Here is a 128,029-nt window from a genome sequence, read left to right on the forward strand (position 1 = left end):
ATGGAGAACGATCATAGATGGGCTACAATATTTCTCATCAAGAGATGATGTGCACTGCACAGGGGATGGATTTCATCTCAATTTACACATTCATTTGATACATATTTCAAATCTTTAGATTTCTCTCAAGTTAGACATTTATTTAATATGCATTTCTACCCGGGTCTCTCTTCCCTCCCCTTGTGTAACCCAAGCCCCACAGCTGCTGGTGAAAAAAACAGTCAAACCAGTTCCTCAGGGCAGTGTCAGTGAGCCTCTGCTCCATCAACATAGACCCCAGCTCACCTCAGCTGGTCCCTCCAGACTACTCTGTCCTTCCCTGGCATGCTCTGGGTGACATGTTCACCAGTCTGGAGTCAGAGCTATGTGGATAGGACTCATGGGTGTCACATTCACTCATACATCTCCCTCCCAGGCCATAACAAAAGCTCTTTCTTCTTCCCTAGATTCATGAAGGAAAGGTGACTGTTTTTCCTCAATATACATATTTAAATGTTGGTTGTAGTTAAATCTGAGTAATGAAACTGTGATTCCCACACATGAGTATATGATGACTGTTTCCATTTTTCTAATATCTTTCATCAACCAACATCCATAATGGATAACATCCTTAGGTTGTACCTCAGCACAAGGTGAACTTTCCACATTGGATTTCATTGAGTTTAAATCAACAGTCATTGTCTATTCACATTGTGCACTCAGGGGTTTGGAATGTAAAACATCTGGCACTTCCAGATTTCTAGGGGAGATGACAGGCCACAGATATAGTAAGAGTACTAAAATGTATTGTTTTCCTACATGCATAAGCATAGCTGAGTTACAGTATGTACAGTACAGTACAAATGAGAAAGAGCTCATTTGACATGAATCAGACGCTACAGATCAAACAAAGCTTTATTTTGTATGAGCAATAAAACAACCATCTAATACCAAGGGACTCTGTTCACTCTGGTGATGACTAAACCAAATCAAAACCCAGATTCAATAGATATATCTCTTGCAATAACACATCTCCTTCAGATGTACAGTTTCATGATTTGCGCTTATACCCATCATTTGATGAAAGCCTGGAATGTTCTAAAAGTTCTTTGGACTGCCAATAAATCTCAGCTCCAGAGCGAGACCCTGTTCAAAGTTTGAGTATAGCAGAAACACCTAGCAAAAAGATGAATGGAATTTATATTTTTCAGAATCAATGAATTTGGCAGAAAGAGAGAGACACAGTGGATCAGGACAGGTTCAGGTGAGTAGGTAGGCAGTCACTGAAGGCAGATATTTGATATGAGATGCTAATGTAGCCAAATCTTGCTCTGCTGGCAGGGGGAACAGTAAAATATAATTATTAATGTGTAATGGCATTCATGTATAATGTAGTTACTACTTAACTATAATTCATGCACATCCTGTTTGTTTAATATAAATACAGTTTGACAGTATAACTCTGCCATTGTCTTAATCTGTGGTGAGCAGCAAGTCTATCCACAAGAGTACTGGTTGGTCCCCTCATGGAGAAATAGACCTACTCTTCTTCCTCTGGGTCTGCCCACATTATTCACACCAATGGCCTCTACTATTTCACATCATTGGCCACACAGTAGATGATATCGATTTAATTGTTTCGCATTGCTCTCACTTCCAAAGGCAACATTTTATGACCAGAGCAACCGAGAGCGTATTTTTAATCTGGTAATTTCTTCTTTGACATATGTTTATTAGGTAGGCAGAGTGAAAGACAGAAAATGTAATGCTGTCATTCCTCAACTTTATTTCCACAGTCTGGCCATAGCAGACAAAATAATCTAAACAAATCAAAATGCTGATGAGACTAAATTTACATTGCATAATGGCTTCATGCTTTGTTTAGTGCATACTTTGCCAGATTCAGATTGCTTGAAAAGACCCATTATAATCTACTGTGTCAAATCCGAACAGTAGATGTGCCAAATGGAGATGTTAACTTGGAACAAGTGCTATAACACACTCAGGATTAAATATGACACGCAATTAATTCTTAGAATGCTGCAGTTTTATTCCTGATAAGGTTCCTCTATGTGAGGTGGTCAAATATGCATGGTTTGAGGCCTCTATGCCTTACAGTGAGGAACGCCCATGCAGATCAGGTGTATAGAAACAGCCGCAACAATACTCTCATAAAAGTATTTGCATATAAAGCATGTGAAGAAAGTATTTGTAAAGTGCTTTAATGCATCATGTTAAAAGGGTTAATTTAGAGTATAATTTTGAAGAACTAGAAATGTAATGCACCCGATACTTGCCACACAAGCTTGTTTTCTACCATTGGAAGACTGTTGCTGGCAAAGGTACTCCCTTCTCTTCTCTTACATTTTCCCCAATACATATGAATGATCAAAATGAAAATATGCAGCCAGCCCATAATTTGTTTCCATTTAGAGTTCCATCACTTAGAAATCGTTGGCCTTGAGGTTGTTCTAAAGCCTCATCTATTTATCTGTGGCTCTCAGACAGCCAAAGATGTGGATAGAGAATACACAGAGGGGTCAGTGACAGAATAAAAGGGGTGGTGGGCTTAAGTGCCCAGACTGGTCTGAGGATTAAGGCCATCAATATATTAGCGTCGCGTCCTCCACTAATTACCTTCTTATGTCTACCAGGCCTGGCTAAACAGCCTATTGCACAGAGGCAGCTAGTTTATTAGCTGTGATTTAATGGGATTTGATTTAATCTCAGATGAGATTGTAAAAAAAATGTACAAATAAAAACACACTGATGCACATTTAAGATAGAGAAACCTCTCAGCTGAACATGTGAGTTGAGGTTACAGAGACTTTTGAACACTAAAGAGATGGACACTGCCTCCTAGTGGGGGTGAGATTACAGTAACATTTAATTGCCCTTTCAAACTTCACAGATCACTCTACTGCCTGATGTTTATGTACAGTTGAAGTCGGAAGTTTACATACACCTTAACCAAATACATTTAAACTCAGTTTTTCACAATTCCTGACATTTAATCCAAGTAAAAATTCCCTGTCTTAGGTCAGTTAGGATCACCACTTTATTTTAAGAATGTGAAATGTCAGAATAATAGAGAATGATTTATTTCAGATTTTTATTTCTTTCATCACATTCCCAGTGGGTCAGAAGTTTACATAAACTCAATTAGTATTTGGTAGCATTGCCTTTAAATTGCTTGACTTGGGTCAAATGTTTTGGGTAGCCTTCCACAAGCTTCCCACAATAAATTGGCTGAATTTTGGCCCATTCCTCCTGACAGAGCTGGTGTAACTGAGTCAGGTTTGTAGGCCTCCTTGCTTGCACACGCTTTTTCAGTTCTGCCCACACATTTTCTATAGGATTGAGGTCAGGGCTTTGTGATGGCCACTCCAATACCTTGACTTTGTTGTCCTTAAGCCATTTTGCCACAACTTTGGAAGTATGCTAGGTGTCATTGTCCATTTGGAAGACACATTTGCAACCAAGCTTTAACTTCCTGACTGATGTCTTGAGATGTTGCTTCAATATATCCACATAATTGTCCTGCCTCATGATGCCATCTATTTTGTGAAGTGCACCAGTCCCTTCTACAGCAAAGCACCCCCACAACATGATGCTGCCACCCCCGTGCTTCACGGTTGGGATGGTGTTCTTCGGCTTGCAAGCCTCCCCCTTTTTCCTCCAAACATAACGATGGTCATTATGGCCAAACAGTTCCATTTTTGTTTCATCAGACCAGAGGACATTTCTACAAAAAGTGCGATCTTTGTCCCCATGTGCAGTTGCAAACCGTAGTCTGGCGTTTTTATGGCAGTTTTGGAGCAGTGGCTTCTTCCTCGCTGAGCGGCCTTTCAGGTTATGTCGATATAGGACTCGTTTTACTGTTGATATAGATACTTTTGTACCAGTTTCCTCCAGCATCTTCATAAGGTCCTTTGCTGTTGTTCTGGGATTGATTTGCACTTTTTGCACCAAAGTACATTCATCTCTAGGAGACAGAACGTGTCTCCTTCCTGAGCGGTATGACGGCTGCGTGGTCCCATGGTGTTTATACTTGCGTACTATTGTTTGTACAGATGAACGTGTTGCCTTCAGGCGTTTGGAAATTGCTCCCAAGGATGAACCAGACTTGTGGAGCTCTACAATTTGAGGTCTTGGCTGATTTCTTTTGATTTTCCCATGATGTCAAGCAAAGAGGCCTTGAAAGAGGCCTTGAAATACATCCACAAGTACGAGGTGTACTTGTGGATGTATTTCAAGGCCTCTTTCAAGGCCTCTTTCAAGGCCTCTTTGCTTGACATCATGGGAAAATCAATTAGCCTATCAGAAGCTTCTAAAGCCATGACATCACTCAAGAAATTTGTGGAGTGGTTGAAAAATGTGTTTTAATGACTCCAACCTAAGTGTATGTAAACTTCCAACTTCAACTGTATGTCATAAAGGACAAGGAAAGAAACTCCAGACTGGGAAAATCTGCAAGAAAAGAATTTATTCCTTGTAAACCTCAAAGAGCGAGAGCGCAGCCAAGGTCAGACCTGGGGTGAAACAGAGCAGACTGCGGGCGGGCATAGAAAACAAAAACGTTTTATACTTTCAACATCAGTTGAGCCAATGACATAGGTAGCACTGAGCAAAACGTTTTCCATATACAGTTGGTCATAACCACACACACAAAATCACCATTTCAGATGACTGCAAAACCACAGACTCAAGCTATTCCTCCCTGCAGAATATAACAATACCAAAAAGAGGTGTAAGGAAACAACTGTAGACGGTTCTTAACACCCATGGCCCAGGCAGTTGCCAATACTGTAACATTCACAAAACTAAAGTCCCTTACTTTCAACTACGTAAACAGTCTACTACAAACAGGTGAGCAGTTTTCCCGCCTGCTTGACATACTTCAGATATTTGTCAAACACGTCAGCCAATGTATTTGCAGTACATTCCTGGATAGCACATATTACTAGAAAACAAGCAATCCTTTCTTGGCACATGGGCTGAAGTTTGAGTATTCAGCAATAAAAGGAGCCCGATGAAGAATTTTCTATGCAAAATTCAGTGGAAATAAATGATGTCTCTTGGTTGGCATTTCCAGAGTCTTGTTTCTTGTACACATTGCACAAAATCCATCAACAGTTTTCCCTGTCAAACAGGTTTTTTTCAACAGTGCAATTTAAGTCAAATCAATAAAAAACATATGTAGGGACAATAGTTCAACCAACAGAACCAGAGTTTACAGCAGAGAGATGTGTTACAGTTGGATGCAGGGGAGAGGCCATGCTGGAAGCCTGGGACCTGTTTGCAGTAGACTTCGTAGTGGCTAACATTACCATATCAACGCACTGTAAAGGAGTAACATGACCATGCTAGAACAGACAAAATGGCCATATCGTCAGAACTGTTGAGCAAGTAGATGGGCTATCTGTTCTGAACCTAAGGTTAGGATCCAGGTTAGGGGTAAAATTTTATTTGTGGTTGGAAAGCCCTGTACTTCAGTCCTTTCTGGCATTGCCAGATACTGACTCCCACCACTGAGGCCCTGTCTCAGGCACTGTGATCATGACAATTTGTGAGAGACTATTCTGGGTTTAAAGAGAAGGCATATTATACATGAACTTCGCAATACTATCTTTGCTTAACACTCTTTTCGACAGGATCGTGGAAAGTTGGGGGCTTTGAGGGAAATAAATGTAATTTTGCAGTTGATACTCAACATTTAGGGGTTGTTGTGGATAATTTACTTTGACATCTCTTGTTATTGAAAGAAATAACGTCTTGGTACAGCTCTGTTCTCATCTCAAAGTGATTTTTCGAACTTTTTGTGAAACAAGTGAAAAAGGAGAGACCACACAATCCACTTTCTAACATAAAAAAAACAATACCACAAAACCCAAGAACAGCCAATGGAAGTTTCAATTTGGTCTCTGATATTCACAACTGAAAAATAATAATTGACAAAACAGGGCTAGAGTCCATGCCAATGTTGCTCTACCTTCCTCTGGGCATACTGATGGTACCTTCTTACCTTAAAAATAAACTGATATCTGTGCTTAGCGATCAGAATTTATTACATAGAAATAAGGGTGAGCACTCCTGCTACCAGAGATCCACATCCCAGCTCTAAAAGAAATGAAATCGACACCGGAATTACCCAATCCCAAGGCCAGAGACCAAGTAACTGGTAGCAGGTGGAGTAGATGGGGAGGGGGGGGACTGAAACGCCCTAGATAAGATACACGCCCAATTCTGTGAGATTTCACTAGACATTTACAAGAAGAAAAATAACTGGGAATTCCTAGTCGACATGATGTCTCAGACCTTTTTTTGTTTTAACTACAACAAATACAGTCACAATACAACATCCTTCAGACCCCCCCCCCCCCCCGCCCCCCCCAAAAAAAGTTCTCAGCTGCAAACGTGACAAGCAGATCTGGAGGTGGGCTCTAAAAAAACTAAACAGAAGAGGATGGAAGGAGCGTTCACTTTTTGAGGGGCTGGTAGACAGAGGCGTTGGGGTCCAGGCCAGAGGGACTGGTGTCCATGAACTTGGAGGAGTAGTGGGGGGCCACAGGAGTCATGTTGCTGCTGTCAGCTGTGTAGGAGATGCTGGGCATGACAGCCATCACCTCAGCTATCTTCTGCTTTAGGTCCTTGATCTCCTGGTCCTTCTGCAGGATCTGACCTAAGAGACAGACACACCCAGGAAGAAACTTTCAGATTAGACATTCATAATGTCATGCAATCTATTCTACATCAATCACATTCAGTAGGAGATAGGTGGGACTGAGGCAGTATTGCAAAGGTGCTGGACCCAGGCTGAACACTGACCTTGTGCAATCTCCAGCTGTCTCTTAGCATCGCCCAGTGCTGAGAACAGGTCCAGTTTGATGCGGGTCTCTGCAGACAGGCTGTTCTCCAGGTGCTGGGTCTTATCCTGCATGGCCGACAGCGCTGACATCAGCACTTCTGTGTCCTTCTCATTCTCTTTATACTTGTGGAGCTCCTAAGAGAGGGAGGGAACATCAGTACAAGTGGCATTGTCTGTGTGCCAGTGTACAGCAGGTGTGCATGAGTCAACATTTTGCGTTACTTTAACCAAAACTGTTGTTGACGTCAAAAGGCCGCCAACAAAACATACCCGAGTCTTAACTAAACAGTGAGCCTCACCTGCACTTTCATCTCCAGCTCTCTGATCTGGTCTTCTTTGAGCTTGATATCCATGGTCAGCTTCTTACACTCAGTCTCCAGTTCCGTGATCCGCCTCCTCAGCGTATCTGTGCACTCCCCCCTGTGGAGCAGACAGAGAGCGGGATCGCACCTATACTAACAGCAGGGAATAGCTTGAAACTGGCTAACAACAACTGAAAGCAGATTATTTATTTATGGGGAACTCTGGAGCCTTTTACCTGGATGCTGCTGCTAGTGCGACGGCTCTAGCTGTGGTGGCCTCTTCCAGCTTTTTGCGTTTCTTCTCGTCTGAAAGCTGTTTCTCTGCATTGGTGCGGGCCTCCTGCTCAACCTTCAGCCTCTTCTCCAGTTGGCCCACGGCCTGTTTGTCCTTCTGCTTGGCCTGGACAGCGTTATGGAGCCTGCACACACACATCAGCCACAGACCATGTGAGCCAGCGGGACTCCATCCCACCCCAGAAGTGACTTTTTGTAGCAGCTTAGGAGGTTAGGATAATAAAAGGTTAGGAAAAGGGTTAGCTAAAATTATAGAATTGTCCCCGACGCGACTCGAAAATATCTAGCTACAACCAAGCCTGCCCTGAGAACAGTCTTGGTTTCCACTAATGCGATTCTGCACCTAAGACACCCAGGAATCCCATTTGGTCAATAATGACTTAATTGGACAATTAAAGCAGCCAGATGCCTAAGTGCTTCCTCTGCTCCAGTCTGGACTGCTGTGATTTGAAGCCTGCCAGACTGAAGCTTTCACAAGCATGCACTGAGACGAGCAGTAGACTGGGTCCTCATCCGTAACCTTCACTATTATTTATGATTTAAGAAAATCCATCCTGTCAGTCCTCCCCCACTCCTGAATGTCTTAACACAGAGTTGTCACTACATTTCAAACTAGCTCTTCCTGACCCTGGACAAAGTCATTTTGACGAGGGCATTCCAAGCTAAACCCAGTGTTTTTAGCCTCTTGAGCTTACATGGGAAAAAAGCTGTATGATAACCCTTAAAACCTTTGGTCCCAGCTAGTTTTTCCTGACTACGTGACCTGACAAGGAAATGCTCCTGGTCCTAGTCCCAGCAGGTGATCAGATCCAGTCATGTATGACCTTTGACCTGTGCCACTCACTTGTTCTGCAGCAGCTCGTTCTCTTGTCGCAGCTGGCCCAGCTCAGAGCGGATAGAGCGCTCAGCGCTGCTCAGGGAGCCGATCTGACTGCGCAAGTCCTGCTCCACCTGTCTGCTGGCCTGCAGGTCCGCCTTCAGCTTCTTCACATCCTGCTCCAGCCTGCAGGGTTGGAAGGTGGAAGGAAATAAATGGAGAAAGAAGGGATGATGAGGAAGAGAGAAGCGGAGGGGAAAGGGAAGAGAGGAGTTAGACAATTTTATGGAGAAACACTAAGAAAATAAGATGTACTTTATTAGTCCATATGAGATGGACATTTCTCTTCTGCTTTCCCCTCCCAACCCCTCTGACACACACACAAAAGTATGGCCTTACTGAAGAGCTCAGTGACTTTCAACGTGGAACCGTCATAGGATGCCACCTTTCGAACAAGTGACTTCGTCAAATTTCTGCCCTGCTAGAGCTGGGATTCAAACTGGCAACCCTCCAATTGCTGACCCGCTTCCCTCACCTCGACGCTACTGCCACCCGAGACATGTTTCTGCATAGTGCATATAGTAGCTTGGTATCATCCACTGTTCCTTTATTTCTCCAGTCTTTGGTAAAGGTTTACCTTGGTTTCATCTGCTCATAATACTTTGTTTCAGTAGCGCAATCTTTGTACCTCTTAGCTAATTTCTAACCTGTCTTATGTTCTGCTGCTGCTGAATGGTTTGCATTTGGCTGTGACTGTTATTCTGCTGTCAAAGCCTCCTGCTGATGGTAGATTGTGCCTGTTGGCCATTTCACTGACAGATGTTTTAGGGCTCCGGTCATTTGTCAGTCGTTTTCCTTGGCCAATCACATCGTTGCCGAATGATTGTCACCGGTGGTTTCTCTTTTTCATGTTCCAAATTCTTGTTTTAACTGTAACCGTTTTCTTTACTACGCTTCTTGCTTTAAGTTCTTGCTTTCAGCTTCAAAATGGCTTGCTTTTCTTTAACCTACAGCTCTTTGGTCAGTTTACTTTTGCCTTTGGAGTCAGAAGTTTTTTAAGCAAAGGCTAAAAAGACTAGACATCCACAGATTTGTTATCATTATGAGTGTACAATCAATGCAAAAAGCAACAACTGACCAATAACAAACATCTGCTAGCCAAGTGTCTATTCAGCCATATTTGTAAACAACAAAAACACAGTGTACCAATAACGTAAGCCAGGGAATCCACTAGTCAGAGACTGTGGCAAATGCAGGGTACATTTGAACACCATGACAACTTGCCACACCAAATTTGACTTTCTTCTCACATTCTATACCCAGCTGAACAACTACAGACAAACAGGATGACACAGCCATCTTAAACTCAAGGTTCTCCTTTTCAGCCAGCATCATTTTGTGGCAAACCGATTTTAACAGTCCAAGTTTCTCACACCCCAGCCCACACAGTGGAAACAGCTCTATTTAGCACCTATCTATCTGGAGCCTGCACTGCAGCAGGGTTAGTTTGAGGTGTCAGGGACTGGCTCCACACTCACATGACATCTGATAAGGGGAAGCATCCCATGCAGCCATCATGTATCAGCAAGTCACTAATACTTTGAGAATATGAGAACTGTGACATCCAGGTGTGACATTCAACATGCTTTGGCTAGGCGAAACAAACGAGTGTGCTCGCATACTCCCTTAAAGTCCTTCACTTGAAAAACAAGAAAGAAAATGGCAATAGTACAATAGTATTTTTCAAGTGAAAACATTTGCATGAAAACGAATGAATTAGTCTCTCATTGAACACTTAATTGAAGAATCCCTACTGTTGACCAATCACCGACGAAGGGGCATAGAATTTGGCTACCAACTTTAGATTGCCTTGATAAAAAAATGGCATGTGGACGAACAACCGAAGAAACCCTTGCCGAAGACCAAAACGTCACAAAATGTCATAATATATGCATGAACTGTTCCGGCTGGGAAGCATGTGGACGCCTTAATGAGTGAGTGTGTGTGAGTAGCCTCAAGCAAGCACAGCTGTTTGTGTATGGATGATGTGTTCTCTCTACTGTACTAATGCTGTAGGCTTCTCTAATGGGTGCGTGTTAAACTCGCTTAACCAGGTGCGTGTGCTGTACATATAATGTGCTCTTATCATAAGAGCACCTTCAGCCTGCTCAACCAGATGCATACAGTACGTGCATCTGCATATAAGTGCTCTTACCGTACGAGCGCCTCAGGCTTGCTCAGCTGATTGTTGGGGATGCAGTTGTCTGTTGGGTCCCTGTGGGAGCCCGCTGCTGGACCCTTCCCCACTGCACACTTCTGCTTCTTCCCAGAGGACGAGGAGGAAGGGGCGGACAAGGGGACGCTGCCGTTGGTGGCGCTGTGTCCGCGGGGCGAGGAGTTAATTGCGGTGTTGCCACTAGTGTTCTTGTAGTTTTTCGAGGAGGAGGACGAGGAGGAGGAGGAGGAGGAAGAGGAGTTCTCCTCCTTCAGCAGCAGGTTCTCTGTGCTGCCCACCAGTTCGGTGGTCAGTCTCTTGTTGTTCATATGGTTCTCCATGTACTCCATCTCCTGGAGTTTAGAGTCTACCGATGACGGCAGGATGCTATTGTGTTGCTTTTTGGCCTCGCGGCCCTCTTTCCCTTTTTCTCTGTACTCCAGCTCCGGTAGCGGTGCTGGCGTCTTTTTACCGACAAGTGCTCCATTCTGTGAGACTGGGACGGAGTCCACCTCAGATATCCCTTTAGCTGCTGCAGCTGAATGGAGGATGAAAGTCAGAAAGGAGAGAGATTAAATACAGTTGAAGTCAGAAGTTTACATACACCTTAGCCAAATATACTGCTCAAAAAAATAAAGGGAACACTTAAACAACACATCCTAGATCTGAATGAAAGAAATAATCTTATTAAATACTTTTTTCTTTACGTAGTTGAATGTGCTGACAACAAAATCACACAAAAAGAATCAATGGAAATCCAATTTATCAACCCATGGAGGTCTGGATTTGGAGTCACACTCAAAATTAAAGTGGAAAACCACACTACGGGCTGATCCAACTTTGATATAATGTCCTTAAAACAAGTCAAAATGAGGCTCAGTAGTGTGTGTGGCCTCCACGTGCCTGTATGACCTCCCTACAACGCCTGGGCATGCTCCTGATGAGGTGGCGGATGGTCTCCTGAGGGATCTCCTCCCAGACCTGGACTAAAGCATCCGCCAACTCCTGGACAGTCTGTGGTGCAACGTGGCGTTGGTGGATGGAGCGAGACATGATGTCCCAGATGTGCTCAATTGGATTCAGGTCTGGGGAACGGGCGGGCCAGTCCATAGCATCAATGCCTTCCTCTTGCAGGAACTGCTGACACACTCCAGCCACATGAGGTCTAGCATTGTCTTGCATTAGGAGGAACCCAGGGCCAACCGCACCAGCATATGGTCTCACAAGGGGTCTGAGGATCTCATCTCGGTACCTAATGGCAGTCAGGATACCTCTGGCGAGCACATGGAGGGCTGTGCGGCCCCCCAAAGAAATGCCACCCCACACCATGACTGACCCACCGCCAAACCGGTCATGCTGGAGGATGTTGCAGGCAGCAGAACGTTCTCCACGGCGTCTCCAGACTCTGTCTCGTCTGTCACATGTGCTCAGTGTGAACCTGCTTTCATCTGTGAAGAGCACAGGGCGCCAGTGGTGAATTTGCCAATCTTGGTGTTCTCTGGCAAATGCCAAACGTCCTGCACAGTGTTGGGCTGTAAGCACAACCCCCACCTGTGGACGTCGGGCCCTCATACCACCCTCATGGAGTCTGTTTCTGACCGTTTGAGCAGACACAAGCACATTTGTGGCCTGCTGGAGGTCATTTTGCAGGGCTCTGGCAGTGCTTCTCCTGCTCCTCCTTGCACAAAGGCGGAGGTAGCGGTCCTGCTGCTGGGTTGTTGCCCTCCTACGGCCTCCTCCACGTCTCCTGATGTACTGGCCTGTCTCCTGGTAGCGCCTCCATGCTCTGGACACTACGCTGACAGACACAGCAAACCTTCTTGCCACAGCTCGCATTGATGTGCCATCCTGGATGAGCTGCACTACCTGAGCCACTTGTGTGGGTTGTAGACTCCGTCTCATGCTACCACTAGAGTGACAGCACCGCCAGCATTCAAAAGTGACCAAAACATCAGCCAGGAAGCATAGGAACTGAGAAGTGGTCTGTGGTCCCCACCTGCAGAACCACTCCTTAATTGGGGGGTGTCTTGCTAATTGCCTATAACTTCCACCTGTTGTCTATTCCATTTGCACAACAGCTTGTGAAATTTATTGTCAATCAGTGTTGCTTCCTAAGTGGACAGTTTGATTTCACAGAAGTGTGATTGACTTGGAGTTACATTGTGTTGTTTAAGTGTTCCCTTTATTTTTTTGAGCAGTGTACATTTAAACTCAGTTTTTCACAATTCCTGACATTTAATCCAAGTAAAAATTCCCTGTCTTAGGTCAGTTAGGATCACCACTTTATTGTAAGAATGTGAGATGTCAGAATAATAGTAGAGAGAAATTATTATTTCAGCTTTTATTTCTTTCATCACATTCCCAGTGGGTCAGAAGTTTACATACTCAATTAGTATTTGGTAGCATTGCCTCTAAATTGTTTAACTTGGGTCAACGTTTTGGGTTGCCTTCCACAAGCTTCCCACAATAAGTTGGCTGAATTTTGGCCCATTCCTCCTGACAGAGCTGGTGTAACCGAGTCAGGTTTGTAGGCCTCTTTGCTCACACATGCTTTTTCAGTTCTGCCCACACATTTTCTACAGGATTGAGGTCAGGGCTTTGTGATGGCCACTCCAAATCCTTGACTTTGTTGTCCTTAAGCCATTTTGCCACAACTTTGGAAGTATGCTTGGTGTCATTGTCCATTTGGAAGACACATTTGCAAACAAGCTTTAACTTCCTGACTGATGTCTTGAGATTTTGCTTCAATATATCCACATCATTTTCCTCCCTCATGACACCATCTATTTTGTGAAGTTCACCTGTCCCTCCTGCAGCAAAGCACCCCCACAACATGATGCTGCCACCCCCGTGCTTCACGGTTGGGATGGTGTTCTTCGGCTTGCAAGCATCCCCCTTTTTCCTCCAAACATAATGATGGTCATTATGGCCAAACAGTTGTATTTTTGTTTCATCAGACCAGAGGACATTTCTCCAAAAAGTACGATCCTTGTACCCATGTGCAGTTGCAAACCGCAGTCTGGCTTTTTTATGGCGGTTTTGGAGCAATGGCTTCTTCCTTGCAGAGCGGCCTTTCAGGTTATGTCGATATAGGACTCGTTTTACTGTGGATACAGATACTTTTGTACCCGTTTCCTCCAGCATCTTCACAAGGTCCTTCGCTGTTGTTCTGGGATTGATTTGCACTTTTCACACCAAAGTATGTTCATCTCTAGGAGACAGAACGCATCTCCTTCCTGAGCGGTATGACGGCTGCGTGGTCCCATGGTGTTTATACTTGCGTACTATTGTTTGTACAGATGAACCTGGTACCTTCAGGCATTTGGAAATTGCTCCCAAGGATGAACTAGACTTGTGGAGGTCTACCATTTTTTTCTGAGGTCTTGGCAGATTTCTTTTGATTTTCCCATGATGTCAAGCAAAGAGGCACTGAGTTTGAAGGTAGGCCTTGAAATACATCCACAGGTACACCTCCAATTGACTCAAATGATGTCAATTAGCCTATCAGAAGCTTCTGAAGCCATGACATCATTTTCTGGAATTTTCCAAGCTGTTTAAAGGCACAGTCAACTTAGCGTATATAAGCTTCTGACCCACTGGAATTGTGATACAGTGAATTATAAGTGAAATAATCAGTCTGTAAACAATTGTTGGAAAAATTACTTGTGTCATGCACAAAGTAGATGGCCTAACCGACTTGCCAAAAATATAGTTTGTTAACAAGAAATTTGTGGAGTGGTTGAAAAACGAGTTTAATGACTCCAACCTAAGTGTATGTAAACTTCCGACTTCAACTGTACATATTTATTAGGAATCGGACAATCACTTGGATCCTCACTTGAACCACATCCTTTTCTAATGGTATCTGGAGCATCTGTTGCAAGGCTCGCGTGCATCTCACCTTCCTCCGCTTCCCTCTCTTGTCTCTGTAGCATCTGTTGCTCTGGGGGCAGGGCCTGTTGCAGGAGCTGCATGTAGAACTCATTCTCCTTCTGCACCTCCTTCTGCTTTCTTAAGCGCATTTTATAGCTGACGTAGCTCTTGAAGCCAAAGCCCAGCGTCACCACCGGGTAGCCAATGCTACAGAGAGATCGATCGAGAACAAAGTTCAGACAACCCATCCTGCCTGATGTATCCAAGACAAACTGGTTAACAAGTTGAGACAAGCATAGGTACTATGAAAGAAAAGCCTTGAGATGAACATCACTGCCGTATATAAAGCTAAAGGAATTACAGGTCCTAATATCCGGCATTACTACATAGCATGTATTATGCGCTGTTATCTAAATCCACTTAGAGGTCTTTAAGAGTACTTAGATTATAAATGGTGTGAATGACCTTACAGATCTGGGGCAGAAATATTGCCTAAACCCCATCTTAGAAGATCAGATTTTTCATAATTCTACACACTGAATGAAACCAGCATGTAATCTTGTTCTCTTTTTGGAGAGTGGAGTCTGAGCTTGGGGGATATCCAGCAGTCATTACTTGTACATTATGCCTAACAAGCAGAAATATTGTTGTTTTCTGAGACTCAATGGGGCAGAACAATCCCATCCCCTGTTTGGCCTGTGGGTCTAAGAAGGATTCTTCCTCACATATAGCCTACACTCACACCTGCCTCCAGAGCTTAGACAAAAACTTGACTTAAAAGGAAAATTCCACCAATCTGGCCCAGATTTCTGTATTTTGAAAGCTACATATCTTTAAAACTTAATTGCTGACATGCAAAACATGTTGGGACTATATCAACAATGGACTAATGAAACAAGTACAAAAATATTGTTTTTGGGTGGAGATTTCCTTTAACAACTTACCAATGTGCAGCAAATGGGCGACACAAGTCGACATGGAAGTTCTTCAGGTCTTTGAATCTGATGGCTGCCTCTATGTACACAAATAGTATCCAAAGAGACACTGTGGGGAGACAGACCCCTCTCTCTGTAAAAGCAAACAAAAGGTGTGAGAACAGAAAATAGACTACTGGTCATGATAACCACACAACTACATGCATCAAGATACAGTGCCTTCAGAATGTATTCACATCCCTTGACTTTTTCCTATTTTTTGTTGCATTACAGCCAGAATTGAAAATGGATTCAATTCAGATTTTTTTGTCACTGGCCTACACACACACACACACACACACACACACAAATACCCCATCATGTCAAAGTGGAATAAGGTTTTATACATTTTTACAAATTAATACAAAATGAAAAGCCTTGAGTCAATAAGTATTCAACCCCTTTGTTATGGGAAGCCTAAATAAGTTCAGAAGTTAAGCAATTTTTTACAAGTCACATAAGTTGCATGGACTAACTGTTTGCAATAATAGTGTTTTTCATGATTGTTGAACCTCATCTCTGCTGCTCTGTACCCCACACATACAGATAATTGTAAGGTCCCTCAGTCAGGCAGTGAATTTCAAACACAAAGACCAGGGAGGTTTTCCCAATGCTTAGCAAATTAGGGCACCTATTGGTGCAGACATTGAATATCCCTTTGAGCATGGTGAAGTTATTAACACTTTGGATGCTGTATCGATACACACGTTCACTACAAAGACACAGCTGTTCTTTCTAACTCAGTTGCCGGAGAGACGGGAAACCGCTCAGGAATTTCACCATGAGGACAATGGTGACTTTAAAACAGAGTTTAATGGCTGTGATAGGAGAAAACTGTGGATGGATGAACATTGTAGTTACTCCACAATACTAACTAATTGACAGAGTGATTGTTAAGGACTGGGGAGGTTTTCAGGATTAAAAAAGAAAAAGAAACAATGAGCGAAGCACAGGCAAAATCCCACATGGTTCAATCTGCTTTCCACCAAACACTGGGAGATGAATTCACCTTTCAGCAGGACAATAACCTAAAACACAAGGCCAAATCTACACTGAAGTTGCTTACCAAGAAGACAGTCAATGTTCCTGAATGGTTGAGTTAAAGTTTTGACCTAAATCTGCTTGAAAATCTATTGCCAGACCTGATAATGGTTGTCTATTAATGATTAATAACCAATTTGACAGAGCTTGAAGAATTTGGCAGATTTGGCAAATGTAGCACAATCCAGTTGTGGAAAGCGCTTCGAGACTTACCCAGAAAGACTCAAAGCTAAAATTGCTGCCAAAGGTGATTCTAACATGTATTGACTCAGGGGGTTGAATACTAATCTAATCAAGATACAGCTATTAGCGTTTTATTTAGCATCCATTCTTTTTTTTACAAATGTTAGAATTTCTTCCACTTTGACAGAGTATTTTGTGTAGATCATTGACAAAAAAAAGAAAATTACATCAATTTTAATCCCACTTTGTAACACAACAAAATGTGGGAAAAGTCAAGGGGTGTGAATACTTTCTGAAGGCACGGTACATGGTCATGATAACCATATGTCCACATGAAAAATATCCATGCAGACCTACTTCCTCCAAACATGAAACAAGGTTTTACATTGCGGTCAGCAAAGCAGCCTCCCACAAGAACACAAACATCACAACAGCAACAGGGTAGATCAGCTTTTGAGTGACAAGTACAAATTGAGACACAGACACACAAAAGAACAGCTTTTCAGTGAGGCATACAAAAAAACAAAGAGCTCTCCAGAGCTAACATGACTCAATGTGTGATTGTTGGCTGAGACAGCAAGTCAGCCCCCTTTACCATGTCTGATCCCTCATAGTACATCCCTTTACCATGTCTGATCCCACATAGTACATTCAAACAACACACTGGCTTTATGGAAAAGTCCCGGGCCAACTATAATTACATCAGCAGCAGAACAAACAGAATCAGTGGATAGAGAATAGATAGCCCCTGTCCATTGTCTCCTGGGCAGAAATAATCATAGGCACATTCACCAACACAGGGTAGGGAATAATGAATGTGTATTAAAGATGCACTATGCAGAAATCGCGCCACCATTTCCTGGCTGTAAAAATTGTAATAGTTCACCTAATTTCAATTGATGTGACAAAAAGGCAAGTATAGTGTAGAGAATCATTGTACCATCTAAACCGCTGTGAAATATATTTTAAATAACCAAAAATATTGTATTTTCAACTGTTTGAAGCTGGTGTACAAAACGTAAAGTAAAAAAGACAAAAAAAACTCAACTTAAAAACGCGAAGCATTGAAATGGCACACAAAGAACAGACTTGCAGCTTCTTAGCCCTGCGTTCAATAAGAATGACATGCATAACACACATTTCTATGTGAATTTGGTGGGTCGCCCAAAAAGTTACATATTGCAGCTTTAATACTCCAATGACAAAATCATTTATTATTTCTCAATTATGCTTTAAGATGAAAATGTCAAATATGTCATTAATCCTTCCTCCAAATGACCCTTCTATGGATAACATTTTGTGGAAAAACCCAAATCATGGTATTTTTTTCGTTCTAGTTTCTTGAAGATTCACCCTCCTGTGAAACTCCTGTCACCAGTCCCATTTCTTTACAGCTAGGCTTAAATAGTGCAATACAGGGATCATACCAAAAGAGGTTGGTGGCACCTTAATTGGGGAGGACGGGCTCGTGGTAATGGCTGGAGCGGAATGGTATCAAATATCAATCAAATCAAATGCCATTCAATTTAATCCGTTCCTCAGCAGCCTCCGCTGGATCATAACCACACACTAATTCACTAAGGTATTTTCCTTGTTAAAAGGCAGGTGAATAGGAGGAGAGCTTACCTGTATGCCACACGTACTGCACCCACACGTAGGTACTGGCAGCAAAGAACAGCCATTGCACGGGGATGAAGAGCAGGCATATGATGTCGGAGGTAAACGCCACACACACAAAGAACACTGAAAACGCCTGGAAGAGTAGAGACACGAGTGGGGTTAGTAGGAGCTCTGCAAAAAGGCAGAAAAACACATTGCTAGAAACAACCAAAGAGATGTGGGTCACATATTGTCCACATCACAATTTTTCATTGTGTGATGATTAAATTGGCAATTAAATGCAAAAACATATCTGCAAAAGACATCAAAGCCCAATCAATGACTTAGTAGAGTCACCTCTAGCGAATTGGAGGGGAATAACATTATGTAAATATTTTGAAAACATAGCCGCACTAGTGCAGGACTCAGATCTTGTTCTGCAGATGCTCCATAGACCTGCTCTCCTCGTCTATACCACAGATCGGTCAGGCCAGGACACAGCCAGACAAACTCACCAGCCCCTGGTATCTGAAGGAGTCATACACACTTCTGATGAACAGCCAGAAGGGCCACAGGTACTCAAACCTGAACTCGAGCACAAAGTCTGCCAGTAGCACCAGTGCCCACACCACCAGGAACTTCAGGTACAGGAAGGTACTGGAGAAGAAAGAAATGTATGAGTTTTAACATGTCCAATGCCACAACCAGCCACAGACTGTTCTCTATGCTACTGTCAGGCAACCAATACCAGAGCATCAGGACTTGGACCAACAGGCTCAGAGACAGCATCCATCTCCAAGCAATTAAGACTTAGCTAATCAATAGCAACTCAGACTGTATGGACTATTTGCATTGACTCTACCTGCACTGGCTATATGCACTCAAACGTCAACACACACACACTACTTTTTTTTGTACTCTTAGTATTATGCATCCTGATGCCTAGTCACTTTACATCTGCCTACATGTACACATCTACCTCTATTACCACATATCCCTTCACATTTATATGATAATGGTACTCCTTGTATATACAGTATAGCTTCATTCTTGTGTCCTTTATAGGCCAGACCCCATTTAGTCAACTGGTCGATTGTTTGGTCGACCAAGAATTCTTTAGGTCGAGCAGTATCCCACCCCAACAAAATCAATTGTCCATGGTGTACAAGACACCTGTCTAATTAAAGACGGTCTGAGTGGACTAATCCATTGTGGAGGCCGTGGGGTTGGCACAGTCCATCGCTCACTTAAAATTAGGGAAGATTTGGGCCAAATTCGAGTTGGCTCAAATGGAATTCTCAAATTCGAGCTGGGTCAAGGGAAACCCGGGCCAGCGCAGCCCAGTTTCACAACTGGTGCCAGCTCAATTAGAATTCGGGGTGGTGAAGCAGTTACTATGCAACCACCAAGCTGACCATTGCTGGATGCTAACAACGTTAGCTAGCTTGTCTGGGCTTATTACTGTTGGCTAACAAATGGACAAGCAGTACTGCATTAGTCAGACATGACACAAATTACCACCATAGCTGGATCCTTCGTTCATTTTTGTACTACACAATAAAAACTTTTATGGGAAGTCAGCCCTCGAATGCTAGCTATCTACCGTTAGCTAGCAAATCAGAGTTGAAACAAGCTAGCTAGCTAACGTGAGCCAGCAGGAATGTCAGCTGGCCAGTCATATTGAAAGCTAGATCGTATCAAACTTGTTGCCTGGTTTGCTTGGTCGGCTCGCTAATAGCTAATGCCATGGTAAGCAAGGTAGGAATTAAGCTAGCCTGTTATGCTAGCAGTGATGCTAACTGTTTAGCTAGCTAACGTCAGCAAGCTAAATACATGGCTCTGAGTCTGGCTGGCACTGGCAGGACTATGAGGCGAAATAAATTCAACATCTTGCTAGCTAGCAACATTGGCGAAGCCAGCTGCAGTCACATATTGGCTGCCTAGCATGATTTCTCATTTCTGGGGGCAGTGGAAATTCAATTTGAGCAAGCCCACCAAGGCCATCCCATAACAAGATTCAACAACAGACAAACTGAACAAGTTCAACAGACATGTGACTAACAGAAATTGAATAATGTGTTCCTGAACAGGGGGGGGGGGGCGAAATCAAAAGTAACAGTCAATGCAGCTGGTGGCCACACCAGATACTAAGTACTGCAGTGCATCTCCTCCTCATAGACAGCACCAGATTTGTAAGGTCTTTCTGTGAGATGTTACCCCACTCTTCCATCAAGGCACCTGCAAGTTCCCAGACATTTCTGGGGGATATGGCTCTAGCCCTCACCCTCCGATCCAACAGGTCCCAGACGTGCTCAATGGGATAGAGATCCGGGCTCTTCGCTGGCCATGGCAGAACACTGACATTCCTGGCTTGCAGGAAATCATGCACAGAACGAGCAGTATGGCTGGTGGCATTGTCATGCTGGAGGGTGACGTCAGGATGAGCCTGCAGGAAGGGTACCACATGAGGGAGGAGGATGTCTTCCCTGTAACGCACAGCGCTGAGATTGCCTGCAATGACAACAAGCTCAGTCCAATGATGCTGTGACAAACCGCCTCAGACCATGACGGACCCTCCACCTCCAAATCGATCCCGCTCCAGAGTTACAGGCCTCGGTGTAACGCTCATTCCTTAGACAATAAACGCGAATCCAACCATCACCCCTGGTGAGACAAAACCGCGACTCGTCAGTGAAGAGCACTTTTTGCTAGTCCTGTATGGTCCAGCGATGGTGGGTTTGTGCCCATAGGCGACGTTGTTGACGGTGATGTCTGGTGAGGACCTGCCTTACAACAGGCCTGCAAGCCCTCAGTCCAGCCTCTCTCAGCCTATTGCGGACAGTCTGAGCACTGATGGAGGGATTGTGCATTCTTGGTGTAGCTCAGGCAGTTGTTGTTGCCATCCTGTACCTGTCCCGCAGGTGTGATGTTCGGATGTACCGATCCTGTGCAGGTGCTGTTACACGTGGTCTGCCACCGCGAGGACGATCAGCTGTCCGTCCTGTCTCCCTGTAGCTCTGTCTTAGGCGGCTCACAATACGGACATTGCAATTTATTGACCTAGCCACATCTGCAGTCCTCATGCCTCCTTGCAGCATGCCTAAGGCACGTTCACGCAGATGAGCAGGGACCCTGGGCATCTTTCTTTTGGTGTTTTTCAGAGTCAGTAGAAAGGCCTCTTTAGTGTCCTAAGCTTTCATAACTGTGACCTTAATTGCCTACCGTCTGTAAGCTGTTAGTGTCTTAACGACCATTCCACAGGCGCATGTTCATTAATTGTTTATGGTTCATTGAACAAGCATGGGAAACAGTGTTTAAACCCTTTACAATGAAGATCTGTGAAGTTATTTGGATTTTTACGAATTATCTTTGAAAGAGTGTCCTGAAAAAGAAACGTTTCTTTTTTTGCTGAGTTTATAACGAATGCGCTTTCTCCCGCATTGGATAGTGATCGCTGTCCGCGGTTCTGAAACATTGTGCTGTTGAATTGCCGCCTTTTTCCTAAACCATGTTGCTATGTGCATAAAAGCCATGTTACCCAGCATATTGGTGTTGAGAACAATTCGGAGGCAGCAGTGGAGTTACGAGATGAGAAAACAGCCCTTGCCTTCAATGTCTGAGAAAAGTGATGAGAGAGGAAACCAACTTAATTAGGTCTATAATCAACAGCCTAACTGTTAAATGTGCCTGGCTTTATAAAATCAACCATATATACAGTTGAAGTCAGAAGTTGACATACACCTTAGCCAAATACATTTAAACTGTTATTCACAATTCCTGACATTTAATCCCAGTAAAAATTCCCTGTCTTAGGTCAGTTAGGATCACCACTTTATTTTAAGAATGTGAAATGTCAGAATAATATTAGAAAGAATTACTTATTTCAGATTTGATTTCTTTCATCACATTCCCAGTGGGTCAGAAGTTTACATACACTCAATTAGTATTTGGTAGCATTGCCTTTAAATTGTTTAACTTGGGTCAAATGTTTTGGGTAGCCTTCAATAAGCTTCCCACAATAAGTCGGCTGAATTTTGGCCCATTCCTCCTGACAGAGCTGGTGTAACTGAGTCAGGTTTGTAGGCCTCTTTGCTCACACACACTTTTTCAGTTCTGCCCACACATTTTCTACAGGATTGAGGTCAGAGCTTTGTGATGGCCACTACCAATACCTTGACTTTGTTGTCCTTAAGCTGTTTAGGATAGGGGGCAGTATTTTCACTGCCGGATAAAAAAACTATAAAAAAAACCAAATCGCTCCCCTTTCACCCCAGCTGTCAAACTAACCCTGGTTCAGATGACCATCCTACCCATGCTAGATTATGGAGACATCATTTATAGATCAGCAGGTAAGGATGCTCACGAGCGGCTAGATGTTCTTTACCATTCGGCCATCAGATTTGCCACCAATGCTCCTTATAGGACACATCACTGCACTCTATACTCCTCTGTAAACTGGTCATCTCTGTATATCTGTCACAAGACCCACTGGTTGATGCTTATTTATAAAACCCTCTTAGGCCTCACTCCCCCCTATCTGAGATATCTACTGCAGCCCTCATCTTCCACATACAACACCAGTTCTGCCAGTCACATTCTGTTAAAGGTCCCCAAAACACACACATCCCTGGGTCACTCCTCTTTTCAGTTTGCTGCAGCTAGCGACTGGAACGAGCTGCAACAAACACTCAAACTGGACAGTTTTATCTCCATCTCTTCATTCAAAGACTCAAATCATGGACACTCTTACTGACAGTTGTGGCTGCTTTGTGTGATGTATTGTTGTCTCTACCTTCTTGCCATTTGTGCTGTTGTCTGTGCCCAATAATGTTTGCACCATGTTGTTGTTATGTTGGGTTGCTACCATGCTGTGTTGTCATGTGTTACTGCCTTGCTATGTTGTTGTCTTAGGTCTCTCTTTATGTAGTGTTGTGTCTCTTGATGTGATGTGTGTTTTGTCCTATATTTATATTGTATTTTTTTAATCCCATGCCCCTGACCCGCAGGAGGCCTTTTGGTAGGCCATCATTGTAAATAAGAATGTGTTCTTAACTGACTTGCCTAGTTAAATAAAAAGGTTAAATCAAATAAAAACTGATCGGGCAGGAGAAGCTGGTCCTCTCCTGAATGGCTCTCGCTGTAGGATTGTGTGAATACACCGTTTTGAGGTCAAATGGTTTGGCTTACAGCAGAGTCGGGGAGCTCGGACCTAGGCGGAGAAGAAGATCAGAGTCTACCCAGACCTGAGTGCCAAACTGCTAAGGCGAGGGCCACCTACAATGAGGTGAGATCCCAACTACGCAAGCCAAATTTGAGATGCGGTTTCATTTGCCCGGAAAAACAAAAATCTTGACCTTCAAGAACAGCATACATGTTCAACACTTTTGAGAATCACATCAAACCCAAAACATAAGGGGACGAGTCAACAGATATAACCCTATTATGACTGGCTTAATATTCAGGTATGCTATCCATCCACAATCACCCAGCCTAGTCTATGGCTATGATGCTGCCCTCAGCATAAGACAATGGGTGTTTCTCAAAATGCATACCACAGTGCCCCGAGCATGCAAATTGGAGCCAAGGAGGGTCGGAGTAGGAGTCCAAATCAAAGTATGCGAAACGGAGCATGGAGGGCACTTCTCAAATGCGTACTCCGTTTGGACATATTTTAAAGCATGCATTGACGCACATTGTAATATTGTTCTACTATACATTTGGTATTGTAGATATGTAGTAGTGTAATGTTATATTATGTACTGTTTTATATTATGTGTGATGTAAGTGCCTTGATGGGTTTGGACCCCAGGAAGAGTAGCTGCTGCCTTGGCAGCTCCTTAATAAATACAAATACCAATTTTTCACAATAACGCCTTGCTATCTGGAGGGCGGCTTTTTGTGGGATTCGTACCCCTGCCAATATCATGGGTGTGAGAACCTTCCAAGATTTGAAAGACATTAGCAGGCAACTCCCCCTTTCTATATTTACAACTTAAGTCAGCTATGCAAGCTTATGGAGTCCCATGAAATACCCAACTACCAAACCACCCAATGATGGGATTTATAAATAAATTATCTGGGCTCCCGAAAGAACTGATCTTTATAATATATAAACAACTTTTGGAAAGCACATATTCTGAGCTAGCCATTAAAAAAGTATGGTCCACAGATCTAAGTGAATCTGAACAACCCCTTAATTGGAACAGAATATGGAAAAATATCATCTTGGCATCCCGTAATCTGAACCATCCTTTTATATATTAAAAAATGTCAAGACTGTATTTAACACCAAGGAAACATTTTACAATGAAATTGGGCCCCAACTCCCAACTGTTCACCGTGTCCCCTAAATTAGGTAGGAACATTCTTTCATAGGACGTGGGAGTGCAGTGCAGTTAATTCATTCTGGGACAATTCATTCAGAAGTGCATGAATGTAAATATTACATTCTTTGCATCTACTATGTGTTAGTTAACGATGATAGCTCTTTGAAATCGCTCTATTAAATCAGAGACGATTACTGCTGGCAGGCAGCACTGCCGCAAAAATGATGTTGGCTCTTAGATGGCAATCACCTCACTCACTCCCACTGTGCCAGTGGATACAGTTACTATAAGAAGTTACAACATAATTATCAACAGTGAGAATGAATGGTGCTAGTCAAGGAACAAATACACTTCACTCTGTAAAGACAAATTTCAGCTAAAGTTGGGCATTAGTTAAGATTATTATTTAGAGTTACAGAGCTTAATGGCTATGATAGGAGAAAACTGAGGAGCGAGAAAGAGACTTCAGAAAGTATTCACACCACTTGACATTTTGTTGTTACAGCCAGAATTTAAAATGGATTAAATTGAGATTTATCACTGGTCTACACACAATACCCCATACTGTCAAAGCGGAATTGTGTTTTTCAAAATGTATACAAATGAATTAAAAATGAAAAGCTGAAATGTCTTGAGTCAATAAGTACTCAACACCTTTGTTATGGTAAGCCTAAATAATTTGGGAGTAAAAATGTGCTTAAAAGTCACATAAAATGCATGGAGTCACTGTGTGCAATAACAGTGTAAGGCAGGGCTGCCCAACCCTCTTCCTGAAGATCTACCATCCTGTGGGTTTTCAGTCCAACCCTAATTTAACACACCTGAATCTACTAATTAGCTGCTCAACAAGACCTTAACTAGCTGAATCAGATATGCTAAATTAGGGTTGGACTGAAAACCTACAGGACAGTAGATCTCCAGGAAGAGGGTTGGGCAGCCCTGGTGTAAGGTCTCTCAGTCGAGCAGTACATTTCAAACAAACACAGATTCAACCACAAAGACCAGGGAGGTTTTCCAATGCCTCACAAAGGGCACCTATTGGTAGATGGGTCAAAAAAATTAAAAAGCAGACATTGAATATCCCTTTGAGCATGGTCAAGTTATTAATTACAATTTGGATGGTGTAGCAATACACCCATTCACTACAAAGATACAGGCGTCCTTCATAACTCAGTTGCCAGAGAGGTAGGAAACCACTCAGGGATTTCACAATGAGGCCGATGGTGACTTTAAAACAGTTACAGAGTTGAATGGCTGTGATAGAAAACTGAGGTTGGATTACCATTGTAGTTATTCCACAATTAAGGATGTTAACATTTGACCGGTCATGCTTATCGGTCTATAGGTTAATTTGTATAATTTTGTGTAATTAAATTGGCATATGTGTATTTTCGTTAGTCGTCATGCATCTTATTTATTATAAGCACACAGCACACAGAGCATTCCAGTGCATAGGCTTTAGCCTGCCGACCATTGACTTTCAGCACATCACCCACCACTTTGCAATGTGAGCTTGAGGCAATATAAATTGTTTGAAACCTGAATGTTTTCCTTCACTTCAAATAATGAGGCATGTCTTACCTTGCTTCAAAGTAGCCTTGTGAAAATCCTGCCATAGAAACTTGGAGGGAATTATTTTATGAAGACTTCCTCATGCCATTAACCAGCATTTCTCTCCTGTTCTATTGGTTTTCATATCAACTTTCTTTCGCTGTCCAGATACCAAAGGCACAATCCTAGTCATATTACCAACCCAACCCATCATAGAGGGGAATCTAATAGCGAAAACTAAGTTTCTAAGTGAGATTTTCATCTCTGTCACATATGGAACCACTTGCATTCGGTGCGCTGTTCAGAAAGGTGTTTTCTGCTAACTGCATTTTGGCACATTTTTGAAAAGAATGTTTTATTAACTACTAAATTACAAAGTTGGACGTTCAATAATAGGCTATAGCCTTTTGACTGTAAGACAATAGGCTTGCTATTGTTGCATGTTTCCATTTAGCTCTTAATGAAAAATGTACAGTCCTTGTATGCATGCATAGTATCAGAGAGGAAGGGGCAAAGCGAGAGGTTTCACTCTCGCCAAAATCTGTCCAAAAATAAGCCCATTGCATTTTTAGGGGCTTATTTTGAGCCTAAGCTTATTGCCTGCCTTCCCACCTTGGGATGACTCCCATTGCAGGGCAGAAACATAAGCATCTCATAATTATATACAGATCTCTGATAGTAACTTTTTATCAGTTAATGAGGGTAATTTAGCAGGCAGCAAAATGTACCGAAATGTGCATCCCTATCCAGAATACTAACCTAATTGACAGACTGAAAATAAGGAAGCATTTACAGAATAAAAATACTCCAAAACATGCATCAAGGCACTAAAGTAATATTGCAAAAAATGTGGTAAAGCAACTAACTTTTTGTCCTGAATACAAAGTGTTGTTTGTGGCAAATCCAATACAACACATTACTGGAGTACCACTCTCCATATTTTCTGAAAACCTGGTTAATCTTAGAAAACCATCTTAGAAAACCACCAGACACCGATACATTCACTATTCAGCAGGACAATAACCTAAGGCCAAATCTACACTGTAGTTGCTTACCAAGAAGACAGTGAATGTTTCTGAGTGGCCGAGTTACAGTTTTGACTTAAATCTACTTGAAGATCTATGGCAAGACCTGAAAATGGTTGTCTAGCAAAGATCAACAGCCAATTTGATAGAGCTTGAAAAATGTTTAAAATAATAAATGGGCAAATGTTACACAATCCAGGTGTGGAAATCTCTCAGAGACTTACCCAGAAAGCTATAATCACTGCCAAAGGTGCTTCTACAAAGTATAGACTCAGGGGTGTGAATACTTATGTAAAATTAGCTATTTTTTGCATTTTATTTTCAATAAATTTGCTAACATTTCTACAAACAAGTTTTCACTTTGTCATTATGGGGTATTGTGTGTAGAAGGATGAGAAAAAAATATATTTAATCAATTTTGAATTCAGGCTGTAACAACAAAATGTGGAATAAGTCTAGGGGTATGAATACTTTCTGAAGGCACCGTTTGTTTGTGAGATAGATAGATAGATAGATATCTATATCTCACAAACACAAAGATTTGTACAAAACATTAGGAATACCTTCCTAATTTTGAGTTGCACCCCTTTTGCCCATCAGAACAGACTTAATTCGTTAGAGCATGGTCTCGACAAGGTGTCAACAGCGTTCCACAGGGATGCTGGCCCATATTGACTTCAATGCTTCCCACAGTTATGTTAAGTTGGTTGGATGTCCTTTGAGTGGTGGACCATTCTTGATACACACGGGAAACTGTAGAGCGTGAAAAACCCAGCAGCGTTGCAGTTCTTGACACATTCAAACCAGTGCGCCTGGCACCTACTACCATACTCTGTTCAAAGGCACTTCAATATTTTGTCTTGCCCATCTGGTTGGCACACATACACAATCCATGTCTCAATGATCTCAAGGCTTAAAAAAATAATTCTTTACCCTGCCTCTTTTACTCTAATATAATCATATGGATGTTTTTTCTTTGTGAGTGGCAGACCACTGGTGAATATGAATTGATTATATAAATTTGTATATTATACCTGTAACCCCCATGGGAAAAAAATACAAAATAAATAAACATGTGGTCACAAACAAAGGAAAGCATAATTTTGTAATTTGGGTGAATTATCCCTTTAATGCACATCGACATTTTTGCTGTCTGAATTACAATGAGTGTTATCTGAATGACAGGGCACAATGCAGGCCAGGTTTGTTTGACCAACTGAGTTGGCAGATAATCTGCAAAAGGGGTGGTTAACTGCTGCTAACTGTTCCATAAGTACCCAGCCAAGCTAAGAGGCTAAATAACGCTGCTGCCTCCAGTTGTAGTTAGTTAAAGTTACCTAGCTAACTGACTACTTCAGACCGCAATATGGGATAAATATCGTTATTTGAGATGCCTAATTGAAGCAGGTGTGTCAAAGCCAGCCCCATGCTATGGCTTGGGGCCTATCCCTGGCTAATAACCACCTAACGACGTTACACCAAAGAAAATGTATACCATTCCATTTAGCTAGCTAGCTATGCCGTTATGCTATTCTATCCACAACATAGCTAGCTAGCTAACAACTTCTTACCTAGCGGATTTACTTGAATGTGAGTGTCAGTGTGACATTTTACATTAGGAGAGACACAGTAGCTATCGTAAGCTAGCTAGATACTAGTTGACAACCCAACCCTGCAATTAAGGAGTCTTAGAAGCAAGTACCCTTAAAGCAGTGAGAACCCATCACTAGTAGCCTTCATATACCTGCCGTATATACCCTCAGTGATTCGGTTCCGTTTTAACGGCCGCCGGAGTTTGCTGCAGTCCGCATTGCGCCGCTTCATCCTCCTCCCCTTCGCGTTGGCTTTTGAATTCCTACTGTAATCTTATCCAGTTTTCTTGCGTGAGCGGACAATGATAATAAATTAAGTCCCTGTGAAATATAACACTGTTATTATTTTTTCTACTGGAAACAAAGAAATAAATAAAATACTATTCAAGAACCTCCTCTTTTCTCAAAGCGCATGCTAGCGCTATAATTTACGTCTGTCAGGTTGTGAGACAGTCGCTTTATCCAATCACTTTATTTGCTAAAACCTTTCATTTTTTGATTGATGCGAAGATGAGCCATTTATATTGCTCGTGTCCACCAGAGAGGTACGGCAGACAGCACCTCGAGCGTGAGTCTCGCCATTTGACCAATTATATTATTTGTGGACAAATCAGGCATTTCTGATTGACCTATCGGTTAGCCCTGGGGCGGGCTTTCTTCCTACCGTGGAACCAATGAACACTCCGTACCGTGACGCTGAACAAGAGACACAGGCAACCTTGTTGGCAATGATTTGTGTAGACCTCAGGGGTGTAGTGCTGCCTTATCTCCCTGACTTTTTTTTATTTGAGAATACACAGAGCTGTTAAAACTATTTTTGGCAAATGTATTACGATAAATTCTAAATAAAGTATATCTAATTACCACTAACATTCCATAAAAATGATAGAATGACAAACCAAATAAATATGTATAGCAACCTAGAAATAGGTAAATTGTGGTTTCTTCCATGTCTTCTCTGGGGCAAAAACGATGCGCACTCTTCAATGAGGCAGCAGTCTAGGTGTTGTTGTGATTCCGGATGGCCAGATAGCCATCTACAATGACAAGACACTGCCATCTGGGGAATCGTAAGTGACTCGTTTCCGCTAGTTTAATCTTGTTCTTGATACCATGTCTTGTTTTGAGGTGTTTTGACAGATTTCATGTGAATTCTAAAATTATCTAGCTAGCAAACCAACAGCTGTAACAATGTATTTGACAGACAAGTGCTCATTGTGCAAATGTATTTATGTTTTCAGTAAAGATTGGAGACTAAATAAAGTTTACATGTTGTCAACAATCTAAGCAAACACCGTCTGTTTTGCCCCATAGTTGCGGACACATCGGTTGTGTTGCTAAACAACCAAACCATCTATAAGCTACGTGTGTGCTGTGCGGACGCCCGTTGGAGGCTTGACAACTTTGGCCAATCAGAACGTTGAAAAAAATCTAAAATCACAGTGTGTCTGCCTTGATGTTTATAAAACTCCACGGACCACCTCTTGGAAGTGAACGAAGCCAGAACGATATGTGTCCACTTGGTAACGGAGACACCATTCTACCTAGGACACCCAAACTAGAGTGGCCACCGCAAAGCCCAAGGAACCTGAGCCTCTTTGGGTGGATATTATAGGTGAATGCACCAATTTGTAAGTCGCTCTGGATAAGAACGTCTGCTAAATGACTTAAATGTAATGTAAATGTAATGTTGCTGTAGCCCTGCTTGAGATATTTAGCCTACATTGGTTGAGTTGAAACGCAGGGCCCGTTCTAGCTTGGTATGTCCACCATGCTTCACCGCAGGGAGGGTGCCAGGTTTCCTCCAAATGTGACGCTTGGCATTCAGGCCAAAGAGTTCAATCTTGGTTTAATCAGACCAGAAAATTTTGTTTCTCATGGTCTGAGATTCCTTTAGGTGGCTTTTGGCAAACTCCAAGTGGGCTGTCATGTGCCTTTTACTGATGAATGGCTTCCGTCTGGCCACTCTACCATAAAGGCCTGATTGGTGTAGTGCTGCAGAGGGGGTTGTCCTGGAAGTTCTCCCGTCTCCACAGAGGAACTCTGGAGCTCTGTCAGAATGACAATTGGGTGACCAAGGCCCTTCTCCCCCGATTGCTTAGTTTGGCTGGGCAGCCAGCTCTAGGAAGAGTCTTGGTGGTTCCAAACTTCTTCCATTTAAGAATGATGGAGGCCACTGTGTTCTTGGGGACCTTCAATGCTGCAGACATTTTTTGTTGCCCTTCTCCAGATCTGTGCCTTGAAATAATTCTGTCTCAGAGTTCTAAGGACAATTCCTTCGACCTCATGTCTATAAAAATCTGTTTTCGCTTTGCCATTATGGGGTATTGTGTGTAGATTGATGAGGGGAAAAAATTATTTCATACATTTTAGAATTAAGCTGGAAAAAATAAAGCTGTGGAAAAAGTCAAGGGGTCTGAATACTTTCTGAATGCACTGTATCTTTGTGTATTCAAATTGCCGTAGAATAAAATGCAATTGTGTTCGTTGTCCGTAGTTTATGCCTGCCCATACCATAACGCCACCAAGGGGGACTCTGTTCAGAGTTGACATCAGCAAACCGCTTGCCCACACAACGCCATACACGTGGTCTGCTTGGTCTAAAACGACGTTGGAGGTGCTTTATGGTAGCGAAGTTAACGTTCAATTCTCTGGCAACAGCTCTGGTTGACATTCCTGCAGTCAGCATGCCAATTACACACTTCCTCAACTTGAGACATCTGTGGCATTGTGTTGTGTGACAAAAGAGCACATTTTAGAGTGGCCTTTTATTGTCGTCAGCACAAGGTGCAGAAAAATGTGTCTGTTTCACTTGTGTTGGTGTCCTGCAGTAGCTAGCTAAATTAGCCCTTTGCTAGGAATATGGAACCAAATACTAAACATTTGACTTCAGAACGTATTCATACCCCTTAACTTATTCCAAATGTAGTTGTCTCACTCCTGAGTCAGTACTTTGTAGAAGCACCTTTGGCAGCGATTACAGCTGTGATTCTTTCTGGGTTTCTCAAAGCTTTCCACCCCTGGAATGTGCAACATTTGCCCATTTTTTTTTTTTTTTTTCAAAATTCCTAAAGCTCTGTCAAATTGGTTGTTGATCATTGCTAGACAACCATTTTCATGTCTTGCCATAGATTTTCAAGTAGATTTAAGTCAAAACTGTAACTCGGCCACTCAGGAACATTCACTGTCTTCTTGGTAAGCACCTCCCAGTGTCGTTTTTGCCTTGTGTTTTAGGTTATTGTCCTGCTAAAAGGTGAATTCATTTCCGGTGTCTGGTGGAAAGCAGACTGAACCAGGTTTTCCTCTAGGATTTTGCCTGTGCTTAGCTCCATCTCGTTTCTTTTTATCCTGAAAAATTCCCCAGTCCTTAATGATTACAATTATACCCATAACATGATGCAGCCACAACTATGCTTGAAAATATGGAAAGTGATACTCTGTAATGTGTTGCGTTGGATTTGCTCCAAACATAACACTTTGTATTCAGGACAAAAAGTGAATTGCTTTGCCACGTTTGTTTGCAGTTTTACTTTAGTGCCTTGTTGCAAACAGAATGCATGTTTTGGAATATTTATATTCTGTACAGGCTACCTTCTATCAACTCTGTCAATTAAGTTAGCATTGGGAAGTAACTACAAGGTTGTTGAGCCATCCTCAGTTTTCTCCTATCACAGCCATTAAACTCTAACTTTTTTAAAGTCACCATTGGCCTTATGGTGAAATCCCTAAGCGGTTTCCTTCCTCTCCGGCAACTGAGTTAGGAAGGACGCCTGTATCTTTGTAGTGACTGGGTGTATTGATACACCACCCAAAGTGTAATTAATAACTTTGCCATGCTCAAATGGATATTCAATGCCTGCTTTGTTTTACCCATCTACCAATAGGTGCCCTTCTTTGTGGTTGGGTTTTTATGATTAAATGCTGTTCAAATGTCCTATGAATAAAATGAAATGCCATGTGTGTCTGCTGTATATCACCTTATAGTGGGCCTACAATCCTCAAATGGAAATTGCCATTAAATCTGGATGTAATCCAATCTGCTTTCTTATGCTTTAAGGAACTAGAAATGTTCATGCTGAAAATGTTGTGGTAATATTAGGTCAACTTAAATATAATAACCACCAAGACAACCCCAGGCTGTAGTGACACCGCAGGCTGTAGTGACACCGCAACACTTCAATGCAGTGCCTTAGACCCCTGCGTCACTCTGGAGGCCCTGTCCACATTCTTATAACATTAGGTTGCACAGGACATTCACTTAACTTAAACATTGTATGAATGTCACCACATTCATATTTTGTGTTTTTGGAACCTCTCTCTTGTAATGTACCCACACTGTTTCCACAACCTAACTACATAATCTGTGAACCTTTAAAGAACTCCGAAAGGCTGTTCTGTCAACATTCTTGCATCATCAAAGCAATTTTTTGTGTCCCCTGACACAAACATTATTTGAATGTCAGCACAACTGAACAGTTTTAGTGTTTTGGAAACCTATCTCTTGTCATATCCCCACACTGTTCCCACAACCTAAAGAAATGTTTTAGAAACTTTTTATGAACATAAATGTGTTCTGGGAACATTCTTGTAACATCAGGTGAATGTTTTTTGCACCCTAAAATAAACATTATATAATCATTTGCACAACTGGACAATCCGCATTGTCCCCACAATGTTCCTACCAGACTGTTCCCACGACCTAATGAAACATTCTGGGCACCTTTTAAATAACAGACAAAATGTGTTCTGGGAACGTTCTTGCAACATCAAGCGAATGTTTTATACAAACATTGTATAATCATCGACACGACTGGACAGTTTTTGTGTTATGAGAAGATTTGCCGTAACCTAACGAATGTTCTGGGAACTTTCACAGCACCAATTTTGGTTTGCTGGGAACATATTTAGAAATATAAGGAGAACATTCTAAGATATTTAAATAACATTTTGTTATCAAAAACATTTTGGGATGTTATCATTCTAATGTTGGATAAAACCCTAACTAGACATTAATGGCAATGTTCTGGGAATGTTCCCGGTTTGCTTGGTTTCAACATGGGTAGCGTCATTGTGTACAGTTAGTGGTCAGTGATACGCAAACTTTGTGTGTGACAACAAAAAACTGTGTTGGGCAACACAAGACAATGCAAAGGTAATAGGTGCTTATTGGGCAGGCGATAGGTTCTCAGGCTCACAAGACTAGTGATACGCAATGTGTTTCCCATATTTCCTTTCCCTTCTGTGACATGTTATGTGTCTTTCCTCACAGAATTCCAGGATGTTAACGTTATGGTGATTCTGGGTTTGGGCTTTCTAGCCACATTGCTGGTGCGGTACAGTTTTAGTGGCTGAGGATTTACTTTCCAAACATGGATGGCCCAAACACCTGCAGCAGTGTTGACATTTACATAGATGACTTGTAAACATAAACAAAATAAAACAGAGGGTCCCCACCCCTGGGCAGACCCCCGGGTATAGTAGCTGCACTTCCTCGTCAACCGGACATTCTGGTTGTGCGTAGAAAGGGTTGCCCGGCGGCAGCAGAAACAATTCTGTTTTGGCACCGTTTGGTCATTTTTAGTTAGGCACGCCAATGGCTGCCCAATACGCATCGAGTCTCTGCTCTCGACTGCCGCCTCTGCTCTTTTTCCTACAGACGGGATTAATCCTAGTATTTATTTTTTATGTTTACATTGAACAAAATGTAGAAACAAAACAACATGCATTCACCAACTTACTAAAGTGAGTTGCGGAACAATTCTAATGTGCTGTTTTGGAGAGATGGTGGACAGGAGTAGAATTATAGAGAAATAATAATTTTTATGACACCAAAAAATGTCTTACTAAAACATGCTTTGGGGATATCTTTGTTTTTTAAGGGGCAATATGCATTTCAAACAACAACAAACGGTCTCCCAATACTGTTTTGGTAAACAGCTGAGGGATGAGGCTGGAGAATTGTAAACCACTCTCCAAATCATAGACAGAGCTATAGATGCAAGCACTGAACATCCATGAAATCAAAATGATAGTTTTAACCATGTTGAGGCTATAGTGTTTACAATTACATTGTTTACAAACAATGGATTATTAACAAGCTTATATTTTAGGTTCTGATGGGTAAGACAGTTGAAAATTCATCCCACTGGGCCCAGACGGACATTTTCAATCGCTCCCTATCCCAGTCTGTTCTCCCCACATGCTTCAAGAATGCTACCATTGTTCCTGTACCAAAGAAGGTAAAGATAACTGAATTAAACTCACTTCTGTCGTCATGAAGTGCTTTAAGAGACTAGTCAAGGATCATATCACCTCCACCTTACCAGCCACCCTAGACCCACTTCAGTTTGCATACCGCCCCAACAGGTCCGCAGATGACATCATCGCCATCACACTACCCTATCCCATCTGGCCAAAAGGAATACCTATGTAAGAATGCTGTTCATTGACTACAGCACAGCATTCAACACCATAGTACCCTCCAAGCTCATCATCAAGCTGGAGGCCCTGGGTCTCAACCCCGCCCTGTGCAATTGGGTCCTGGACTTTCTGACGGGCCGCCCCCAGGTGGTGAAGGTAGGAAACAACATCTCCAGTTCGCTGACCCTCAACACTAGGGCCCCACAAGGGTGCGTGCTCAGCCCCCTCCTGTACTCCCTGTTCACCCACGACTGCGTGGCCATGCACGCCTCCAACTCAATCATCAAGTTTGCAGACGACACAACAGTAGTGGGCTTGATTACCAACAACGACGAGACAGCCTACAGGGAGGAGATGAGAGCACTCGGAGTGTGCTTTCAGGAAAACAACCTCTCACTCAACATCAACAAAACAAAGGAGATGATCGTGGACTTCAGGAAACAGCAGAGGGAGCACCCCCTATCCACATTGAAGGGACAGCAGTGGAGAAGGTGGAAAGTTAAGTTCCTCTGCGTACACATCACAGACAAACTGAAATGGTCCACTCGCACAGACAGTGTGGTGAAGAAGGCGCAACAGCATCTCTTCAAACTCAGGAGGCTGAAGAAATTAGGCTTGTCACCCAAAACCCTCACAAACTTTTAGATGCGCAATCGAGAGCATCCTGTCGGGCTGTATCACAGCCTGGTACAGCAACTGCACCGCCCTCAACCGCAAGGCTCTCCAGAGGGTGGTGCGGCTGCACAACGCATCACCAGTGGCAATCTACCTGCCCTCCATGACACCTACAGCACCCGATGTCACAGGAAGGCCAAAAAGATCATCAAGGACATCAACCACCCGAGCCACTGCTAGTTGAGAGAGACTGCCAACACTGGTTAGAAGTGATAAGTGCTTTCTCTGGCTTGGACAGCGAGGTTGCAGGTGGACTTGTTGAGGCGGGTAAAGCCTCCCAAAGGCTTCCCACATAATGGCTAGCTGCATTGTACACAGTTTCAGTGGTCAGTAATACACCAACTTTTTGTGTGGGGCAACAAGACAATTCAGCTCTATTTATCAACATAAGGCATTAGGGGCTTATTGAGCAGGCTATAGGCTCACAAGACTAGTGATACACACTGTGTTTCCCCTATTTCCTTTCTGTGACATATTATGTGTCAGAGAGAATAAAGGCCCTCTTTCCTCAAAGAATTCCAGGATGTTAACGTTATGGTGATGTATTATTGGGTTTTGACTTTCTGGCCACATTGCTGGTGCAGTACAGCTTCAGTGGCATAGGATTTATCCTCCTGGTGGCAGCCATGGCTGTCCAGTGGGTAATTATTCTGTACGGTGTTGTCTTTGTATCACAGAGGAAAGATCTGGATAAATATGAGAAGGTCAATAAATAAATCACAGTTGAAGTGTACGGGAAAGTTAGGCACTATCTAAAATAGGCAATTTTATTTCATTATCTTTCTATTCATCTGGCATTGGGGCATTCTGTAGTTGGATCTAAACTAAACAGATTTCGTGGGAGATGGACTCATCTGAACATTAGGACTCATCTGAACATTTAGATACATTTTGAGATTTGAAAACATTTACCTAAAGGTCCCAGATTGTTTTACCTGCCAATTTGATTTATGTTAAAACGTCTATATTCATGTATTATATGTTGGAAACAGATATCATAGATATTGAACCCCTTTTCTGTGTTTGGGCCAGCTTGGTTGTTGCAGAGATGTGCACAGCATCCTCCCTCATTGCCATCGGTGCTGTCCTTGGGAATACCAATCCTGTCAATCTCCTCCGTATTGCCCTGCTGGAGGTCTCAGGGATTGTGCTCCATAGCTGGCTACTTCAGACATTCCTAAAGGTAAGCCTACAGCTGATAATTTTGTGTGTTTTTAGACTGTACACTAATGGTCCGGTGTCTGTTTAGGTGTGGCTTTTGAATACCATCATGCTGCTCCACATCTTTAGGGCCTTCTTTGGACTGATGTCATGGGTCCTGTACCGACGGGGATCCAAGCAACAGCACGAGAAAGAGAAAATAGACCATTATCTGTAATGGGTAAGTATAACAATTGGATTTGCGTCTGCACTGATATCAACCTTGGGATCCCGATACATTAAGGCAGCATTTCCCAAACTCGGTCCTCTGAACCCCAAAGGGTGTACGTTTTGGTTTTTGCCCTAACACTACACAGCTGATTCAAATGATCAAAGCTTGATGATTAGTTGAATATTTGAGTCAGCCGCGCACCCCTTGGGTTCCCGAGGAGTTTGGAAAACACTGCATTAAGGTATTGATAAACAAAGTTCATGAATTGCCCCTGGGGTTTCTAAATGTTTTTGCAGACTATCTTATAAGAATAATATGTTAAGTCCTTATCTCATATTCCTACTTTGTCTTCCAGTCACTCATGCTTTTTGAGTGCCATGACACCTGCAGAGTCCTTAGTCTGCCTGGAATAACGGGGTGGACGGTTCAACTTCTCTTAGAGAGCGCTGACTGATGATCTTACAACGTAGGCGGTATTAAAATAACCTAGGTTTACAGGATCTGAAGGGAATAAAATAGCATTACATAAATCACTGTAGAACACATTCACGTGGGGTGTCCTTTGAATTAGGTTATGTATCTTATCAAGGGCTGTCCGATTTGTCACCAGGGAGTTTCTACAGTACAAATGTGTTATTGGACTCACTGGAGGATTGTGGGTTAAACCACAAACCTGTTCATTCTTGCTCAGGTTTTCCAAAATTGAATTTTTGGAGGCCACCACAGGACAAGAAATGCTTTGGTGACCAGGCCTTCTGGAAGGTAAGTAATCAATGATGAGTGAAATGCTCTGTTTGTATCAAACAGGTTTTTAAAAATCCATGCAGTTTATCAAGCAAGACATTTGTGCCTCTTGAAGTTATGCTGTCTAACCAAATCATTATTTGGCAGTTTCCCAACCTAGCGGTGCCAAATTGAGATGTTGGAAGATAAAAAGGAGACAAAGGTCTCCAGAGATGCAATGTATAATTTCAACCATTACAATATTCCCACGAATCTCCAAAATCATTGTTTTTGTTATTCCTTAGTATGTGAAAACTGCACTGTAATATACCATTGTGATTGTTTTGTGTGAGTCAAACTTCAAATATTAGCCAAGAGAACAGAGAAATTGAACTGTGAGAGCTGTGCATAAAGACTCATCTCACACTTGTTTTACATTTTCTATTTAATGCTGCCATAGTTGTTCAGGTTCAGTGATCTCAGTTTGGTTACTATACAAGTACTGTAAATGTATAAGCATTGCAGTCAAATACATAGTCAAAGAACAGATGGTGGTCAGAGCATCGAAACCTCGGAATCAAATCCTTCCTTTAAACTACACCTTGAGTTATGAACCATCAGATTATGGTTCAGTAGAATGGCTTAATTACAGACCCCAAATCTCGACAATAGGAAAGACAAATTGCTCACATTCAAGGTTAAATTCTTATTATCAGTAAATGTATAGTAAGAAAATAGGCTATTTACAAGACTAACCCTCCCATAGATGTGTCATGTTCCCCCCCCCTCTGATGTATGCCCTGATCAGAAAGCATAATATTTCTAAACATTATTAGTGCACAAATGTGTATTGTAAAAAGGAAAATAATAATCTGCTCATTTATTATTTTGCAAGGCTTCCAAGATAAATAATGGAAGGTGGTAAATTATTGTAACAGAATGGCTCCACACATTTGGAGTGAAAAGACACCTAGATCCCATTACAAGAATTCAAAAGGAAAGAACATTGAATTAAAAGATGAACTGCAAATTATGCTTTAGTAAAATGTACATTTGTACAGCAACAACCAACCTACTTATAAATTAAACAAGTTAATCTAAAAAGCAAAAATATAAAGTAATTATATAAAGTGAATATTTTCTAACGCTTGAAAGACGGAAGGTAGTGTTTTGACAGGCCAAAGCGTACACTACTGTCTCATACAACAAGAGAACAGATTGTGTGACAGTTGACAGAAACCAGAAACCATTACTGCCACAAGTCTTCAGTGCGTCCAAACTTAAACACCAAGCCCCTGGAGGAAAAGATTGGGGGTTTATTTAGAGAAAAGAACTATCATAAACATTGTGTTATATTATACTAAGGTCAAACATAAATAAAATGTAATACTTACCCAAAGAAAATGAATGCATTTTGGAAGAAAACCGCAATACCAGGATACACAACAGGTTTCTCTGTAAACATAAAAAATACCTTTATCATTCTTTACAATGTTTTGCACAGTGATGGTTCAATGTCGATGAGCTATTTGTTTGGGGTACATAACAACAAGCACATGCTGAGTGGGCATGCTGGACTTACTGGGCACTACGAAGCCTCCAAACAGGATCCACATGGAAGCGATGAGAGAGCCGAACGCCAGCATGAAGCCAATGAAGAGCCACACACGAGCTCCTGCAATCAGTGGTACAAAGAGTTGGGAGGGATTCATTCGTGTCTGAAGCTCTATCTTATTTCAACTGTATGTGGATATATCTCTGTGTATTCTTATAGCAAGTCACCACCAAGTAAGTCAAAAACTGGGCCCCCAGAATTAGGTAAATCACGTTACTGCAGAGGTCAAAACAATACAAACATATACAGCAAGCAATGCCGCTCAGAGCTGAACTTATCTACATCAATCTGCATTTAGAGCCAAATCCTAACTTCCATTCTCTCATACACATACCTGTCTGCCCAATGCAACCTTCACTGTAGCTGTCCCCTCTCACCTGGCCATTCGAGACAGCATTGATCCTAGATAGGTACCAAAGACAAAAGTTGAAAGAGTTAAATGTATTTAAGGAAGATTTGAACAGACAGTTCCTGAATTAAAATGGGACTGACCCCAAACCTGTCTGACACATTCCCAACACAGCATGACTTACATGAGAAAAGCCACAGTAGCGATGACTCCACAGGTGTGATAGGCATGATGGAAGACTGCCTCATCTGGATATTTCACAGCTGCATCAATGATTATCCACCAACCAGTGAAAAACTGCAAGAATATGGGTTAAGATTTAGGCAATATGCCACCGCCTTTTCCTCTTTACAGTGATCTAAAGTTTTCAAATGTAAAAGCAGAGTCGAACCTACCAGGACTCCAGCAGCTATAGATGCCATAGTGTTTCGCCTCTCTCCCCAGTCCACATTGCACTCGCAGTCTCCGCACCGGACGCTGTCCAAAAACCCTGACATGGTTCTGAGCTGAAAAGTGAAGGGAAAAGGAGTAACAGACACATGCAGGGATGGAGTTGACTATTACAGCTAGGTAGCTAATTACAGTTCATGTATAATGCCTGCACAATGAATAAATGCACTTTTTCCATCAAGAAAATATCCTAAACTCTGATCAAGCAATTGGTAAAATGTTGCAGAGACTAGTTTGTGAGATGAGATGCCAGGCATCCACTCCACGCATACAGAGTAAAGGTCTTCAAAACAAATAAAATCCCAATAAAAGAAAAGGTTTCAGAGAGGATTCAAGACAGACTGGGTGCATCTGACAATTGATGCAGTTGCGCCGAATAAAAACAAAATGGTGATTCAACTCAAGTTTAAAACAATTCACTAATACAGATTATTACCAAGTGCTAAAACAATAATCAACTAAAATATTCACAAGTTGGACCCATTCCGAAATCTATCCTTGGCTTACCCACCCGACAGTAATAAATGTATTTATTTTTAAAAAATGGAGACCCGCTCCCAATGGACCTGTGGACAGTCATACTCGATCCGAAAAGGCCCGTGGAAAAACAGACCAGTGCCGGTTCGGATCCGAAGACCCTTTCAGATCCGAGAGTATAAAGAAACCTCCGACTGGGCACCATCAATAAACGAGCAATATTGGCCAAACTATCCACAGTTACTTGTCCTTAACTGCCAATAACACATTACAAAAAACTGTTGCGTTTCGATGTGTAACAAATTCAAAACTTAATAGTCTATTGTTTTATTGGTTTTTACTTTCCTAAAATAATAATTGTCTACCTCACTGTTCAGCTGTCAGAGATTCGGTCATTGCATGCATACAGACCTATCAGCCTAGGCATCCACTGTATGATACTAATATTTAAAATATAAAAAGTCCTAGCCATAGCTTAGGCCTAGCCCTAGAGAAACCAAGAGAATGATAAAAGACATGCCAGCGTCATGTTCCTGACACCAACATGCATTCTGTCAAACATCCTTAATGAATTTAAAAGTAATCCTCAAATGAATCATCTAGTTTTTCAAAAGTATCTGATTACAATATTTTTGCTGGTAACGTAACGTATTAGTTACCGTTTTTGTAATCCCTTACATGTAATCTGTTACTCCCCAACCCTGATTGTTTGATTAAAAGGAGTAACTCTGGTATGCCTAAAACATTCTTCCTCCCCTCAAATTCAACTGTCAGAGTCAGTTGGAGCGCCAGTATGCACTGCCTTCATACTGTACTAGCTAAGCCTAGCAATAGCCATACCACACCAAAACTTCACAACAGTTTCTTAACTTTATTAGGGTAATATCAAAAGTAAGTTAAGTCATTGTTTATAGGGAAAATGCAAACAGGTTATTATATTGCGGCATTAAATTAAGTATTGCATCTAGCCCTCTGCTTTTTCCTTTTCATTGTTTGAGTGCAAGTAACCCTATAGTAGGCCTACCCGTAATTAGTAGGCCTACCCGTAATTATATTATATTGCAGCAAAAACATTACAGTTGGACCTTAATTTGGCCAAAGAAAATACTCAACAGAATGAAACACACTTATTGCATATTTAAAGAACTGGTTAAACCTTCAGAAACGTTTTCAACAGGCTAGGCCTATAATTGCTGCAATTACCAAAGGCGGCAAGTTCCTACCATAGGCCTACCCAACAAACGACAGAAATAGGATAATGATATTAATTTCACAACAGGTCTTCTTTTAACCTATTTTAAAATAAATACAGAGCACAAAATAAACAGTATAAACTTAATTTAGAAAATGTCAACAAAATTAAACAAAACTATTTTTTTGATATTTAAATAACTGGTTTAGATTTGTAAATAGGACAAAAATAATGACATACAATAAAAACGAAAATAAATAAAAGTTCAAAATTGCATCAAACCTGAATAGCGGGTTGCACACAGTAAGTACACTTGGCCCGATGACGTTATCCTCATCTTTGTCCACAACAATATTAAAACTTTTCCCCAAGGACATTCCCCTTTTCACTATACTCTTAATAAGTTGTATTGAGTCGCAATTGGCTTACACAGATAGGAAGCTTGCGCAGTTGGCATTACCTCACAAATTAAATGAACAGAGGAAGGATCCAAATCGGGTCCAGTCAGTAAATAACTTTTACCCAGACCAGTGCTATTTATATCAGACCCGAGACAAAAATCAAAATGTAGGACCTGCTCCCAGGCCGTTTCTCGGAATATCTGGTCTGTTGGACCCGTGAAGACCTCTAATAGAGAGACATAGTAATGACGTATTTTTGTAAGCACCAACTCTGCAATGGTTCGTTGCACCAAGCCTATGGAGAAAATTGGATAAACGCGAAACATAAGGTCTGCGGTAAACACAGGTTTCGGAGATCTTATACGTTTTGTTCTACGAGATAATATTCATCAGCTAACGTCACTTTGTGTGTATTTTGAATAATTTATAAAATCACATAAAGGCTACGACATTCATAAAGGGCATGTTAATTGACTGTTGTTATCCCAGATAACAAAACGTATAAAATCGCCTAAACCTGTGTTAACCTCAGACCTTTTTTGGCTGAACGAACCAGAGAACTCGTTTCCCGGATTTTAGGACTACAAGGACTTCATGGGACATGTAGTCTAGCTATATTTCCAACAGCTTAAAACTGCGACAGAGGAAACGATTGTTAAATTGGTATGGGTCTGCTATCGATCCTTGGGCGGTCCCAACTCCGAGGTTAGGATTTAGGTAGGTACCGCACAAGGATCCCGGCTCAGTATACCCGAGCTTTCAGTGCTAAGGATTCACCTATTTAACACCCCATACATGTTTTTACCCCTATCGGTGTGGTAAGTCAGTTCGAGCGGAGTTAACAAAGAGCAATGTTGACGCTCTCAAGCACGAAGAATCACCCGAACAAACGTTGTTTTCAGGAATCACACTAATTATGATAACTTACGTATATATATATATATCGATAGCTAATTATTGTTTCAAATAAATCAATACTGCGACGTTCCCATGTGTGGGTTTGATCGCAGTCCATTGTTCAAAGCATTTCCTTCCTTGAAGGATCCTTTGTGTTGGGACGCAACGCACGACCCAGTAGCTCAAACTACAACATCTCAACGGCAATAACAAACACACATTAGAAATGATACTGTCACCTAATATTCAGAGTTAATTACCTTTTCTTTTTGGGGTTCGTTATGGAACCCCTAGACGCCGTTTATTAGCCTATACTTTGCTTCTGAGAGAGCTGAGACCCGCGCCTGCTCAGTTCACTCTCCACGCCTCTTTGATGTTGGCTGCGCCAATGCCAGCATCAGTTGCGCATTTTTGTAGACCGGCACAGTACTATACTCACCATAGATTGTTCCATGTTCATCAATTCAGTAGATTAAATACCACACTTAAACGTACGTTTTAATTGCACTATTTTATAATAATAGTAAAACATTTTAAAAAGAGAATTCATAGAGCTATGTTAAGTCAGGATAATCACTATGGGCCAGTGGGCATACAGTGTAAGCTACTGTAACCACTCACTGTCTGCATCTTTCTGGCATAGTAGAGGGGAAACCATTGGTTGGAGGATTGTTTCATGACTTTCCATTTCCATGAGACAGTCACATGAGAGATCACAAGTGTCATATGACTTGCTTTTCTTTATTTTTCTACCCTTTGGAAAAATATATATCATGACTAGAGCATCTGAATGTATAGCATGATATATGATATAAATAACGTTTCTGACAATGTTTACATTCATCTTTATTAACAACAGGTTGTCAGTACATGGGAATGAAAGGTTAAAACAAATGCCTGATAATTACAACTTTTTGCATGTCATTTTCATAAAATACAGCTGTAGTACTTTCCATAATGGTATACCATTGTTTACAATAACAATAAAATTCAGATATGGCTGAAATACTTAAGTTGCTAAAAAGCATATCAACTCTAGAAGGAGTGCCTTGGGAGTCCAGCCGTTTTCACTCATGCCCTGTGACTCAGAAACTGTATCAAAAGTAATAAACAAAGGGAGGTGTTGGTGTCATGATGTGCAATCTCATTGCAAAAGATTGTCTTACCTCCAGTGTAGTACCCCCAGGCATAGGAGAACCTGCTGGTGACCTAGATTGCTCCCAGCACAGCTGCAGAAGTCTGAGAGGTAGAGGGATGAGTGATTGGATAACAGAAGAAAGGGGAAATAGAGTGAGGGAAGTAGGACAGAGAGCAATAGTCAATAAACTGTAAAATTGAGAAGATTCTGAATCATTTTGTTGCAACGCCAGTGAGATGTGGCCCTTATTGGTATGTGCTGTTGGGTGTGTAAAGAGGACAGATCAATGCAACAGACAGGGCTGTCAATTATCATCCAGAGAACATGGCATGGCACTCCCACAGCCACGTTGCTTACTTATGTGTATAGACATTATATGAATGGAAAAGGTGTGTACAGCAGTAGTTATATAGGATGAGTCTTGGCTAGAATACAGCATATACATATGAAGTGGGTAAAACAGTATGTACATTTTATTAAAGTGACCAGTGTTCAATGACTATGTAGATAGGGCATCAGTCTCTAAGGTGCAGGGTAGAGTACTGGGTGGTAGCCAGCTGGTACCAAATAAAATACAATTTTATTGGTCACATACAGTACACATGGTTAGCAGATGTTATTGCGAGTGTAGCGAAATGCTTGTGCTTCTAGTTCCGACAGAGCAGCAATATCTAACAAGTAATCTAACAATTCCACAACAATTACCTAATACACACAAATCTAAGTAAAGGATAAGGTACTGGACGGAGGCCGGCTAGTGGTGACTACTTAACAGTCTGATGGCCTGGAAATAGAAGCTGTTTTTCAGTCTCTCCGTCCCAGCTTTGATGCACCTGTACTGTCTCCGCCTTCTAGATGGTAGCTGGGTGATACATCATAATAAAGTTCAAATCCAAATCTTTATGACAAGGCCACAGAGATCCTATTGAATTAATAGGGATTCTACATGTAATTTGATGATTAAGCACGTGCATACATAGGAGGTCCCGTACTGGGAAGAAATTACATCTACTTTCACCCCTGCTTATTATCAAAAAATGTCACTGTGTGTGAGTTGAGAAAATAATTATATTCAACTAGGTAGAGATGCTCTGTGAGGCAGTAGCATGCAAAATGTGAGACAGGTTTCTGAAAGTGTATGTGAAACCAATGTGTGTGACAGTATAAGTGATGTAACCTGGTAATGTTGGTTAATGTGGATACGTACTGGATAGACAAGAGCTGCAATGTTCTGGAACACAAGCCACTGAGGTTACACCTCTAGTGTGTTCTGGTGGGCCCTCTGGATGCAGTTGAACACCTGCTCCTTGTCACTGTACATGGTAGGGTACTGCCCCAGGAGGAGATACAAAGACAGATAAGTACCATATTTCTCTGAGCTCCTTCTTGTGCAAGAAATTAGGGATAGTATAGTATCTGTGTACAACAACTGCATAATCACCGTTACGCTTCGAACACACCGACAGCATAAATTGTGCAAAATAGTATGCAGCATCATCTGGATATGTATGCAACAGAAGTTCTACATTCACCTTCTGCTACCATTTCTGTCAAGCCGTCTACGCATACAGTGCATATGTTTGATAAATCCAATGTATGCACCACACCGAACACACTGCCTCTGCAACGCAATGCTGCAAGGCAAACGCAGCGTTTCATTGGAAATGAATGTAATTCTGGTGTACCAAAATGCAATGACGCTGTCGGTGTGTTCGAAGTGTTATACCCTGACTACACCGCTGGCGTCACGTGCGCGAGCATTGCAAAATAAATGTAGAAATCTATATTATTCAATTATTGCACCCACACTGCTCACGCGCTTCTGCATTGCCAAGTGCTAAATAGAAGTCAGTTCTATTTGTGACGCAGATCCCGCTGCAAGTCCTGCCTCTCCCATCTCCTCATTGGTTTATAGAAGCAGATACCCACGTGCCATCTCCTCATTGGTTATACCCACGGGGGTGATTGAAAGACAAACTGTGTTGTCAGTTGTGGTAATAATATGAAAGTTTAGATGTCAATCACCATTAAGTTCAAAGAAGAAAAAGCCTGGAAGGAGGAGAGATGACTAGAAACGATTCAGTTGACCGTTTTATGTGTGGATTAATTGTCGGAGTAGAGGACCTTGTGCATTTCAGGTAAAATAACTCAATATTTATATCCCAGGACAAATTAGCTAGCAACAGCAATCAAGCTAAATAGGACAAGTTAGCTAGCTAGCTAAATTGCCATAAATGTTTAATGCTTTTTGGCCTGTCCCCAAATTCATATAATTAGTTCTGAGTTTGTTTTGATATTTTAACCTGCGTGTCTTGATCACGTTTGTGGGGGCACAAACTCAATTTGTGCACGATGGCGGCCGGTTTGGGTACAGTGTAATACTTGAGATAAGAGGAAACAAATGTACACATACCACATGCATCATCAGGTGTCCTGTATTTATACTGCACTAGCTAGTTCACTTCTATGCATTTTTCTTGAGTCCCAAGTACATTGCCCCATTCAAGTCTACTCATGTCTGGCTAAGAAGAAGTGACTGACTGACATTGCATGGAGCTCCCAATTAGAGCAGGATTGGAAATTGTTTTTAAGTTGTATATATTTAACTAGGCAAGTCAGTTAAGAACAAGAACAAGTCAGTTAAGAACAAAGTCTTATATACAATGACGGCCTACCCCTGCCAAACCCTAACAACGCTGGGCAAATTGTGCACTGCCCTATGGGACTCCCAATCACGGCCGGTTGTGATACAGCCTGGAATCGAACCAGGGTCTGTAGTGACACCTCTAGCACTGAGAGAGTGCCCTAGACCACTGTACCACTCGGGAGCCTCGGATCATTAGGCTATGTTCCAGACGGTTTACAGGGTTAAAATATAGGTATCTGGCATTGCAGTGCAGTTATTCAATTTTCGCACCATTTGACAGTTACATTATTTACTTACCGTCACATCGTATTTCTTTCTGGCAGCTCCAACTTTATTACTGAGATAATTTTATAGCTGGATCATGTTGAGTTATGTAAATATGACATATCCGAAGCTTGATTGCACCAGCTCTAGAATTTCCATTACAAAAGAATACAGGAAAATCCCAACTAACCTCCGAGTGTAAACTGCGTTTGAGTGCTAGTCGGAACTACAGTACTCAGAAATATCCGACGTTAACTGGTTTAACGCGGCATGTGTATAACTACAACCAGAATGTCCCAGTCCCGACTAGTATGTGAACGCAACATTTTTATTTATATAACTAGGCAAGTCAGTTATGAACAAATTCTTATTTACAAAGACAGCCTAGGAACAGTGGGTTCAGGGGCAGAACAACAGATTTTTAGCTTGTCATCTCGGGGATTTGATCTGGCCCAACGCTCTAACCTCTAGGCTACCTGCCGCCCTACTTATGCCGAGGCTAAATAAAGGTTGAATAAAAATAAATACATCAAAATGGTACATAGTATGCTGTTTTCTCGCGATACATTACTTTCTCGTTGTGTTTAGTACGCTCCATATGTTGTATACAGTCTACTGATCTATACTACTATATGGTTTGCTTGCCAGTAAACACAGCCAAAATAATGTTTTATTGCAACTCCAGTGTATTGAAGGTTTACAAAATCACCTGTTCAGCTCACTTCGCCGTCCTGTGGAAAGAGCGTAGAATATGCGCAGTGTCTGTTGCAAACTGACCCTCGTGAACAAGCGGAACTTTTTCAACTGGGAGGGGGAAGGTGAGGGGAGGGTGGAATTTTCCAGAACGACACTCGATGACGTAGGCATTTTGTGTGGCTAGTTGTTTGGTCAAGCAACATACAGATATATTTCAGCCGTTGATAGCTAGCTAGTTTAAAACTCGACGTTTTCATCTAAATTTAATCCTAAATTTAATCATTTGCCAGGTTTCTCTACGAATATTACATTGAAACATTTAAATTTCATATCGAAATTGATTGAATTACATTATCTAGTTTACTAGCAGAATCCGATTCCTAGCGCCGCGGCCGACTCGACTGAATTCAATAAATTTGCATTACGGTAAGTCGCATGCGGGTAAGCTATAATTTAGACTATGAAATACTGTAAAGACCATACAGGTAATTATTTGATAAAACGTTATATCCTGACCAACCACATTCAGAAATTGACGTAATAGGAAGTTTACAACAACGTCTAGCAAGGTACAGTAGTTATAGCTAACATTCTTCCTATATGGAATTTTCCACAGTTGTACTAGCTAGTCCTACTCCCAAGAGTTGTCAGTATAGTTACGCAATTTTGCCAGAGGTATCAAATCATTGTTATGCAATTTCAGGCAGATCCTATTTAAAAACATTGATGAGAAGTTACACAAGACGCATGTTTATGGTAATTAATGTTAGATATCTAACAATTGTACACAATTTTGTTAAATAGGCTAACTCCTTCCAATAACATAAATTGGATAGTCATTTACTTTTATTTTATGTTTTTATTATAGATGCACACCAAGAAGACCGATGGGAAGGATTCACATGTTCAAATGGCCCAGCCCCCTCTGAGTGAAGGGATAAGTTTGATCTTTGATCAGGATGCCCAATCCAGCTCTTCCAGTTCTCGTTACGCATCTAGAAGTAGTCATACCAGTAGCCAGTCCTCTGGCTCTAGACGACAAGTTAAGCGAAATAATGCTCGTAGGAGACGTCACAGGTCCTCCACCAGTTCTTCGTCCTCCAGATCATCCCACTCATCCAACAGCAGCCCTCGGACCCGTCCCAGGTCCCGATCACACCCGCGCTGCCACAGAGCCTCCTCCAGCTCACGCTGCTGCCGTGAACATCGACAGGCCCATGGACATAGGCGCCACCGCTCACCATCACGCTGTTACAGGGCCCACTTACGCTCCTACAGCCCTTCTTCTTCCCCAGACAGGTCGCACCGCCACAGTTCCCGGTCCAGATCAGCCAGCTGGAGCAGGGTTCATAGGGGGTTTGTGGGCAGGTACAAGTGCAGGTTTTCTGGATCACCCAACAGAAGCCACAAGACCTACACGAGCCGCTCCACATCTTCAGGACGCTCAGTCGTCAGCCTCAGTATAGAGGGTAAGGCTTATTTATTTATTTATTTATATATATATATATATATATATATATATATATATATATATATATATATACACTTTTCATTTTTGCTAGAAGTTAATAGACTTATAATCAGCATTAGACCTCTTTGTGTTGCTGTAAATATGTCCTGTTTTCTTTCCTCAGAAAAGGGGGAACTCAGGACTATGAAAGCCAATGCCACCCAGGCACTGGGGATGGAGCAACTGGACCTTCCTGAGAGTGTGAAGCCCATGGAGGAGCAGCAACTGAAAACCAGACTAGCCACACCAGAACCAGAGGAACGGGTGAGACCAGAGCCACTCCCTCAAAAGAGTCTATCACAGGTGGGTGTTCAGGGAGATTTGATAATGTTGAACATACCGTCTATGAACATGACACACACAGAAGAAGCCTAGCAATTGAAATTGCTCAAAGTTCAGCTGTTGACGTCATAACCGCACTACCTAGGCCATTTTAAAACACAGTCTGGAGATCTTTCCCTACCATGTAGTCTGAACTTCAGGACTTACTTCTGATTCTGTCTTCTGTGAAACTGCTTGTCTGTTAACTTTGCACCTGTCAGAGAACACACTTGCTCTGTTTGTATTTATTCCTGTTTTTGTAGATCACATGACAGTGGTCTTCTCTCCACGGCCCCTCGGATTAGGAGAATAAGAGGGCAGTCATGTGACTTGGGTGATGTCATTGCGTTTGCGTGAAAAGGTTATCTGATTAATCTTGTCATGCTCACAATGCCAATGCAAGTCCAGTAGCAGGAATGGATTGTTTTGTCCAGCAATGGTACATTTAAATTATCTCACTGACTTCATGGCTTACCAATTCAGTTTGTAATGTCCCAATTCATCACCTATGCTACTTTCTCACACAGATGGATAGATACAATTAAAACATACTGACAATACTCCACATTGATAGGAATACATTTTTAGAACTCTGAATATGTGTGTTTACTTACAGTTGAAATGGGAACATTGTTATTTAGCAGAGTCTCCCTCCCACTCTCTGAAGAAGCGCAGGCGTTTGGACTGCGTTATTGTGACTATTCCTGACAAGAGAACTTTAAACAGATGGCCAACTCCCTTCGTCCGTATGCCAAAGATAAGTTGGTAATACACAAGTGGTGTTCAGGATGGGGTTTGGAAAACTGCACCATCATGCCACTCAAAGGATTTTTCTTTCTATAGTGTTTTGTTTGTTCTTAAAGCTACCCTTGTAAAAATCACATAATGAACAGATGCGTAGCTTTGACATCAATGAAGCAAGGGTGCATGGGAACTGCAGTTTGTTGAAACTATAGACAAGTGAGCTATTGCTCATCTAGGAGAATGTATTTGTGTTGATGGGGAGACCTGAAAACAGCTGATCTGATTTTTACTCAATTGTTTTCTCTTTGCAGCAGAACAGTGACATAGAGCCTGAGGATGCACCAAGCCCTAATATGTCTCCCAAGAAAAAGATGATCTCATTCAGTATTCATGTAAGTGATGCAAGTATTTAGTTAGCAGAAAACATGAATTTGACAATGCCTAGAATTTTCCTTGACGTATTTGGGCGCCACACTTAAATTCTATTGGATTCTGTGTTTCTTTTTCATTTGTTCACACAGAATTCAGTGGCCAAGCCCACAGCCATTGTTGCTTCCACCACATCAAAGGTAGCACACAGAGTGGAGAACTACACAGCGAGCAGGAACCCCTTTGGTCACTGGGTCCCAGTCAGAAAAACGGTCCAATCCTCCTTTTCTCGCACTTTGCTCCAATACTAACTTGCCACATCACGCTAATGTGTCAAGAGTACATGGACAATGTAAATACTGTATATCATTTCTACAGGGGAGGTTTTGGCGATCTGATCTTATGGTCGATGATTTCTTTCAGATTTAATTTGAGTTAAGTGGGAAGAACAGAATATTTCAGATGGGGTTACTTTTTTGGTGTCTGATGCTGATTAGTGATTCAATAAAGACACTTGAAATTAAATTCCTTGTTCATTGACTTTACTGTGTCCTCTCAGTCATTACCAATACGGGAATTACTTAATGTTTGACATTGGTCCCACAGGCAAAACATTTTAGTGGTCCCCTTCTTGGCGGTGGAGAGAAATTTGCAGCTTTGAAGCACTGTTTCTGCAATTCAACACATTTACCCATGGGGCAGAGAGATCATTTTGGATTTTTTAAATACATTTCATGCGATTCAACTAATTATGCTGTGGGGTGGAGAGAACTTGGCAGTTTTAATGATAATTCCCTGCAGTTCTACAGTTGTGGCCAAAAGTTTTGAGAATGACACAAATATTAATTTTCAGTCTGCTGCCTCAGTTTGTATGATGGCAATTTGCATATACTCCAGAATGTTATGAAGAGTGATCAGATTAATTGCAAAGTCACTCTGCCATGCAAATGAACTGAATCCTCCAAAAAACATTTCCACTGAATTTCAGCCCTGCCACAAAAGAACCAGCTGACATGTCAGTGATTCTCTCGTTAACACAGGTGTTGAGTGTTGACGAGGACAAGGCTGGAGATCACTCTGTCATGCTGATTGAGTTCGAATAACAGACTGGAAGCTTCAAAAGGTGGGTGGTGCTTGGAATAATTTTTCTTCCTCTGTCAATCATGGTTACCTGCAAGGAAATGTGCTGTCATCATTGCTTTGCACAAAAAGGGCTTCAAAGGCAAGGATATTGCTGCCAGTAAGAATGCACCTAAGTCAACCATTTATCTGATCATCAAGAACTTCAAGGAGAGCGGTTCAATTGTTGTGAAGAAGGCTTCAGGGCGCCCAAGAAAGTCCAGCAAGTGCCAGGACCGTCTCCTAAAGTTGATTCAGCTGCGGGATCGGGGCACCACCAGTACAGAGCTTGCTCAGGAATGGCAGCAGGCAGGTGTGAGTGCATTTGCATGCACAGTGAGGTGAAGACTTGGAGGATGGCCTGGTGTCGAGAAGGGCAGCAAAGAAGCCACTTCTCTCCAGGAAAACATCAGGGACAGACTGATATTCTGCAAAAGGTACAGGGATTGGACTGCTGAGGCCTGGGGTAAAGTCATTTTCTCTGATGAATCCCCTTTCCGATTGTTTGGGGCATCTGGAAAAAAGTTTGTCCGGAGAAGACAAGGTGAGCCCTACCATCAGTCCTGTGTCATGCCAACAGTAAAGCAGCCTGAGACCGTTCATGTGTGGGGTTGCTTCTCAGCCAAGGGAGTGGGCTCACTCAATTTTTCCTAAGAACAGCCATGAATAAAGAATGGTACCAACACATCCTCCGAGAGCAACTTCTCCCAACCATCCAGGAACAGTTTGGTGACGAACAATACCTTTTCCAGCATGATGGAGCATCTTGCCATATGGCAAAAGTGATAACTAAGTGGCTCGGGGAACAAAACAGATATTTTGGGTCCATGGCCAGGAAACTCCCCAGACCTTAATCCCATTGAGAACTTGTGGACAAACAACAAACACATTCTGACAAACTCCAAGCATTGATTATGCAAGAATGGGCTGCCATCAGTCAGGATGTGGCCCAGAAGTTAATTGACAGCGTGCCAGGGCGGATTGCAGAGGTCTTGAAAAGAAGGGTCAACACTGCAAATATTGACTCTGCATCAACTTCATGTAATTGTCAAAAGCCTTTGACACTTATGAAATGCTTGTAATTATACTTCAGTATTCCATAGTAACATCTGACAAAAATATCTAAAGACACTGAAGCAGCAAACTTTGGTCATTCTCAACTTTTGGCCACAACTGTACACATTTTGCAGTGGGATGGCAAACATTTTCCAGTAAAATTGCATGACTAAAACCTCAGCAAAAACATCAACTAATTACAGATTTTGAGTTCTTAGATTCATTCTGACTTTTAAGGAAGCGATACTGGCTTTGTTCCTATGGTGTCTCATGGGGGACAAACATCGGTAACTGCCACCGAACCACACCCTCAAGACTGAAATCTTGTTTTTCATAACGAGTAACATGGAAATAGATTTGGTGCGTTCAGTTGCTCTTTAAAATGAATTTCCTGCAATTCTACACATGCCATGTTCATATATTGAATGAATAACAAAAACAATGGGGGGGTCCCCTGAATGTCAGGGCCCCTGGGCACGTGCCCAGTCTGTAATTCGGCCATGATTACCGCAGGGTTAAGATAGCTGGCTAGACTAACCTAGCAGTCAATAGAATGGGGTAATTGAGTGTCGGTGACTGAAATAACGAGGACACTGCTGATGCACTACCAAATTTTTGAAATTGCACGTTGTGTATTCTACTGTCCTAACTATAACCCTAAGGTGAGACCAATGACGTATATAAACCATGGATTGCTGATGCTATGTATTGGCCAATGAGAGGCTTTGAAGCCACCGGTGTGCCATACTGGCACTCAGAAAAGCAGTCCTCCACACAGGGATGAATGGAATTCTACAGTATTTCATTTAATTGTTTCATGTAATTACTGTACATGTATTTTTGTTGTAGTAGAGATGGTAATATTAGTCAAAACAATTATACTTGTATACATTTTTATATCTTTTCATTTGTAAGTTTAGGTAACATAATATAATTTAAACATATGCATTAAGGCAGGGTGGTCAAACTCATTCCATGGACTGCCTGGTTTTAGTTTTTTCCTTTCAATTAAGAACCAGGTGAGGGGAATTCTTTACTAATTAGTGACCTTAATTAATCAAGTACAAGGGAGGAGCGAAAACCTGCAGACACTCGGCCCTCCGTGGAATGAGTTTGACACGTGCATTAAGGTGTCTAATAGAATAAACATGGCAAAAAGAAATGTAGGCCTTAATAAATGCTTTTCTAGAGCTTCCTAAATAGTTTTTACAATGGTGGGGCAGTGCCAAGGAGGTGCTGTGGCTTCAAAACAGTGCCCCCTGTCAGTCATTGTGTTCATATAAATCTTTGGTTGAGACCCTGTCTGACTTCCTTAGGGTTGGGGGCCCTAAGCGACTTATGCCTAGAAACGGCACTGGCTGTGTGCATACTGCAATATGACATCATTTTAAAGTATAGCAGAATCGAATCAAGGTTTCCTCCAGTATGAATAGTGTCTTGATGTGCTCCTGCTGTTATATTAGTCAGCTGTACTGCAAACGTTGACCACATAGTGTCATAGTTTCACCACTGAAGAGTGCTGCAGAACTTGTGAATCCTAAACACTAAGAAATGAGTGACACTGACAAAGCTAGTTTAGTGATGGAATTGCTTTTGGTGGTTAAAGCTGCAATCAGCAGTAGAAACAATAACAAAGTGTTTTCCCCGCCATTGTTTAGGTAAAAAACCGAGGGATGGGGCTGGAAAAATGTACCACTCTCAAATTAATAGACTGCTGTGGCTGTAAGGACTGACCATCCATGATATCAAAATTATAGTTTTAACCATATTTTTAGGCTGTACAGTATTTGTTTACATTTACTTTGTTTACAAACATTGGAGTAAAACAAGCTTATATTTTGGGTTCTGATGGAGCATGACAGTTGAACTAAGCTCATGAGGCATTTATAAGTTATATTTGTCAAGAATCAATGGGTACATATTATTCATTTGTAAGTAAAAAAAAAAATCATGTAGCAACTGCTGATTGCCCCTTTAAAGCCAAGCTAGTTTAAGTAATTGATTGGGGGACAATTGCTATGTTAGTGATTTGAGGTCTGAATTAGACCCCCTGTACAAAAACAACTGCATAGCTTAGCTTGTTATATCACCTACCTGCATCCCCTCAGCAGTGGAGCAACATGGCCACCTCATGTTCAGTGGTTTTAATGAATGATTTACTCAGGCTCAGATTTCATAGTGTAAAAAACTTACATCATCCAGAAGTCACGGCCACACTCATAGAGCAGTGTTTGTGAAGGTGGTTTTGGCAAGTGGCAAGTGAGCTGAAAGCTCTTTGTTCAAGTAGAGAACTCAGACGTGCGCTAAATGTCTGTGCTTTTTTGAACATGTTCACTCCTGAGTTACCTGAGCTAACCCAAAGTGTCATTATGGCTTGTGAAACTTGCTCGTAGTCAGATACTTTCCTTCAGATGCATCTTACCTGAGACTCAGTAAGCCTATTATTATGACAAGATCTTGGCGTATGTGTAAAATGAACTTATTAATTTACCATAAACATTGAAAATCACAGTTGATCAATCAATTGGGGAGTAATACATTAAACCACAATCCCATGGCTTGAGGTTTAAATCTGATATTCCCATGTCATGCCACACAATCAAAGATGCCACACTTGAATAGAGTACATCCTTAGCAACAGTCTTCCTGTCTCTATGAAATGCAAGTATGATCACATTCACCACACCTTTGATGTCAATATCAATGGCATTGAGAATTGTGGCAAACAGATGGGGAGAAGGAAAGGCAGGTCTGCTTTGTCATCCTTGTGTGTCTAGAAGTTTCATCACACACAATGATTTTCTTATATCATTACTTTTATAAGCATTCATTTCTGCATCACTAGCAAGTGCTCAGACAGGAGTAATGTAATCAGTCACACCTCAGGACAGATTTTCTCCCTCCTGTCTTCTTACATGACATGAGAGTATTTTCCTCTCTCCTCTGCTTGTATGATCTGGCCACAAGGGAGCTGCAGTCTCTAAATCAGGAACATTCTCTGGCAATAACACAAAAGAGTCTTGACACATCTTTAGGAGAGAAAAAACCTAGTGTTTACAGAGGGCATAAAGGATTCCATTGTGTGTGGAACACAGAATGCCTTTTCAGTTTGGCCTGAGAAAAATGCTACAAGTCATCCCTCGCAGGCAAACTTTATTTGATGTTTAATTTCTCCTAATACCAGGGATACCAAGCATCTATTTGGGTGAATCACATGAATTAGATTGTCATTAACAATTGAGTTATCTATCGCTGTGTAACAGGTTTCCAATTTATACACGCTCATCTAATTAATCTCCAAAGAGAATAATTTACAACAGCCGTTTGGCTAACCTGTCACACTCTCTTCTCATTGTACTGAGGGAAAAGTTATTTCATGTGGTCTCTCTGATGAAAAGACATGAAACGGTAGCGCTGTTGGTCAACGCCTATCCATCAGGCACATGATTGTGGATAGGCCCAATAGTGAACAGGGAGAGGAAATATCTATACATTAATGGTGCTGCCCATTTAGGAACACTAAAGATAACTGCCAAAGTTGTCCCTCCGTGACGCAAAATGTCAAAGCACCATCATCGTCATATAATCTAAACTGTAAGCTGATCGTTAATGTTTTGTAGTGTTTCTTTCCTTTACATCATCTTCAGCCAAAATCCTCAGGCTGATCAGCCAATCCAAAACAAACAACCCTCACCTTAGAGCCAAACCAGACCGGGTCCCTACAACTCTGCAAAGGAGAGAAATGTCAAAGATGTGATTTGTATACCCCCCCCACCCACACTCCGTCATCTACCAGGAAATCATAAACAACTTGTCACCATTTTCTTGCATGCTAGCCTTTGAAACCCCCCTTTCCCAGTCTTATTTACATACCCCATGAGGCTCATTCAGAACACATTCATTAATGCAGATGAAACATTACTCAGATGTCTGATTCAAATTAGGAGGATCAAACCCCTTTCAATGTGTTTGTTGGACCCCCACATCGTGTTTTCTATTAACCCATAGAGGGCACATTGATTCAGAATATGGGAGAAAATTAAATCAGGGGGGGGATGGGTGAGGATAGCATGGGAATCTGTTTACGGTCTTTGATCTCATCTTAGGTCACAAGCCTCTCCTAGCTCATATCATTCTGCTTGGGGGCAGTCAGCTTAACAGAGATGTGGTCGATAACGATTAAATTGCTTAATTGTTTATCTCCTCGTGCACTTACTAACACATTCTTCTGCTGGCATAACAAACACACTAGAGCCTTAAGGAGAATAATAGTGTTCTATTCTCACGCTCATGACAAGCCCCCCCATCCAGCCCAGACCGCACGCAACAAACCAAGGCCAACACTTACACATCTGCTAGATAACAAAAACGTTTAAGATGTTTTATTTCAAGAAAATGCATGGTCATACATATGATACAAACACTGACAGAAAGGCAGGAATAGCATTATAAGATCATTCAGGTTGCACTTAACCATTCCCACTGAGCAAAAGCATTATAGTAACAATACAGAAACACATATTTAAACATAAAATGCCTCTAAAGAAATGTCAGCGTCAAAATACAAACTTGATCCTAGAGACGTAAGCATAGGGAAAACAATTTGGGTTTCTATGTACATGACCAGTCCTGTAACCAGTGAATAATTATGGGCTTCAGTTACAACAAAGCAGAGGAAATGGAAGTGTCCATTACAATGACCAGTCCAGTTAGACTGCTGTGCCTCTCTCCAGATTCTGCTTGATCTCAGCTGTGTATTTGCCATAGAACCGCTCTGCCTTCTTGTTGAACTTGGCGTTCCTCTCGTTGATGTAGTCAATGTCTGCGTCATCGTTGTAGGCCCTGCGCCGGCTGTATTTGGCCCGCTTCTCGATCCTGTGAAGAACAGCAAAGGATCAGTGTCAAGAAACCAAAAGGACACACAAACAACTTACAAACAAAAAGGACAACAATCATAGTACAAAAACCTCATTCAGTTCCTTAAAATCCAATATCTCCAGAATGACTCACCATCACACAAAAGCAACAATCCCTAAACAAAGACTGTACACGTTCATATGCCAAAGCACCAATGAACAACCTTACTCTTCTACTCGAACACACAGGCACATACGGAGTCAATTCGCTAACTCACAGCCTTTAGTTAGTGTCTTCTAAGCAGAGATGTGCATCATGCCCTGGCAGCCCAGTCTCATCTCTCACAGGAGCATCACTAACACAAGGCCGCCCTAAATATAGCTGGGTGCTGAGAGAGGAGAGAATGAGGTCTAATGTAACCCAGGGACACTAGGGCAAGGAATATGCTGGTCAGGTGTGTGGGACTTGAGGACTTGACCTCAGGGGTTAAAGCAACAAAAAATAATGACTGAAACTGAAGTCAATTTCAGATTGACTGGGGCCAAGTTAGCCTCCCATTTCATGTCAGAAAGTAATGACCATCATGCTTTTAGGGAAAGAGGATCATTTTGTACAGTATGACTTCGACCAGTTCCAGTCCCTTTGCTTAGTTGGCCCGGGGTCCTCCACAAGATCATTTTTATGTAGGAGAACTGAGAAGCTCAGTTCTGGTGACTTTTTAAAAAGGACATTCTACTCCAAAATGACACCATCTAAAATACAATTTCCACCTCCAGAAAAGAGCCCAATAACATATTGGTAAACATTATGTAAAAAATGATGTCAACATATTGGAACAGGCATATAGCCAATAAGCATCATCACCCGTATGCCGACTGATGCAGCATAGTGGCTATAACATGTACATAGGCTGAAGCATGGGGTTTGTCCATCTGCAGTTACCACATTGCAGTGGTGTAAAGTACTACTTAAGTCATTTTTTGGGGTATCTGTACTTTACTATTTATGTTTTGACAACTTTTACTTCACTACATTCCAAAAGAAAATAATGTACTTTAACTTCATACATTTTCATGACACCCAAAAGTACATTTTGAATGCTTTGCAGGACAGGAAAAAGGTCAAATTATTGCACTTATCAAGAGAACATCCCTGGTCATCCCTACTGCCTCTGGTCTGACGGACTCACTAAACAGAGAACATCCCTGGTCATCCCTACTGCCTCGGATCTGGCAGACTCACTAAACACACATGCTTTGTTTGTAAATTATGTCTGAGTGTTGGGTGTGCGTAATATAGGGAATGTTTAATTATTTATACTTTTACTTTCAATTCTTAAGTATATTTTAGCAATCACATTTACTTTTGATACTTAAGTATATTTCAAACCAAATACCTTTACTCAAGTAGTATTTTACTGGGTGACTTGAGTCAGTTTCTATTAAGGTATCTATACTGTCACTCAATATGACAATTGGGTAGTTTTTCCCACCGCTGCCACATTGGACATAACATCCTGATTATTATGAATCATTATTTTATTGACCTTATAAGATGCCATTGGCCCTTTAAGAGCTCTGTTGCACAGCTGCACCTATACCATGCTTGAAACTCCAGTTGTAAGTGCATTGGTAAAACAATGCCTCTCGCGCCATGACAACGCACGCTTCAATGGGGCAGAAGGCCGTGTGGCCAGATAGCTAGCAACAATGACAAGACACTGCCATCTGGGGAATCGTAGGTGGCTAGTTTCAGCTAGGTTTATATTGTTCTTGATACCATGTTTTGTTTTGAGGTGTTTTGACTGATGTCATGTCTATGCTAATATGGTTCAAATTCACAAGCTAAACAACAACTGTTACAATGTAGTTGGGAGACAAAAAGTGCTCATTGTGCAAATGTATTTATGTTTTCAATAAACATGTCAACAATCCAAGCCAACCCCATCCGTTTTGCCCCAGAGTTGAACACGTGTCGGTTTTGTTGCTAAACAACCGACCCGTCTATCGAAAGAGTAAAGAAATAAAACTGGGACCCCCCTCTTTTTTAACAAAAGCCAAAACTGCTTTCAAAAGTGTTTTCCTGTAATTGCATTAAGAATAGTTGTGCATTGACTGCTTGTCAAAAAACTTTTTCCTCCCTATGGCTCTTTGCAACTTCAATGCGCCTCAAAAGGAATATTTATCTCATATAGAACACGCAACAAGCCGACTAGGTAAATAGGTCAACTATTCTACTATGGGGTTGTTTGATTTCGTTTTGATAACATTACATGGCAAAAACAGTAGCACTGGAAAGTTCCATCCTGAGTGATAAAGTAGAGGCTTTGAATGACTTTGCCAGCAGTTACAGTAGTAGGCTAGACACCAGCGTTTGAGTTGGGCTCTGTGGTGGTGCGTTTTCTAGACAGACTACTGTTAGAGACTACTCCCTTCATCTGAACATCTGAGTGTCTGCAACAATCATGGATGTCAGTTCAGCGGACATATTTCGTAGAACAGACATGCTTCTGTATTAGCCTGGGTCATTTCTAATGCCGAGCGATTACTGCTTTTTCAGGTCGGTTCCATTATTTAAAAAAAGGAATCACAGTTTTCGCTAAAACAATAAAAGTCCCATGATGGTAGTGACTGCCCATTAATGCTCGTCACTTATTAACCATCATTTATTCACATGGCTATATTATTTCATTCCAAGTCATCTCTATAGAGCTGCTGCCTATTCTGTCTGACAAAAATCACTATTTCAGTAGTTCTTCAAATTACTAGGCATACTTTTATGACTGCTGAATACCAACTATCAAATCACTTAGATCATGTATTCTCTCATTCTCTCAGACTACTTGTCTACGCCTCACAGACCCGGACAAGTTGAAGCGGGCGCGCAATGAATTATGGTCATTGTTGTTAACTACCACGTTTACTGCGCTAAACTATGTAGAATATTGGCCTTTTGGAAACTACAACTCCTTACTACATTTCAGTTGATTGCAATCAGTTGTACAACTGACTAGGTATCCCCATTCCCCTTACATTGCACAGTTCAGGCTTGATTCATCTCTACAGAAACTGCACATCGAGCTCTCAGAAAAAAAACAGAACGAAATGTAATTCAAAATTATTTTACCGACATCGGTCAATTAGTTGTTTACATTTTTTTAAATAACTAACATTTTGGTTAATCGCTCAGCACTAGTAATTTCCATCTCCAAATCCATGACATCTCCAGAACCCATATGACAGAAATCCATCGCATTGATGGAGAACTTTAACCCCTGTGACCTTAGCTGGTATGGAAGGTCCAGTGTGCAGCTTGACTGGTCTATTCCATGGCCATTCTTTCAAAAGGCACACCATGCATTATTGAATTGGGCAAATGCATTCTTCTGACAGCCTATCCGACCAACTGAAAATCAGAAATGAGAGCTCATTAACTAGGACACACTCCCAGTCCCCCACTAAGATAGAAAGTGAGAGAGACAAGAGTTTTCCAGCGGGAGATACCTTAAGAGCCTTATCAGCCAGCCCCATCAGGCTTAACACTGGGGCTCATTCAGTAGGTATTAGATATGCCGCAGGTTTAATGCACGCAAAGGTCTGCCTGCCCCCATTCACGAAGGGCTCTCATTCTTGTTTTGGACTCCAGTGCATTGAATGCAAGGTCAGAAGGGGATAGGATCGCAGTCTCTGTTACGCTTACTGTTTCTCCACATCCTCCACCATGCGGTCGATGCCCTCCTTGGAAGGGACGTGGGTCCCATGGATCAGACTGTTGGATGTGGGGTGGAAATCCTCGCCACTGTGAGACAGAACAGGAGAGTCAGTTAACATAATAGACATTATAATGATCCTCCTCTACGCCATCCATCTCTCCAAACTGAATACCAGTCATCTCTATGACTGGGAACATTATTCTGTAGTGTACTTCACCCTTCACAGCTCCACATGTGGCAGCCATTAAGGGGAAAAAACCTGTGGGTACTGAACTCATCTTTGGCTGATCAAGAAAGCCCACCATAACTATAACCATACCGTTCCTCTCGAGCGTTTGCCTCACATTGACGCTTTCAAGACATGAAATGACTGAGTCTGTGGCTATGTCAAAACGAACCCAGGAGCAGGAGAGGGGCACGCTGATCTGTGAAAACTGTGATGGCAGCATCGATTATCTAAAATAACTGAAAGCTTAAGGCCGACGAAAAAAAAATATGTCATGCTTATCATTTTATGGGGGAAATACGGTCTTCTCTGAAACACTCAGCAATGGAAAAGGAAGAGAGGCGTTTTATGAGGAGGCTTCAACTCACCACTGCTCTCGCTGCCTCTCGTAGCCGTCCATGTCTGGTTTGATCTGCTTGGTGAGGCGCTGGTACTGTCGCAGCTGGGCCTCTGCGTAACCTGCGGGCCAATGGCAGCAAACAAGAGGGGTTATAATTACCGGAACTAACTTCAAGCAGGCGCAAAGCCCTGCGACAAAACCTGCGTCTGGTTAAGGGAGATGAGGCCCTTTCAAGCCCCTCTGGTGATAATTCTCTCCCCAGAGGTTTACTTCAGAGACGTTTTGATGCAACAGATGGCAGCCATATTTGGGGAACGCAGCAATCCTTTTTGGCAAATTAAATTGGAGGCAGTTAAAAATTATTTATCCCAAGGGGTCTTTACACGCACCCAGAATTCCTCTTACAGGGCTGCACTGCGGTGGAGTGACTGTACCACGTCCAGTAGCCCTATCCCGCAATCTAATTTCTGCTGCCTTAAAGGCTGGTCTTTGTGGAGCTGAGGTCTTTACAAACAACCAGGCTCTACAGAACATTAAAAAGTCACTCTTGTTTCCCCAGGCGTAAATCTTATTTTAGGTGACAGCTTGATTAAAAAAAAACAGATTGAGGATGTACAGCACGACATACTGGTAGGTGTTCTCCAAGCCCACGATTGAATGGCCCTCAAAACATCTGTGTCATTGTGTTGTGTGACAAAACTGCACATTTTAAAGTGGCCTTTTATTGTCCCCTTTTAAGGTGCACCTGTGTAATGATATGCCACACCTGTCAGGTGGTTGGATTATCTTGGCAAAGGACAAAAACTCACTAACAGTGATGGAAACAAATATGTGCCCAAAATTTGAGAAATAAGCTTTTTATGCGTATGGAAAATGTCTGCACATTTTTGTTTTGCTCATGAAACCAACACTTTACAGTGAGGAAAAAAAGTATTTGATCCCCTGCTGATTTTGTTCGTTTGCCCACTGACAAAGAAAATGATCAGTCTATAATTTTAATGGTAGGTTTATTTGAACAGTGAGAGACAGAATAAAAACAAAAAAAATCCAGAAAAACGCATGTCAAAAATGTTATAAAATGATTTGCATTTTAATGAGGGAAATAAGTATTTGACCCCTCTCAATCAGAAAGAATTCTGGCTCCCAGGTGTCCTTTTTATACAGGTAACGCATTAACATGCAAATCAATTTATAAAATTTTTGACATGCGTTTTCTGGATTTTTTTGTTGTTATTCTGTCTCTCACTGTTCAAATAAATCTACCATTAAAATTATAGACTGATCATTTATTTGTCAGTGGACAAACGTACAAAATCAGCAGGGGATCAAATACTTTCCCCCCCCTCACTGTACATGTTGCGTTTATATTTTTGTTCAGTATAATATATATATATATATATATATATATATATATATATATATAAATATATAAAATAGCCTATAACTAGGGACCAGAGTTTTTCTTGTTCAGGAAAAGTGACCAGCTGAGGGATAGAAGTCCTGTTCGCTCAGTAAAGGAGTCCTATCTCTCACCTGAGAATCCTGGGTCAGGGTTCTTCTTCTTCTTCTTTCTCTCCCACCGCTCAGCATCCTCAGCACTGATCTCTAGCAGTTTCACCCTGTCATAGTCCTCCCCTTTGGCCGCACACTCCTGAAAATCACACCAAGTCACTAAACAGCAACAGAGTACATATAATTACTAGATAAACTTATAACATGACTAATCTATTATCCTAATGTACATAACTTGCAGCTGACTTCTGACATCTTTTTGACCAACCAAAAAAAAAACATTACTGTTTTTGACTGTTCATCCAACAAGCAGTGTCTGTGATAATTATTTCACCTTAGCTCTGCCACTGTATATAGTCATTACTACATTAACAATATTACATTGTGTCATAAACATCAACCTCCCCTCATCTTCATTTCACTGTTAGAATCAGGAAGTTTCGACTTCCCGTGTATTTGTCTGCTCATAGTGAACCACAAGGTCCAGCATTCATAGTGAATGCACAATGGGGCCAGAGCAGTCAGCTCCGCCCCACACCGAGCTGTAGTCTTTTAGAAGCTGGAAAGAAATGCGTCACCTTGTATATCTAGCAATGAATCTGCCGATCAGAATGTCGCTGAAAGACATCCAATGGCTCTATCGAACAAGGACAACCATTTCTACATGCCGACAAATGTATAGTATGATCGGCATAACAGAGGCTTTGCGAAATGCCACAAAGCAGGACTACATTCATTTTCAGATCCTGTCCACCCAGTCAATACACCGGATACAATCATTGGTGTACCATTCGGCGCGCAAATCCCAGACCTGTCTTCTTTCTGGCCAATTGTGTGTGAAACATCTCACGGACCTCGAAATGCCTCAGACACGATGAAAACAAACCGAAAGTCACCCTCGGTGAAATTTCCCTTTACGCATAACAGTTAACTATGTACGTTGATAAAGAGGTAGCTACCTTTTTCTTTTCATCGGTCATGAGTTCCCACTCCAGACGGGCTTTCTTAGCCTCCCAGTTAGTTGGCAGCTTCAGTCTCTTGTCCTCCTCCACAACCTCCTTGTGATTGAGCTTGCGTGCTTCATTCTGCAACAGATACCACAAAATACATCAATTCCAGAACTTGAATACAAAGAACACAGATCCAAGAAATACCATATAAACTCAAGCTACTTGTGAGCTCAAATGAGGGTAGGCTACGCTAACTACCTTTAGTACCCATTGACAAAAGTATGTGCTGGCCGGGGAAGTTGTGATGAGCACCGATGCTCATTCTGAACGTTAAAACTCATTGCTTGTGGTACTGTTTTGGAATGTTGACGAGCTCAGGGCGAGGATTTCCTTCCAAAGAGACATCAGGGATTGTAACATACTCTGTTTCACGGAAACATGGCTCTCTTGGGATATACTTTGGGTCCGTACAGCCAGTTGGGTTCTCAGTTCATTGCGCAGATAGGAATAAATCTCTCTCCGGGAAGAAGGGCGGGGGTGTATGTTTCATGATTAACTACTCATGGTGTGATTGTGATAACATACAGAAACGCAAGTCTTTTTGTTCACCCGACCTAGAATACCTCAAATGCCGACCGTATTACCTCCAAAGAGAATTCTCTTCGGTTAGTCACAGCCGTGTATATCCCCCCCCAAGTAGAGGTTGACCGATTATAATTTTTCAACGCTGATACCGATTAATGTAATAATGACAAGTACAACAATACTGAATGAACACTTATTTTAACTTAAATAAAATCAATTTAGTCTCAAATAAATAATGAAACACGTTCAATTTGGTTTAAATAATGCAAAAACAGCGTTGGAGAAGAAAGTAAAAGTGCAATATGTGCCATGTAAAAAAGAACATTTAAGTTCCCTGCTCAGAACATGAGAACATATGAAAGCTGGTGGTTCCTTTTAACATGAGTCTTCAATATTCCCAGTTAAGAAGTTTTAGGTTGTAGTGCAGAAAGCAGAGCTTCTGCATGCTCCCCTGTCAGTCTGTTCCTCCGCTTATCATAAATGATTCCCACCTCACTGAACACTCTCTCACCTGGGACCGAAGAAGGTGGAGGACAGAGAAACTTCTTTGCCAGTGGAGCGAGTGATTGAAGTCCGTCCTCATTCTACTTCCACCACTCCAAAGGCAAGCTGCTCTTTCTGTCAATAACGGGCTCTGTGAGGTAACGCTCTAACTCAATTTCAAAACTGCACTGGACTTCAGCCCTGCCCTCTTGGCTTCCAAGGATTCTAGTGTAGAGGCTGTCCATCTTTGCACCTGGATCTAGGTCCTTCTCTTCACTCGTCCCTTCTGTTGTGGCTCTGAGATTTGGTTTTCTTAGTAGGTCAGACTCCTCCTTCAGCCTCCTCAGGGACAGCACTTTTTCTAGTGCTGTCCCTAAGGTGAAGGCGTAGCTCTTGTAACGTGGATCCAGGACATTTGCCAGCACCAGGCACTTTGTCTTCTTCGCCTTGGAGAACCGCCTTGTCAGACTGTCCAACATGGTCTTCCGTAAAGTTGATGCCTTGAGTAGAAGAACCCTCCTGCTGCAGTATCAGCATCAGCACCGACACACTGGGGATGATGCATGCAGCTGTAGAGTTGGAGTGGCTCATCTCCAGTGTCACCTCCTCCATAAAGTTCCCATGTGGCTCAGTTGGTAGAGCATGGTGTTTGCAACGCCAGGGTTGTGGGTTCGATTCCCACGGGGGGGACCAGTACGAATAAATAATAATAATACAAAAAAAGTTTTATGAAATGTAAGTCGCTCTGGATAAGAGCGTCTGCTAAATGACTAAAATGTAAAAAAAATGTAAATATACAGTTGAAGTCAGAAGTTTACATACACCTTAGCCAAATACATTTAAACTCAGTTTTTCACAATTGACATTTAATCCTAGTAAAAATCCCCCGTCTTAGGTCAGTTAGGATCACCACTTTATTTTAACAATGTGAAATGTCAGAATAATAGTACAGAGAATGATTTATTTCAGCTTTTATTTCTTTCATCACATTCCCAGTGGGTCAGAAGTTAACATATACTCAATTAGTATTTGGTAACATTGCCTTTAAATTGTTTAACTTGGGTCAAACGTTTTGGGTAGCCTTCCACAAGCTTCCCACAATAAGTTGGGTGAATTTTGGCCCATTCCTGATAGAGCTGGTGTAACTGAGTCAGGTTTGTCGGCCTCTTTGCTCACACACACTTTTTTCAGTTCTACCCACAAATTTTCTATGGGATTGAGGTCAGGGCTTTGTGATGGCCACTCCAATACCTTGACTTTGTTGTCCTTAAGCCATTTTGCCACATCTTTGGAAGTATGCTTGGGGTCATTGTCCATTTGGAAGACCCATTTGCGACCAAGCTTTAACTTCCTGACTGATGTCTTGAGATGTTGCTTCAATATATCCACATAATTGTCCTACCTCATGATGCCCTCTATTTTGTGAAGTGCACCAGTCCCTCCTGCAGCAAAGCACCCCCACAACATGATGCTGCCACCCCGTGCTTCATGGTTGGGATGGTGTTCTTCGACTTGCAAGCCTCCCCCTTTTTCTTCCAAACATAACGATGGTCATTATGGCCAAACAGTTCTATTTTTGTTTCATCAGACCAGAGGACATTTCTCCAAAAAGTATGATCTTTGTCCCCATGTGCAGTTGCAAACCGTAGTCTGGCTTTTTTTTTATGGCGGTTTTGGAGCAGTGGCTTCTTCCTTGCTGAGCGGCCTTTCAGGTTACGTCGATATAGGACTCGTTTTACTATGGATATAGATACTTTTGTCAGGTAAAGAGGCACTGAGTTTGAAGGAAGGCCTTGAAATACATCCACAGGTACACCTCCAATTGACTCAAATGTCAATTGGCCTAACAGAAGCTTCTAAAGCCATGACATTTTCTGGAATTTTCCAAGCTATTTAAAGTGTGACGACCCTCCCACTCTGTCTGCCGTATTCTCTCTCTTTGTTCTTGTTTCCTTATTAGGATGCCGGTGGGCGGAGTTGGAAGGGTCGTCAGCTAAATGGGAAGCACCTGGGCCCGGGTGTGTCCCAGGATAAAGACACCTCTTCCACAGTCATTGGGGAGACTCTCTCCATGCAGACACCTTGTTGGTTTTGCTAGTAATGGTATCTAATAAATATATATTTTTGATACTCCTTGTCGTCTCCCTTTTGTTGCGAACTCTGAGCCGGTTCGTAACAAGTGGGAGCTCATCCGGGATCTTGAACTTGTGTTTGGGAGAAAACGTGGAGGTATGTTAAATTGAGGTGCTTTGTTTGTTAGTTTGAGTTTGGTGCTCAGTACTGGTTGCCTTTGGTTGTTTGGTTTGTGTGCTGTGTTGGAGAGAGTACATTGGTTAGTTTCCAGGCCCCTGCCTAGCCTGGAAACGCTTGTTCTACTCGCTGTTGGGATGTTGGTCTGAGGAGGTGAGTACAATCAGCTGTGTACCTTGGTGGGAGATTTGGATAGGGTAGTGAAACTTACTACCCGGAGCTATAGCCTTTTTCCCCTGATAGGCTTAGTGACGTGTTTCATTTTGGAATATGTTGGGCATTGTTAATGTTTGTTATTTTTGTGTGGTGTCTGTGGACTGAGCAGTTGTCTCGGGAGCACATCCGTGGCTTGGTGGAATCTACCAGCGTGCTGGGGGGTTACTTCCTCGCCAGCGGGCTACAGTGCATAATTACCCACCGCAAATCTGCATGAAGACTAGGGTTGAGTTATTGTAGGTTTTGGGGAAGCTCCATTTCTCATCTCTTTTCTGTGGTGCCCGGTGTGATTGTATTCTCTTGTTGTGGTCTGGTGTGCTCAGCAGAGGGGTTGAGTGAGAATTTTTTTTTCTCTGACTATGGCGTCTAATGTAGATGAGTTCATTCGCTTTCCATCAGAGGAACTGTTAGACTTATGTACTAAAGAACAGCTGTTGAAGGTTGCTGAACATTACAAGGTTGAAATTAGTGATAAACGTCTAAAAAAATTATATTAGGTTAATATTGAAGGCCAATCTGATGGAGAGTGGTATTCTTGACGTTACCACTGGGGTAGCCTCTGCTGAGGACTCGCCGTCTCCCCGATATGTCACAATTACCGCTCCATCGGTTAGTCCTAGTAGTCTTCTTTTTGAACAGCAGAAAGAGCTGCTTCTGTTACAGCTAGAGCACGATCGTGAGAAGCTAGAGCATGATCGTGAGAAGCTAGAGCATGATCGTGTAAAATATGAAAAGGAATTGGAATTTAAACAGGATATGGAGCGTGCTAAAATCAAGCTGCAACAAGAACGACTAGAGTTGGTTAGGGAAGGAAAGCTCTCAGGAGAGAGTTTGCTCTGGGAAGGTGACGCAGATTTACTTAGGAATCGTTCCTTTTTTGGTCGTGCCCCGGACACATTTGACATTGTTGGGAATTTACGGTTGTTGCCTCAGTTTAATGAAAGGGACCCTGAGACATTCTTTTCGTTGTTTGAGCGTGTTGCTGACGCTAGGAGTTGGCCTGATTCTGATCGCACTTTAATGTTGCAGTGTGTGCTGACTGGTAAAGCGCAGGAAGCATATTCAGCTCTTAGTGTAGCCGACAGTGTTAGTTATGATAAGGTTAAAACGGCGGTGTAACAGATTTACGAATTGGTTCCTGAGGCTTACCGCCAACGATTTAGAACTTTAGAAAGGGATGATAAGCAGACTCATGTTGAGTTTGCGCGAAAATTATCTTCACAGTTTAATCGCTGGTGTTCCGCCTCTGCGGTTATGACTTTTCAAGGGTTGTGTGATCTGATTATGCTAGAGCAATTTAAGGACACAATCCCTGATCATATAGCGACGTATATTAACGAACGAAAAGTAAAGACTGTCGCTGAAGCTGCGGTTTTGGCAGACGAATATGTTTTGACTCACAAAAGTGTTTTTGTAGAACCCCGTACTTGGAGTGAGTGGGGGCGTTCGGAGAGATTTGGGCCTCGCTCACAGAGATACTCTGGTTCACGGGCAGAGTTTTATTCAACTAGGGTTGAGCCTGACTCCCGTGGTAAAACTGACTTTGGGCAAGAGTGTCACTACTGTCAAGGGTCAGGTCATTGGAAAAACGAATGTCCGGTTCTCAGGTCTAGGGGTAAATTCAGTACGTGTGTTAACGTTAAATCTAGGCCTACGGCGTTAGCTGCGTCTGTTCCACATTAGTTTACTCCTGACACATTGTCTCAGGCCCAGGGGCATGTGAAAGTCCATATTGACCCAGGCTATTTACCTTTCATTACGGAGGGTTTTGTGTCTATGTTAGGAAGTAAGAACCTAGTGCCAGTGAAGATCCTACGAGACACAGGTGCCTCGGAATCGTTTGTGTTGGAATCTGTGTTACCCTTCTCTGCTGAGACTGATTCTGGGAATAGTGTTCTAATTAGGGGAATAGGTTTGAACAATCTGTCAGTTCCATTGCATAAACTGATATTGGATTGTGGACTGGTGAAAAGTGAGGTTGTTGTGGGGGTGCGTCCTTCGTTGCCTATTGAGGGTATCGACGTTATCCTTGGGAATAACTTGGCTGGTGAGCGTGTGTGGCCTGTCGTGTTTCCATCTCTAGTGGTTTCCACTAAACCGTCAATTGTAGGGATTCCTGATGAGAGTGCGCAGAGTTTCTCAGCGGTGTTGTCTGCGGGTGCAGTGACGCGGTCTATGAGCCATGGTGACCTGGTCCCTGCTCCGGTAAATGAGAATGACGAGAATACCACAAAGAAGTCTCACTGTTTTCCCTGTTATCCCGTTATCTGTATTCCGCTCCGATCTAATCAATGTGCCACGGACTGACCCCACATTAGAAGAGTTGCGTGACCAAATTGTACCTGTGGAACAGTTGGGAGATGTCGCACATGGTTATTTTCTCCAAGACGATGTTCTGATGAGAAAGTGGGAGTCTACAGAGGATGGTAAACCTGTTCGTTTGGCTGATACCGTTACTTCCCTTGGTTCTTGTAATGCTAGGTCTGTGCATGAGGACAAAATTGTTCCTGGTCCCGATGATTGCATACTGCAGGGTAGATTGAAAAATTCAGAGACACTGGATATTTTGGATAGCCCTCTTACTCAGCTACCTGTTGATGGGCGGAAAGAGCTGGTTGGTCTGATTCTGAAAATTCCAGGTTTGTTTTCAGTGACATCTACACGTACAAACTTGATAGAGCATGATATTGACATTGGAGATGCTGACCCCATTCGTCAGCGGTTCTGTTGAGAAACTGCGTTGTCTGGTTGCTGAGGTCAGGTACATGCTGGAGAGTAAGATAGCAGAGCCTTTCTCCCTGTATCTTGGTCAGTAAACCGGATGGAACGGACCACCGTAAGGTAAACGGAGTCACTAAGCCAGATTAATTTCCTCTTCCTTGGATGGAGGACTGCGTTGATCAAGTCGGCGCAGCTAAGTTTGTGAGCAAATTTGACCTGTTATGGTGCTATTGGCAGGTGCCAATGACGAGTAGGGCACATAAAATTTTTGCCTTTTATTACACCCTCTGGTCTGTACTCGTATTCGGTTATGCGTTTAGTGACTATGAATCGTTGGAGTGACTATGAATCGTTGGAGTGACTATGAATCGTTGGAGTGACTATGAATCGTTGGAGTGACTATGAATCGTTGGAGTGACGATGAATCGTTGGGAAATGACAACCGTTGAGTTGTGACTATGAACCGTTGGGAGATGTTGTTTGCGTTTGTAGCTGATGTGGTCTCTTGTGCGCCCTGTTCCTGACCATTGTTTGGTTTTGTCGTGTTCTAACTTTCCTGTCTGTTCCCTCCTGGTCTTGTGTTCTCCTTTCCTCTTAAATGTTGCTTCCTGTGCACAAAGGTTGCTGAGGTCTGGGGAGAAGGAGGTTGGCTGGGGCAAGTGGAAGGTGAACATGTAACCTCTCGTAAATTTGGGACGCAGAGGCCTGTGTCAAGTTGGGACGCAGAGGCCTGTGTCAATTTGGGACGCAGAGGCCTGTGTCAATTTGGGACGCAGAGGCCTGTGTCAATTTGGGACGCATTGGCTGGTACGTTGTTCCGGGGCCCTTGTTGGTCCCCGGTTTTATGGGGGGGTGTGTGACGACCCTCCCACTCTGTCTGCCGTATTCTCTCTCTTTGTTCTTGTTTCCTTATTAGGATGCCGGTGGGCGGAGTTGGAAGGGTCGTCAGCTAAATGGGAAGCACCTGGGCCCGGGTGTGTCCCAGGATAAAGACACCTCTTCCACAGTCATTGGGGAGACTCTCTCCATGCAGACACCTTGTTGGTTTTGGTTGTGCTAGTTGTGGTATCTAATAAATATATATTTTTGATACTCCTTGTCTCCACGTTGTCTCCCTTTTGTTGCGAACTCTGAGCCGGTTCGTAACAAAAGGCACAGTCAACTTAGTGTATGTAAACGTCTGACCCACTGGAATTGTGATACAGTGAATTAAGTGAAATAACCTGTCTAATCAATTGTTGGGAAAATTACTTGTGTCATGCACAAAGTAGATGTCCTAACAGACTTGCCAAAACTATGGTTTGTTAACAAGAAATTTATGAAGTGGTTGAAAAACGAGTTAATGACTCCAACCTAAGTGTATGTAAACTCCCGACTTCAACTGTAGGTGCCAGAGTCTCAATTAGGTTAGAGACAATGTCCCACTGTGCAGCAGACAAACTGCTGTGTCGTCCATATTCACCTGCATACACATTCCGTACACGCCTCTGTTCAAACATCCTCTGCAACATGTGTTGTGTTGAGTTCCAGCGAGTTTGAACTGCTTGGATGATGCTGTGTTAGGGAAGGCCAAGCTCTTCCTGAATGGCCAGTATAGAGTGGTCAAAGTGAGTTGCACAGCTCTTCAACATGACAATAATGTCTAGCACAGCTCTCTGACTGGATAGTCCATCATTGATTATAAGCTGTAGGGTGTGTGCACTGCAGCTGAAGTCTGGAAGCTCTGCCAGTCTCATACCTTTCACCATGTTTGCCTCACTGTCCCTAAGGACCAGCACTACACGTTGTGTGTGGATTTCCCAGTATTTCAACATGGTCAAAAACATCTCTCTGATGTAGTTTCCTGTGTGTGATCCAGTCATAGTCTTGACATTCAGCACAACCTGCTTTCTTGTCCAGACATTGTCAATGAAATGTCCAGTAAGGCTTATCGGGGACTCTGTAGTGCCGGACCAGCAGTCAGTTGTGAATGCCATGTGTGGAGCATTCACTGGTGCCACCAGTCTTCACTTTCATCACAAATCTTTCATGTGTTTTATCTAGCATTTCTGTGCGGTATAATTTTTCATCTTTGATCCTGTACTGGGGTTCAGCAAGAGTAATCAGCTGCTGAAAACCAACATCAGACACCACTGTGAATGCCACTGACAACCAGCCAATCTCAATATTTGCGTCATCCATCTTCTTGGCCCTTGGGTCTTTGTCCTGCCATTTTGTTTATTAACAAGTTGTAAGATTTTCTCCTGCAATGTCTATCACTTTTTCCTTGTGAAGAATTTGTGTTTTTCATCATTGCTTCCTTATGGGCTTTTGGATGGGTGTTCTTAAGGTGATTCCACAGGTTAGTGGTATTTTTTTGATTTAGCTGTTGCTGACCCCATGCTTACATCTTTATCACAAATAAGACACCTTGCTTTTCCTGGTGACAATTCAATGTAATAGTCCCACACTGGTGCTCTGCTTTAATCTGCAAAGTTAATATAGTCGCACACACACAGCTCTCTGAAGTGACAATGATACTGAAGAGTCTGCTTAGGAGACACAAATACTCTCAACTGTTTGAATAATAAAACTAGAGTTTAAGGTTACCTGTGATGAATGTTAAAAACAAAAACTAATTTCTATATGCAGGAAATCCTATTTTAATAACGGGCATGATAAGAATTGACTACCAAAGTGTGAGTCATAATTCCCATGATACCTTCCAGCAAAATCTGAAAAGCGGTTCCATCATTAATTCCATAGGATGTTTTTAGATTCACTTCAAATAAGGTCTGTTTCGTGTATTCTTACACCACCTTGCCAATTTGGTAACTGTGTAGATATCCATAGGACAAGGTAACTGATCAATATTGGATAAATATAAGCAAAGATATATTTTTTGGTAGAGTGGATTTATGAAAATGTTGACAAACCTTATCCTAGCAAGATTTACACGAGTATAAAAACACTTGGGCGGTTTAAGCCTGCATGAAACACAGACCTCATTTGAAGTAGATCAAGACATTCCCTATGGAAGACATGAAAGGTAATATAACGAACCTCTCAAGTTCAGCCGCAAGTTTTTATAGGCATTATGACACGTCGACTATTTCTCTCTATACCATTTGTATTTCATATACCTTTGACTATTGGATGTTCTTATAGGCACTTTAGTATTGCCAGCCTAATCTCAGGAGTTGATAGGCTCAAAGTCATAAACACCGCTGTGCTTCAAGCATTGCTAAGAGCTGCTGGCAAACGCAGTAAAGTGCTGTTTGAATGAATGCTTACGAGCCTGCTGCTGCCTACCACCGCTCAGTCAGACTGCTCTATCAAATCATAGACTTAATTATAATAAACACAGAAATACAAGCCTTTGGTCATTAATATGGTCAAATCCAGAAACTATAATTTCGAAACGAAAACATTTATTCTTTCAGTGAAATACGGAACCTATCTGTATTTTATCGAACGGGTGGCAACCCTAATTCTACATATTGCACAACCTTCAATGTCGTAATTATGTAAAATTCTGGCAAATTAATTACCGTCTTTGTTAGGAAGAAATAGTCTCCACAGTTCGCAACGAGCCAGGCGGCCCAAACTGCTGCATATACCCTGACTCTGCTTGCACTGAACGCAAAAGTGCCAATTTCCCTAGTTAATATTGCCCGCTAACATGAATTTCTTTTAACTAAATATGCAGGTTGAAAAAAAGATATACTTATGTGTATTGATTTTAAGAATGGCATTGATATTTATGGTTAGCTACATTTGTGCAACGATTGTGCTTTTTTCGCGAATGCGCTTTTGTTAAATCATCACCCGTTTGGCGAAGTAGGCTGTGATTCGACAATAAATTAACAGGCACCGCATTCATTATATGCAACGCAGGACAAGCTAGTTAACCTCGTAATATCATCAATTATGTGTAGTTAACTGGTGAAGATTGATTGTTTTTTATAAGATATGTTTAATGCCAGCTAGCAACTTACCTTGGCTCCTTGCAGTCACAAGGTCCTTTTGATGCTGCACTCGCATAACAGGTGCCACGTAGTCTCGTGGATTGCAATGTAATCAGCCATAATCGGCGTCCAAAAAGGCTGATTACAGATTGTTAAGAAAACTTGAAATCGGCCCTAATTAAAATTGGCCATGCCGATTAAAAATCCGTCAACCTCTACCCTCAAGCTGATACCACCACGGCCCTCAAAGAACTTCACTGGACTTTATGCAAATAGGCAGTGGCTGGGACTGAGATGTCACAGGAAGACCAAAAATATCATCAAGGACAACAACCACCCGAGCCACTGTTCACCCCGCTATCATCCAGAAGGCGAGGTCAGTACAGGTACATCAAAGCTGGGACTGAGTGACTGAAAAACAGCTTCTATCAAGGCCAGCAGACTGTTAAATAGCCATCACTAGCACATCAGAGGCTGCTGCCTTATATACATAGACTTTAAATCACTGGCCACAAATAACAAAAAACACTAGTCACTTGAATAATGTTTACATACAGTCTTCTATTCTACTGTATTTTAGTCTATGCTGCTGACCAATATATTTATATTAATTCATTCCTTTACTTTAGATTTGTGTGTATTGTTGTGGATTTGTTAGATATTACTGCACTGTTGGAGCTAGAAATAACATCTGCTAAACACGTGTATGTGACCAATAACATTTGATTTGCATAGATTCCCTTTGGACGGTAAGATTAATTAACTCAATATAGCCATCTGCTGGCTTTTGGGCTGGATTATTGGTCTATAAGGAGAAACGTTAGGCTCCTTTAGTCCATTAATGGGCCAAGACGTTATTAGAAGGTGTTTTGAAATACGAGAACCTTTGAACAAACTCACCCTTTTGAAATGCAGTTCGCGGAATTTTCGGAGTCTCTCCTCTCTCTTCTGAGATGCGGCACTTTCGGTCGGCTCATAACTGATCGAAGCAGATCCCTAATAAATCGCATAAACATTAGCTAGCTAACATAAGTACTAACTCGAATGTTGGATCCATGCTGTACAATGGCAAGACACAGCAAGGTAACGTTAGCTAAGTTATCATGCTAATTCATACCACAAATGCATCAGTGGTTAAAAGCAAATCGAAAAACATATCTAGCTAAGAGGTATAAAGGGAATGGTCTGAAAAGCTAGCAAGTTAGCTAACTACGGCTGTTAGCGCTAGCCATGAGACTGTAAACAGACATTAGAAGTACTGATATGGGTTCTCCATTGGGTACACTAATATATTTCAAATATCAGTTTGATTTTCAGTAACTGTATATCTTAGTCAAAACTAATGAACCCCCACTTTTTTATTATTTCAGGTTATAATTCGTCAAAACACCAACCTCAGCGCAGGACGCCATCGTTGAGCTGGCAGTCAGGAAGTATTCACCCTGAATGTCGGATGTTACGCAATGAACAAAACAGGACCGTCATCATTGAAATATTGTAAAATCAATCAAAGATGTCATATTATTTTGCTTATTTAGATTTTATTTAATGAGATGCAAGGGGGGGGGGGGGGGGGTCAATGGGCTACTATATTGTCATAGTGTCAATAACATATTCAGGAATTCATTGATAGGTGGATACAAAAATGTCAACATGTTTTCAAGTGATCCTTTCCCCCAATTGAATAGCCCACATCTTTCAACCACAGATGTGCACATATTTTTGATAGGTTTACTAATTAATTATCTCCGGTAAGATACTACCACTAACCTGAGCTTTTAAAAAAAATGTTCTGTAAGAATTGAGGATCAAAGAACAGTGACTCATTGGATATGTCAGGGAGACAGGATCCAGAATCCGTCCTAACAGAAGACGTTTGATATTGCGAATATCCTTTAAACCCATGAAGCAGACATTCAACTTTGTATTCACCAGCTTGTCAATTTTAGTCATGTCAAAATAAGTTTGTTACTCACAAAATATGGAGTTTCGATTAGCACCTATCGTCCTTTCCTGCCGTCACGGTCGGTATGTACTTCCAAAAAAGGTCTAAATGAAATAGTTACATACAACCGAAAAAAAATCCTCATCGGCCTTGTCAATGTATTCAGCTATTGTGGACTTAAGACCTGTGTATGGCAGTAAGGTTAGTGCTGTGCTATCCGGGATCATTGGAACGTGAGCGATGGGAAGTGCCGAAAAAGCTTTTTTTCCCCAGTTGTTTGTACATTTGTATTTTGTACATTTAAGCCCAGGAAATGACGACAGATGCTAATCGAAACTCCATATTTGGAGAGTAAGGAATATATTTTGACATTATTAACCTTGAAATGCTGGTGAATGGCAAGTTGAATGGCTGCTTCCTGGGCTTAAATGAGATTCCCCATATCAAAGTCTCATTTAAGGCCAGATTCTGGTTCAAGGGAGACATTGCCATTAGTTGCACAAGCTATGACAAAAACCTGTAAAATTATGAACAGATAGACAGCTATCTGAGTATTAATCTGAGCCTAGAGGAAGGTCTTTGTCCTCAGGCCTAGAGGAAAGCCAAAGTCATTCTACTACCCAAGAGTGGTAAACTGTTGGAAAAAGTTGTGTTTGACCAAATACAATGCTATTTCTCTGTAAACACATGAACAACAGACTTTCAGCATGCTTATAGAGAAGGGCACTCAACATGTACTGCACTGACACAAATGTCTGATTATTGGTTGAAATAAATTCATAAATAGAAGATTGTGGGAGCTGTACTGTTAGATTTCAGTGCAGCCTTTGATATTATTGACCATAACCTGTTGTTGAGAACTTACGTGTTATGACTTTTCAACGTCTGTCATATTGTGAATTTGGAACTATCTATCGAAGGGTTTTCTTTAATGGAAGCTTCTCTAATATCAAACATGTAAAGTGTGGTGTACCACAGGGCAGCTCTATAGGCCCTCTACTCTTTTCTATTTTTACCAATGACCTGCCACTGGCATTAAACAAAGCATGTGTGTCCATGTATGCTGATGATTCAACCATATACTCATCAGCAACCACAGCTAATGAAGTAATTGACACCCTTACCGAAGAGTTGCAGTCTGTTTTGGAATGGGTGGCCAGTAATAAACTGGTCCTGAACATCTCTAAAACTAAGAGCATTGTATTTGGTACAAATCATTCCCTAAGTTGTAGACCTCAGCTGAATCTGGTAATGAATGGTGTGGCTGTTGAACAAATTGAGGAGATTAAATTACTTGGTGTTACCTTAGATTGTAAACTGCCATGGTCAAAACATATAGATTCAATGGTTGTAAAGATGGGGAGAGATCTGTCCGTAATTACGAGATGCTCTGTTTTTATGACACCGCACTCCAAAAAGCAAGTCCTGCAGGCTCTAATTTTGTCTTATCTTGATCATTGTCTAGTCGTGTGGTCGAGTGCTCCAAGGAAAGAACCGAGCAGCAGGTCTTGCTCTTCACTGTAATCAGAGGGCTAATATAAATACTATGCATGCCAGTCTCGCTTGGCTAATAGCTGAGGAGAGACTGACTGCATTACTTCTTATTTTTATGAAAAGATTAATGTGTTGAAAATTCCAAAATGTTTGCATAGTTACCTTACACAGAGCTCTGACACTCACACTTACCCCACCAGACATGCCACCAGGGGTCTTTTCACAGTCCCCAAATCCACAAATTCAAGAAAGCGTGCAGTATTATATAGAGCCATTGCATGGAACTCCCTTACATCTCAAATGAACAGCAAACCTGGTTTCAAAAAACAGATAAAGCAACACCTCTCAGCGCAACGCCTCTCCCCTATTTGACCTAGATAGTTTGTGTGTGTATTGATATGTAGGCTACATGTGCCTTTTTAAAATGAATGTAGTTCAGTCCTTGTCTACTAATGTTCTGTATTATGTAATGTTTCATGCTTTGTGAGGACCCGAAGAAGAGTAGCTGCTGCTTTCTCAACAGCTAATGGGGACCCTAATAAAATACCAAATACCACTATAGCAAATTGTGTCATTCTGTGCGAGCCAAATCTTTTATTGTGACACCATGAAAAAGTAATTGCTTTGCATCTTGCATTTCATAATAACGTCTGTGTTGAAATTATAACCAGACTTTTACTTTTTTCTTTTGATGTTTAATCAAACAAAATATTGGAAATAAGGGTCACTCACGCATATTGTGATTACAGATATGACTGGAAGCAATAGAGTAGAAAGTATGAAAGGTCAGACATCAGTTTCACGTAATGTCAGATTTCCACACCGACAGAGACCAGAGACCATGGCAGTGACTTGATTTGTTTGAAGTCTCAGTTGTTATGCTCTTTCACTGAACAGAAAGGAAACCTCATGACAATTAACAATGCATCTATTTCTTTGCTAATTCAATACAGTAGGCTTAGGTCTGAATATATGTATTAAATATGATTTTAAGATCTGATCGTAAGACAGAAGTAAACCCTTTTCAACTGCAACTTTAGCATGTTTGACTTGCCAGAATGGATGTATTCCCTATTTGATTGCATTATACTTATATAGCTCTACTTAATTAGGATGTAATTAAGTGTAGTTTATAGTCTTAGATTAAAGCATCCTAGATCACAGGCAATGTTAATGGAGTGATGCATTTTCACTGGGAACCAGATGGGAGCACATCACAGCGAAGCAAAACAACACTAATGTAATGGGCAGGGCCCTGCCATTGCAGGAAATAAAAAAGAGGGTATAGTGCCTGAAAAAAGCAATAGCAACAGAACACAAAATGGTGGCTTAGAGAACATTTATTTTGATATAGTGAAAGTAACCTGACTCAGGCTAGTAGGATTTGTTCTTTTGACTCCATGTTTTCCTCATACTCTGGCAAATGATGATATGTGAGCATCTGCGCTTTTGAATATGAGCGTGTGGCATGTCCTCTTTGTTGTTACTCAAAAGCAATACATCTCTCCAGTGCCATTAATCTTTCCAGATTTCGACACATACAGTACCAGTCAAAAGTTTGGACACATCAACTCATTCCAGGGTTTTTCTTTTTTAAACCTATTTTCTACATTGTAGAATAATAGTGAATACATCAAAACTATGAAATAACACATATGGAATCATGTAGTAACCAAAAAAGGGATAAACAAATCAGAATATATTTTATATTTGAGATTCTTCAAAGTAGCTACCCTTTGCCTTGATGACAGCTTTGCACACTCTTGGCATTGTCTCAACCAACTTCATGAGGTAGTCACCTGCAATGCATTTCAATTAACAGGTGTGCCTTGTTAAAAGTGAATTTGTAAAATGTAATTCCTTCTTAATGTGTTTCAGCCAATCAGTTGTGTTGTGACAAGGTAGGGGGGTATACAGAATATAGCCCTATTTGGTAAAATACCAAGTCCATATTATGGCAAGAACAGCTCATATAAGCAAAGAGAAACAACAGTCCATCATTACTTAAAGACATGAAGGTCAGTCAATCCGGAAAACTTCAAGAACTTTGAAAGTTTCTTGAAGTGCAGTCGCAAAAACCATCAAGCGCTCTCATGAGGAGCGCCACAAGAAAGGAAGACCCAGAGTTACCTCTGCTGCAGAGGTATCACAACCTGACATACAGAGCACTTAGTTCTCTATGGTATTGTAGGTCAGGGCGCGCCACCGACACTAGTCAACCACCCTACCCTCTCCATTTGGTTTCAGGTTTTGCGGCCGGAGTCCGCACCTTTGGGGGGGGGTACTATCACGCCCTGACCATAGAGAGCCCTTGGTTCTCTATGGTGTTGTAGGTCAGGGCGTGACTAGGGGGTGTTCTAACCTTTCCATTTCTATGTTGGTGCTCTTAGTATGGTTCCCAATTAGAGGCAGCTGATGTTCGTTGTCTCTAATCGGGGATCATACTTAAGGGTTCCCTGTTCCCACCTGCTTTGTAGGATATTGTTTGTGTATGTGCAGGTAGCACTACGGTACTTTACGTTTCGTTGCTTGTTTATTGTTTTTGTTTGAAAGTTTCACTTGAATAAAAGATGTGGAACTCAACACACGCTGCGCCTTGGTCCGTCCATTCAAGTGAATGTGACAAGAGGATAAGATCATTGGAGTTAACTGCATCTCAGATTGCAGCTCAAATAAATGCTTCACAGAGTTCAAGAAACAAACACATCTCAACATCAACTGTTCAGAGGAGACAGTATTTCATCTGGATGAGACGCGTGCCCAAAGTAAACTGCCTGCTACTCAGGCCCAGAAGCTAGGATATGCATATAATTGGTAGATTTGGATAGAAAACACTCTAAGGTTTCCAAAACTGTTAAAATAATGTCTGTGAGCATAACAGAACTTATATGGCAGGCGACAACCTTAGAAAAATCCATCCAGGAAGTGGGATTTTTTTATGTTTGTAGTTTTCTATTGAATGCCATTACAGTAGCCATTGACTTAGGACTCAAATTGCACTTCCTATGGCTTCCACTAGATGTCAACAGTCTTTAGAAATTGTTTCAGGCTTGTATTCTGAAAAATGAGGGAGTAAGACCACTTTGAGTGAGTGGACCCTGGGAAGTCGCAGACCTGTTTTCCTGCGCGCGACTGAGAGCGCATATTTCTTGTTTTTCTTTTATATTGACGACGCTAGTGTCTAGTTGAAATTGTATAGATTATTTAGGCTAAAAACAACCTGAGGATTGATTATAAACATCGTTTGACATGTTTCTATGAACTTTACGGATAAAATTTTGATTTTTCGTCTGCCTGCTGTGACTGCCTTTGAGCCATTGGATTACTGAACAAAACGCGCCAAGGTTTTTGGATATAAAGAGGGACTTTATCGAGCAAAACAAACATTTATTGTGTAACTGGTAGTCTTGTGAGTGCAACCATACGAAGATCATCAAAGGTAAGGTATTTTTTATATCACTATTTCTGACTTTTGTGTCGCACCTGCCTGGTTGAAATACGGTTTTCATGCTTTTGTTTGCGGGGCGCTGTCCTCAGAAAATCGCATGGTTTGCTTTCGCCGTAAAGCCTTTTTGAAAGCTTTATTTTGAATTTATAACACATATATTTTCAAGAATGTTAAATATTTGAATTGAGTATTTTTGAATTTTGCGCTCTTCAATTACCCTGGATGTTGGCCAGGTGGGACGCTACCGTCCCAGGTACCCATAAGAAGTTAAAGGACACCAATTAGAAGAAGAGACTTGCTTGGGCCAAGAAACACGAGCAATTGACATTAGACCGGTGGAAAACTGGTTACTACATGATTCCATATGTGTTATTTCATAGTTTTGATGTCTTCACTATTATTCTACAATGTAGAAAACAGTAAAAAATTAAGAAAAACCCTTGAATGAGTGTCAAAACTTTTGACTGGTACTGGATATAGTCTCAGTTGTACATCATCCACATACTCACACAGGCACACACACACACTCACCCTCACGACACTTTAACCAATAACTTCCTTCAGGAGTTCACCATTACAAATAACCTGAAGTAGTAAACTGTCACGTCTGCTCCTGCTCCTCCCCTCCGGCGTACAACGTCTCCAGAGTACTAACCACCGGTCCTGGGATTCCTCTTTACGCACACCTGGCACTCATCATTACACGGACCTGTGAATCATTATGATTCGCACCTGGACTCCGTTACCCTCATAATTTCCTCCCCTTTATATGTCACTCTCCCAGGTTCATGCACCAGTTGGTATTGTTCTTGTGTATTGGTGTTCTGCCTTATGTTAGTGTCGTGTTCTAGGTTTTGTTGTTTTATTAAAAACGCGTTTCACCTGCACCTGCTTCCGACTCACCGCCCCATCATTACAGAATACCAACTCAAAATATGGAAGCAGCAGGACAACCGTACATCTCCGAGACGATCAATGAACAAGGTGACCTTCGTCAACACCATGATCAGCTGGCTCAACTGGGGATGGCCATGGAAGAGGTTCTCCGCAGTCTACAACGTCTCAACAGCGGAGGATATTCTAGAGCCGGGCTACCCAACGAGTCAGCACACCAGCCCATTCAGCAACCCGCTCATGTCAGCGATGCCCATCTATCTCTCCCGGAGAAATATGACGGGACACCATCCAAATGCCGTGGCTTCCTCCTTCAGTGCTCCCTCTATTTCGCACAACAGATGGGAACTCCCACCACCGAGAGGTCTAAGGATGTCACGGTTATTTCTCTGCTGACTGGACGAGCATTGGAATGGGCTACGGTCGTCTGGGAGAGAGGAGGAGCTTGAGTCTTATGAAGGGTTCATGGCTCTGTTGAAATGTATTTTTGATCATCCTGGGGAGGGCAGAGAGGGAGGTGAGCATCTGCTTCAGCTCCAGCAGGGGAATCAGACGGCTGCTGAGTATGCGCTTACCTTCCGGGACAATAGCAGTTTCCAGTGGATGGAATGAGCCGGCGCTCAGCATGTTATTTAGAAGAGGTCCAGACGGAACTGGCCTGCCGAGATGACAACCTCACCCTGGACGCACTCATTGCGATGGCCATCCCTCTGGATAACCTCCTCGGGAGCGTCGGCATCTACATTGCTTCTCTCCCTCCTTCGGCGAGTGATCGGGATCAGAGCCTGAACCCATGGAGGTAGGTGTCACACGCTTTCCCGCGGCGGAAAGACGCAGACGGAAGCAGCTGGGGCTCTGTCTGTACTGTGGCCAGGGAGGGCACAATCGCCAGCGGTGTCCGTTACTTCAGAATCCGGGATCCACTAAGTTTTCGGGGTGTTTGCTAGTTCTGAACGTCACATGCTAATGCAAAAAGCTGGTTTTTGATATAAATATGAACTTGATTGAACAAAACATGCATCAATTGTATAACATAATGTCCTAGGAGTGTCATCTGATGAAGATCATCAAAGGTTAGTGCTGCATTTAGCTGTGGTTTGGGTTTATGTGACATATATGCTAGCTTGAAAAATGGCTGTGTGATTATTTCTGGCTGGGTACTCTCCTGACATAATCTAATGTTTTGCTTTTGTTGTAAAGCCTTTTTGAAATCGGACAATGTGGTTAGATTAACCTGTTTGGGCTAGGGGGCAGTATTGAGAATTTTGGAAAAAATATGTGCCCATTTTTAACTGCCTCCTACACCAACTCAGAAGCTAGAATATGCATATTATTGTTCAGGTTTGGATAGAAAACACCCTAAAGTTTCTAAAACTGTTTGAATGGTGTCTGTGAGTATAACAGAACTCCTATGGCAGGCAAAAACCTGACAAGGTTTCATGCAGGAAGTGGCCTGTCTGACAAGGAGTCGTGCGTCTTGCATCTGTTTATTGAAAAGTAAGGTTCTTAGCTGTAACATGACAATTCCCAGGGCTCCAATAGGCTCTCAGAACCCGCGAAAAACCTGAAGGTTGACGAGGCAGCCTCAGGCTGAAACACATTATCGCCTTTGGTAAGTGGCGGATCAGAGGACCATTGAATGAGGCGCGTGCACGATTCGCCCCCGTGGAGAAATTTAATTCGGCTGTTTAGGCTCATTGCAGATTCCCGGTCGGAATATTATCGCTTTTCTAAGAGATAAATGGCATAAAAATTGGTTTTAAACAGCGGTTGACATGCTTCGAAGTACGGTAATGGAATATTTAGACATTTTTTGTCACGCCAATGCGCCATGCGCGAGACCGTGATGTAGCATTCTGATAGTGTCTAGAACTCACGAACAAAACGTCGCTGTTTGGATATAACGATGGATTATTTGGGACCAAACCTACATTTGTTATTGAAGTAGAAGTCCTGGCAGTGTATTCTGACGAAGAACAAGCAAGGTAAGAACATTTTTCTTATAGGAAATGTGATTTTGGTGGAGGCTGACCTGGGTGGGTGTCTAAATAGCTAGCCCTGTGATGCCGGGCTATGTACTTAGATTATTGCAAAATGTGCTTCATCCGAAAAGCTATTTTAAAATCGGACATATCGAGTGCATAGAGGAGTAATGTATCTATAATTCTTAAAATAATTGTTATGCTTTTTGTGAACGTTTATCGTGAGTAATTTAGCAAACTGTTAGTAAATTCCCCGGAAGTTTGCGGGGGGTATGCTTTTTCTGAACGTCACATGCTAATGTAAAAAGCTGGTTTTTGATATAAATATGAACTTGATTGAACAGACATGCATGTATTGTATAACATAATGTCCTAGGTGTGTCATCTGATGAAGATCATAAAAGGTTAGTGCTGTGATTTTCTGGATTTTCTTTCCTCATTTTGTCTGTCATAGTTGACGTGTACCTATGATGAAAATGACAGGCCTCTCTCATCTTTTTAAGTGGGAGAACTTGCACAATTGGTGGCTGACTAAATACTGTTTTGCCCCACTGTATATGCAGATGATACAGTCTTATACTCAGCTGGGCCCTCCATGGATTTTGTGTTAAATGCTCTACAACAAAGCTTTCTTAGTGTCCAACAAGATTTCTCTACCCTTAACCTACTCTCAACACCTCCATAACAAAGGTAATGTGGTTTGGTAAGAAGAATTCCCCTCTCCCCACAGGTGTGATTAATACCTCTGAGGGTTTAGAGCTTGAGGTAGTCACCTCATACAATTACTTGGGAGTATGGCTAGACAGTACACTGTCCTTCTCTCAGCACATATCAAAGCTGCAGGCTAAAGTTAAATTTAGACTTGGTTTCTTCTATCGTAATCGCTCCTCTTTCACCCCAACTGCCAAACTACCTCTGATTCAGATGACCATCCTACCCATGCTAGGGTGCTCTCGAGCGGCTAGATGTTCTTTACCGTTCGCCCATCAGATTTTCCACCAATGCTCCTTATAGGACACATCATCATTTCCTCCCCTTTATGTCACTCTCCCAGGTTCACTCACCAGTTGGTATTGTTCTTGTGTATCGGCGTTCTGCCATATGTTAGTGTCGTGTTCTTGGTTTTGTTGTTTTATTAAAAAGTTTCACCTACACCTGCTTCTGACTCACCGCCCCATCATTACATGAACACCCCAAATCAATGGAAGAAAGAGAGACTCCTTAGATGTTCCAATGTTTTGGACTGCTTCTCCTCCAGCCCTTCTTGAATAAATCACCGTCTCTTCCAGAGCTGTAAAGGCTGATTAAAGCAGCACATTCAGGACCATTACTCTAATCACACTGTTTAGAGATCAGCTTTAGAAAAAACATATCAGACACAATTACTCCAGGAGCCAGGAGGACACCCATATTGTGTTTATTCCAAGTATCCATCTGGACAAAAGGCATGTTGACGCATACTGGGTGTTGCAGTTACCAGGCACGCCACCTCCAATAGGCCTGGGTTAGGGTGGACAAAGATGGCTTATTCTAGAACCAACAGTGTCAGTCATTTATATGGCCTTACAGGAGAATAAGGGGTTCAAATTTGATGGGCTTTAAATTAGGAACCCTGGATGGCCCTGTACCCCACAGCCCTCCAATAGTAAGAATCAGCAGTTCTGCCACTGCCTGTTAAGGGATTTTGAGCCCCCATTACAGTAGGAGATGTGACGACCATGGGTTTGGGCCACCCAAAAAATGCTGAACCAACACTCTTCAATATTAACTTTTCCAGTCAGGCAAATCAGGCCTGAAATAGTGTAATATGATATGTGCAAATACATTATGCTACAGGGGCATGTTTATGAATATGTCATATGGCTTCAGAGTACTTTAGAATCTTTCCTCATTCATCAAAATGCACTTGATATTGGTCCAACTTGCTATCCACCACTGTTATACAGTGCATTTGGAAAATTATTCAGACCCCTTCTTCCACATTTTGTTTCATTACAGTCGTATTATAAAAAGGATTAAAAAAAATCCTCATTAATCTACACACAATACCCCATAACTACAAAGTGAAAACAGGTATTTAGAAATGGTTGCAAATTTATATATATATATAAAAAAAAACAGAACTACCTTATTTACATAAGTATTCGAAATTGAGCTCAGGTGCATCCTGTTTCCATTGATCATCCTTGAGCTGTTTCTACAACTTTATTGGAGTCCACCTGTGGTAAATTCAATTGATTGGACATGATTTGGAAAGACACACACCTGTCTATATAAGGTCCCACAGTTAACAGTGCATGTCAAAGCAAAAACCAAAAGCTGGAGGCACAGATCTGGGGAAGGGTACCAAAAAATATCTGCAGCATTTAAGGTCCCCAAGAACACAGTGGCCTCCATCATTCTTAAATGGAACAAGTTTGGAACCACCAAGACTCTTCCTAGAGCTGGCCACCCAGCCAAACTGAGCAATCGGGGGGAGATGGGCCTTGGTCAGAGAGGTGACCAAGAACCCGATGGTCACTCTGACAGAGCTCCAGAGTATCTCTGTGGAGATGGGAGAACCTTCCAGAAGGACAACCATCTTTGCAGCACTTCACCAATCAGGCCTTTATGGTAGAGTGGCCAGATGGAAGCCACTCCTCAGTAAAATGTACATGACAGGCAGCTTGGAGTTTGCCAAAAGGCAAGTAAAGGACTCTCAGACCATGAGAAACAAGATTATCTGGTAATATTAAACCAAGATTGAACTCTTTGGCCAGAATGCCAAGCGTCAAGTCTGGAGGAAACCTGGCACCATCCCTACGGTGAAGCATGGTGGTGGCAGCATCATGCTGTGGGGATGTTTTTCTGCTGCAAGGACTGGGAGACTAGTCAGGATCGAGGGAAAGATGAACGGAGCAAAGTACAGAGAGATCCTTGATGAAAACCTGCTCCAGAGTGCTCAGGACCTCAGACTGAGGCGAAGGTTCACCTTCCAACAGGACAACGACCCTAAGCACACAGCCAAGACAACGCAGGAGTGGCTTTGGGACAAGTCTCTGAATGTCCTTGAGTGGCCCAGCCAGAGCCTGGACTTGAACCTGATCGAACATCTCTGGACAGACCTGAAAATAGCTGTGCAGCAACACTCCCCATCCGACCTGACAGATCTTGAGGGGATCTGCAGAGAAGAATGGGAGAAACTCCCCAAATACAGGTGTGCCAAGCTTGTAGCTTCATCCCCAAGAAGACTCAAGGCTGTAATCACTGCCAAAGGTGCTTCAACAAAATACTGAGTGAAGGATCTGAATACTTATGTAAATATGATATCAGTTTTCTTTTTTTTAATATACATTTGCAAAAATGTATAAAAACCTGTTTTTGCTTTGTCATTATGAGGTATTGTGTGTAGATTGATCAGGATTTTTTTTTTTACATCCATTTTAGAATAAGGCTGTAACGTAACAAAATGTGGAAAAAGTCAAGGGGTCTGAATACTTTCCGAATGCACTTTATGTTTTTTACATGGGGAAATGCATTTGGCTTGTGTTATCTTCCTTTAATAACCCACCCCCTGTTCCTCTACCCCAGTGATATCGCTCTGTGGGCAGGGCCTCTCTGCATGAGCAGCTGCCTCACATCTGGAATTTAATATAAACATCATGTCCAATAAAATCATTCCATTTCCTTAATTACTATTCCTGTCATTTCCGCACTAAATGAAAAGTTATTAATTCTGGGCCAACACAAACACGTTCCTCCAATATGAGGAGCTACTCCTGAAGCTGCACCACCCCGACTACAGGACGTTGTCACTGGGCTGGAAACCCCATATGTAGGGGAACAAGGTTTCTGCCCCCCACATCCCTTGTGTGTGTGTGTGGGGTGGGGGGGCATAGTACCGCATATTTTAATAGAACACGAAATAGTGTCGTGTTTTCCATCCCCTCCAAATCCACCACTGAAGCCAGTAAAACCATGACAGGCGCAACCACTCGTTTTGTCTCTCTCTCTCACTCTCTCTCTCTCTCGTTCTTTCACTGCTTCTCAGTATGTTCAACACATGCCTTTAATGACTGTCCTGCCATTTTTCTCTCTCCAGCCCAGTACCTCTCTCTTTTCTTCAATACATTTTTTTCACTAATTTCTTTCACACACTCTGACTGTCTGTGTTTCTCCCATGCCTGAGATTCTATGTGTTGACAGCCAGGGCCCTGGTGGTGACCAGCCTGGTGGCATCCTGCCTGGAGTCCTGCCCTTTGGCCAGCCTGGTGGCATCCTGCCTGGAGTCCTGCCTGGTGGCCAGCCTGGTGGCCAAAGGAATTGTATGATAGTGAGGGTATGTGATTTTCTCACAGCACATACCCTCACACTATCATATAGTGCCTTCGGAAAGTATTCAGACCCCTTGACTTTCTCCACATTTCGTTAGGCAACAACCTTATTCTAAAATGTATTAATCTACACACAATACCCCATAATCTACACACAATACCCCATAATGACAAAGCAAAAATGGGTTAGAAGAAATTGATTAAAAATACAAAACTTAAATATTAAATATTCAAAACCTTTACTCAGTACTTTTTGAAGCACCTTTGGCAGCGTCTTCTTGGGTATCAAATCAAATTTATTTATATAGCCCTTCTTAGATCAGCTGATATCTCAAAGTGCTGTACAGAAACCCAGCCTAAAACCCCAAACAGCAAGCAATGCAGGTGTAGAAGCACGGTGTCTAGGAAAAACACTGTAGGAAGGCCAAATCCTAGGAAGAAACCTAGAGAGGAACCAGGCTATGAGGGGTGGCCAGTCCTCTTCTGGCTGTGCCGGGTGGAGACTATAACAGAACATGGCCAATATGTTCAAATGGTCATAAATGACCAGCATGGTCAAATAATAATAATCACAGTAGTTGTCGAGGGTGCAACAGGTCAGCACCTCAGGAGTAAATGTCAGTTGGCTTTTCATAGCCGATCATTGAGAGTATCTCTACCGCTCCTGCTGTCTCTAGAGAGTTGAAAACAGCAGGTTAGGGTTCCATAGCCGCAGGCAGAACAGTTGAAACTGGAGCAGCAGCACTGCCAGGTGGACTGGGGACAGCAAGGAGTCATCATGCCAGGTAGTCCTGAGTTATGGTCCTAGGGCTCAGATCCTCCGAGAGAGAGAAAGAAAGAAAGAGAGAAAGAGAGAATTAGAGAGAGCATACTTAAATTCACACAGGATAAGGATAAGACAGGAGAAAAACTCCAGATATAACAGTCTGACCCTAGCCCCCCGACACATAAACTATTGCAGCATAAATACTGGAGGCTGAGACAGGAGGGGTCAGGAGACACTGTGGCACCATCCGATGATACCCCTGGGCAGGGCCAAACAGGCACAATATAACCCCACCCACTTCGCCAAAGCACAGCCCCCACACCACTAGCAGGATACCTTCAACCACCAACTTACCATCCTAAGACAAGGCTGAGTATAGCCCACAAAGATCTCCGCCACGGCACAACCCAAGGGGGGCGCCAACCCAGACAGAAAGACCACGTCAATGACTCAAGCCACTCAAGTGACGCACCCCTCCTAGGGACAGCATGGAGAGCACAAGTAAGCCAGTGACTCAGCCCCTGTAATAGAGTTAGAGGCAGAGAATCCCAGTGGAGAGAGGGGAACCGGCCAGGTAGAGACAGCAAGGGCGGTTCGTTGCTCCAGTGCCTTTCCGTTCACCTTCACACTCCTGGGCCAGACTACACTCAATCATAGGACCTATTGAAGAGATGAGTCTTCAATAAAGACTTAAAGGTTGAGACCGAGTCTGCGTCTCTCACATGGGTAGGCAGACCATTCCATAAAAATTGAGCTCTATAGGAGAAAGCCCTGCCTCCAGCTGTTGGCTTAGAAATTCTAGGGACAATTAGGAGGCCTGCGTCTTGTGACCATAGCGTACGTGTAGGTATGTACGGCAGGACCAAATCGGAAAGATAGGTAGGAGCAAGCCCATGTAATGCTTTGTAGGTTAGCAGTAAAACCTTGAAATCAGCCCTTGCCTAAACAGGAAGCCAGTGTAGGGAGGCTAGCACTGGAGTAATATGATACATTTTTTGGGGATCTAGTCAGGATTCTATCAGCTGTATTTAGCACTAACTGAAGTTTATTTAGTGCTTTATCCGGGTAGCCGGAAATTAGAGCATCGCAGTAGTCTAACCTAGAAGTGACAAAAGCATGGATACATTTTTCTGCATCATTTTTGGACAGAACATTTCTGATTTATGCAATGTTACGTAGATGGAAAAAAGCTGTCCTTGAAAAAGTCTTGATATGTTCGTCAAAACAGAGATCAGGGTCCAGAGTAACGCCAAGGTCCTTCACAGTTTTATTTGAGACGACTGCACAACCATCAAGATTAATTGTCAGATTCAACAGAAGATCTCTTTGTTTCTTGGGACCTAGAACAAGCATCTCTGTTTTGTCTGAGTTTAAAAGTAGAACATTTGCAGCCATCCACTTCCTTATGTCTGAAACACAGGCTTCCAGCAAGGGCAATTTTGGGGCTTCACCATGTTTCATCAAAATGTACAGCTGTGTGTCATCCGCATAGCAGTGAAAGTTAACATTATGTTTTCGAATGACATCCCCACGAGGTAAAATATATAGTGAAAACAATAGTAGTCCTAAAACGGAACCTTGAGGAACACCGAAATGTACAGTTGATTTGTCAGAGGACAAACCATCCACAGAGACAAACTGATATCTTTGCGACAGATAAGATCTAAACCAGGCCAGAACTTGTCCGTGTAGACCAATTAGGGTTTCCAATCTCTCCAAAAGAATGTGGTGATTGATGGTACCAAAAGCAGCACTAAGGTCTTGGAGCACGGGTATGACGCTACAAGCTTGGCACACCTGTATTTAGGGAGTTTCTCCCATTTTTCTCTGCAGATCCTCTCAAACTCTGTCAGGTTGGATAGGGAGAGTTGCTGCACAGCTGTTTTTAGGTCTCTCCAGAGATGTTCGATCGGGTTCAAGTCCGGGCTTTGGCTGGGCCACTCTAGGACATTCAGAGACTTGTCCCGAAGCCACTCCTGCGTTGTCTTGGCTGTGTGCTTAGAGTCGTTGTCCGGTTGGAAGGTGAACCTTCGCCCCTAGTCTGAGGTTCAGAACATTATGGAGTAGGTTTTCATCAAGGATCTCTCAGTACTTTGCGCCGTTCATCTTTGCCTTGATCTTTGACTAGTCTCCCAGTCCCTGCCACTGAAAAACATCCCCACATCCTGGTGCTGCCACCACAATGCTTCACCATAGGGATGGTGCCAGGTTTCCTCCAGACGTGACGCTTGTCATTCCCAGCCAAATAGTTCAATCTTGGTTTCATCAGACCAGAGAATCTTGTTTCTCATGGTTTGAGAGTCTTTAGGTGCCTTTTGGCAAACTCCAAGTGGGCTGTCATGCGTCTTTTACTGAGGAGTGGCTTCCGTCTGGCCACTTTACCATAAAGGCCTAATTGGTGGAGTGCTGCAGAGATGGTTGTCCTTCTGGAAGGTTCTCCCATCTCCACAGAGGAACTCTGGAGCTCTGTTAGAGTGACCATCGGCTTCTCCCCTGATTGCTCAATTTGGCCGGGTGGCCAGCTCTAGAAAGAGCCTTGGTGGCTCCAAACTGGAGGCCACTGTGTTCTTGGGGACATTTAATGCTGCAGACATTTTTTGGTACCCTTCCCCAGATCTGTGCCTCGACGCAATCCTGTCTCAGAATTCTACGTACACTTCCTTCGACCTCATGGCTTTTGGTATTTGCTCTGACATGCATTGTCAAGTGTGGGACAGGTTTGTGCCTTTCCAAATCATGTCCAATCAATTGAATTTACCACAGGTGGACTCCAATCAAGTTGTAGAAACGTCTCAAGGACTCAATGGAAACAGGATGCACTTGAGCTCAATTTCGAGTCTCATAGCAAATGGTCTGAATACTTATGTAACTAAGGTATTTCTGTATTTTGTTTTTAATAAATGTGCTAAAATAATAAATTAAAAAACAGTTTGTGCTTTGTCATTATGGGGTATTGTGTGTGGATTGCTGAGGAAATTGTTTTATTTAATCCATTTTAGAATAAGGCTGTAACGTACCAAAATGTGGAAAAAGTAAAGGGGTCTGATTACTTTCCCAAGGCACTGTACGTCACAAACAGAATTATCAACTGAAATTAGCTCTTACAGGACGTTATTATCAACTCTAGCAGTCCCACTGATTTCACGGCTCCCACTGCCTTCAGACATATTCAAAGGGCACCGATGAATGAGGCTGCACATGGATACGTAGCTGACTCTCCTTGTAAAATGTGTCACAAGTTTGTATCTTTGTATCTGCATACGTACATGGTGATGAATGCTTGACACATCTTAATTTCAGCCAAATCTACACTAACCCTCACATTATGTATGTATGATTTGACATGGAAATGACTGTTCTGATTCTTCTTGAAGCATTTTATTATCCACGAGTGGAAAAGCATTTAGTGTGCGATATAAGATGATTTAGAGAGTAATACATACACAAAGATGAATGTATACACTCAAATATCACTGGTTTTGTAATCAATGCTCTTTCTACACCACACACAATTAAACTCCCAATTATGGCCCATTATGGGTGTTCCACTAGAAACGACCACAAGCAGCACCACAGGCTCATCATTGTGCGTAAACAGATGTCTCCTGTGCTGTTATCCAAAGAAACTCAGACTAATCCACAAACTTTATGATCATAATTACTGATCAAAATTCAAGTGAGAGAGAAGCTTATATTGAGGACAGTAATAAAGTTTGAGTATTTCCAGTAAATGGACTTTGAGAGTTATAAGTGTTCGGGAGATATATCCTTCCGAAGGACGAAATGATGGGTTCTGTGCTCACTGTAATGTTTGTCCTCAGAGAGTGGGCATTTGTTTTTTCTGTTGGGAAGTTGTCATATTGGCCTTGGTGGGTAGGGGGATGCCTATGACCACAAGAGGGTGACAAATAACACAGTTTATGAGTAACAATTTGTAATGGGATAACAACCTGTACGGAGTACAGTGATGGTTGTAAGGTGAAAAACAATGCCTATCGTGACTCCCTTGTAAAGGGCAATTGTCAATAAATACAAGAATACCAGTGGGGCTCCATAGAAATAAGCCCCCAAAATACACTTTTATGTTTCAAACTCATCAAAGCTTAATCACGGATAAATCTGAAGGCTCTGCATTGATAAAAGCAATAAACAAAATCATAAACACACAAGTTCAATCAGGGTGTCCCCCGTTGGCATGGCCAAAAGTGTCATGCGCTTCCACATCTCAGTTCCCATCCTACTTCCCCACAACCTTAATTAGATTGTAGAGTTCTCACCTGGCCACACAATACTCTGTTGTGGACGGCTGCATAGGGACCTGGCCTTGCCAACAGCCCCTGGATATACAGCTTTGTGGGGAAAAGTCCTTCCTATCTGTCCTTTGGTCAATGCAGCAAATCAGGCCCAACATCAAACCAACAGACCGCAGCACATACACTAACCAGCTTCCTGCCATCAGATCTTTTGGAGCACTAACAAACCTCTCTACACATAACAAACATATTGGTCCTTTTATCTCCAGTTCACACCACCACCAATGATCTAATATAGAATCTGGTGATGTACAAGCTACTGCCAGGGTGCTTCTTTGATGTTTAAGTGGAAAATTAGATCTTTCTTTGAGAACAACGGTATCAATTATTGACTGAGTTTTTCACACGTTGAGGAGGCTCATGACCACTTGTTTAATGTGCAAGAAGCAGCTGCCCCGCTGAACTCTTGTCTTTGATGACAACCAAATGTTACCATTCATGTGGGGCAGGACAGGGGGAACAATGACTGACATCCCAGAGTAACTGACCTGGTCTGTTGGACTGTCTCACCTCTCTGAGCACTCCCATGATGTAGAGGTTGTGGGTTCAGTGTGTGCATGTATGAGGTGTTTCCTCTACAGTGGGTTACAACCCAGCCCTTTAGGGAGAGCTCACGGAGCGCTAAGCAAAGTAGTCTGTGTGAAGTCATTCTTAACCCCTGATACATGAGGGGAAAGCGCCATCAAAGAATGTGTGAGAGAGAGAGAGAGAGAGAAAGAGAATGAGAGAGAGGAGAGAGAGAGAACTGTGTAAACAGGGCATAGAAACCAGATATCCCCCCAATCACAAGGTAATATAGGAAGAGAATGTGTTTAGCAGAGTCCTTTAAAGCCTAAGGCCTCGGAGGGAGAGGCTTGTGTTGGTCATGCGGGTATTCTATACTATGGAGGTGCGTGCTTCATGTTCTAACTAGCTGGCTGGCTAGACTCTCTCCAGACCAGACTGGGAGTGAATAATGGGCTGGGGTGTTTCCAGACTCACATCCCCTTGTGAGCCCAGTCCAGCTCTTATGATGAAGTTACAGGGAGAGTAAGTGAACTAAAGAGAGAGGTGCTCGTCTCCTCTTGCTGCTGGAGGTAATTTCAGATTATATTGCAGCGGAAGCTAAACTGACTGAAGAAGAATTTATCGGATTCAGCTCAGAGATCACAATATTATTGAGCCTTGTTTATAAACACACATTCAGGATGTATGGGAGTATAATCTATGTACACGTGTCAGCTTTCTGTGCAGTGCTTCAGTGTTCTGAAAACAGGGCCTAAAGCGGGCCTCTCAGCCCATCTATCTTTTTTAACAAGCAATATGTATAGTACATAGTATGAGGTTGTACGCCACAGTGACCCCCAAAATCTCACTACATCCTGCACAGTGATGGTTGTATGGACTGAATCAGTTGGGTCTGTGTCCTTATCTGGAGAAACAAACTGCAGAGTACTATACTATTTATCCTGCTGGGGGTGGGGATGTGCCCTTCCCTCTCTTGTCATGTAGTACACCGCCATGGCTTTCCCCCTGTGGTTAACTGGCTCTTGACTCTCTCCTCCTCTGCTACACCATCCCCATTATAAGACCATCACCACTGCTTACCAAGCCATGACGCATGATGTCACTTCCTCCCGTTCATGGTGGTTTCGGCTTTGCCAGCGATGGCTGTGACAATTTGTGCCCTTCTGGCAAGCCTGGTTTCTGCCAACCTGGCATCCAGCCACCACAGCCCAGGCATCTACACCCCAACCCCACCCACCACCCTGCCCACTGCAGAAACTACTACAGACCACAAAGGAACCCACGTCCCAATGATTTCCGTTTCAGAGGGCAGCTTTATACCGTATGTCCGGAATTATGTATGCCCAGTTTCAGTTAATTGCTGTTCCTCCTCCTCTCTCTCCTCCTACCTTTCATCCTACGTCTCCTCCTCCTTCCCTATAATTTAGTCCAGGACTTTATCGTTGTGTTGCGAGGCGGAGCGTGGCAGGGCAGGCGCTCTGTGGGCCTGTGGCGGGTGATAGATGGCTTCTGGAGAGGAAATGCAGCGCTGGCGATGAGAGAATGTGGAAATGTACAGGTGGCACGCGGCCCACTTGGCCCGGCTCACTCTGGGTTCTGTTAAGACAGCCTTTCTTCCTGTGCCGGGGGTGGGTGGACACAGGGCTGGGATCAAACAGTGCAGAGGCAATGAGGGGTGCTGCTGGTGGGGGAGTAAATTGAGTGGACAGTTTTAAATCAGATCAGATTAATCATGCCAGAAACCCCCCCTCCATTCCATTTTCCTGTGCTGTCCTCTCTCTTTATGGGGATTTCCACCCACTGCCACTGTGGGCTGCTCAGTGCTCAGTTCTCTGCCTGGGCAGGGTTATTGAAGTCATTAATGTTTGATTTCTGAAGCTGTTAGCTGCTGTGTTTCATTTCCTCCCATGATATGAATCTCATTAATGACATGCATTTTGATCATCGTCATTAAACACCACCCTACACAACGTGCTTCTGTGAGCCTGCAGATGATATAGCGAGTGCAGGTGGGATCCAGAAATAGTGTTTTCAATATCTAAAGTTGGGGTTTTCGGGGGTCTCCAGTAGTGTGTGATTATACAGGCCTCCCAGCCATGGCTGTGGCTTCTGGGTTGGAAACCAAACCCCAGAAAGGTGGTAAAACTGGGAGAAACCGCCAGCCTTTCAGTGGGTCAGATACTGGAAGCAGGAGAACAAGGTGATGATTTGGAGTTTAGAGTCCAATCGCTTCCTTATGTGACGATCTCACTCTGAACACCGTCCCCTTCCACCCTCGTCTGGAGAGAGAGTGAGGAAGGTAGATGGAGGGAGGAGTGAGCGAAGTGGGGGAAGGGGGGGGGCAGAGGGAGGGACAGAGAGAAAGAGGGAGAGGATTGAGTCGAGAGGATGAGATGGGACAGAGAATGCACATCTCACTTTTACAGAGGGCACTGTCCCAAAATGATGGCATGAAATGGCATGGCAAAAATTGAATGGCATGAAATACATTTTTATGAAATGGCTTGAACGTAATTTGAGTTATGAAGAGTTGAGTCACATGAGAATGGGTATCACTATATCTTTCTAAGTATGACATAAGGTTGGATAAGGGAGGAACTAGAAATGAAAAGGAATAATTGTGTATTGAGTATGTATCCTCTCTTGTGTATAATCAAGGATCTTGAAAGTACATACAGTATTTTAGGAGTACACGGTGCATTTCAAATTGTATTGTAATAGTATTCAATCGAGCTACAACATTTTCAGAACATTAATTCAATTTTTTTTGCCTCCCTCCTTCATTAAACATTTTAGGTTCTACATTTCTAAACATTTAGACAGAAATAAGAGATGTCAAAGTACAGTTCTGCAGTAAATAACATTCTTGCATGACAGAAATGTCAGTGTCTGTCAATGATCTAAACCAGACATTGTTTAGGAGATTTTTGACTTTACCGCTGAAATTCAACCATGTTTGAAAACCTACCATATTTCCAAGATAAATACATAGATATATAATCAATGTAATTTGTGTCTTATTCTACTATGCTGCTCTTATCCTCCTCTTTTTTCGTTCTTCTTTACAGTTGAATGCAGTTGGTTTATTGGCCCAGCCTTCACTGTTCTGTGGCAGTGGGGCCTTGCCAGTAGTCGTGGTTACTATAAAAACGAATCATTTTAATTTGCTTGTATCTTATTTCATTCATTTACTTTAATCACAGTCTATGGGAGGCGCCAATGTTTCCCCATGAGTGGCGTCTGTTAAAGACAGCAGAAATGCAGAGAGGTCCTTTTGAGCTTGCACCAGGGCGAGACACGCATACTATACTGCATTTAATGACTGCACTGGAGCTCAAGCGATTAGGGCTCATCTCAGAAGATCTCAATGCCCTTTTGATGTTCAGATCCTACAAATGAAAAAATAAATAACATCTGGTTTAGAATTTCTATTTAGAACGGACTGGCTTTCAAAACTGATAGGGGGTGAAAATGGCTTGATCTGAGATGTACCTTCCCTGCGAACTGAGTGAGTGAGAGAGATGAGAGAGAGACAGAGAGACAGAGAAACGGAGAGAGAGGGCATTAAGAAGTGGTGGAGTGGCAAACCAAGGCCATGACGAGTAGTCTTGTAGGATGGCTGAGTGGAGGCAGCAGCAGGCCAGTGAATGATTATGAGCTCTGTCTGGGAAATGAATTATCAACGATTCAGACAGGAAACTAGAACCAGAGCTCAGGACTGCTTTCATGTCTCATTTCATTTTCCAAGAGAAACCTCATTTTTCTTTATTTACTATTTTCATACAAGCTAACTAACTTCATCAATATTGTGTCTATCGAAGAAGAGGAAAAGCCCATCCATCAGATATTTTGGAATGGTCTTTAAAGATGTGACAAGATTTTGTTGAAATATTGTTTATATATACTATGTATTGTTGGTGATGGAGGTGAGCGAAAACAACATTTTCCCCTGTCATGCAGAATGACAGAGAAGCATGTCCTGTTGCTCACAATTGGAGGCGTAACAGTAATGACCTGAGGGACTAGGAGAGAGGGGGAGAAGTGCACACAAGTGTTTTATGATCTGGTACCACAGTGAACAAAGCAAGTAATCGGCAGACACAGAGGAGCAGGTAGTTTCACTTAACCCCTGTTCAGGAACGACTGCTGCCTTAACTGGTAGCACATGGCCCAGTGTACATTAGAGAGGCTGCTTCGCCTGCTGCCGCCGGCTCCACCCTCAGCAGATCCATCTCTCTCAGAGCCGACAGGGGGCCTCTGGCCACACCACCACAGAGAGAGAGAGGGGTGGTGGGGGCCGGGCAAATATTCATACAGCCTAATGGAAGATGACAGGTTGGCCAACCCTAAAACTCACTCTGTTGCCCCAATGCATCATGGTAGAGGGGTGTTACAGAGAAGCCAGGTTAATGTCACTGTATTATCATCCTACAGTAGCTGATGCTCACCTCCTGGATGCTCTGTAGACACTCAAGTTACGGCAGCCAGCCGGCCACACAGTCAGTAATACACAAAGACTTGAGAAAGTCACAACGCTAATTTGTGTGAGGGATACCTGTACTATCAAATGGAGCAGGAAGCATTTACTGAATATCTGTGGGTTGTGGCTTTCGCTTTCTCCCATTAGTGTTTGGTGTTGTTAGCATGCCGATTGGCCTACGGTAAATGCTTGTCGTTGGTCGGCCACTCTGGAAGGCACTGTGGCCACAGACACCCCTGAGATGTGTGTGTGTATGTGTGTGTGTGTGTGTGTGTGTGTGTGTGTGTGTGTGTGTGTGTGTGTGTGTGTGTGTGTGTGTGTGTGTGTGTGTGTGTGTGTGTGTGTGTGTGTGTGTGTGTGTGCGGAGGGTTAGGATCAGTGGCAGTAACCACCATCCATATAAGGCCAATAGCTGGCTGGCCAGGTTAACTCCTTCTCTGGTCCAGTATCACCAGTATCAGTTTCCTGCATGTGGTTCCACTTATACCGCCAAGGCTTCGGCTACAATCTGTCTACTGTTGGCTGGGCCACAGACAGGCAGACAGGCCACAGCTGGGATGAGTAGGACCTAGACCAGGGATGGGCAACTTTGATGGGGCTGCAGTATCTCACTAAGCACAAACCAGATGGGATGTCATATCGCTGCAGAATGCTGTGGTAGCCATGCTAGTTAAGTGTGCCTTGAATTCCAAATCAAATCAAAATTCAATTGTATTTGTCACATGCGCCGAATACAACAGTGAAATGCTTACTTACAAGTACTTAACCAACAATGCAGATTTAAGATAAAATAAGTGTTGAGTAAAAAATAGATAAGGAAAAAAATGAAGTAATAAATAATTAAAGAGCATCAGTAAAATAACAATAGTGAGCCTGTGTACAGGGGGTATTGGTACAAAGTCAATGTGCGCGGGTACCGGGTAGTCGAGGTACTACAGTCCCTGGTTCGAATCTAGGCTGTATCACATCCGGCCGTGATTGGGAGTCCCATAGGGCGGTGCACAATTGGTCCAGCATCGTCCTGGTTTGGTTCGGGGTAGGCCGTCATTGTAAAAAATAATTTGTTGACTTGCCTAGTTAAATAAAGGTTAAATATTTATATATATTTTGAAATACCTTGTCACAACACAACTGATTGGCTCAAACGCATTAAGAAAGACATTCCACAAATTAACTTTTAACAAGGCTCACCTGTTAATTGAAATTCATTCCAAGTGACTACCTCATGAAGCTGGTTGAGAGAATGCCAAGAGTGTGCAAAGCTGTCATTAAGGCAAAGGGTGGCTACTTTGAAGAATATATTTTGATTTGTTTAACACTTTTTTGGTTACTACATGATTCCATATGTGTTATTTCATAGTTTGATGTATTCACTATTATTCTACAATGTAGAAAAAAGCAAAAAAAAAAAAACTTGTATTCAAACTTTTGACTGGTACTGTAGTAAAAGAAATTAATTGTTCCTTTATTATTTTCCCCTATCCCTACCACCCCTCCCCTAATTGGAGTAAACTAATTGACAACAACACTTAATATGTACAATCTCATTGTTAACGACAAGGCAAAAGACAATTCAAATGGGCTCAGGAGAAACAACTCTGAATGAGAGCAAGTCAACGTAGCAACAAATTATTTTAAAAAGATCATAGCTTTCGTAGAGTCACCAATATGCACAGCACATTACTTCTGTTTTCGTCCGTTTGAAATGGAAGGCCCACTCCCTCTGGCCTCCAGGTCCCTCCTGCACCACTTACTGTGGGCCTGTATCACTGAATTCTTATTGATGAGTCCTGAGAGCCATTCTCCAATACAAGCAGGAGAAATCTGATCCCTGCACGTAACCCTTCACAAAAATGAAAATACAATAACTAAAAGACTATTGTTTTTAACCTGGATAGTTTTCTTTAATGCACTGATTGTTCTTGGCTGTATATGTATTTTTTAAACATAAAATAAATGAAATCATATGAATCCATCTCTGTTCACTCTGTCATTGTGTGTCATCCTGTTATCATTCTGTAAATCCCTTAAACCACAAAACGACTACCGATCAATAGGTTGTAGGGTTTAGACACTTGCATAAATGTGGAATTTATTTCAAAAGCTGTTCCTTGCCTCAGTGGCGTGTATTCCTAGATGCCAAGGGAAGCCAGGCTTCCCCAAAAATGGACAAAAAAACCCCAAAAATACATAAATTATTTTATCTTTCGTCTCTCTGTTTTCATACATTTCCTTCAATTCGCAAGAGGCTGAATGTATCTCACCAGAGAAGGCATCCAAGCGAGGGAAACAGTGCTCCTCTGTCTCTGTATGGTCTCTGTATGTGTAGGCCATCTATCTGATGCTTTCTGGTCCAAAAGAACATGACATTGTTGCCGCCCGTAGCATTGAATGCAAGGGAAGCCATCAAGCATTTGGCCTCCCTTGATACATTTTTTAACTTCTTATGGATGGTGGCAGTATTGAGTCGCTTGGATGACTGACGTGCCCAGAGTAAACTGCCTCCTACTCACTCCCAGAAACTAAGATATGCATATTATTAGTATATTTGGATAGAAAACACTCTGAAGTTTCTAAAACTGTTTGAATGATGTCTGTGAGTATAACAGAACTCATATGGCAGGCAAAAACCTGAGAAAAAAATCCAACCAGGAAGTGATTTGTAGTTCTTCTATCTAATCCCTGTTCAAACTACAGTGTCTGTGAGGTCATTTTGCACTTCCTAAGGCTTCCATTGGCTGTCAACAGCCTTTAGAAACGTGTTTCATGCGTCTCCTGTTACTGGGCAGAGAATAGGAGCTCAGTCTATCAGTGGACTGCCTGGGAGCAGTGAGTTGTTTACTGCGCGTTCACGCTGGCGTGCCGCTCATTCTTTTTCTCCTGTAATGAATACGCTATACGTTTTATTTTTAAAAGACCCTAAGGATTGATTGTAAACATCGTTTGACATGTTTCTACGAACGGTAATGGAACTATTTTACTTTTTGTCTCTTATTTTACGCACACGCATTATGACTTTGGATAGTGATCTGTACGCACGAACAAAACGGAGGTATTTGGACATAAATATGGAGTATTTCGAACAAAAATAAAATGTATTGTGGAAGTAGGAGTCCTGGTAGTGCATTCTGACCAAGATCAGCAAAGGTAAGGGAATATTTATAATACTAATTCTGAGTTTAGTTGACTCCAGAACTTTGCTGGTATCTGTATAGCTTGCTTTGATGGTTGAGCTCTGTGCTCAGAATATTGACAAATGTCCTTTCGCCGAAAAGCTATTTTAAAATCTGACACAGCGGTAGCATTAAGGAGTAGTATATCTATAATTGTTTCAATAACTGTTGTAAATTTAATCAACGTTTATGATGAGTATTTTTGTAAATTGATGTGCTCATTCACCGGCGGTTTTGGTGGGAATACATTTTCTGAACATCACGCGCCAATGTAAAATGGGGTTTATGGATATAAATATGAACTTTATCGAACAAAACATACATGTATTTTGTAACATTGAGTCCTGGGAGTGTCATCTGATGAAGATCATCAAAGGTTAGTAATTGATTTTAGCTGACTTTCTGGTTTTTGTGATGCCTCTGCTTGCTTGGAAAATGGCTGTGTGATTTTTCTTGTTTTGGTGCTGTCCTAACATAATCTAATGTTTTGCTTTCGCCGTAAAGCCTTTTTGAAATCGGACACTGTGGTTAGATTAAGGAGAATCTTATCTTTAAAATGGTGTATAATACTTGTATGTTTGAGAAATTTTAATTATGAGATTTTTGTTGTTTTGAATTTTCCGCCGTGCACTTTCACTGGCTGTCGTCATATCAATCCCGCTAACGGGATTCAAGCCATAACAGTTAATAAAATAATAGCCAATCAGCGTTGAGCTAAACTGAGTGAGCTCAACTATGAATGGTCCTGAGGCATCAACAAAAAGCAGTTTCAAGCAGCGCCAAGGGAAAGCACCAACGATGTTAGGATGAAAGTCAGAGGTCACCAAGCGCAACATAGCTTCAGCGTGTAAATCAGCTAGAAAGATGTGTCGGCATCGAGTAATTGTCTCTGGCCCCCTCCCAGCTAGGGGGAGTGATGAGCTCTACAGCAGAGTCTCACAACTCAATCGCTGGTTGAAAACTGTTTTCTGCCCCTCCCAAAAGATAGAATTTGTAGATAATTGGCCCTCTTTCTGGGACTCACCCACAAACAGGACCAAGCCTGGCCTGCTGAGGAGTGACGGACTCGATGCTAGCTGGAGGGGTGCTCTCATTTTATCTAAAAACATAGACAGGGCTCTAACTCCCCTAGCTCCACAATGAGATAGGGTGCAGGCCAGGCAGCAGGCTGTTAGCCAGCCTGCCAGCTTAGTGGAGTCTGCCACTAGCACAGTCAGAGTAGTCAGCTCAGCCATCTCTATTGAGACCGTGTCTGTGTCTCGATCTAGGTTGGGCAAAACTAAACATGGCTTTGTTTGCCTTAGCAATCTCACTGGAATAAAGACCTCCTCCATTCCTGTCATTATTGAAAGAGATTGTGATATCTCACATCTCAAAATAGGGCTACTTAATGTTAGATCCCTCACTTCCAAGGCAGTTATAGTCAATGAACTAATCACTGACCACAATCTTGATGTGATTGGCCTGACTGAAACATGGCTTAAGCCTGATGAATTTACTGCTTTAAATGAGGCCTCACCTCCAGGTTACACTAGTGACCATATCCCCAGCGCATCCTGCAAAGGCGGAGGTGTGGCTAACATTTACCATAGCAAATTTCAATTTACAAAAGAAAAACCGACTACGTTTTCATCTTTAGAGCTTCTAGTCATGACATCTATGCAGCCTACTCAATCACTTTTTATAGCTACTGTTTACAGGCCTCCTTGGCCACATACAGCGTTCCTCACTGAGTTTCCTGAATTCCTATCGGACCTAGTAGTCATGGCAGATAATATTCACATTTTTGGTGACTTTAATATTCACATGGAAAAGTCCACAGACTCACTCCAAAAGGCTTTCGGAGCCATCCTCGACTCAGTGGGTTTTGTCCAACATGTCTCCGGACCTACTCACTGCCACAGTCATACTCTGGACCTAGTTTTGTCCCGTGGAATAAATATTGTGGATCTTAATGTTTTTCCTCATAATCCTGGACAATCGGACCACCATTTTATTACGTTTGCAATCGCAACAAATAATCTGCTCAGACCCCAATCAAGGATCATCAAAAGCCGTGCTATAAATTCTTGGACAACACAAAGATTCCTAGATGCCCTTCCAGACTCCCTCCACCTACCCAAGGATGTCAGAGTACAGTTAACCAACTAACTGAGGAACTCAATTTAACCTTGCGTAATACCCTAGATGCAGTCGCACCCCTAAAAACCTAAAATATTTGTCATAAGAAGCTAGCTCCCTGGTATATAGAAACTACCCGAGCTCTGAAGCAGGCTTCCAGAAAATTGGAACGGAAATGGCGCTACACCTAACTGGATGTCTTCCGACTAGCTTGGAAAGACAGTACCGTGCAGTATCGAAGAGCCCTCACTGCTGCTCGATTATCCTATTTTTCCAACTTAATTGAGGAAAATAAGAACAATCCAAAATGTATTTTTGATACTGTCGCAAAGCTGACTAAAAAGCAGCATTCCCCAAGAGAGGATGGCTTTCACTTCAGCATTAATAAATTCATGAACTTCTTTGACGAAAGATCATGATCATTAGAAAGCAAATTACGGACTCCTCTTTAAATCTGCATATTCCTCCAAAGTTCAGATTTCCTGAGTCTGCACAACTCTGCCAGGACCTAGGATCAAGAGAGACACTCAAGTTTTTTAATTCCAAATCTCTTGACACATTGATGAAAATAATCATGGCCTCGAAACCTTCAAGCTGCATACTGGACCCTATTCCAACTAAACTACTGAAAGAGTTCCCTGTCTTAGGTCAGTTAGGCTCACCAATTTGTTTTAAGAATGTGAAATGTCAGAATAATAGTAGAGAGAATAATTATTTCAGCTTTGTTTTTCTTTCATCACATTCCCAGTGGGTCAGAAGTTTACATACAATCAATTAGTATTTGGTAGCATTGCCTTTACATTGTTTGACTTGGGTCGATTGGGTGAATTTTGGGTGAATTTTGGCCCATTCCTCCTGACAGAGCTGGTGTAACTGAGTCAGGTTTGTAGGCCTCCTTGCTCGCCGACGCTTTTTCAGTTCTGCCCACGAATTTTCTATAGGATTGAGGTCAGGGCTTTGTGTTGGCCACTCCAATACCTTGACTTTGTTGTCCTCAAGCTATTTTGCCACAACTTTGGAAGTATGCTTGGGGTCATTGTCCATTCGGAAGACCCATTTGCGACCAAGTTTTAACTTCCTGACTGATGTCTTGAGATGTTGCTTTAATATATCCACATAATATTCTACCTGATGATGCCATCTATTTTGTGAAGTGCACCAGTCCCTCCTGCAGCAAAGCACCCCCACAACATGATGCTGCCACCCCCGTGCTTCACGGTTGGATGGTGTTCTTCAGCTTGCAAGCCTCCCCCTTTTTCCTCCAAACATAACGATGGTCTTTATGGCCATTTTTGCTTCATCAGACCAGAGGACATTTCTCAAAAAAGTACGATCTTTGTCCTCATGTGCAGTTGCAAACCGTAGTCTGGCTTTTTTATTGCGGTTTTGGAGCAGTGGCTTCTTCCTTGCTGAGCGGCCTTTCAGGTTATGTCAATTTAGGACTCGTTTTACTGTGGATATAGATACCTTTGTACCTGTTTCCTCCAGCATCTTCACAAGGTCCTTTGCTGTTGTTCTGGGATTGATTTCCACTTTTCGCACCAAAGTACGTTCATCTCCAGGAGACAGAAAGCATCTCCTTTCTGAGCGGTATGACAGCTGTGTGGTCCCATGGTGTTTATACTTGCATACTATTGTTTGTACAGATGAACGTGGTACCTTCAGGCGTTTGGAAATTGCTGCCAAGGATGAAACAAACTTGTGGAGGTCTACAATTTTCTAAGGTCTTGGCTGGTTTCTTATGATTATCCCATGATGTCAAGCAAAGAGGCACTGAGTTTGAAGGTAGGCCTTGAAATACATCCACAGGTACACCTCTAATTGACTCAAATGATGTCAATTAGCCTATCAGAAGCTTCTAAAGCCATGACATCCTTTTTTGGAATTTCCGAGCTGTTTAAAGGCACAGTCAACTTAGTGTATATAAACTTCTGACCCACTGGAATTGTGATACAGTGAATTATACGTGAAATAATCTGTCTGTAAACAATTGTTGGAATAGTGACTTAACTACAGTTTGTTAACAAGAAATTTGTGGAGTGGTTGAAAAACAAGTTTTAATGACTCCAACCTTTAATGACTCCAACCTAAGTGTATGTAAACTTCCGACTTAAACTGTACATGAAACGCCTTCCTTAAGGCTCCGTTTTCGGACCACTATTTTCACTATATATTTTACCTCTTGGTGATGTCATTCAGAAACATAATGTTAACTTTCATTGCTATGCGGATGACACACAGTTGTACATTTTGATGAAACATGGTGAAGCCCCAAAATTGCCCTTGCTGGAAGCCTGTGTTTCAGGCATAAGGAAGTGGATGGCGGCAAATGTTCTACTTTTAAACTTGGACAAAACAGAGATAAAAGTTCTAGGTCCCAAGAAACAAAGAGATCTTCTGTTGAATCTGACAATTAATCTTGATGGTTGTGCAGTCGTCTCAAATAAAACTGTGAAGGACCTCGGCGTTACTCTGGACCCTGATCTCTCTCTTGACGAACATATCAAGACTGTTTCAAGGACAGCTTTTTTCCATCTACGTAACATTGCAAAAAGGCAGGCTTTCTCCTATAGAGCTCCATTTTTATGGAACGGTCTGCCTACCCATGTGAGAGACGCAGACTCGGCCTAAACCTTTAAGTATTTATTGAAGACTCATCTCTTCAGTAGGTCCTATGATTGACTGTAGTCTGGCCCAGGAGTGTGAAGGTGAACGGAAAGGCACTCGAGCAACGAACCGCCCTTGCTGTCTCTACCTGGCCGGTTCCCTTCTCTCCACTGGGATTCTCTACCTCAAACCCTATTACAGGTGCTGAGTCACTGGCAAACTTGTGCTCTTCTTGGGTTGGGTCACTGACGTGATCTTCCTGTCCGGGATGGCGCCCCCCCTTGGTTTTGTGCTGTGGGGGAGATCTTTGTGGGCTATACTCGGCCTTGTCTCAGGATGGTAAGTTGGTGGTTGAAGATATCCCTCTAGTGGTGTGTGGGCTGTGCTTTAGCGAAGTGGGTGGGGTTATACCCTGCCTGTTTGGCCCTGTCCGGGGGTATCGTCGGACGGGGCCACAGTGTCTCTCGACCCCTCCTGTCTCAGCCTCCAGTATTTATGCTGCAATAGTTTATGTGTCGGGGGCTAGGTCAGACTGTTATATCTGGAGTATTTCTCCTGTCTTATCCTTATCCTGTGTGAATTTAAGTATGCTCTCTCTAATTATCTCTTTCTTTCTCTCGGAGGACCTGAGCCCTAGGACCATAACTCAGGACTACCTGGCCTGATGACTCCTTGCTGTCCCCAGTCCACCTGGTCGTGCTGCTGCTCCAGTTTCAACTGTTCTGCCTGAGACTATGGAACTCAGATTTGTTCACCGGACGTGCTACCTGTCCCAGACCTGCTGTTTTCATCTCTCTAGAGACAGCAGGAGCAGTAGAGATGCTCTGAGTGATCGGCTATGAAATGCCAACTGACATTTACTCCTGAGGTGCTGACCTGTTGCACCCTCTACAACCACTGTGATTATTATTATTTGACCCTGCTGGTCATCTGTGAACATTTGAACATCTTGGCCATGTTCTGTTATAATCTCCCCCCGGCACTGCCAGAAGAGGACTGGCCACCCCTCCTAGCCTGGTTCCTCTCTAGGTTTCTTCCTAGGTTCCGGCCTTTCCAGGGGGGTTTTCCTTGCCACCGTGCTTCTACACCTGCATTGCTTGCTGTTTGGGGTTTTAGGCTGGTTTTCTGTACAGCACTTTGTGACATCAGCTGATGTAATAAGGGCTTTATATATACATTTGATTGATTGATTGATTTGGCATTACTCCAATCACATCACATCGAGAGTCAAACGTCACTGACATAAACTGGTTGTGTTGTTGTCCTCTGGTGGCTAGCTAGCTAAAATGATCCCCTTCCTAAATTGGCCATGGTGAAGATAGGGATTTGGACTAGTGGTTTTACTTAATCCTCCATGCTAGCCAATGATTATAATGCCAATTCTGATCCAACCATAAACTCATACATTGTGCCCCTGGCCTGAGATAATGGGAGTTCAATATGTAGCTAGATGTAGAAGGCTAATGTTAACTAGCTAACGTTGCCCATGAAAGGAAATTAGGCTAGCGAGCAAGATTTTTTGTCAAGTAGCCTAGGACAACAAAACATGAACGTGTGTACTGTATGTCAGAGTGATAGAGCGTTTCTTCTACATGAAAGAGAGGAGGATGGCATTGGCGTTTCTCTACAGGTAGGGTGAGTCAACATGTTTTTTCTACTTGCACAAACGCCACACACCCACAGAAATCCCAATCACGCATTAACAGACACATATTTAGCTCACGTTGATTGTAATAAATAGTTTTTGGTATCTTTTAGTTGTCACTGTATTAGACTAAGCAGAGGTGATTTGATGTTGTTGAAATGTTGAAGTTGATGGTGCTGGAACAGTGGAGGCAGCTCCTGTTTTCTTTGCGACTTGCAGTAACTCTCCGTGGTTCCAAATCAATAGTTGTTTAGTGAAAATGTTGGAAACATTAACTTGCTTGACCATGCTGTAGGTCATGTAACCGTTTGTTACATGCAATATGCTTTGTGGACTTCCCCAGACAGAGGTTGCTCTCCGGTTTTGTGATGAAACAAAGGTGTGGTTTAATTTATTATGCCACTGTGTCTTCTTATTGTCTCGGCCTTTGGCTTATATATCACGGTCGGAAGGCATATGAACTAACAGGTTATAGAGCAAACACAATTATCACAACACATAGGATGGAATATTACTTTTTTTAACCCACGCACCGCTACTGGCTTTCTGCCCAAACACTACAATCCTGCTAGACCGTGTACATACAAAGAGGCAAAGAATATTCCAGGACTCACTCATTCTTAAGGAGATCTGAGAACACCTTTTAATTGGAGTACATCATTTGTTTACTCACTATCCAATTCATTGTCTTTATTGATTTCTCCTATTATCCATTTTCGGTACTTGCAAACATCCATGAAGGTGATTGGAACTTTACACTCTGTTTTACTACCCCGTGAGGTCACACCATACAGGAGGCCATCTTTGTTCATCAGACTTCCTCCAGAGTCCCCCTGTGTGAGGTACAGAAGAATAAACACAAATATTCTATATTTAATCCGATGGGCCTACATTAAGAAGTACAACAAATAGTTTGTATGCCAACAGCACTAATCACATTCAGTAATCAACTCTTCATTTCATAAAGTAATGATAAAAGCTTATGAAGGTTGTTCGATTGACTTTTACTGTAAATATAATTTGATAAGCTAGTCACCCACCACTGTTATTTTTGGGGCAGAAATGATATGTAACTAGGCAGGGAATTGTAAGCGTCTGAATTGAAATCAGTCTTACATGGCAGGCGTCTGTCTTCCCTGGACCTGCTGCGCAGAATCGCATTTGAATTTTGGTTTGAGTATCTTCTGTGAGGCTACACTCAGTGACTTGGAGGTCTCCTGATTTTGAACACTGTAGTTTCTCTGGCTTTGTGCCATCTGTGGAGTTAGATTAGAGAAAATGATATAATACCTGCAAATAGGTTCTTGTGCATCACTCAACTCTGTGTGTAATTCACCTTCTGTGTAACTCCAGCCTGCAATTCTCACATTCTCCTTCAACTCAGGTGTCATGCATGTAGAAGGAGGAAGGTGAATGGTAGTGAACTGAGGGTATGCCGTAGGCAGCTTCAGCAGCATGATGTCATGAGTGACTTGTCTGTCTATATAACGGCGTATGTTTTCATCAGGAATCTGGACCTCTTCTGGTTTAGGTGTTCCACCTGGATGTGCACCCAGTATCGCTGTTATAGTACTAAAGGGAATACGTATAAAGAGACAGTTTGTGTATCACTGTTACCTTGGGTTATAAAAGATCAGTTAGAGTTTCTCAATCATGCACAAGCATTTTTTGGAACAATGTTGCCCATTTTCAAACAGACCCAGAACTCTGTAGCCTTTTACAAAAGAGTAAATGCATATTTAAAATGTAGTTGCCTTCTCAAAAAGCAAATACATCATCAAAACTATTCTGCCAAAATTGCAAATACATTCATCCAAAGAACATGACTGCCTGTAAAAAGATTATCACAACCATATATACATTTTGCCTCAAGTTGCCTCACCTTTAATCAATAGATTTTATTTGCAGTCACTAAATCTTGATCAAAATACAACTATAAAAGATGCAGAATTATGGGCAAATACTCACCTTTTATGCATATTTTACCAAACAATTTCATACACATCAAATTATATATCTTTCCTGATCAAAAAGAACATGTAAAATAAGTACATTGTGTGCAGCATTCATTCATTGGTATGATCACAATCCAATGTATTCAATACGTAGGCTGCTCTGCTGACAGGTTTGTAGACTTTCCACCACCAAGCAGAAAGCCAATCCCCAGTAGAAATAAGGACAGGTGAGTACAGTGGAGAACTGCTGATATGAATGGATAGGCCTCAACCATCACCAAAGCAAAGCTCGTAATGGAAGGTCACAATGTTGAAGATGATGAGTTACAGTTTCTCAATCGCGTACAAGCATTTCTTGGAACAATGTTGATTTTCAAAACCGTGTTCTAAAGGCACATAACTCTGTGGTCTTTTGCAAAACAATAAACACATTTTTAAAATGTAGGTGCTTTCTCAAAACATAAATATATTCATCAAAAGATGCAGCATTATAGGAAATTAGAAATGACTCCTTTTAAGCTTATTTCACCAAACAATTGAATACACATGAAAACAAATATAATTCCTGATCAAAAAGAAAATGGAAAAAAAGGCAGTGTGCAGGATTCATTCATCAGTATCATCGCAATCCAATTCCGTTACATGTATTCAGTACAAAGTCTGTTCATAGGTTTGAAGACTTTCCATCTGCAAGCTGAAACACAATCCAATATAGAAATAAGGAAAAAGGAAGAACACAACTGGTATGAATGTAGGTCTCAATCCACACTAAAGCAAAGCTCTGAAAATGATGGTCACAATGTTGGAGAGGATGACATAGGAGTTCCCAAAGTTACTTAGAAGTAGAAGTAACCCAACTTCATTTTCTGCATGTCCACAATATTGTAAAAAAATCATAGTACTTTGACAGTCCTCGTTGCCTAGATCGTTCCCTATATTGTACCTGATGTCACACTGATAGAGCCATTTCAAATGTTGTGCACCAGTATTTACTGACTGTCGGAAACAGTGAACACATCTGTAACCGATTCTCTTCTGATGAAAGCAATGTGTTCATATTCTGTGAACAAAACACTTTACAGTGACTTTTGTATTAATTTGAGGTATTCAATCAAGGTACAAATGCAATAAATTATCAGATATTCTGCAAATGTATTTACGCTTTTAATTATTGTTGTTCTGAAATAGGGCCGTTCCAAAAAACGCTTTTATGCGATTGAGAAAAACAAATGAATTAAATGACATCATTAACCCATATCACCCTATGCCAATATAAAACATTCATCTTCCTGTAGGTCACATTTAGCAGTCACTTTACCTCCCAAAGCTAGTGCAGTGCTCAGCTGTAAGGATCCATTTCTCATGAATAAGAGAGCCACCACATTCTTGTGACTCCATTTTTCCTAAAGGCTGTATCCATCTAGTGGCCTTGAGTTTCACATAGTGCTTAGCATAATTGTCATTGCAAGGTTCCCCTCCAAGGATTCTCTTGTGAGAATCACCCGAGGTAATGCCTGGGCGAGAAGAAGAGAATGGAAGGAGGGGTAAAGAATGTACAGTATGTGGTGGAAAGGCAAAGGTTCTTTGATATACAACTACAATAATGCAAAACATTTCAAATAAGTAAATCCTTACCAGCTGTCACGTTCTGACCAGTAAGGGGTTATTTGTTATTGTAGTTTGGTCAGGACGTGGCAGCGGGGTATTTGGTTTATATGGTTCGGGGTGTGTATCTATGTAGAGGGGTGTTTGATTTATGTTTCCGGGGTTTTGGTCTATGGTCTATGTTTGTGTATTTCTATGTTTGTTCTAGGGTTGTATTTCTACGTTTAGTTAATTGGGGTTGGGCCTTCAATTGGAGGCAGCTGTTTCTTGTTGCCTCTGATTAAAGGTCCTATAATTAGGAATGTGTTTGTTAGGGGAATTGTGGGAGGTTGTTCTTTGCACTGCTCGGGCTAGTGTGCAAGACTGTTTGTCGGTCTTTCACTTTTATATAAGTGTTCTTTTTGGTTTTCTCCTTCTTTTACAAAATAAAGAAGATGAGTATACACATTCCCGCTGCACCTTGGTCCACTCCTTACGACGACCGTTACACCAGCCAAGAGTAAAATGAACAGAAAAACGCAACCCCTCATAATGACTTGTCGTCCTGATGGCACTCTTCTTCTTTTTTGTTCCTTTTATTCCTTGCAATCTCAACAGTTATTCAAAACATATCTCGCCTTCAAATCACACACTGACCAATGAGCTTTAAGTATTTTAATCAATTCAACTCTATTGGCTGCTTATTTTGTGTAAACTCCTTGTTGTCCCCAGTTCACCTGGCCGTGCTGCTGCTCCAGTTCCAACTGTTCTGCCTGCAGCTATGGAACCCTGACCTGTTCACCGGACGTGCTACTTGTCCCAGACCTGCTGGAACACTGACCTATTCACCGGACGTGCTACCTGTCCCAGACCTGCTGTTCTCAACTCTCTAGAGACAGCAGGAGCAGTAGAGATACTCTCAAAGATCGGCTATGAAAAAGCCAACTGACACTTACTCTTGTGTTACTGACTTGTTGCACCCTCGACAACTACTATGATTATTATTATTTGACAATGCTGGTCATTTATGAACATTTGAACATCTAGGCCATGTGCTGTTATAATCTCCACCCGGCACAGCCAGAAGAGGACTGGCCACCCCTCATAGCCTGGTTCCTCTCTAGGTTTCTTCCTAGGTTTTGGCCTTTCTAGGTAGTTTTTCCCTTCCACCGTGCTTCTACACCTGCATTGCTTGCTGTTTGGGGTTTTAGGCTGGGTTTCTGTACAGCACTTTGAGATATCAGCTGATGTAAGAAGGGCTATATAAATACATTTGATTTGATTAAGTACTTCAGCTCATTTGAAATCTGATGTAAGTAAGTATATTTGCATTATATTTGAGTACAACTTCGGATATGAAGTTATGTCCTTTTCCATATGAGTATGGGTTGAGTGGCTCAAAAGGATCCCAAAGCATGAATATAATGTAGCGAATCATTGTAAATAAAAATATTTCTTCATGTAATTGGAAAGTTGTAGCCTACAGCAACTTCAACTTAAATTCTGAATAACAAACTGTAAGCACTTTACATTACAGCACAGAATAAAGTGGTAATAAAAGAGTAATAGTATGGTAAAAAGTTATAGTTACTCACCATGCGGACATTTTTGCCCAGATACCCCTTCATGTCTGTTATTATAGTATTATTTTTTTCAGTGTAATACGAGGATGAAAAGGATATCACTGTTACCATTACTGTTCTCCAGTGGCGTGTCGGCTGACTGAGCCTGATAAGAGAGAGACGGTTGATGAATGGGTTATCCCTTTGCATTGTCTGGTGATTTGGTAATGCCATTTTCACTCAAAAGAACATGCTGAGAAGAATTATCACCACAGAAGGAAAGGTACTGAGAGTCCGATAGACAGGCTTGAATAAGAGCTTTAAGGTTAGGGCCCTCAGCAAAGCCCAGAAATTATGTTCTGACCCAAGCCATCCCCATGAATTTGACCTACTCGCATCAGGGCGAAAGTAGACATCAGCTTGCAGGAAAACCTGGACTATCATTTGTGCCATGTATGATATCCTTTCTTTTAATGGCTCTGCCCACTCATCAAGAACAGCAGGCTGATCTTCATACTGTACATACTGATGAATGTATATCATCATAAAGAATACCTTTTCTAATGTATATGTCTTTTCTTGTCCCTTTTAAACATAGTTGAAACTTATACATGATACTGCAAATAAAGTTTCCCTGCAGGTACAATAAAGTCAGTAAATTACTTGTAAGGTGGTATGACACATTTTAAAAGCTACATAGCTTGCTCTGATTAGCCCAACATCACAGTTACTCATACATTTACTTGTTTGCCTAGTAAAGCAGATAAAAGTCCCAGCTAAGATATGGCATTCATTGTGAAGAAAAACTGCACTGACCATTAAGTACTATCTCACGCTTTAATGGCAGGCAAAGGGCCAATGAAAATTCAAATAGGCTCTGGAGAAGTATATCTGAATGAGAGAAAGTCAAATGAGCAACAAAAATGATCCTAACTCTCTTATAAAATCAAAAATATATTCAGAAAATGGCATGCACTTTTTATCACTTTGAAATGGAAGGCCCACTCCCTCTGGCCTCCAGGTCCCTCCTGCACCACTTACAGTGGGCCTGTATCACTGGATTCTTATTGATGAGTCCTGAGAGCCATTCTCCAATACAAGCAGGAGAAATCTGATCCCTGCACGTAACCCTTCACAAAAATGAAAATACAATAACTAAAAGACTGTTTGTATCCTGGATAGTTCTCTTTAACACATTGATTGTTCTTGGCTGTATATGTATTTTTTGTGTGTCATCCTGTTTAGAGCTTCTAGTCATGAAATCTATGCAGCCTACTCAATCACTTTTTATAGCTACTGTTTACAGGCCTCCTTGGCCATATACAGCGTTCCTCACTGAGTTCCCTGAATTCCTATCGGACCTAGTAGTCATGGCAGATAATATTCACATTTTTGATGACTTTAATATTCACATGGAAAAGTCCACAGACCCACTCCAAAAGGCTTTCGGAGCCATCATCGACTCAGTGGGTTTTGTCTAACATGTCTCCAGACCAACTCACTGCCACAGTCATACTCTGGACCTAGTTTTGTCCCGTGGAATAAATATTGTGGATCTTAATGTTTTTCCTCATAATCCTGGACTATCAGACCACCATTTTATTACATTTGCAATCGCAACAAATAATCTGCTCAGACCCCAACCAAGGATCATCAAAAGCCGTGCTATAAATTCTTGGACAACACAAAGATTCCTAGATGCCCTTCCAGACTCCCTCCACCTACCCAAGGACATCAGAGTACAGTTAACCACCTAACTGAGGAACTCAATTTAACCTTGCGTAATACCGTAGATGCAGTCGCACCCCTAAAAACCAAAAACATTTGTCATAAGAAACTAGCTCCCTGGTATACAGAAACTACCCGAGCTCTGAAGCAGACTTCCAGAAAATTGGAACGGAAATGGTGCTACACATCTCCTAGGTCCTGTGCAGATTCAGAACAACTGAGCTTTGGAGGAATACGCAGATTTAAAGAGGAGTCCGTCATTTGCTTTCTAATGATCATGATCTTTCGTCAAAGAAGTTCATGAATTTATCACTGCTGAAGTGAAAGCCATCCTCTCTTGGGGAATGCTGCTTTTTAGTCAGCTTTGCAACAGTATCAAAAATAAATTTTGGATTGTTCTTATTTTCCTCAATTAAGTTGGAAAAATAGGATGATCGAGCAGCAGTGAGTGCTCTTCGATACTGCACGGTACTGTCTTTCCAAGCTAGTCGGAAGACTAGGGAGACCCGAGCTCTGAAGCAGGCTTCCAGAAAATTGGAACGGAAATGGCGCTACACATCTCCTAGGTCCTGTGCAGATTCAGAACAACTGAGCTTTGGAGGAATACGCAGATTTAAAGAGGAGTCCGTAATTTGCTTTCATGATCTTTCGTCAAAGAAACTATAGCTCTTGACACATTGCTGAAAATAATCATGGCCTCGAAACCGTCAAGCTGCATACTGGACCCTATTCCAACTAAACTACTGAAAGAGTTGCTTCCTGTGCTTGGCCCTGTGCTTGGCCCAATGTATAACATAATAAATGGCTCTCTATCCACCGGATATGTACGAAACTCGCTAAAAGTGGCAGTAATAAAGCCTTTCTTGAAAAAGCCAAACCTTGACCCAGAAAATATTAAAAACTATTGGCCTATATCGAATCTCCTATTCCTCTTAAAAGAAATTGAACAAGGTGTTGCGCAGCAACTCACTGCCTTCCTGAAGACAAACAATGTACAGTTTAAGTCGGAAGTTTACATACACCTTACATACATTTAAACTCAGTTTTTCGCAATTCCTGACATTTAATCCTAGTAAAAATTCCCTGTCTGTCACGCCCTGGCCATAGAGAGGGTTTTATTCTCTATTTTGGTTAGGCCAGGGTGTGACTAGGGTGGGCATTCTATGTCCTTTTTTCTATGTTTTATATTTCTTTGTTTTGGCCGGGTATGGTTCTCAATGTAACAGTTGTCGTCGGGAATAGAGGACCAAAACGCAGCAGGAATGTGGATGCTCATTTTGATATTTATTTTAAATAAAGAGAACACCAAAACAACAAAACGAAGAACAACAAAACAGTCTTGTCATGCTCACACAGGCAAAACAAGAAACAATCTCCCACAACACTAAACCAAACAATTACCCATATATAGGACTCTCAATCAGAGGCAACGAGAAAGCACCTGCCTCCAATTGAGAGTCCAACCCCCCATTAACCTAAACATAGAAATACAACAAACCAGAAAGAACATAGAAATACAAAACATAGAACATAGACCGAAACCCAGAAATAATAAATCAAACACCCTACTACATACACCACCACCCCGAACCACATAAACAAAATACCCTCTGCCACGTCCTGACCAAACTACAATAACAAATAACCCTTATTACTGGTCAGGACGTGACACTCAATCAGGGACAGCTGTACATCGTTGTCTCTGATTGGGAGCCATACTTAGACAGCCTGTTTTCCTTTGGGTTTGTGGGTGGTTAATTTCTGTTTAGTGTTGCTAACCTGACAGAACTGTTTGACTGTCGGTATTTTTGTTTCTTTGTTTGTGTTCTCAGTACAATAAATACATGATGAGCACTCAACACGCTGCGCCTTGGTCTACTCCCTGCAACAGCCGTTACAGAACCACCCACCAAAAGAAGACCAAGCAGCGTGGATTGGAGCACCGGGGAGAAGGATGGACATGGAAGTCGGAACGTCGATTCTGGGAGGACAAGTTAAGGGAGCTACAGGAGCCTGAGAGGCAGCCCCCAATTTTTTTGGGGGGTGGCACACGGGGAGATTGGCGGAGTCAGGCAATAGACCTGAGCCAACTCCCCGTGCTTACCGTGGGGAGCGGTTGACGTGGAGAGCACCGGGCAATGCGGAAGTGCGCACGGTCTCGCCCATCCGTAAGCACAGTCCGGTGCACAGTCCGTGCTAGAGTGGGCATCCAGCCAGGGCGGATTGTGCCAGCTCAGCAAGTCTGCTCCCCAGTGCGCAGTTTCGGACCAGGGTATCCTGCGCCGGCTCTGCGTACTGTGTCTCCGGGGCTCTGGGAGGGCTCAGTTCGTCCTGTGCCTGCGCTCCGCCCGTACCGGGCTACAGTGACAGTTCAGCCAGGACGGGTTGTGCAGGCCTTGCGCTCCAGACCTCCAGTCAAATCAAATCAAATCAAATTTATTTATATAGCCCTTCTTACATCAGCTGAAATCTCAAAGTGCTGTACAGAAACCCAGCCTAAAACCCCAAACAGCAAGCAATGCATGTGAAAGAAGCACGGTGGCTGGGAAAAACTCCCTAGGAAAAACTCCTGAGAAAGGCCAAAAACCTAGGAAGAAACCTAGAGAGGAACCAGGCTATGAGGGGTGGCCAGTCCTCTTCTGGCTGTGCCGGGTGGATATTATAACAGAACATGGTCAAGATATTAAAATGTTCGTAAATGACCAGCATGGTCAAATAATAATAATCATAGTAGTTGTCGAGGGTGCAACAAGCACGTCCGGTGAACAGGTCAGGGTTCCGTATCCGCAGGCAGAACAGTTGAAACTGGAGCAGCAGCATGGCCAGGTGGACTGGGGACAGCAAGGAGTCATCATGCCAGGTAGTCCTGAGGCATGGTCCTAGGGCTCAGGTCCTCCGAGAGAAAGAAAGAAAGAGAGAAAGAGAGAATTAGAGAGAGCATATTTACATTCACACAGGACACCGGATAAGACAAGAGAATACTCCAGATGTAACAGACTGACCCTAGCCCCCCGACACATAAACTACTGCAGCATAAATACTGGAGGCTGAGACAGGAGGGATCAGAAGACACTGTGGCCCCATCCGATGATACCCCCGGACAGGGCCAAACAGGCAGGATATAACCCCACCCACTATGCCAAAGCACAGCCCCCACACCACTAGAGGGATATCTACAACCACCAACTTACCGTCCGAAGACAAGGCCGAGTATAGCCCACAAAGAACTCCGCCACGGCACAACCCAAGGGGGGGGGGGCGCCAACCCAGACAGGAAGACCACGTCAGTGGCTCAACCTACTCAAGTGACGCACCCCTCCCATGGACGGCATGGAAGAACACCAGTAAGTCAGTGACTCAGCCCCTGTAAAAGGGTTAGAGGCAGAGAATCCCAGTGGGAAGAGGGGAACCGACAAGGCAGAGACAGCAAGGGTGGTTCGTTGCTCCAGCCTTTCCGTTCACCTTCACACTCCTGGGCCAGACTATACTTAATCATAGGACCTACTGAAGAGATAAGTCTTCAGTAAAGACTTAAAGGTTGAGACTGAGTCTGCGTCTCTCACATGGGTAGGCAGACCATTCCATAAAAATGGAGCTCTATAGGAGAAAGCCCTACCTCCAGCCGTTTGCTTAGAAATTCTAGGGACAATTAGGAGGCCTGCGTCTTGTGACCGTAGCGTACGTGTAGGTATGTACGGCAGGACCAAATCGGAAAGATAGGTAGGAGCAAGCCCATGTAATGCTTTGTAGGTTAGCAGTAAAACCTTGAAATCAGCCCTTGCCTTAACAGGAAGCCAGTGTAGGGACGCTAGCACTGGAGTAATATGATCAAACTTTTTGGTTCTAGTCAGGATTCTAGCAGCCGTATTTAGCACTAACTGAAGTTTGTTTAGTGCTTTATCCGGGTAGCCGGAAAGTAGAGCATTGCAGTAGTCGAGCCTAGAAGTAACAAAAGCATGGATTAATTTTTCCGCGTCATTTTTGGACAGAAAGTTTCTGATTTTTGCAATGTTACGTAGATGGAAAAAAGCTGTCCTTGAAGCAGTCTTGATATGTTCTTCAAAAGAGAGATCAGGGTCCAGAGTAACGCCGAGGTCCTTCACAGTTTTATTTGAGACGACTGTACAACCATCCAGATTAATTGTCAGATTCAACAGAAGATCTCTTTGTTTCTTGGGACCTAGGACAAGCATCTCTGTTTTGTCCGAGTTTAAAAGTAGAACATTTGCAGCCATCCACTTCCTTATGTCTGAAACACAGGCTTCTAGCGAGGGCAATTTTGGGGCTTCACCATGTTTCATTGAAATGTACAGCTGTGTGTCGTCCGCATAGCAGTGAAATTTAACATTATGTTTTCGAATGACATCCCCAAGAGGTAAAATATATAGTGAAAACAATAGTGGTCCTAGAACGGAACCTTGAGGAACACCGAAATTTACAATTGATTTGTCAGAGGATGAACCATTCACAGAGACAAACTGATATCTTTCCGACAGATAAGATCTAAACCAGGCCAGAACTTGTCCATGTAGACCAATTTGGGTTTCCAATCTCTCCAAAAGAATGTGGTGATCGATGGTATCAAAAGCGGCACTAAGATCTAGGAGCATGAGGACAGATGCAGAGCCTCGGTCTGACGTCATTAAAAGGTCATTTACCACCTTCACAAGTGCAGTCTCAGTGCTATGATGGGGTCTAAAACCAGACTGAAGCGTTTCGTATACATTGTTTCAGGAAGGCAGTGAGTTGCTGCGCAACAACTTTTTCTAAAATTTTTGAGAGGAATGGAAGATTCGATATAGGCCGATAGTTTTTTATAATTTCTGGGTCAAGATTCGGCTTTTTCAAGAGAGGCTTTATTACTGCCACTTTTAGTGAGCTTGGTACACATCCGGTGGATAGAGAGCCGTTTATTATGTTCAACATAGGAGGGCCAAGCACAGGAAGCAGCTCTTTCAGTAGTTTAGTTGGAATAGGGTCCAGTATGCAGCTTGAGGGTTTGGAGGCCATGATTATTTTCATCATTATGTCAAGAGATATAGTACTAAAACACTTTAGTATCTCCCTTGATCCTAGGTCCTGGCAGAGTTGTGCAGACTCAGGACAATGGAGCCCTGGAGGAATACCCAGATTTAAAGAAGAGTCCGTAATTTGCTTTCTAATGATCATGATCTTTTCCTCAAAGAAGTTCATAAATTTATTACTGCTGAAGTGAAAGCCATCCTCCATTTGCGAATGCTGCTTTTTAGTTAGCTTTGCGACAGTGTCAAAAAGAAATTTCGGATTGTTCTTATTTTCCTCAATTAAGTTGGAAAAATAGGATGATCGTGCAGCAGTGAGGGCTCTTCGATACTGCACGGTACTGTCTTTCCAAGCTAGTCGGAAGACTTCCAGTTTAGTGTGGCGCCATTTCCGTTCCAATTTTCTGGAAGCTTGCTTCAGAGCTCGTGTATTTTCTGTATACCAGGGAGCTAGTTTCTTATGACAGATGTTTTTAATTTTTAGGGGTGCAACTGCATCTAGGGTATTGCGCAAGGTTAAATTGAGTTCCTCGGTTAGGTGGTTAACTGATTCTTGTCCTCTGACGTCCTTGGGTAGGCAGAGGGAGTCTGGAAGGGCATCAAGGAATCTTTGGGTTGTCTGAGAATTTATAGCACGACTTTTAATCTTCCTTGGTTGGGGTCTGAGCAGATTATTTGTTGCAATTGTAAACGCAATAAAATGGTGGTCCGATAATCCAGGATTATGAGGAAAAACATTAAGATCCACAACATTTATTCCATGGGACAAAACTAGGTCCAGAGTATGACTGTGGCAGTGAGTAGGTCCAGAGACATGTTGGACAAAACCCACTGAGTCGATGATGGCTCCGAAAGCCTTTTGGAGTGGGTCTGTGGACTTTTCCATGTGAATGTTAAAGTCACCAAAAATTAGAATATTATCTGCTATGACTACAAGATCCGATAGGAATTCAGGGAACTCAGTAAGGAACACTGCATATGGCCCAGGAGGCCTGTAAACAGTAGCTATAAAAAGTGATTGTGCGTGTTATAGTATTAAAGGGAATACGTATAAAGAGACAGTTTGTATCACTGTTACCTTGGGTTTTAAAGATTAGAGTTTCTCAATCATGTACAAGCATTTTTTGGAACAATGTTGCCCATTTTCAAAACAGACACGGAACTCTGTAGCCTTTTGCAAAACAGTAAATGCATATTTAAAATGTAGTTGCCTTCTCAAAAAGCAAATACATCATCAAAACTATACTGCTAAGATTGCAAGTACATTCATCAAAAGAACATGACTGCCTACAAAAAGATTATCACAACCATATATAACTTTTGCCTCAAGTTGCCTCACCTTTAATCAATAGATTGTATTTGCAGTCACTAAATCTTGATCAAAATACAACTATAAAAGATGCAGAATTGTGGGCAAATACTCACCTTTTATGCATATTTTACCAAACAATTTCATACACATCAAATTATATATCCTTCCTGATCAAAAAGAACATGTAAAATAAGTACATTGTGTGCAGCATTCATTCATTGGTATGATCACAATCCAATGTATTCAATACGTAGGCTGCTCTGCTGACAGGTTTGTAGACTTTCCACCACCAAGCAGAAAGCCAATCCCCAGTAGAAATAAGGACAGGTGAGTACAGTGGAGAACTGCTGATATGAATGGATAGGCCTCAAACAACATCAAAATAAAGCTCGTAATGGAAGGTCACAATGCTGAAGATGATGAGTTACAGTTTCTCAATCGCGTACAAGCAAATGTTGATTTTTAAAACCGTGTTCTTAAGACACAGAACTCTGTTGTCTTTTTGTCACGATTGTCTTAAGGAGAAGCGGACCAAAGTGCAGCGTGTGTGTCGTTCCACATTTTATTTACACTGTGAAACTATGCAATACATATAAATAAACTGAATAACAAAAACAACAAACCCGTGACGCAGAGGTGAAACATACACTGACTCAAAGATAATCTCCCACAAACCCAGGTGGAAAAAACCCCTACTTAAGTATGATCTCCAATTAGAGACAACGTGGACCAGCTGCCTCTAATTGGAGATCATCCGAAACAAAACCCCAACATAGAAATATAAAACTAGAACCTGAACATAGAACTAGAAAACATAGAAAAACACCCCCTGTCACGCCCTGACCTACTCTACCATAGAAAATAACATCTTTCTATGGTCAGGACGTGACACTTTTGCAAAACAGTAAACACATTTTGTAAATGTAGGTGCTTTCTCAAAACATAAATACATTCATAAAAAGATGCAACATTACGTGAAATTTAGAAATGTCTCCTTTTATACATATTTCACAAAACAATTTAATATACATCAAAACAAATATAATTCCTGATCAAAAAGAAAATGGAAAAAAAGGCACATTGTGTGCAGGATTCATTCATCAGTATCATCGCAATCCAATTTCGTTACATGTATTCAGTACAAAGTCTGCTCATTGGTTTGAAGACTTTCCATCTGCAAGCTGAAACACAATCCAATATAGAAATAAGGAAAGGTGAATACACTGGAAGAACACAACTGGTATGAATGTAGGTCTCAATCCACACTAAAGCAAAGCTCTGTAATGGATGGTCCCAAAGTTCCCAAAGTTACTTAGAAGTAGAAGTAACCCAACTTAATTTTCTGCATGTCCACAATATTGTAAAAATCGTAAAACTTTGACAGTCCTCGTTGCCTAGATCGTTCCCTATATTGTACCTGATGTCACACTGATAGAGCCATTTCAAATATTGTGCACCAGTATTTACTGACTGTCGGAAACAGTGAACACATCTGTAACCGATTCTCTTCTGATGAAAAGCAATGTGTTCATATTCTGTGAACAAAACACTTTACAGTGAATTTGGTATTCATTGATTTTGTATTCATTGACATTTTAATTTAACAAGGGGGTCTAAGGTATTCAATCCAGGTACAAAGGCAAGAAGATTATCAGATATTCTGCAAATGTATTTAAGCATTTGATCATTGTTGTTCTGCTATAGGGGCGTTCCAAAAAATGCTTGTATGCGATTGAGAAAAACTAATGAATTAAGGAATCCATAAACAGATACGCAGCAGGAACATGGAAGTCGGAACCCCCACACCATCACACCTCCTCCTCCATGCTTCATGGTGGGAACCACACATGCAGAGATCATCCGTTCACCTACTTTGCGTCTCACAAAGACATGGCGGATGGAAGCAAAAATCTCAATTTTGGACTCATTAGACCAAAAAAACAGATGTCCACAGGTCTAATGTCCATTGCTCATATTTCTCAACCCAAGCAAGTCTCTTCTTATTATTGGTGTCCTTTAGTAATGGTTTCTTTGCAGAAATTCGACCATTAAGGCCTGATTCATGCAGTCTCCTCTGAACAGTTGATGTTGAGATGTGTCTGTTACTTGAACTCTGTGAAGCATTTATTTGGGCTGCAATTTCTGAGGCTGGTAACTGTAATGAACTTATCCTCTGCAGCAGAGGTAACTCTGGGTCTTCCTTTCCTGTGACAGTCCTCATGAGAGCCAATTTCATCATAGCGCTTGATGGTTTTTGCCACTGCACTTATAGAAACGTTTGAAGTTCTTGAAATGTTCCGTATTAACTGACTTTAATGTGTTAAAGTAATGATGGACTGTTATTTCTCTTTGCTTATTTGAGCTGTTCTTGCCATAATATGGACTTGTCTTTTACCAAATAGGATTATCTTCTGTATACCACCCGTACCTTGTCACAACACAACTGATTGGCTCAAACACATTAAGGAAATAAAATCCACAAATGAACATTTAACAAGGCACACCTGTTAATTGAAATGCATTGCAGGTGACTACCTCATGAAGCTGGTTGAGCAAATGCCAAGAGTGTGCAAAGCTGTCATCAAGGCAAAGGGGGGCTTCTTTTAAGAATCTAAAATCTAAAATATATTTGAATTTGTTTAACACCTTTTTGGTTACTACATGATTCCATATGTGTTATTTCATAGTTTTGATGTCTTCACTCTTATTCAACAATGTAGAATAGTAAAAAAAAAAGAAAAACCCTTGCATGAGTAGGTGTGTTCAAACTTTTGACTGGTACTGTATTTTCTTGTCCCTTTTAAACATGGTTAAAACTTGTTACATGATACTGCAAATAAAGTTTCCCTGCAGGTACAATAAAGTCAGTAAATTACTTGTAAGGTGGTATGACACATTTTAAAAGCTACATAGCTTGCTCTGATTAGCCCAACATCACAGTTACTCATGCATTGACTTGTTTGCCTAGTAAAGCAGATAAAAGTCCCAGCTAAGATATGGCATTCATTGTGAAGAAAAACTGCACTGACCATTAAGTACTATCTCACGCTTTAATGGCAGGCAAAGGGCCAATGAAAATTCAAATAGGCTCTGGAGAAGTATATCTGAATGAGAGAAAGTCAAATGAGCAACAAAAATGATCCTAACTCTCTTATAGAATCATAAATATATTCAGAAAATGACATGCACTTTTTATTCCTTTGAAACAGATGGCCCACTCCCTCTGGCCTCCAGGTCCCTCCTGCATTTACAGTGGGCCTGTATCACCGTATTCTTATTGATGAGTCCTGACAGCCATTCTCCAATACAAGCAGGAGAAAGCTGATCCCTGCACGTCACCCTTCACAAAAATGAAAATACAATAACTACTTCTAGGTTTCACTCCTTGCCTCCTGCCAGTCTTAAGACTCCTGCCAGTCTTAATTTCCTCCTTCCAGTCATGCAATATGATAATTTTCTTATTTGCAAGAAATATCAATTCCTCAACCGAGACACATAATCATTGTGGAGGAAAGGAGAAGCTACCTGTGTAATGTGTTTAGCATAAATAAACCTGGTTAGCCGCAGGCACTGTTTGAAAATGAGAGAGTGCTGATGGTCAAAATCAATTTCCCTACGTCCAAATTACTCCCTCTCTGGCTTAGGATTTCGCCTAAATAGCCAAACCTTAAAACACTGATACTAATTTCATATTAGAGCCCCAATCATATAGTTTGAGTTATTGTTAATGCTATTTGCTTTATTTATTGACCTACTGAGATGGCTCTAGGGCTGGGCATTATAGAGTTCTGTTACTGCCCCTGGTGTGTGTGTGTGTGTGTGTGTGTGTGTGTGTGTGTGTGTGTGTGTGTGTGTGTGTGTGTGTGTGTGTGTGTGTGTGTGTGTGTGTGTGTGTGTGTGGTGTTCATAGATCACAGGAAGCTGCTAAGGGGAGGAAAGCTCATAATAATGTAAACCATGTGCTTGATGAGTTTAATTTATTCAGTTCCAGCCATTAATAAGAGCCCGCCCTCCCAAATTAAGGTGCCACCAACCTCCTGTGACATACAGCTCCCTCTGTAATTATTGGGACAGGGATTTATTTTTCTTCTTTTGGCTCTATACTATTCAGAAGTTTGGATTTTAAATCAAATGGCTATGAGGTTAAAGTGTAGACTGTCAACTTTCATTTGAGGGTATTTTCATCCATATCGGGTAAACCATTTAGAAATTACAGCACTTTTGTACATAGTCCCCCATTTTAGGGGAGCAAAATTATTGGGACAAATTCACTTATGTGTATTAAAGTAATATTCATAGCGCGCAATGACTACATCAAGCTTTGACTCTACAAATTTGTTGGATGCATTTGCTGTTTGTTTTGGTTGTGTTTCAGATTATATTGTGCCCAATATAAATGAATGGAGTCACTTTTATTGTAAACAAGAATAGAAAATAATATGTTTATAAACACTTCTACAATGTGGATGTGTCATGTTCGTTAGAATAATGATGGTCGGACCAAGGCTCAGCGTGAGTAGCGTTCCACATCTTTTATTAGAAAGTGAAACTAGGCAAAGACAAAAATAAATAAACAACTAACTAACAACGAACCGTGACTACAGCGAATGCTACGTGCACTAACTCAAAATACAAACAATATGTAATGCCCTGGCCATGGAGAGGGGTTTTTGTTCTTTATTTTGGTTAGGCCAGGGTGTTACATTGGGTGGGCGTTCTATGTGCATTTTTCTATGTTGGTTTGTTTCATTGATTTTGGCCGTGTGGCTTCCAATCAGGCACAGCTGTAGAGTGTTGTTGCTGATTGGGAGTCACACATAAGTGCCTGTTTTTCCGTTGGGGTTTTGTGGGTAATTGTTTCTGTTTAGAGTTTTTCCTGACAGGACTGTTTGGCTGTCGTTTTTGTTTGTTTTTGTAAAGTGTTCTCTTTTCATTAAAATTCAAATGATGAACACATCCTCCGCTGCACCTTGGTCTAATTCTGACGACGGCCGTTACAGAATTACCCACCACAAAAAGACCAAGCAGCGGAGGAGAGGGCAGATGGAAGTCAAGGAGGACTATAGGAAGCAGCGCGCTCGGGAGGAGATGGCATCCTGGTCGCTGGAGATGTTGGAGTCAAGGATTGACTGGACATGGGAGCAGTCGCTGGACCACTGTGACAACCTGCCTGGGAGGCAGGTAGAGCCCAAGAGGCAGCCCCAAACATTTTTTGGGGGGGGCACACGGGGAGTGTGGCAGAGTCAGGTTGGAGACCTGAGCCAGCTCCCCGTGCTTACAGGAGGCAACGTAGTACTGGTCAGGCACCGTGTTATGCAGTAAAGCGCACAGTGTCCCCAGTACGCGTGGAGAGCCCGGTGCGTTACATCCCAGCTCCTAACATCTGCCGGGGGAGATTGGGCATCGAGCCAGGACGGGTTGTGCAGGCCGTGCGCTCTAGACCTCCAGTGCGTCTTCAGGACCCGGTCTATCCTGTGCCTGCGCCCAGAACCAGGCCTCCAGTGGGTCTCCCCATCCTGGTCAGTCCTGTGCCTGCTCCACGGACCAGGCCTCCAGTGGGTCTCCCCATCCTGGTCTCTCCTGTGCCGCTTCCACGGACCAGGCCTCCAGTGGGTCTCCCCATCCTGGTCAGTCCTGTGCCTGCTCCACGGACCAGGCCTCCAGTGGGTCTCCCCATCCTGGTCCGTCCTGTGCCGCCTCCTAGGACTAGGCCTCCAGTGGGTCTCGCCAGTCCAGAGCCGCCAGAGTTGCCCGCCAGTCCGGAGCCGCCAGAGCCGCCCGCCAGTCCGGAGCCGCCAGAGCCGCCCGCCTGTCCGGAGCCGCCGGAGCCGCCCGCCTGTCCGGAGCCGCCGGAGCCGCCCGCCTGTCCGGAGCAGTCGGAGCCGCCCGGTGAGTCCTGTGCCTGCGCCTAGGGCCAGGCTTCTTACATGTCTCCTCAGCCTGGTGAATCCTGGGTCAGTGCCACCGGAGCTGCCAGGGACGCCTGCCAGCCGGGCGCAACCAGGGTCGCCCGCCAGCCGGGCGCAGCCATCGCCGCCCGCCAGCCGGGTGCAGCCATCGCTGCCCGCCAGCCGGGCGCAGTCAGGGTCGCCCACCAGACCTTCGGCGCGGCCAGATGCGCCATCTACGAGGGTGGAGGGTGGAGCAGAGGCCACGTCCCGCACCTGAGCCGCCGCCGTAAGTAGGCCCACCCGGACCCTCCCCTTCAAAGTCAGGTTTTGCGGTCGGAGTCCGCACCTTGGGGGGGGGGGGGGGTACTGTAACACCCTGGCCATAGAGAGGGGTTTTTGTTCTTTATTTTGGTTA

General features: G+C 42.3%; 5 protein-coding genes, 1 long non-coding RNA gene and 1 pseudogene across 16 annotated transcripts; 2 read left to right on the top strand and 5 right to left on the bottom strand.

Annotated features, from left to right (window-relative positions):
- Positions 1-4,445: 4,445 nt before the first annotated feature.
- Positions 4,446-29,085, bottom strand: maco1b (macoilin 1b). Its single transcript, XM_029713719.1, has 11 exons — positions 28,792-29,085; positions 18,661-18,802; positions 18,173-18,299; positions 15,293-15,416; positions 14,377-14,555; positions 10,476-11,013; positions 8,288-8,446; positions 7,386-7,568; positions 7,147-7,267; positions 6,808-6,982; positions 4,446-6,661 (listed from the first exon to the last, which is right to left on the bottom strand). The coding sequence occupies exons 1-11, from the start codon at positions 28,869-28,871 to the stop codon at positions 6,459-6,461; spliced, it is 2,031 nt and encodes a 676-aa protein (XP_029569579.1). The 5' UTR covers positions 28,872-29,085; the 3' UTR covers positions 4,446-6,458.
- A 291-nt stretch (positions 29,086-29,376) lies between these two features.
- LOC115162427 (uncharacterized) lies at positions 29,377-38,190 on the top strand. 3 transcript variants are annotated; one of them, XR_003869548.1, is made up of 4 exons: positions 29,377-29,709; positions 36,767-36,917; positions 36,984-37,115; positions 37,798-38,190. It is a non-coding gene; the product is annotated as an uncharacterized LOC115162427 (long non-coding RNA). The 3 variants fall into 3 exon arrangements; XR_003869547.1 differs by having other exon boundaries at positions 36,767-37,115; positions 37,462-38,190; XR_003869546.1 differs by having other exon boundaries at positions 36,767-37,115.
- Positions 38,191-38,264: 74 nt separating this feature from the next.
- On the bottom strand, positions 38,265-43,609 carry LOC115162425 (transmembrane protein 50A-like). Of its 2 annotated transcripts, none has more exons than XM_029713721.1 (7): positions 43,471-43,609; positions 40,189-40,299; positions 39,978-40,090; positions 39,779-39,846; positions 39,412-39,504; positions 39,224-39,284; positions 38,265-39,124 (listed from the first exon to the last, which is right to left on the bottom strand). In XM_029713721.1, the coding sequence occupies exons 2-7, from the start codon at positions 40,288-40,290 to the stop codon at positions 39,079-39,081; spliced, it is 483 nt and encodes a 160-aa protein (XP_029569581.1). In that variant the 5' UTR covers positions 40,291-40,299; positions 43,471-43,609; the 3' UTR covers positions 38,265-39,078. The 2 variants fall into 2 exon arrangements, with proteins under 2 accessions (XP_029569581.1, XP_029569582.1); XM_029713722.1 differs by lacking the exon at positions 43,471-43,609 and adding an exon at positions 42,195-42,479.
- Positions 43,610-44,281: 672 nt separating this feature from the next.
- On the bottom strand, positions 44,282-48,704 carry LOC115162670 (microsomal glutathione S-transferase 3-like; annotated as a pseudogene).
- Positions 48,086-51,424, top strand: rsrp1 (arginine/serine-rich protein 1). 7 transcript variants are annotated; one of them, XR_003869545.1, is made up of 6 exons: positions 48,086-48,381; positions 48,824-49,424; positions 49,590-49,768; positions 50,050-50,225; positions 50,431-50,922; positions 51,052-51,424. XR_003869545.1 is itself a non-coding variant. In XM_029713720.1 (5 exons), exons 2-5 carry the CDS (start codon positions 48,824-48,826, stop codon positions 51,208-51,210), a joined length of 1,020 nt encoding a protein of 339 aa, XP_029569580.1. In that variant the 5' UTR covers positions 48,086-48,381; the 3' UTR covers positions 51,211-51,424. The 7 variants fall into 7 exon arrangements, 1 of the variants encoding a protein (XP_029569580.1); XR_003869543.1 differs by having other exon boundaries at positions 49,590-50,551; positions 50,842-50,922; XR_003869539.1 differs by having other exon boundaries at positions 49,590-50,225; positions 50,403-50,922.
- A 6,003-nt stretch (positions 51,425-57,427) lies between these two features.
- Positions 57,428-76,353, bottom strand: LOC115162428 (pre-mRNA-splicing factor syf2). Its single transcript, XM_029713723.1, has 7 exons — positions 76,268-76,353; positions 75,774-75,869; positions 64,681-64,806; positions 63,743-63,860; positions 62,238-62,328; positions 61,631-61,729; positions 57,428-57,949 (listed from the first exon to the last, which is right to left on the bottom strand). The coding sequence occupies exons 1-7, from the start codon at positions 76,283-76,285 to the stop codon at positions 57,784-57,786; spliced, it is 714 nt and encodes a 237-aa protein (XP_029569583.1). The 5' UTR covers positions 76,286-76,353; the 3' UTR covers positions 57,428-57,783.
- Positions 76,354-109,178: 32,825 nt separating this feature from the next.
- Positions 109,179-114,062, bottom strand: LOC115162429 (serine protease 3-like). Of its 2 annotated transcripts, XM_029713724.1 has the most exons (4): positions 111,835-112,127; positions 109,898-110,133; positions 109,678-109,817; positions 109,179-109,394 (listed from the first exon to the last, which is right to left on the bottom strand). In XM_029713724.1, the coding sequence occupies exons 1-4, from the start codon at positions 111,912-111,914 to the stop codon at positions 109,227-109,229; spliced, it is 624 nt and encodes a 207-aa protein (XP_029569584.1). In that variant the 5' UTR covers positions 111,915-112,127; the 3' UTR covers positions 109,179-109,226. The 2 variants fall into 2 exon arrangements, 1 of the variants encoding a protein (XP_029569584.1); XR_003869549.1 differs by lacking the exons at positions 109,898-110,133; positions 111,835-112,127 and adding an exon at positions 113,696-114,062.
- Between the last annotated feature and the right edge of the window lie 13,967 nt (positions 114,063-128,029).

Source organism: Salmo trutta, chromosome 25, assembly GCF_901001165.1.
Source record: "Salmo trutta chromosome 25, fSalTru1.1, whole genome shotgun sequence".
NCBI classification, from domain to species: domain Eukaryota; kingdom Metazoa; phylum Chordata; class Actinopteri; order Salmoniformes; family Salmonidae; genus Salmo; species Salmo trutta.

Excerpts from the sequence above, each read along its gene's own strand:
- maco1b (XM_029713719.1), bottom strand. The coding sequence starts at position 28,871 with ATGAAGCGGCGCAATGCGGACTGCAGCAAACTCCGGCGGCCGTTAAAA. Across the intron at positions 7,569-8,287 it reads AACGAGCTGCTGCAGAACAA|GCTCCATAACGCTGTCCAGG; the intron begins GTGAGTGGCACA and ends GTGTGTGTGCAG. Across the intron at positions 6,983-7,146 it reads AGCTGGAGATGAAAGTGCAG|GAGCTCCACAAGTATAAAGA; the intron begins GTGAGGCTCACT and ends TCCCTCTCTTAG.
- LOC115162425 (XM_029713721.1), bottom strand. The coding sequence starts at position 40,290 with ATGTCAGGGTTTTTGGACAGCGTCCGGTGCGGAGACTGCGAGTGCAAT. Across the intron at positions 40,091-40,188 it reads CTATAGCTGCTGGAGTCCTG|TTTTTCACTGGTTGGTGGAT; the intron begins GTAGGTTCGACT and ends ATATTCTTGCAG. Across the intron at positions 39,285-39,411 it reads TGGAGGCTTCGTAGTGCCCA|AGAAACCTGTTGTGTATCCT; the intron begins GTAAGTCCAGCA and ends TTATGTTTACAG.
- rsrp1 (XM_029713720.1), top strand. The coding sequence starts at position 48,824 with ATGCACACCAAGAAGACCGATGGGAAGGATTCACATGTTCAAATGGCC. Across the intron at positions 49,425-49,589 it reads CGTCAGCCTCAGTATAGAGG|AAAAGGGGGAACTCAGGACT; the intron begins GTAAGGCTTATT and ends TTCTTTCCTCAG. Across the intron at positions 49,769-50,841 it reads CTCAAAAGAGTCTATCACAG|CAGAACAGTGACATAGAGCC; the intron begins GTGGGTGTTCAG and ends TTCTCTTTGCAG.
- LOC115162428 (XM_029713723.1), bottom strand. Across the intron at positions 63,861-64,680 it reads TGACCGATGAAAAGAAAAAG|GAGTGTGCGGCCAAAGGGGA; the intron begins GTAGCTACCTCT and ends TGTGATTTTCAG. Across the intron at positions 62,329-63,742 it reads CCCTGACCCAGGATTCTCAG|GTTACGCAGAGGCCCAGCTG; the intron begins GTGAGAGATAGG and ends ATTGGCCCGCAG.
- LOC115162429 (XM_029713724.1), bottom strand. The coding sequence starts at position 111,914 with ATGGAGTCACAAGAATGTGGTGGCTCTCTTATTCATGAGAAATGGATC. Across the intron at positions 110,134-111,834 it reads CACTGCACTAGCTTTGGGAG|TACTATAACAGCGATACTGG; the intron begins GTAAAGTGACTG and ends TATTCCCTTTAG. Across the intron at positions 109,395-109,677 it reads GGAAGACAGACGCCTGCCAT|GGGGACTCTGGAGGAAGTCT; the intron begins GTAAGACTGATT and ends TACCTCACACAG.